The following is a 144,179-nucleotide window of genomic DNA, read 5'->3' on the forward strand; positions in this document are numbered from 1 at the left end:
CAGCTTCCCCATCATTGATGAGGATATTTAGTTGACTCGGACACAGTGCTTGCAGGGCTGCTCCCTCACATGGACACCTCATAGACTAATTGCTCCTGCCGCAACAACGCGCTGTGACGTACCAAGGTGTCACGTTTCAGTTTTTTAGTTGTAAGGTCAGTAGAGTGAAGTACCCTTACGTGTACGCCAGTGCTTATCTGTACTGAGAAATCCCAATTAATATTCGTTTGCTGCGTGAAACTTGGTTGGGGTATTAGAGTTGGAGCGGGTCTTCAGAAGCTATGCAGGCGGCGATTGGTGCAACTTCGCATATGAGTGACGCTAGCATCTGCTAGGCAGCGTTGTAAGCATACTTTACTGTTGTTTAAGAATTATCAAATGCTAAGGAGTTGTGACAGTGTGAAAGATAAAATTATCCTGAATGTACGAGGGCAGTTCAATAAGTAATGCAACACATTTTTTTTCTCGGCCAATTTTGGTTGAAAAAACCGGAAATTTCTTGTGGAATATTTTCAGACATTCCCGCTTCGTCTCGTATAGTTTCATTGACTTCCGACAGGTGGCATCGCTGTACGGAGCTGTTAAAATGGCGTCTGTAACGAATGTGCGTTGCAAACAACGGGCAGTGATCGAGTTTCTTTTGGCGGAAAGCCAGGGCATCTCAGATATTCATAGGCGCTTGCAGAATGTCTACGGTGATCTGGCAGTGGACAAAAGCACGGTGAGTCGTTGGGCAAAGCGTGTGTCATCATCGCCGCAAGGTCAAGCAAGGTTGTCTGATCTCCCGCGTGCGGGCCGGCCGTGCACAGCTGTGACTCCTGCAATGGCGGAGCGTGCGAACACACTCGTTCGAGATGATCGACGGATCACCATCAAACAACTCAGCGCTCAACTTGACATCTCTGTTGATAGTGCTGTCACAATTGATCACCAGTTGGGATATTCAAAGGTTTGTTCCCGCTGGGTCCCTCGTTGTCTAACCGAACACCATAAAGAGCAAAGGAGAACCATCTGTGCGGAATTGCTTGCTCGTCATGAGGCTGAGAGTGACAATGTCTTGTCAAAGATTGTTACAGGCGATGAAACATGGGTTCATCACTTCGAACCTGAAACAAAACGGCAATCAATGGAGTGGCGCCACACCCACTCCCCTACCAAGAAAAAGTTTAAAGCCATACCCTCGGCCGGTAAAGTCATGGTTACAGTCTTCTGGGACGCTGAAGGGGTTACTCTGTTCGATGTCCTTCCCCATGGTCAAACGATCAACTCTGAAGTGTATTGTGCTACTCTTCAGAAATTGAAGAAACGACTTCAGCGTGTTCGTAGGCACAAAAATCAGAACGAACTTCTCCTTCTTCATGACAACGCAAGACCTCACACAAGTCTTCGCACCCGAGAGGAGCTCACAAAACTTCAGTGGACTGTTCTTCCTCATGCACCCTACAGCCCCGATCTCGCACCGTCGGATTTCCATATGTTTGGCCCAATGACGGACGCAATCCGTGGGACGCACTACGCGGATGATGAGGAAGTTATTGATTCAGTACGACGTTGGCTCCGACATCGACCAGTGGAATGGTATCGTGCAGGCATACAGGCCCTCATTTCAAGGTGGCGTAAGGCCGTAGCATTGAATGGAGATTACGTCGAAAAATAGCGTTGTGTAGCTAAAAGATTGGGGAATAACCTGGTGTATTTCAATGCTGAATAAAACAACCCCTGTTTCAGAAAAAAAATGTGTTGCATTACTTATTGAACTGCCCTCGTAAATAATGGTTAAAGTATTTGTGATGTTCCTAAAAGTTAACTGTAAGTTACTGAAACATGGAACAAAATAGCTGCATGCAATAAGTAATCTTTATTCACGGCAGACTATTTTTGCCTTCATCGCCATTGTCAAGTGCCTGCGATTACAATTTTGATGTGAACATGCACAAATCTGAATTCCATTTATATTGAAGTGACAACATTGTACTCACGTCTAGATTGATGTGACGTTCATATTACGTCGTATCCGAAATGTCTTGTAACTATCACTGAATTAAAAAGATGGTAAATGTTGTAAATGTGTTGGAAATAAAATATTAATTACGGTGTGACAGCAATCTGAAAGTTCCACTCATACAACGCTATACGTTTACAAATATTATGCAGATGAACAGCGATATTATTTTATCTACTAAAATTTGTGGCGGGACTCTAGTTGTTGCATATGTTACTTCTGATTTATCTTTTTTGTGTTATTAAAGGTGAATAAAGTTTTTGAGGTAGTGCTTGCGTGTAAATCCTGTATGTTCGTTTAATATTTCTTGTGGGTATTTTCTCGTGTATACACAGATTTCTAATTCTTCGAGAACGCTTATTGCGTTTATTGCAAAACCTTTGGGTATTCCGTGCAGATAGTAATCAGTCGCCTGAAAAGTCAAAATCACATTGCTGATTCGATCTAAAATACACCCCATATTTTACCCAGAATATCAAAGATTTTGTAATGACCATTCGTGAAGAATTAGAGATCTCTACATATATGAGAAAATACCCACAAGAAATTTTAAATGAACATGCAGAATTTAGACACAAGCACTACCTCAAAAGCTTTATTCATTTTAGAACAAGAAATGGATAAATCGGAAGTAACATATGCAACAATCAAAGACAATCGTAAAAAATTTTAGTTGATAAAATAATACGCTGTTCATCTGCACAAACTTTGTACACATGTAGCGTCGTAAGAGTGAAACTGTCAGACTACTGTCACACCGTGATTAACATTTTATTTTCAACACATTTACAACATTTACCATCTTACTAAAACAGTGACAAAAGGCAGTTCAGTAACGACGTAATATGGACGTCACATCAATCTAGATATGAGTACAATAGAGCCACTTTAATAAAATCGCCGTTCACATTCAAACATGTTCTCATCAAAATTCTTATCTCAGGTACCGCAAAATGACGATAAAGGCCGAAACAGTCTGCCGTGACTGAAGATTACGTATTACAAGCAGCTATTGGGTACATCTGTTGTAATAGTCGTAATCATAATAAGACTGATATTACCCCGCTGACCCCAAAGAAGAAAAATTAACTGTAAATGTCATTCCACTGTTGTAAATACTGTGTTCCACTAGCGTAAACCAGGGCATTTAAAGCGAGTATTGTTTATTTCTGTAAATGGATTAAGAACAGACAGACTGATGAGAGCGACAACACTATCCCAGGAACAAAGGCTCTGGAGATTGTGGTGGTTCACAGACACAGACACACACACACACACACACACACACACACACACACACACACGCACGCACAGGTACACACAGCCGACTGCAAGAAATTGTGTGAAGAATAATTATGTACCAGTAGATATTTGTGGCTAGTAGATGGTAAAGGGATTACCTGGAGAAGACATTTTGGTTCGGAATAACTATACAGCCATTCTACAATAAGAACCAAATCTATTGAATTGTTTAAAGCCACAGAAGTCTGCATATAACTGGTAATTAAGTCACCCTTTTGGGAAAGATTACAGTATGTGTCGTATCAACTGTGTCTTGCTGACGAAGTTTTCAGCAGTGTACCGATGTTTCAAAAAGGAAATGTTTCACTTTATTCTTTTGTATAAAGTATGTTTGATTTATCTGAAGTGTTAAAAATGCTATCTCAGTGCATAGGACTTGGTTACGAATTTTTGTCTCATAGTAACTGAAACTCTTTCCAAATTACCTATGAACATTGAAGCGTCGTTCACGAAAGGGCAATGCCAGCTGTGCAAAGAGAGAGAGTGAAATGTGCAGTGAGCTCAGCTAAACATATTGTGCCGCGTACTGCATGTTTAATTGTGTAGTGCACAGAGTAAACAGTTGCACTTAAGAACTGGAAATTAATGTCGGTAGGATCTTTAGCATTCGTAGTTGACAAACTTTAACCTAATTTTGGCTAAGGCTCATGAGGACAGGGCTCCACAATTCGAAACACCCGGTTATCAATTACTGTTTTTAATTGAAAAGCTGCTGCTAATTCTAGAACGAATTTGGAGGCGGTTAAGAGAGAAAATTAATGAACTCTATGTTTTATTCAATAAATGAATCCTGGAACTTTTCCTCTAATCAGTCGAGTTGCTTCGCATTCTCCTTGCAGTGTTACTTGGCTGTGATGTCATATATATGAATTAGAAAGACTAGAAGTAACTGTTGCAAACTACAACTGTTTTACCAACAAAAGGAGACAGTGACTTGTAAAAGGAACTCCTTAGTACTACACATTACTGTTGAACACTTAGGTTGGGTTACAAACTCATTCCAGCCCCTAACGATGGCTTATTCTGCGAGGTGTACACTTGTCACCATTGTGTGTAACTTTTATATCATTTCTAACCTATAAATATCTGTGGCGTGAAACTGCACACATTTTGTTTTGAATAAGTTAGAAGTAGGACAAAATCAGTCTGAGTCTTTTACATATACACATAGTGAGCCCTAGGAATTGTTGTTGAACTACTAAGACTGGGTGAGACATTACAGCGACACCCCAGCATGTATAAAAAGACCATACATACAATAAGACAAAGGAAGGCAAGATCTATTTCCAAATAAAATAATACTAATGATACAGGCTCGAGCCGCGAGGGGTAGCGGCGCGGTCTAGGGGCGTCTTGTCACGGTCCGCGTGCCTCCGCCCGTCGGAGGTTCGACTCCTCCCTCGGGAATGGGTGTGTGTGTCGTCCTTAGTGTATGTTAGTTTTAGTTAGATTAAATAGTACGTAAGATTAGGGACCGATAACGTCAGCAGTTTTTTCCCATAAAACATTACCACAAATTTCCAAATGAGACCAGAACACCATACAACCACTATCTGCCGTCAAAGGAAGATTCAACTTTGGCACTCAGTGCCACAAATAGTGATTTCGGAAAACAGCTGAAACCAGATACAGAACAGTATTTTACTCAGACAGAAGCGTAATGATTCTTAACGAAAATAGGCCACAGTAATATAGCGGAACTTGTTCTAAAACACGAACATATGTTACTTAGATGAAATAAACTTGCTTGGCCCAGATAAACTACACATTGGGCATCGACTGAAAATGACAACTCGATTAAGCTAGGAATTAGCGTTACAAGTGGGCACATTGAATCACTAAGACAAACAACCGACTCCCTACAATATCACAATCTACAACTATCAACCTTTTGCCATCTACCAGACAAGAGCCTCTGAAGAGAACACAACTGCACAGAACTAACTACTACATATACCTTAACAAAATTCAGTACAAAGTGCCGAAAGTACATAATCACAGAACCAGGGTCTTCCAGTTCACATAATTTCACAATCAAAATAATAAACAATTTTCCACAACGGGCCTCCCATAACATTCTGCAGTTCAGTTGACAATATAGTTTGCAGCCTCGCCGTGTTTTCATCAACCACATATACACAGCCTGACGTCACCTATCATGGTACACCCCACTGCACAGTAAACTAATTGGCTAAATACTTTGAATGCTTGCCTGGTGAAACAGAGTAAGCAGAAAAATTCTGAAACCAAGGGATGAAGCTGCACTGGAAAAAGACAGAGATAAGATTTTCGAGAAGCCTAGCCTCCTCAACTCTGTAGTATCCCGTTGTGAGCGATGCACGTACAAGAAGAAAAAGCTGCCTGGTGACCAAGAACGAAAGAACTGTAATAGAACGCAGAAAGTACACGATAACGTTGAGCAACATACACTACTGCTGAGTGAGGGCAATGCAGAGATCGTCATCAACTGATGAAAGACTGTCACTGTTACGATAATAGTTCTTTGAAGACGCAAGATGAGCGCTCACCCTGTCACGATCGAGAAACACTGCAATGGGTGGGTCAGTACAGGCTCTGTTTTCGACGTCTTACATTCAGACGGTGTGTGCTGCACTCTGAGAATTATTTGCGCCACTTCCGGTGTCGATGTCGAAGCTGGTTCTCGCGTGGACTGTCGAGCTGCGAGCGGTGTCTACAAAGGCCAACCGGCGAAGAGATAGTAAAAATTTAGGCTAGTATCACGTGGCTCATAGTACCAGCACAACGTAATCCAGTAGATGTCACCCCCTCCCTTCCCCCACGCATCACCATCACCACCACTGCAGTGAATGTAGCTGGCAGAAGGAGCTGCGGTTGCGTTGTGGGCGCCTTCACAGGAGGCAACCAGCATCCCTCTGATGTCTGCTGTGTGGAAAGATTGCAAGGAGCTATCCGTGCGCTACCCTTGGCTTAGCTTTTTTGTGAAAGCGATCGAGTTTTGCAATTATCTGCTTAATATCATGTTGTATAGTCAACCAAATTTGCATAAATGCTAGGCAATATGTTAAGATGGAGATGAAGAAGCTGTTCAATAATTACGGGATTGCAGCCGGGTAACGTACGTATACAACCGCAGATATTTCGACAGGTGACCATCTGTCTTTCTTACTGCATCAAATGAGCACTATGCAATCCTCGGTTTGCAGAATAATTCCTGAAAGGCCTCTTAGCGACAAATAATCCTGAGCTAATAACAAACATCAAAACAGATACATGGATTAGTGAACACAGGACTGTCGTAGCAAGATTGAATATTGTAACCACCAAATACTCCAAAAATTAACGAAAAATATACTTACTAAAAAAACCAGGTAAAAATTCACTGACACCTTGCTAAGAGACCATCTCCACTCCTTCCAAATTAACAATACGAGTGTAGACCAGATGCGGCTTGAATTAAAAAAAAATAGTATTGGCAGAAATTGAGAGATTTATACCAAATAAATTAACAAATGGCGGAGATGCTCCTCCTTGGTATATAAAACGGGTCAGAACACTGTTGAAGAAACAACGAAAAATGCACCAAACTTAAACGGACGTAAAATCTCCGAGATTGGCGATTTGTATCGCGGACTTCACTGCGTGATGCTTATAATAGTTTCCACAACGAAACTTTGTTTCGAAACCTGGCAGAAAATCCAAAGAGATTCTGGTCGTATGTGAAGTACGCTAGCGGCAAGACACAATCAATGCCTTATCTCCACGATAGCAATGGAAATACTATCGACGACAGTCCTACCTACGACAATAATTACTTCGCGATTAGTAATGTGACGTGAACAAACGCGCCGCTTTCTCTTCTCATTGTTTCTGCCTCTTCTTATTATCCAACCTACTTTGAACCTCAGACTGATAAGGTCTAATGTTTGCAAACCACTTCTTTTTGGATGAATGATATACATTTAAGATTCTTCCAGTCGCTCAAAGCTTGATACCTGCTTCTTCTACAACTAATTTATGTGGTCATTCCACTTAAGATCGCTCCTTAGGGTTATTTCTACACATTTATGGTTGTTACTGTTTCCGGTGATTTATCTCTAACGCACTAATCGAATAGTATTGCAGCTATTCGCCTAATTATTGACAATGCCTTATACTGTATTAATTTACGCTCAGTGTGAACTGCCGGACCGTGGCACGAACTGGGTTTACCGATTATTGCTAATATTTAACTATCTGAGAATCACCGACGCCCACACTCAAACTTCCATATGTCGTCAACCATGTGTCTACAATGTTTGCTCGTACATTCATTATACATATATTCCCTTATGGGGGAGACACTTTTACTATAAAGTCGCTACGATGTTGCAGCGTCTTTGTTATTCCGATTTACGATGCGTGCATAATTTCAAAAGCAATGTTTTGCAAAAGTACTCTGATATAAAAACTATACTTGTAGCACTGATGCATGCAGACAGCAATTAGGATTGTAATCACGTAAAACCTGGAGGAAGTCCCTCTACTTCGAAACCCACATGGCGGGAATAGAAAAGTTGGATTTGGCAGTAGGACTGCAAGTTTCCTTTCCGGCGGCAAGAGTTAGTCCGAGGCTAGCGTGAAGTGTTCGCATCTTGTTTGAAGAGCAGCAAGAGTATTTAATATAGCCTCGGACGTGGAAGGAATTTGTCTCATTATTCATGGCATACATTGGTCAGCTCTTTACTACGAAAATGCGACGCTAAGAAGAGAATCTTTAGAGCTTTTTTATACAGCAGAGCTTTTTTTAGAAGCCAGAGGAAAACCGCCACAGCTACCAGCTTCGTTACATTTAATCAACTGAGTACTGTATAACTGCGTGGACCAGTTATGGGTTATCTTATGCAGTAATAAATTTTTGTTCTTTAAATTTTGTGTCTAGCCCCATATTTTATCCTTCGTCATTTACGTAGACAGAGATCCATACAAGTGCTGCGATATTCCCGAATACCCTATTTTATCGAACTAAAGCGTAATTGATTTCTATAATAACAGTTACCAGTTTTTGTGGAGTAGCAGATTTCTTCAGCATTCAGCGAGTTTTGTTTCTGAAGTATTACATGCGTTTTTTGCAGAAGAATGGTAAAGTTTCACTAAAGTAGAATTGCAAATAAATTATCTAAAGTATCTGTGGTCATTCAGAATAATTTACTAAAAAAATGCCTCTGAGAACTATGGGCCTTAACATCTGAGGTAATCAGTCCCCTAGAACTTAGAACTACTTAAACCTAACCAACCTAAGGACATCACACACATCCATGCCCGAGGCAGGATTCGAACCTGCTACCGTAGCGGTCGCGCGGTTTCAGACTGAAACGCCTATAACCGCTCGGCCACACCGGTGGCTAATAATTTACTAACTAGTAAACTAGAAGGGCCAATATATAGGATAATTTTTGTACAGATTTTTAAGCAAAAGTATTAATATTTTGATACGTATATGGTTAAAAGTGTTTCTCATATTATACTTTACTAAAATATTCATTACTGATCTGGTTCTACTGACGAATTGGTTTCTGGACCCCCTTTCCATTTGTAGAGCAAGCTTTACTTTCCACATTGTAATAACACTACAAATGAACCACAAGTACCAATTGTATACTATTTGTGAGCTGTAATAAGTAACTGGCTTCAGTTATTCTGACTGTAACGGAACTGGCTACCATAGGTCCCACTTGAGGTAAATATCACTGAGAAGTCAATGCTCCTTGAGAACACAAGCAGTAACCAGTATAGAGAATGTAATTATCAGAAATCCATTTTAATGACAGTATTTCCAATAAATAAGCTGATTAAAAACATGTCGAAACTAGTAGCGCTCCACCGTTAATAATCATCTACCTGTAGTTATCATTAGCTTTTCGCTTTAACACCAGACAGCAAGTGTTACTGAGAGCCAGTTGTCGCTGAAACGTTTTAATATCGCCTCTGGGATTTTTATGACAAACCATTGGTGTGTTGCTTGCTAAACTGTACTACTGTTATTGTCCTATTCGGAAAAATAGAATTTCAATACCAAGTAAAGTAAATACCAGTAGTTAACATTCCTTAAGAGCAGTGTTAGTACTTGGTACAACTTTGCCTAATTAGGGTGGCGACTGTTTCTTTTCACTTAAGTGCAGTTCATTTTATTAATATTAGAACCTTGGTTCTAATAGTAGCACCTTGGTTCAGCTATTATCTATTGAGAACTGAAAAATTGTCCGATACCTTAACCATTAGTAGTACACAATCACAGTCAGGTCTAATTCATTTCACAGGAATAACATTATGGGTATATTATTAATTTAATAGTGTATTAATTTATTAGTTGCCAGTAGTGTTATAAGATCCTGTATTTACACCACGAGCGACATCCTCAACTGTACCGACGAGCTGTTTAATCTACTTCAGTGTGAATGAGAACATTTTTTGCTTGCGAAATGCAGTAAAACTCACATATGTTCTGCTTTAATATATTCTAACATGCGTAATGTAATGTATTTGGCTACATAACGAAAAATTGATCCACTACCAGTATTTGATATCTGTATTTAATTTCTGGCAGTGGACTGTAATAAATAGAATGTATAGTTCTGCTTGTGATATTATAATTATTTAATGAAGAGATAAATATACCAAGGAAAAGTGATAAAATTTAAAAATAAATTCAGATTGTAAAAGTCATCTTTATTTGAATTTAGATATAGTCGGTTGTGAAAAGACTTGAGATTCTCGTTTGCTGTGGCCTTTGGCATACCGGTTTCATAGATATCTCGATGGAATACCTTGATGGTGGCAAAATCTGGAGCATAGATCAAGTGTGGCTGCACACAGGAGCATGCGCAGATGCTAGGTGACATATCTTTGCCATGGCTGCTCTAACGGTATCACTGTTTGTATGTCAAAACTCATGGTTTCTCACCGAATCCTTCTCAGCCATTGTAACCTGTTACTATTGCTGAAGATACGCTGTATCATGGGTTCTCACAGAATCCTTCTCAGCCATTGTAAGCTGCTATTACTGCTAAAGATCCGCTTTAATCGCCAGCATACCTGACATCTTTTAAACAGTAGGAGATAAACTGCCGGCTTCATATTCCAAGCTGAAATACTTTTTTCTCCTGGGAGAGTCCTTATTCCCTGCAGCAATACGTAAAGTTGATGAGGTTCACTGAAATCAGTGTGATAGTGGACTACCAATGACACCGCCCCTCCCCCCCACCACCACCCTCCTCCATCGCCCGCTCAGACCACATTCTTTAAGTAATCGAACCGATTGTCTTATAAATCAGATAATATATTTCACGTTAACCACGTAAAACCCTTACGGTTGAAAACCTCAAAACGCTAATAATACATGGTTCATTACTTGTGATTAACCTTTCATAGATTAATGACTTATTTTTCCTTGAACTTTCAATAGCATATGTGTATACTGACTGCAAAGTGTTTTGGGAGTAGCGGTCGTAGTAAATAAGTAATAGATTAAAACGGTATGCCTGATGCTGAAGTTTTAGTACACGAAAAGCGAAAACGTAAAAGATGTAAACTTTTTCCATTTCATTATTTATAGGGGTATTAGCGAGAAAAACTTTCGAAAAAGCGTGAAATTTTCTGTTTCATTATTAGAACTTGCAAAGTGCTCTCATCCTCAAGTGGAGGATGACTATAGTTGGATAATTTGCACGCCTTGAGTTAGGCTACCACAAGAGGTTTACACAGTTTCTAACTTTAATATCTGACTTACTGTATTAGTTTTTGCACATATGGTTATGCCTCTTATTGAGTAGATTAAGACAGTATTTTAATTTTTCAAATTCCATGAATAATAATATAAATACTGAAAATTAAATTTCTGTTTCTCCTGGAAAGCCATTACGTACATAACCTGCAATTTAGAACTAGAGGATTTTACTCTTTTTACTCTTTCAGCTATCCACACATGTCTACTTTTGATCTGTTTGAACAAGTAGGGAAATTTTAATCATCAAAATGAGATGAAATAGCACAGAAGTAATCACAGCCTGATTCATCTAAATCAGTTTTGCTTTTCTTGTAGATATTCTGAATCTTTCCTCGCAAGATTATGTAAGAGGTATGTGCTGCCTGCGATATGTAAGCTATAAGAGAATCTGAGACCAAAGAGCAGTGTTGACTGCAGTACGAACTGTGTAGCAGTAGCAGTAAGTTGTTGCTAGCGAGCAGTCGTCTGTCTGTGCTTGTCAGTCCTGTCTGGTGTATCATGTTGGCTGGGTCGGTCGCGGTGCAGCGATGCCGGAGCCTGAGTATTATTGTATAAGGTATAAAAGCAGCCTCGCGCATATCTAGTAATATTATGTAAACTCACATGTAAATCTTTTAAAAATGTCCTAATAATAATCTTTGTCTAATTTCTAACAAGCATTCATTTCAATTTAAAGAATTTAATATTTTTTTAAATGCATGATCATTCCGATTGTTGCAAAAGAAAAATTATTTGCTTCCTTTCATAAATAACAAATGTATAGGCCAGCATTGCACAGAGCTTTGCCGGAAATGAGCTATTGTAAGAGCAGATAGTTACCGACTTTATCGAGGTGAGAATTTTTGCTTTTTATTCAGCATGATCTTACAGGGTCATGACGCAGCACTGCTGTCGTCCAAATTTTACCAGGTTACTGAATTTATTTTTTATTACGAGGTTTAGGAAATTTTCTTTTTCGAGCTTATATTAAATGAGAAAAGAATTTTGTGGGTACATTAAGTGGGAACCTATTTTGCTCAGAGGTTACACAAAAAATAGAACATTATTATTATTATTATTATTATTATTATTAATTAAGTTTTTTTTGTGAGGTTACACAAAAATTAGAATCATTAACCAAATAATATTTATAATTATTTCGTGTGGGGAGGTTACAATTACGAATAGTCTTACTAAAAGGGCATTATGGACTCATTTTTAGAATGCTTATGCACTGTTAAAATAAGAAAATCAAGTAAATTGTTTTCTAGTATGTTTGTAATTAATCGAATCAGAACTTTCAGGCGTCAACGTTTCATTAATTTGTTTATTTCCTTTAATAATATACTGTGCATATGTATTGACTGATTCTGTCACCTTAGGTTATTGACAATGAGCTTCTACTTAATAAAAATAAAATTGAATATCGAGGCTAATAAAGGAAAAAAGAACTGAAAAGAGAAATGTGGGCTATAGTAGGAATCTTATCTAAGCGCACCGTTAGTTAGTTCATGTTCCACGGATCATTTCGCATGATAAATCTTCATGATGTGGAATGTGTTATTTTACAATCACATCGCAAACTAATTTGTAAATATGGCTACATGCTATACATCTATAAGTTGTTTTTCTCTTCTTCAAAAAATGTGAGTTAGTACATTCTACCCATCACCTTTTACACATTTAATTAATAGAAATTCTTCTGCAGAGGGTGGAGGAGTAGTTAAGGATAACCTTTTACAGCTTGTTTTCCAATTTTACTTTGCTGTCTCTCAGACATTTTATATCACTGGATAAGTAATCAAAGATTTTTGTTGCAGCATTGTCCAACCTTTTTTGTTCTAAAGATGACCATAATTTGAAGCAATGAATGCTAGTTTTACTTCTGGCATTGTAATTATGTCATCATTGTTCCTTTTTGAATCGTAGTGGATAATTTACAACAAACTTCACGAGGGAGTAAATATACTATGAAGTACTAGTCAGAATGCCCAACTCCTTAAACAGATGTCTACGATTGTGGATGAGCACCACCCGTTATTCGTACAGCACGCTTTTGTGCAACGAAGGCTTTCGAGTTACCCCAGAACATTATTCCATATGACATTACTGAAAGAAAATATCCGAAATATGTTAACCTACTGATTTGCCTCTCCTCAAGATTTTCAATGATACTAAGTACAACTGTGGCTGAACTAAGTTGCTTTAAGATTTCCAAAGTGTGTCTTTTCCACTTTAAATTCTCATCAGTATGAATACGTAAGAATTTTGAAGTTTTCACTCTATTTATTGTTTCCTCGCCACGTCTTACTTACCACTGATGTGGTACACACATGCTGTAAACGCTGCTGTTACGTCTTTACCCTTCAGTATACTATGTGCATTCAACCTCGCTTCCTTTCGTCCCCACTTTTCTGCATCGAATATGTTAGGACGTAATGACAAACTGCCTTCAGCATATTATTTAACATTTGTATTTAGCAACTGGATACTTGACCATTGAATCAGATACCTCTAAGAAAAGAGCTGTAATATATGTATTAATCTCCACAAACTACGAAGTACCGTGGACTCACGTGACACACGTCTGGTATATCACCGGATTTTGAGTATGGGACTATGTGAGAATATTGTTAGGTTCAATCGGCAGCCTCAGTAAAGAAACTGTTTCGTATACTATCAGCATTACAGTGTCAAGCGTCGGTATCAGTTGTTATTTCAATAACTGTTGTGTGTGTATGTGTGCGTGTGTGTGTGTGTGTGTGTGTGTGTGTGTGTGTGTGCGTGTGTAACAAACCTAAATCCTTCGCATACTTTGTTGGCCCGTGTCAAATACAGCTCCCTAAATCTTCTAACTTTAGGAACAAATCATATACGTTTCATTTAAGTAAGATTTTGTGAGATCCAATCCGATGCAGTCGCGATGGCACATGGTAGCTGTCTTTCGAAAGAGACATAGTTTGCAACATCAGTCCGTAATTGATGCGTCACACTAATAAAACGACCCTTACAATGTCCATCATGCAGCCAGTATTTATGCCATATGTGGATTCTGTCAATTACTGTCTTAAATTCAATACAATTATTTTATCCTCGGCCTTACCAAAACGAAATTTCGATGACATTAATAGAAACACACTTATACACACTCTGCAGAATATGTCCACGTTGTAATTGCGCGATTGTGTATAATATTGGCAACACATCCGAAAGACGTTTTCAGATATACACTCAACCCACATGAGTGCAATTCCTATAATATGCCCCGTTTCTGACCTAAGAGAAAGATCTTACAGTATGGTACCTAACGAGGTTAAGTAAAACAGAATGAATTACACGTAATAACTGACGAATACTTGCGAAACGTCTAAAAGCTTTTTTCAGACAACTGCTACCATAGCAACGTATTTTCCGATTAATTTCACCCTAAATTCAACAAAGAATAAATATTTGGCTGGCGGTTGTTTCGTAGCAAAACAGCTTTTACCATGTGGATAAGCCTTTCGCCGTTATGTTGTTTTCACTGGTACAAAACGCCAGAAGCTATTTCTACGTAAAGTGGAGAGAAAACCAAAGCATCTGACGTAAATCTACTGTCAAGACGCCCGTCGCTAACGCTTCCTGAGGCAAATAACCGGTTTAAGTCTCGCTCTTCCACTGTAAAAACAATTATTCCGAGAAATTCTTGTCACGCTTCGGATATTACATTAGCTGCTAGGGAAGAGTTGTGTTTACTTCCCTTGAATACCAATTACCCAAGGGTAAGGGAGCTCGGGGCAAAGAGACGAGCCACTTGTCACACTGAGGCCTGATGGAGGAATCGCATTAAGCCCGGGTTAGAAGTCGAGAATATGAATCGCTCCAACCCGGGACGTAACCTCCCCTAAACCGACAGGACGCCCGTACTCGCAGCAGCATGAACAAAGACAAACTTCGCGATCTAAGAAAAAAATTCTTTCCACAGTATACTGTTTTCCGATTAAATCCTTCTATTATAGATGATGACAGTACAGATTTATAGTCCGTCAATCGAAAATATTCAGGGTGTCCTCGTTATAGGAATCAAGAATTTATTTTCTACGTCTGACACACATTTTCAATGAATATAAGGTGTTTAGACTGACTTTATTTCATACTACATTTGATAATTGTGATGAGTACATGCCAAACTCTCCGATATATTTTGACCAAATCACGTGAACGCTTTTACAGCCAAGCTGCAAATTCGTGCTCTGTCAAGAACAATGAAACAAAGGTACAATACAGAACCATTTTAACAGGTCCTATTAATGCAGTTGCTAGTGAGGTGATATCTACTTCTTTTTATTTCTATTAGGTCCTCCTGACATCTCCGAAATTGAACAATCGGCGTTAGTGACTAAGCTGAAATAAATGGGAATGACCCGGCAAGCACTAGTAATTAACCAATTTATTCATATGACGAGAATGTAGTTGCTGGAATCATCAACGCAAATTTACATCCGTTTGAGCTTGCTTGCAATAATCATGTCTTGGTTTCCCTCTAGAACTTTACTCTTCCATATGTTCCTTCTTCACGAAACTGATAATTCCTCTATGCCTCATAATTTATTCTATCAACCGAGCGCTTCTTTTAGTCACGTTTCGCCATAAATTTCTTTTCTCTCCGATCCGACTAAGTACCTTCCGACTAGCTACGCGATACACCGAGTCAATCTTCAACATTCTTCTGTAGCAGCACTTTTGAAAAGCGTATATTCTCTTCATGTCTGAAGGGCTTATCGTCCTCATTTTACTTCCCACTTCCGTGAAAGTCTACATTCCAAACAAATACCTTCAGAAAAGGCTTCCTAATATTTAAATTTAAATTAAATGTTAACAAATTTACCATTTACAGAAATGCATTGTTTTGATTATCGGTCTCCATTTTATATCCTCTATAATTCGACCATCGTCAGTTCTTTTATTGCTCAAATAACGAAACTAATGTACTGCTATTGGTGCCTCGTTTCGTGATCTAACTCTCTCAGCATTGTTCGATTTGTTTTACTTTTTTTGAAGTTCATCTTCCAAGCACGTTTCAACACAAAATACATTACGTTCTTCTGCTGTGCCAAGCCCTTTCAGTGCCTTCGTAAAACCTCAAAGCTCATATTCCCACTCTCTGAACTTTAATGCGCTTTCCAACGATCGCTTTGGTTTCCCTTACTGCTTACTATGTGTACATATTAATACCATTAGACGTAGGACACAACCTTTCACACTATGTTCTCAATTAATTATTTCCTTTCATGTCCTTCGACTCGTCTAACTGTGGTCATGACGACAATTTGTACTGGTACATTTCTTTCTTAAAAGTTTCGTATTTTCTTCTTACTTTAGTCCATTCCACCTGTGGCATTAAGACCGTAGCGCTGCCTTTGTCGGCTGGCAGAATTACAGTTTCCTTGTCACCCGCCCCCTCCCCGGATTTATCAGTGCTGTTCTATTGGAGACGGAGACGTTGTCTCTTAGCTTTGGCGCCTGGGAAAGTGCTCTGCAGGTTTGGCTGCGATCTTCTCTGATGCTTCCGGTGAGACTGAAGCTGCAACGCGTTCAGCAAACCACCATGTCTCTGTCGACATGTGGATGATACGTTTTTGGTGTGAGTACTTAAAACGGAAAGCACACAGCACATTATTTAAGAGCTAACTTCATTGTTGTTGCGTGCTGCCCGCTTGTCCTAGGCGAAAAAGGAACGCATACATTGACGAAAAAACTTCCTCGTAAGGGAATTCTTCGTCACGCCAACATATGTTGTCTCCAATACGTTCGCCACGCCAACATATGATTTTCCAATAGCTTCCCATTACATGAGGTACAATAAATAATAAAAGATGGGTTTGGTGCCTCACCCTCCCACTCAGTTTGATAAATAACACCTGGATATCCACCTGTGGTACATTTCACGGTCTAAAGTCTACAAATGGCCAAGGGGCATTGTGTCTTGGAGCGGCAGAGATCTAGACGAGGGCAATACCAGCCGTAAGTTTCCACAATGGAGGACGTACTACAGCTAGGCCCAGGGTCCTGTAGTCCTAGAACGAGCTTCGCAAAAACTGTTGAGATACAAACGTCGTGTCAAATATGTTAGTTTCTCTGTAAAACTTATATTTTTCGCTCAAAAAATTTGAAATCACTGTTTCGGGACTCACCAGTGTTTCCGGTAGCCTATTTTTCTCGTTCGATTTTGAGAAAACTATCAGATAAATTAATTTCATTCTTTCGTACCTCATAGCATGACACTGAAGCTTGATAATGTACCAGCTCTCTTTTCACTACCGCTCATAGTTATTATGATATTTTGAAAGTAAGTAAAACGCCACACATGTTTCGAAAAGTTTGCGGTGAAAAATGCAGACTCTCTTTGTTTACATTTGGTGCCCATTAGGACTCACATGGCTGCATGCTAAATGTACCTAACGTATCGTAAATGATTCTAACACTGAAGGGAGAGCCATACCTATAACTATTGTAAAATAATTAGTTGATGTATACAGGCGGTTGGCTGCAGTGGTTCTGGCCATCTGCTATGCAACGTAGTGCCCCACGTTGCCCGTCCACGTGCCGTTTAAGAAGTCACTTAATGTTAACATTGCAATAAGAGTTATTTTCAGATTCGAAACCAGATACAGATATTTAACGATCCGGGAAAGAGTTACTTATGTAGTGGGTTTCTTTTCACTTAAGTAGCAGTTTTATTAAAGGAAACTCTTAATAAGTATCAGTGTCAACAAATGCTAAAAACTGATGATTAAAGCCGAAATATAACAATTTACCTTGAGACTAAATCATTATATAGAACCAACAAAATTAAGGAAGATGTAACGCTCATTTTAGTACAGCGAGAAACATTTTTAGAATAAAAGTTACTCTCTTTGTAACCACAAGAAGGCTACACCAATAGACTGAAATAGTTTTGACATCTTGGGTTGTCGGGTGTTCTGCAGGATATTAGCGTCGTGCTTGCACGATATTTCGGTCACGTAGCTCGTGACCTTCATCAGGTGCGACCTGAGACTGCTCCTCGAGTGGACCAGGTCCAGTATTTATGCCTATGGCCTTCCCCCTCCATCATCGGCTGCAGGCGCTTCCTCTGTGGTCCGCGCCCATTCCCTGCGACCTGCTGGAGCGTTGCTGCTCCGGTTTCCGTCCGCTGCGGTTCTAGGTGTTCCCTCTGCGGTCCACGCCCACCAAACCCGCTCCTGGGGGCTTCACTTAGGTCTGGGGTACCAAGCGTTCCCCCTGCGGTCCGCGCCCACTCACCACGACCTGTTGGAGCGTTGCCGCTTCGTTTTTCATCCACTGCGGCTCTGGATGTTCCCTCTGCGGTCCGCGCCCACCAGTCCCACTTCTGGCTGTTCCATCTTCGGTCTGGTGCGCCTGGCAGCCCGTCAGGGGCTCGTTTTCCATCTCGATGTCTCTGGTTCTTCTGTTTGTGTAGTGTTGCAGCTGGCCCCATTGCTCCTTTAACAATTCGAGAGCCGGATCCCAGGCTCTGCTTAGCTGGTACCCTGTGTCACGGTTCATAAGATCGTCAGCCATTTTAATTTCTATCGATTCTTCTATAACACTGTCCCAAAATCTGGGTGTTCAGTCATACACTGACATCCACGTATTTCCTGTACAGAAACCAATATCACGAGCAAACTGAAGGTGTAGCTATGGGCAGCCCACTGTCCCCTGTGGTTGCCAACATGTTTATTGAGAGTTTTGAGGAGAGGGCATTGGAGACAGCCACATTTAAACCCACATGCTTCTTTAGGTATGTGGATGACACCTTCGTGATCTGGCCACATGGTATGGACAGGCTCAATGAGTTTCTTGAACATCTTAACTCATGCCACCCTAATATCAAGTTCACCATGGAACTGGAGAAGAATGGCCAGCTGCCATTTCTGGATGTACTAGTCCAGAGGAAAGCAGATGGATCAATTGGCCACAGTGTGTACCGAAAACCAACACACACTGATTTATATCTGCAGGCCAGCAGCTGTCACCACCCTGCACAGAAGAATGGGGTTCTGAAGACTTTGGTCCACAGAGCACGTGCCCTGTCAGTCCAAGAGAATCTACCTATAGAGATAGTACGTCTGAAAGCAGTTTTCTCCAGGAATGGATACACGGACAGACAAATTGAGAGGGCACTCCAACCAGCCACTACACCACAGGTTCCTGAAGACCAAGATGAAGCAAAGAAGGTGACATATCTGCCCTATGCTGGCTCTATTTCTGCCAGAATCAGTAGGATCTTCCGCAAACATAATATCAAGTGTGTTTTCTGTCCATCCAACAAGATCAGGAGACTGCTGGGGAGTGTCAAAGACGACCTGGGGTTACGAAATCTTGGGACTTACAATACACCTTGTCAATGTGGCATGTCCTACATTGGCCAGACGACAAGAACTGTGGAGTTCAGATGTAAAGAACAACAGAGTCACACTAGATTAAGACAGGTGACTAAGTCAGCCATTGCTGAACACTGTCTAGAGCTAGATCATGCCATGAAGTATGAGGATACCAAGATTCTAGCACGAACACCCAGATTTTGGGACAGTGTTATAAGAGAATCGATAGAAATTAAAATTTCTGACGATCTTATGAACCGTGACACAGGGTACCAGCTAAGCGGAGCCTGGGATCCGGCTCTCGAATTGTTAAAGGAACAATGGGGCCAGCTGCAACACTACACAAACAGAAGAACCAGAGACATGGAAAACGAGCCCCTGACGGACTGCCAGGCGCACCAGACCGAAGATGGAACACCCAGAAGTGGGACTGGTGGGCGCGGACCACAGAGGGAACATCCAGAGCCGCAGTGGACGAAAAACGGAGCGGCAACGCTCCAACAGGTCGTGGTGAGCGGGCGCGGACCTCAGGTTGCATGCTTGGTACCCCAGACCGTAGATGAAACCCCCAGGAGTGATTTTGGTGGACGCGGACCGCAGAGGGAACACCTAGAACCGCAGCAGACGGAAAACGGAGCAGCAACGCTGCATCAGGTCGCAGGGAATGGGCGCGGACCACAGAGGAAGCGCCTGCAGCCGCTGATGGAGGGGGAAGGCCATAGGCATAAATACTGGACCAGATCCACTCGAGGAGCAGTCTCAGGTCGCACCTGATGAAGGTCACGAGCTACGTGACCGATATATCGTGCAAGTACGACGCTGATATCCGGCAGAACATCCGACAACCCTAGATGTCATTAGATTGCCGGGAAAGGCTGAAGAGTTACATGAAATAGTTTTCTTTGTTTCTTTTTTTTTTATCTGGTAGCCGCGATGGATGCTTGACACTGTTCAAAATGGCGTACGTAGGGTAAAAGTTCTGAAAACGTTAAAAATGCGTAGGAAGGACTGGGCGTATCCAATAGTGAATAGGCGCTTACTACAAGAATTTGTTTTACGTTTCTGTTTAGTGAGTTACGAGGAGATGAAACGAAATTTTGCAATTACTTCAGAATGTCTTTCACAGTCTTCGAAGATTACATACCACTGATAGCAATGCATTGCAGAATCATCTTAGCAACATGAGATTAGCTATACCTTCAATGGAAATGTTTGCTTTGAGGTAAGTGTTTAAGAGACATAACAAAAGAGACAGTAATGTCTATTACCATTTCTAATAACATCTTCAAGTCAAATTAAAGAAACTGATACGGCCAACATCTTGCATTTCCTTTCATTTAAGGATACCAGAAAATTGGAAGCTGGTGGTACGTTCCTATAGGACCAAACTGCTGAGGTCATCGGTCTATGCGCTTACACACTACTTATTCTGACTTAAACTAACTTACGCTAAGGGCAACACACACACCCATGCCCGAGTGAGGCCTCGGACCTCCGACGGGGAGAGCCGCGCGAACTCGTGGCAAGATGCCTTAGATCGCGCGGCTACCCCGCGCCTCCAGGATACCGGTATTACATGAAAAGTTACTCTGTCTTTTTTTTATATGAAATTACCTGAATGGACATCCAAAAGAGAGATCCTTGTTTCTCAGGATGGAGTTAGCTCGGAATCAGACTCAATTCAGTCTTGCAAAAACGAAGACGATTTTTAATTCTGATACTGTGGAGATTGCGACTGCTTTAACTGAGGACAGAGCCCTTGGTTGTATATACTTTCTGGTGTACGCAGTGCTTGAAAATGTTGTGGACACACTGCAAGCGTCGGTACATGATGTATATGTGACTGACGCCTTGGATGAAGACCATGAAACACTGAGGATTTTGCTTTTCAGATGTACTGAAGTAGGAGTAAAATCTCCACACTTATATCCAGTATTATACAGATATCAAAGATCGCTAAATGGGCAACAAGGAGCTGAAGAACCCTGGAGGCGGAGAACAAATTGGAAGGCTATTCAAAAATTTACATAATTTAGCTTCAAGTTTAGGTTTCAAACTTCTCACAGTTGTTTTCTACTGTGGAACTGATGATTCTATAGAAGTCTGCTCAGATGTTTAACCGTCATCTGATGTTATTTGACGGCCGGTGCTGTCTTCTAAGAGGGACAACTACAAAGGCTGTTCCACATGGTATATTACGTCTTCCTGTTACTTGAAACTGCATCTCTTGTTTCTAAAACAAGTGCCAAGAAGCCCAGCTTGTCAGCATACACATATTTCAATATTTTTCCTCCTTGTCAATTAGATATCTTCACGTTCTTTGTAACATGTATCTCCGATAATAGTTCCAAATGCTAAACCACTTTTGTTGAGCTTTGAGGGCTACAGGAAAGAACAGCGAAACGGAAAATTAATATCAACTTTACACTTTTTAATATCACTAAATGTCAAACTAGTGATTGTAAATTTTATAGGGTGAAGTGGGGTTATTCCGCTCAGGAAGGGAAATCCCCCTGAAATAAGAATGTTGCACCAGTGTTCTATTTTCTCATACAGTCATGGTCATTTTACCTTTGGTGTGTGCCAGTATCTTTGTGTCGGCACATGTGATTGTACTAAGTGTGATTTCTGTTGCATTGTTGACAGGACAGAAGAATAAATTTTAGAGATTAGCAAACCGTGATGGATCATTGCCATAATTAAAGAACACAGCCTAACAATTTAAGATGTAATGTGAAATTTTAAAATTTTCCTGTAACTTGTATGAGAACACATGTTATTATGTGTGTATCAACAGATATTATTGACTTTTCCCATAAAAGTCTGATTTCTCACGTCTTTCTGAAAGTCGGCGTATTGGGCTATTCCACCCAGAACATGTGCGGCTATTCCTGCTCAATCAAATTATTATTAGTTTAACTGATACTTTACTGTGAAATTCTAGAGAACACATTTTCTTGGTTTCTTTTCAGACTGTCCGTACATGCAAAAGGGAAAAACCGGTGCTTCATGGCTTGAGGAGGATATGAAGCAAGCAGTAGCAAGTGGTACAGGCAGCTCCTCTGAATAAAGTGCCAGCAATGTGCTACATGGTTTCAAGAAGTGTGTGTAGGTGCAAAAAGAAGAAAGGTAAATGCTTGTGATTTTGACACTATTATAGACTGAGTGCAATGGCAATAATCCCACCGTTTTTATATATTGTGATATCTGTCTTCTTCAGATGCTTTTTCAATACTTCATTCGTGTAAAGGAATTTCGACCTTTTATAAACTGGAATGTATTAAGAATTAACATAGCACACATGTATCACATTGACAGGGTTTTTAAGAAGTTTCATGTCATATAGAACTTTCAGCTGAAAAGAATGGAATAGCCTCACCATACCCTACATACCAGCTGAGCGCCTGGTGTTACCTGGGTATATATCTATTCCAGTTCTGGTAGTCCATATCCTCCTGTCCCTCTATCTATTCCCCCCCCCCCTTCCGTCTGTCTCCTGCCCCCCTCTCTCTCGGTCTCCTCCTCCCCTTCTCTCTGTCCATCTCCTCCACGCCCTCTCAGTCCATCTCCTCGTCCTCCTCTCTGTTTCTGTGTGTCCATCTCCTCTTCTCTTTCTCTGTCTACTTACTCCTCCGCAACTCATTGGTCATCTCCTCCTACTCTCTTTCTAGCCCATCTCCTCCTCTTCCTTTTCTTCGTCCATTTCTCCTTCCCCTCTCTTTATCCGTCACCTCCTCCCTCATATCTGTGTCCATCTTCTCCTTTCGCCTCTCGTGTTCTTCCATCGTTTTCTTTCCATGCTCCCACTCCACGTTACCACCCCTATCCCATAGGAGTTTGCTTGTTATTACCCCCCCCACCCCCACCCCCACCACCACCACCACCCCACCCCAAAGCACTTCTTTCCAGATAACTAGCAGTATTCAGCAGGTGTCAGTTAGAGGCAATCGGCATTCAAAATTTTAGAGGAAATTGTAAACGCCAAAGCATCAAGTAACCATCCACTGCCACAATTTCTAATGACTTGCTACGGCCTTTAAATATGTCTACAGTTCCATAAAAGTAAAGCTTAAGCCATTTAGAACGTAGAGCGTTTTTATGAGGAACGGGTAACTAAGCGTTATCCAGGGTGTTGACGAGTTCGCGAAGAACAAGGAGGCTAGCGAGACTGGTGTTACGAATAACTGAACATTACAGGAACTGATAACTACGTTGCCGACGCCCTAAATCGCTTGTTTCGGTCTGAGGCTAAAGCTGAAGAGGCAGCTTTTGATGTGGAGAGTAAGTCGCTCGTTGGAGTGATTCTTGGCGAAGTACCTGAATTGTTTAATAATTTGGGCAATGAGCAAAAGAACGACCTCGAGTTAGGGCTAGTTATGAACTGTGGCGAAGCAGGTGAGACAGTTCCAGGGTATTCGTTGAGTAAAGGAGTCTTGTGTTACAAGACTAAGAATGATGACGAACGTAAGATCTGCTTGCGCTGCCAATTAGCAGCGCACTGCAGCCGTGTGGCTACTCCGTGTGAATAGCGCAGTCACCACCCGCTATGCTTGCACACGCGGAAACACGCGGCTGGCAGGTCACTCAAGGAGTGGCGGGCAACAGCTGCATTGTCTTGCCATGCGGATAAGGGAGGATAGACTCTACCTATGTAGGCTCGAGACAATACAGCGGCACTAATGGGCCCAGGAAGTGTTTAAGTGCATTTAGACTGGAAGTTCCTTATATTTGTCAATTTTCCAAGTTTTCCATTGACAAGATTTTCGCTGTATACCTGAGATTCACCAAGTGGTACTATAGTATAACTAAAATTAAAGTGATAACCCAATATTGGATTAAACTTAATCTTTCTTCCTTCCTTCCGAATATTTAGTGTTATTAAAGGTCATTGGTTCAGTTGTGGAATTGCATATTTTCGTGTTATAACAGCTGATGAATTAATGCACTCCTTCAGCCAGTGGGCTAAAATCGCCCTCGCATTTAGATAATTTCGAACAGAACAAATTAAAAAGATTTACGTTGGATGTGTGCCAAGAGTTTTTAATTGTCACCTTTGTTAATAATTGACTGAAAAAGTACACAGTAGGCTTTCGTAAGTAAATCGAGAAAGTGAACCAGTAGGACTCGTTATACTGTATTTGATAACATGAACAGAAAGAGAAAGGAAGCGTAAGTTGTAGTGGTGAAAATAGATGGATATTATTCGAATAGTATTCTATCTCGATAATTATTCGAAAAAATAGGCTATTCAAACAAATTTATTCTCTATAAATTATGTGTAAATTAGGTAACGAATAACATATAATGCCACTATGTCTTCTTTGTTTACTTTTTGCACACAATTAGTATTTGTTCCCTTGGTGCAGCGCAGTTTCTGTTTTGTAAATACCTTATTAATGGTTTGCCCACAGATGTGCATTTGTGACTCAGTGGCTTAAGTTCCAGACTACTGAACTTAAGCTTACGGTTCGACCGCCGGTTAGTCCTACGATTTTCTCTGTTCTTCTCGCTTCTCTCATCTACAACAACGACGATAATTCCAAGACAAGTTGCATCGTTTGTCGGAGCTCGTCTTGAAATGTAGGTCCCCTGTAGCTAGATGTATCTATTCAGAGGTGGGAGGAAGTCAAGGGCACACCACCATGCGTAGTAAAGTACTGTAGTGCTGCAACCATCCCTCAAGTGGAGCAGAGCTTTACTTGATTTACAGCGAAACAAATGACGCCCATGGCCTCAATAGTTTGGATTATAAGTAGGCAACCGCAATGTTCAGCAGGCAATTTCGTCAGGAGCCACCTGATGGTCAGTATAGACCAATCAGCCGAGCGAGATGGACGTGGAATCGTTATACCCTTTTCGTCATAACACTGTAGTTATAAAGTTAATTTTCCATCGTTTTATTTGTTTTATGCTCTGCGGATTGTAATTTCACTTAATAGATGTTAGAGCATACGGAAAATATAAAGCCTCATATATTTTTATGCTAGCAATTTTACATGAAAATCTCGTTAGCAAAAATTTAGAGGTATTGGAGAAGAGCCCCCTTTTAAAGAAGATAGTACCGACGCCATGCGTCATTGTCGGAGATGAGACATTTGATGTATCTGAAAAGTAAATGCGTCATTATGGAGCAAAGAAGGGAAAGCAGAAAGGTGGAAGGAGTATATAGAGGGTCTATACAAGGGCGATGTACTTGAGGACAATATTATGGAAATGGAAGAGGATGTAGATGAAGATGAAATGGGAGATACGATACTGCGTGAAGAGTTTGACAGAGCACTGAAAGACCTGAGTCGAAACAAGGCCCCCGGAGTAGACAATATTCCATTGGAACTACTGACGGCTGTGGGAGAGCCAGTCCTGACAAAACTCTACCAGCTGGTGAGCAAGATGTATGAAACAGGCGAAATACCCTCAGACCTCAAGAAGAATATAATAATTCCAATCCCAAAGAAAGCAGGTGTTGACAGATGTGAAAATTACCGAACTATCAGCTTAATAAGTCACAGCTGCAAAATACTAACACGAATTCTCTACAGACGAATGGAAAAACTAGTAGAAGCCAACCTCGGGGAAGATCAGTTTGGATTCCGTAGAAACACTGGAACACGTGAGGCAATACTGACCTTACGACTTATCTTAGAAGAAAGATTAAGGAAAGGCAAACCTACGTTTCTAGCATTTGTAGACTTAGAGAAAGCTTTTTACAATGTTGACTGGAATACTCTCTTTCAAATTCTAAAGGTGGCAGGGGTAAAATACAGGGAGCGAAAGGCTATTTACAATTTGTACAGAAACCAGATGGCAGTTATAAGAGTCGAGGGACATGAAAGGGAAGCAGTGGTTGGGAAGGGAGTAAGACAGGGTTGTAGCCTCTCCCCGATGTTGTTCAATCTGTATATTGAGCAAGCAGTAAAGGAAACAAAAGAAAAATTCGGAGTAGGTATTAAAATTCATGGAGAAGAAATAAAAACTTTGAGGTTCGCCGATGACATTGTAATTCTGTCCGAGACAGCAAAGGACTTGGAAGAGCAGTTGAATGGAATGGACAGTGTCTTGAAAGGAGGATATAAGATGAACGTCAACAAAAGCAAAACAAGGATAATGGAATGTAGTCTAATTAAGTCGGGTGATGCTGAGGGAATTAGATTAGGAAATGAGGCACTTAAAGTAGTTAAGGAGTTTTGCTATTTGGGGAGCAAAATAACTGATGATGGTCGAAGTAGAGAGGATATAAAATGTAGGCTGGCAATGGCAAGGAAAGCGTTTCTGAAGAAGAGAAATTTGTTAACATACAGTATTGATTTAAGTGTCAGGAAGTCATTTCTGTAAGTATTCGTATGGAGTGTAGCCATGTATGGAAGTGAAACATGGACGATAAATAGTTTGGACAAGAAGAGAATAGAAGCTTTCGAAATGTGGTGCTATAGAGGAATGCTGAAGATTAGATGGGTAGATCACATAACTAATGAGGAAGTATTGAATAGGATTGGGGAGAAGAGAAGTTTGTGGCACAACTTGACCAGAAGAAGGGATCGGTTGGTAGGACATGTTCTGAGGCATCAAGGGATCACCAATTTAGTATTGGAGGGCAGCGTGGAGGGTAAAAATCGTAGAGGGAGACCAAGAGATGAATACACCAAGCAGATTCAGAAGGATGTAGGTTGCAGTAGGTACTGGGAGATGAAAAAGCTTGCACAGGATAGAGTAGCATGGAGAGCTGCATCAAACCAGTCTCAGGACTGAAGACCACAACAACAACAACATTATGGAGAAGGATTTTAAGAAATAATAAAACAATCTTTAAAAACCGACGGTGTCGGACTAGGCAGTTTATATAAAGTACTATGGCTATAAATGACGAACGGAGAATTTTTCATCGTCCATTGTGTGATCGAGATAAATTTGTAGTTGCCGTAGTTAATGCAAGCTGTGTTTAACAAAATAATGTATCATAAAGATATGGCTACAAATTTAAAGAGATAGTGTACGACTCTGCAGAACTGGATATTCGCACTAGTGCTACAAGTTGTCGAAAGTCGTCACGAAATTTGTTTCAGAATGCAAGCGAGGTCTGACCTCTTCGACAGGTGCACGGACACTGGAGGCAGCCACGTGCGTTCTCCACGGGACAGCCTGCTCACAACTGGCAGCGCGAAGCTGCCTGAATGTCGCAGCGCCCTAGTACACTGGCTACAGCTCACGTCATTTTCTTACTGCAGCCGCAGACAGCCTGCTTAGTGCGCTACAGCTGTACTACACTACCGACTCGGCCCCCTTCATTCTGTCTTGCACTCCACCAATATGTCTCCCCAGCCCATTGCTAACATGGCGCAAGAGCCCTATGCAAACAGCCAACAATGAGAATGCAGCCGCCAAAAACTCTCAACATTCAACACTATCTTAGATTGCAAATACTATCAGATATTCGTGTCTAATTAGTATAAATACGCAGTTAGTGGTTGCAGTGCTACTAAATGAGTGAACCAAGCAAGTATTAGGTTGTTCTAAGGATGAACATTACCATACTTTTAAATCAAATCTCTACAGCGTTTATGAAATGATGCTGGACCTCCAATGTCAACCAAAGTGTTTTAGTATTGATTCTGAGTGGCACCGCTGTTATGGATTTTTTTACGATACCACATCCATTTATGCAGTTACTGAGAGCTTGGACATTCAGAAATTTCGTGATAGACATTGGGTTCGAGTATATAAAGGAATGCGTAATATGGGAGAAAACTTGCAACTTGTACATCGCGAAAGTGTCAAGAGACAATTGTAAGACGTTTTCTGCCTTTCTATACCAACTACAATTATTGCAGCAAAGTCACTTCTATTGCTGTTCATGAATAAGGGGGGCTTACAACGAATTTCAGACGTATAATAGCCAAAGAAATGTCCAAGAAATTGATTCATGAGTTTCGAATGACATTATGACACAAAAAGAAAATTCTGCCAGGAATATGATTTGAGAAGTGAAGTTAAAGTGGAATCACTACGAATCATTTGCCAAAAACTACAGCGGATTTGACGAGTTCTTAATTTTTGCTGAAGAACATTATGAGCTGAAAGTCATCCATCGAAGTCTCGATTAAAGAAGAATTCAGGTGTGCATTGCATGTGTATAACGTATCTTGTTTCGTGTCACATCGGTAAATCTACGTAAATCAAATAGAGTCTCCTATGAGACGCTTCAAAAAAAGAGTTGTTCTGAAAACTTATTTAAAAGAAACGAAAAGTACAGTTGTTTCATAAATGACGAGAACTGGCGCTATAAAGGTAACTGAATTTCAAATTTATATATTATCCTCAACATTTTTTTGTACACAGGTGACGAATATTTTTATTCGTGTAAGTCAATAATGTTTCGAAAAATATTTGTTATTCATGAATAACGAATAGTAACTTATATGTTGATTCATTATTTGTCATTCATTATTTGTCATCTGCAAAAATCTCGCCCAAGTCTATAGCTAAGTGAAGCGCATCGCGCATACGCACACTGTAAACTGCAGCCTGTGTGCAAATGAATGTAGACACGTGATATCCGCGTGACTCACGCGGCTGCGACTGCCGTGCTTACATGAGCTCAGGCGGTGTCATTAGCATCTTCAGCAACTTCCGCCAACGTTCACGAAGCATATTAGTGCTTTCGCTCGAACACCACAGGTGAGTGTGGCCCACGTGGATAGCCGAAGCGGTTCTAGGGGTCTCCCAATTACTCCCAGCCATCTTCAAGTACTTCCATGAATCCGCATGTGAGGGACACCTTGGAACGTTTGAAACAATCATGAAGATGAAGGAAAGTTTGACATGGCCTAATCTGAATCAGGAAATTTTGTGTTTAGTAAGTCAGTGTCAGGATTGTCTGAGATCTAAACCCAATACTAATTCTAGAAGGGGGGGGGGGCCTCAATTCTGCGAGAGCAGAACGTTTTTATTGACTATGTTGGACTACTCCTGCTCGTTAAGCAGGGAAATAGGTATTTGTCGGTGGTTGTTGACACGTTTCCGCTGCTTATATGGTTGTTTCAGAATAAAGCAAGTACCTACAATGTCAGGTCTGTCTAAGATCTTTTCCTTTTTGGTGCTCTTACGGTGGTGGTGAGTGATAAAGCTCAGGCATTCTCATCCAGAGAATTTAAAAGGTTTGGTCTGGCAGTGCCATCTGCCATGTGACAATTACACCGTGCTGTCCACAGCCGTTCTTCGCGAAACATGCCCATCGCAACCTCAAATCTGCTGTCACATTTCATTCAAACAGTCAAACTCGATGGGACCCATCGATTGGATGGCTCATGTCTGTGATGAATACTGCCCATCACGAATCACATCAAGCAACACCTACCATTCTTATGTTTGCCTTCACTGTTAATCCGCCGCTGTTTAATGTTTAACGACGCTTGGTGATGAGGTAGTGAGAGCACGTATTAGCCAGCTGAAAGATGACAGTAACCTGCGCATGGAAAAGCACTTATGTAAATGTTCAGTTGGTCCACCAACAATCCCTTTGGTTCTCCCTTAAGGGGAAGAGACTTAGCCGTGAGCTCTGGCTTCGCGGCCAGAGAGAGCCTTTCTCGTTATTGACGGTCGTCCATGATTTAGTCTTCCGATCAGGGGCGCTGCCGTGAGAGTTTACTAAAGCGCTCGCTGCGTGTCGGTTCCTCTGGCTCGCTTCCCACGCCCGGGTTCCCGGGTTCGATTCCCGGCGGGGTCAGGGATTTTCTCTGCCTTGTGATAACTGGGTGTTGTGTGCTGTCCTTAGGTTAGTTAGGTTTAAGTAGTGCTAAGTTCTAGGGGACTGATGACCATAGATGTTATGTCCCATAGTGCTCAGAGCCACTTTCGGTTCCTCTGGAGTGCTCCAAGTGTGGTTCCGCGGTGTTGCGAGGATTCTAGGCGAGATGGCGCGTCACGCGACTACTAGCAGAGTGAGAGAGCGAGCCGGCGACGGAGTGAGTGAGTTTTGTCCGCTGTGATTGAGCGGAGCCGGCTTGGTCGATGTGTGCGAATCCGACGAGAGTACTGTACTCGAGTATGAGGGGTCAGTTTGCAGTGGTGTTCACAAACAGCGGTGACCGTTGGTCACTTTGGTTGGTTTGGTGGCTAAACGGCTGTTCAAAGCATTAGCGTGTCCCACATCCTGGTTACAGTAGAAGTACGATTGCGTTTTCACTATTATAAGCTATTCAATGGACTGATTGCACTGCTGAGCGTATATATTGCGAAACAGCTGGTTGTCTTAATGATTTGATATTAGAAATGTGCCCAGGTTTTAATGTTCAAGTTTGTTTCACCCGTTAAGGAATGTCTTAGCTTTAGTTGGATGCAATTTAGTACGATGTTCATATTTAAAGAACTACCATGTGCTGTTGTTGCTGTTTTACCGTACTATATATATATTTTGTGCTTTAAACGGAGTTCCCCTTACTCAGCCATTGCGTGAATATCAGCTGGTTAGATGATCACAGAACCGTTTAGAATTATATTACGATTAAGTGGGTTGCCCTTGTTGCTTCTCGTAGGTCGAGAAGGTGTTTTTGAGCTAGCTGTTGACTTAATGAATGGGTGTGGATTAGGGGTAACTGGCTTAAAATGTTTGAACTGCTATTGCTCTGGAATTGTTACATGAAACAGGGTGCTCTTGTTTGCATTGGTTAAATAGTTGCTTCTTAAGTGAAGTGTCTGGAAGTCAAACATATTGTTGCTTTGTTAAGTTGGCATGATAAGGATCAATCATGTATTCGTTTAATTCACATACGGCTAAATTGAAAGGTTAAAATGGAAAGGGTTTGTGACATTTAATGCCTAGGGATAATTATAATACTTGTAATTGCTTTCCACTTTCAAATTTTCTGTGTATGTGTGAGTGGGGTTACGTATGTTTGTTGCCGTTATTAAACATCTTAATTAAGCGCCGTGGCTTCTTGTCTATGGCTGGTGCTAACAGCTTTATGTTAAAGGTATCATAAGTTACTCTAACCCGAAGGGCAAAGAGTCTAGCAAGTGCACTGAAGGACCTCCCAATATTGTGGTACATAACCGCCCCCCCCCCCCTCCCTCACACTCACACACTCAAGTTCAGTATGTTGTTTACCCATTGCTTGTTAATGGATCCGCAAGGATTTTATATGTTTTTAATTGATTGTCTTGAGTGATTTCACGAGTCAGCAGTTGGTGTAATTATGAGTTGTAGCTATTTTCTTTTTAAGAATAAAGCTCATACTTGAAGATTCTTCGAATTCTTCGTACATACTGTTTATTGTCAACATTAGTTTACTGTCAGTAATCAGAGCTGAAAAGTTAATGATGTTCCTTAATGCTGGTTATCAGAGTTTGTTTAAGGTTTCCCGAACTGGCTGTCTGTGTTCAAGTGTTGAAAGGTTAGAAGAGACTAGCAATAAATCTGTTTTTAAGGTACGTTTGTAAAGAGGCTTGGTACCTTACCACTCCCTCCCGCTCCTACCATTTCACATGTCGTAATGAGGCATCTATTTAAGCGAAAATTTTCACTAACGATCCCCACGAAGAACGAACGCCAATACAACAAGCGCAGGAAACAGTAGTGATACAATTTCACACTGAAGTAAGCCATGACCATAACAATTGGCCAAATTATCATCGAACAGGCAAGTCAGTAGTTCGAAGCGTTACAGGCGTAAACTGGGTTTTCAGGAGCATGTTAACTTGAGTTTTCTAACAGTCAGAGAGCAGTATGTCGTCCTGAATGTGGTGACTTCAACAGACACAACCGTAACATCAGATGTGCTCCAGCGCAGCGTAATAGATCCGCTGCTTTTTACGATTTACATAAACGATCTGGTCGATGGTATTGACAGCGGCATTAGACTGTTTGCCGATAATGCTCAAGTCTACAGGAAAGTAGTATCACACAAAAGCTGTGAACAAATCAATGAGTATTTGGAGAAAGTAAATGCTTGGTGTAATGAATGGCAGTTGTCTCTTAATATTGGTATGTGTAACCTACTGCGTATAACAAGGAGAAAATCCCCATTAATGTACGAGTACAATATAAATGTTCAGTTCTTGGAAGCGGTAACATCCGTCAAGTATCTGGCTATGACTATTCGAAATGACCTCAAATGGAATGATCAGATTACACAATCAACGGGCAAGGCAAACTCCAGATTGCGGTTTATTCGTAGAACCCTGAAGCGATGCAGTCCTTCAACAAAGGAAACTGCTTACAATACGTTAGTTCGTCCAGTCTTAGAGTATTGTTCGTCTGTATGGGACCCTTACCGGCTGGGTCTGATTCAAGAGATTGAGAAGGTCCAAAGAAGAGCGGCAAGGTTCGTGACTGGTACATTTAGCCATCGCGAGAGCGTTACAAATCTCATAGAAATTTTGGAAGTGGGACACACTTGCAGGTTGACGACGTGCTAAACGGAAGGGGCTGCTCACTAAATTCCGAAATCCGATGTAGAGCATACATTATTACCACCAACTTTCAAATCGCGCAATGTTCACCATTCAAAGATTAGGGAAATTAGAGCTCGTACTGAGGCGTTCAGATAGTCGTTTTTCGCTCGCGCGATCCGCGAATGGAAGAGAGGGCGGGGGGGGGGGGGGGGGGGGGGCAGAGGAGGAGGAAATATGACTTTGGTGCGAATTGTGCCGTTCGCCACACATCGCATGGTAGCTAGCGGAGTATCTCTCTAGAAGTAGATGTGTAGGACAACAGACAAGGCAAACAGCAGAGAATCGGACACCTTAGTGACGCATTCTGCTACGCAAGGGTAACAGGGAATCTGACAGATCCTCGCCACTTAGATCACAACGGAAACTACCGTTTTCGGCCCCCCCCCCCCCCCCCCCCCTTGCAGAGCCACCCGCATTGACACTCGCGCCGCACCCGCCGATCAGCCAGCACTCTATTCGTTTCTTCGTTTCTTTCGTCCGTCGACTCGACTGAATCGAGTTATCGAGTAGTTGTACATTCCTGTGTAGCACGTGCGTCCGCGTTATCGTATTTTATACGTTTCTCTCTAACACGTAGATAGTTAACACATACCTACGAGGGAAATCGCGGCCATTCTATTGATCTCGATACGTTATTCTGTCTGGCATTTGTCCGAGAAAAGTCGCGAATGTTCTACTGTTTTGTCTTTAAAAAGAGACAAATGGGAGAGATTCTTCAGTACAAGCAAACGAGCATAAACAATCTTAATGATCGTGATTCTGTTACGCAAGCGTTGTCTCTTTGTCATAGATCTGACTACATTGTAAACAGTAACGGTCCTTTCACAATTCCATGGGGCATTGCTGTAATTACCTTCACATCTGACGATTTGGTTCCCTTAAGAGCGACATGTTAAATACTGTCTGCAAGGAAGTCTTAAATCGACTCAGATTTTCAAAAAATCAACGTTATGAAAACGCGCGAAAGAAAATACACCGTATTTACCAGAATCCTCTTGCTTATGCTAATGACAGCGTGAGAGTTACGTCGTATATGTTTGTTGGTGACGAATCATTAGGGCTCGGAGTACGTATATTACTGTTATATGGAGGTAAAAAATTTTCGCATGAGTTACCGCGTTTTACGGGCTCGTATGTACATTGAACAGCTTCTACGATATATGGCTTGTGTTCCAGCGATCAATGAATATGAAACTCAGTTTTGTTGTTGACAAACAAAACCATGTTGTGTTCTTCATAATAATTTATGCAAGAGAGATGGTGGTCAAACTGACGAAACTGTTGCTTTGAAAGATTTGAGTCTGCCACGAACCAGAATAAAAGAGGAAGAAATCTGTCATCAATAACAAACAGAATTGTAAAGGGAAATTATTTTCTAAGTGAGACTGGTAAAGCACCTTCGCAGGGCATCAAAATTTTAAATGTCACATAAAGCAGAAAATGAGCTCTCAAGTGTGTTTCCCTTTATTTATTTATTTATTTAACCTGGCAAGATTAGGGCCATCAGGCCCTCTCTTACATCTAACCAGGCATTCTACTTATTTTGCATTCATATGTTTTAGTAGGCATGTTAAACTACATCTAGTACAAAAAGTGAAATAAACAATTTGAAAGGTACACCTGGAAAAATACATACATATAGAGTTTATATTCTTACGTCACAAGTACTGTTATAATTAGACATTATTGAAGAGACAGATTTTAGATAGGAGTGCTGGCAGCAGGGAGTATGAGGGAGACTCATGGTGAAGGGAGGAGAAGAATAGAGACATGATGAAACATAATTAAGGAAATATAAAGGAAAAGAAGATTGCGTGGCTAATAGAGATAGATGAAGAGGAAGGCATCTCAGGAGCAGGATAGGAGACGCTAGCTTTGCTATTTGACAGATGAGGGGATTGTCCTTGTACATTACTTTTGTGGAGAACTTTATGAGGTTGATAGTAGGAAATGCTTTAACTTCTTCTTAAAAGCAGCAGGAGATCGAATTTTGCGCAAGGTAAGGGGCAGTTTGTTCCAGAGGCGGACAGCGGCAACTGAGAAGGAGTTTGCAAAAGTTTTTGTTTTGTGAGTGGGCACAGTTAGGATACCAAATAAGAGTGACCTCGTGTTTCGATTATGATGACATGACAGGTTTTTAATCTCTGAAGCAAGGTACTGGGGTGCTTGCGCGACGAGGAGTCGGTGGAGTAGACATAGAGTGTGGTAGTCACGCAATTTATCCGGCCGCAACCACCCTAGCTCGGAGTATGAAGCAGTAACATGATCATATCGGCGAATGTTGCAGGTGTAACGCACACAGGCATTCATGGTTAGCTCTAGCCGTCTTTTGTTTTCATTACTCATGCCTTGTTGAATCACATCACAATAGTGGAGGTTCGGTAGAACGAGTGCTTGCACGAGCTGGCGTTTCAAGTCCTGTGGAAATACGTTCCGAAACTTTTTGAGAGCATTGAGACAAGCAGACGTCTTTCGGCACACTGCGACTGTATTCTCCGCCCAGTTGAGATGCTCATCCAAAGTTACACCCAAGTTCTTCACTGTTTTCTGATATGGTATTGGAGTACCGTCGAGCAGAATAGGAGGTAGCCGTTCGCGGAAATCTGAACTTATTAATTTCTGATGGGCTATTAAGATTACTTGCGTCTTTTTTGCATTTAGTTTAAGCCCCAGGTTTTTCGCCCATGTCACTACTGAAGACAGATCATCATTCATCTGAGCGATTGCAGTGTTTACATCTTCAGGTCTGACGCTTAGGTAGAGCTGGAGGTCGTCGGCATAGAAATGATATTTACAGGAGGACAGAACCGACGAAATATCGTTGACATATAAAGAAAACAAAAGTGGTCCTAAGACTGATCCTTGTGGCACTCCCGAGGAAACATGTTTCCAGGAAGATTTTTCATTTACGCAGACAACACATTGCTGTCTGTCTTTTAAGTAGCTTTCAAACCATCTCATTGCACTATCAGAGAAATTAAGCTGTTGCATTTTTCTGAGCAATATGTCAAAGTTAACAGTGTCAAAAGCTTTGCTGAAGTCCAGTAGCGTCAATATTGTTGCCTTTCGATTGTCGATGGCATATTTCAGGTCATCAGTTACTTTAATTAGAGCAGTGTTTGTGCTGTGATGTTTACGGAAACCGGATTGAAATTTGTCATATAGGCTGAATTCATGCAAGTGTTCAGTGATTTGGTCATGAACAATATATTCAAGTGCTTTGGAAACAGCAGGCAGTATGCTAATTGGTCGGTAATCACTAGGCAGTTGCGGGTTTTCGATCTTAGGGATGGGTCGAATTAGGCTTCTTTTCCATGCAGTGGGATATATTCCGTTCACGAGGGAAAAATTAAATATGTCAGTAAAGACAGGTACTAAGATATCGGCAACATTCTTAATCATGGTTATACCGATACTGTCGTTGCCTATTGCATCAGAAGAGAGTCTCATTACTGCTTTTCTTGCCGTATTTGTTGTTACATGTTTTAGATGGAAGGTATCGTTGTTAGTTATCCTGTTTGGGGATTCTTGTGGACGGTAATTACCAGCTGTGCTGGTATTCAGAGGTGCAGAGAAGAATTCATTTAATTCGTTAGCTGACACATGAAGAGTAGTTTCCGATTTTGCCTTTCCGACCCCCAAGCTACGGAGATTCTTCCATATGTATACAATACTGTTAATTTGTTAGTTCTAGCTCTGCTACTATTGACTCTTCCTCACAACACCCCGAAATGTGTTTTAGAGGATTGCTTGTCGAACATGGTTTGTTTAATGTTTGTAATATATGTTAAATTATTAAAAACGTATGTGATGAATAAAATGAAAAAAAAATGTTGCACTTCAATTTCCCTAAATCGGATGAAAGATATGAAAGAAGAATGATTATTATTATTCTGTAAAGCTTTGCTTGGCTTGGTTCAAATGGCTTTGAGCACTATGGGACTCAACTTCTGAGGTCCCCCTAGAACTTAGAACTACTTAAACCTAACTAACCTAAGGACATCACACACATCCATGCCCGATGCAGGATTCGAACCTGCGACCGTAGCGGTCTCGCGGTTCCACACTGTAGCTAGAACTTAATGTGATCTGACACAATTCGTCGAGTCTAGTGCAAGCCAAATGAAGCCTTTCATTCTGAATGTCTAGAAGATAAGGGCCAAGGCCCAGACAGATGTGTGATGTTTTGGCAGTGTTTTGCTTACAATGAATTGGGCCCGCTCACTAAAGGGACCACTGAGAATGTTTATTCAAACATTCTGAATGATGAGGTGTTGCCTTTCAGTCAACATCTGCGTGACAAGTATGCTGTTGATACCCCTATTTATCAAGACTTCAATAGCAAAATGGCTTGAAAAATGTGTGTCATCTTTTCTGAATGCACGCTCACCCCTTTACATCTCGATTACTTTGTAGAATCACCTGACTCGAGTACCACAAAAATTTGTGGGACGTATAGGAACGGTGGGTAAAATGGATAAAACACCCACTTCAACAGCCCCACTTCATTAAGACGTTGCACTACGTGTACGTGTTGAATACAATTAACAAATGAGAACTGCCATGTGTGTGAACCTCACCAGAAAGTACTGGGATAATAGTACTCGCTTATTTCTGAGAGGTCACCTGACTCTGTGATGCACAACGCAGCCAATATACGTCAAAAGATTTTAATTGTTACCTACAAGGAACGTGAATGTGTCAAGGCGTGCAATTAGATCACGGGTAAGGGCTGTATCAAAACAGATTTACTGCTACCGGACGTTAACACACGTGTTCCCCTAATTCTTTTGAACAATGTATTAAGTAGCTTGTACAATGCGGTGATGAAAATCATGGGATATCGATATGCAAATTTACAGACGGCGGTAATATTGCGTACAGAAGGTATAAAAGGACAGTGCAATGGTGGAGCTATTTGCACTCTGCTGATTCATGCGAAAATATTTCCAACATGAAACGGTTGCACGAAGGGAGCTGAGAGACTCTGAATGCGGAATGGCAGTTGGAGCTAGACACATTGGACGTTCCAATATCCGTTAGTGCAGTGGGGCGAAATCTGAGTGAATGCGATACGGGAACAAACGACCGACTCGAGTGCCTTTGCTAACAGCACGACATCACCAGCAGCACTTTCCTGGGCTCGTGACCATATCTGTTGGACCCCAGACGACTGGGAAACTGACACCTGATGAGTTCCACTTTCAGTAGGTAGGAGCTGATGGAAGGGTTGGACTGTGACGCAGACAACACCAAGCCATTCAATCAGGTTGTCAATAAGACACTATGGAAGCTGGTAGTGACTCCATAATAGTGTGGGGTGTGCTTACATGGAACAGGACAGATCGTCGGCCGGCCACTGTGGCCAAATCGGTTCTAGGCACTTCCGTCCGGAACCGCGCTGCTGCTCCGGTCGCAGGTTCGAATCCTGCCTCGGGCATGGATGTGTGTGATGTACTGAGGTTAGTTAGGTTTAAGTAGTTCTCAGTCTAGCGGACTGATAACCTCAGAGGTTAAGTCCCACTATGCTTAGAGCCATTTGAACCACCTGAACCGATCATCGATCGGAAATGATTATGTTCGGCTGCTACCATATGCAGCCATTAATGACCTTCGTATTCCCAAGCAACGATGGAATTTTTATGATGACAATGCACCATGTCATCGGACGACAATTGTTCGCGATTGGTTTGAAGAACATTCTGGACCATTAGAGCGAATAATTTGATCACCTATATCGCACGGCATGGGACATAACCGAGAGATCACTTCGTGCACAAAATCCTGCTCCGGCAACACCTTTGCAATCAAGAGTGGCTATAGACGCAACATGGCTCAATATTTCTGCAGGTGAGTACCAGTGACTTGTTGAGTTCATACCACGTCGAGCTGCTACACTACCACGAGACAAAGGACGTCCGACGCGATATTAAGAGGTACAGTAGAGCGTCGATTATCCGAAAGTCGGTCAACCGAACGACCGCTTAACCGAACTGTGTACTCGCTCGCACTTGTTACTCTCCCACCCTACCGTCCATCATCCCCCTCACTCCCAAACCAAGTTTCCCACAGTAGTCGCTGCATTGGGCCACCGCTGGCGGAACATTGCTTCTAATGGGGCCTTCACAAGGCGCTGCTGACCGGCCAAACCGCCAGTCGCTGTGTTTCAACAATCAGCACACTTCTGTCGGCTTGGCACTGGCAGAAGAAGTAGCGGCAGTATCAAAGCTGTTCACAGCAACAGCTGCGCCAGCTTAGAATTGAGGCGTGCCGCTCCGCACAGTGCAAACAGTCACCTTCTGCTCTGTGTTACGACCACTTGTGTGCTGCTGCGTGAAGAATTGAACTTTACGATACAAAATGCTTAAACCTAAACGTGTTGTCCTTTCTATAATATGTATATATTTTTGTTTAATAAACTGTGCCACATACTATATATTCCTACTGAAGTTGCCTCTGTATATTACTTTGTAATACTAAAAGAGATGCCTGTTTTTATGAATAAATTTACTGTACAGTACTTCTTTTTGGCAAATCAACATATACAGTTCGATTATCCGAACTAACCAGTTTGCCGAACACCCATGTCCCCCAATTACTTCGGATAATCGATGCTCTACTGTATTTCAAGCCAGTGTAGTGTCCTTTTTTACCTCAAAACAGTTTTCTGCGATCTCATTTCACCTTCAGTTATTCCACTGCTCGTGACTAAAGGAGCGACCGCGTGAAAAATGACTAAGAGCTTTGCAAGCAGTAAATCTGGAGAATTAGCGAGCTTCCGTTCCGGCAGTAAAACCCGGCCCCTTCGGACGCAGCTCAGCGGTCTCGGCCAATCGGTGCGGGGATTAGCAGGCACGGCTGGCCCAGACAACACCTGGGCGCGACCGGAGCGCGCTGCGGTGCTGCGCCTCCAAAGCGAACGCCAAGAGCCGGGCGGGCGGCCGGCTTATTTATATGCAAATACAGCGAACCAGGAATCTGGAGTGAATTCTTAACGCGGGGCCCGTTTAAGCTGCGAAACACAGCACTACAGTTACTGCAAAATTCCTCGTCCGAAGGTGTAGCGCCAGAGTTTTGTTGGAATTTTAAACACGCTCCAAAAACTATTCGAGATTTAGCGCCGGGTACTCCAGGCGAGAGCAGCTGCGCTGCTGCGCAAGCGATCCTTCTCACGCGAGAGTTCTCAGATCTCTCCCCGTCACGCAACAAAATTTATCACGTGCTGCATGGGAAAGTAACAACAAGAAAGTCGGCTTCCGGGAAAAACTTTGGACGAAGTAGCAAAATATTTCTGATGTTGCACGTAAACATTTAATACTCGAGCGAAGTGCTTCATTTTGGTATAAGTCTGCGCTCGTAACTGCTTTCAGAGGCAAATATTATCCATGACTTTCTACTAAATACCTATTTTTGGACAAAAATATTTCAACGCGTTCGTGACAGTCCATCAACAAAGAAATAAATCCCAGATAAAAGAAATCAATACTGCAAATTTCAGAAGCGTTTTTAACGGCTGACTCACAGGTGAACTTGTTATCACGTTACGGGGCGCGGGGGTCAACATACGAGGCATGGCCAGGGTTTCCTCGACACCACCACCGGGCAGAAGAGCACAAACCAAGGAGGTCGGGAAATTACAAATGGGAGATCGTCCGGCTTGGCTTCGTACTGTACGTAAAGGAAATGGGCACGTTTCCACGCAACTACCCCGTTGTGGGGCACGAAATAGAATGCGGCGTGGGAAGTCTCAAACGCAGCAGGGTAAGGGGCTCCAGGAAGTGCGGGAGTGCCGACCATGTGTGACACAGTCCAGCTGACGCAAATACCCCGCGGAGGTATTCAGCGACGATGATTAGAAAACGCGGGCGGCGCTGGATTTCATTATGGCCGGTTTGTAAGTGTTGCCAGAAATCAGGGCTTGATTTATTGTCATTGTCCATCCCTTGGCCCATACAATAGTGTGGTTTTGGGCATTGGGGAAATAAAGTGTCCTCAGGATGGAGAAAAGTCGATGGATGATTAATCTGGCAGAACGCGGAGGTAGCTGGCAACGACCTGTCCACCCAGTTTCAAATGCCACCAGTGGCTCCATAAATCAGTTGCAGGGGATCGTCGTCTATAAGGTGGCCAATTATACAAAGAGCAGTGTCCGACAATCCCATTACGTGAAGACGTTCATTCGTTGCGTATCTCCCACTTGCGATATGGTACCACGTCGGCGGACGTTGGAGTCAAAGAGAGGCTGGTGGACATGAGGCCAAACCGTGGGCCACCACATCCATGGATGTTTGGGTTCGACATTGTTACGGGATATGCAACGCAGTTGTGCGGAAATTTTTGGTTCGAGGAGGGCGCCTACTCGGCGAGTGTGAGCGTAACTGAAGTCAACGATGAATTCAGAAATCGTGCTGGTTGGGACATAATGTGACTAGTCGGTGCCGGCGAGGATATGAGCATCGACATAAGAAGCTCCGGCAAGCCGCGCCTAAGGGAGGGGTCCCCGTTCCACTGCTTGTGTATGGCGCCCCTGTACAAAGCCTCACTCGAACATTGGCGAGGCCGAGGTCACCCACACACGGGGGTGGTGAGCTTTTCATAATGGAATTTAAAGAGCACACAGGCCGAAAGACAGTATTCGAACGGGGCCTGGAGACTGCATCCAATACTTGATGGCTGTGGGCGCATCTGTGCAGTGTGGGTCATCTTGGGCGCCGCATTTTCACTGAGGTATTCGACACTTTGTATAGATTCGAGTCATCGGAAGAGATTTTACCGCGCTACCATGCCGGAAAGTTGGAAGACTACTCAGTTTGCCATCATCTCTTCGGTCTAACTGTTGCACCAAGACGCCACAGACACGAACGTTAACACACTTTCGGCAGAGGCTGTCATGGGCCAGAGTCATGCTTGTCTCCCGAACAGAAGGCAGGAATTTTGGTCTCGTATAATCGCCACAGTTTACAATCGGCAATTCTGCTTATGTCGCGCCCTTGCAATGAGACAACGCACTCCGTAATGTGGAAGGCCGCCATCATATCCACCACATCTTCCTCACCTCGATCGCTACCTCATTATCTCTCAGTAATATGTCAGTGTTGTCACCTGAATTCAACCCATTTTAAGCTCCAGGAGTCATTTAAGTTACTTCGTACGTTGATTGCAACATTCATTGACTACTATGCCTGTTAGTAGTTTATCCGTCAGTGAAAAGTGCTCTCTGCTATATGTTTGTAAATTATAAAAATAATGTTGCCTATTGTTATCTTCAGTCTCCTAATTAATTAGGATCTCCTGCTAGCTTCCGCGGTCTCCAGTTATCTCAAACCATATGGTACAACGGAAGTGTTCCTGTTTATTTCTTCCAAGGTGAAATATTACATCTAGGTGTATCTAACACATGTTTACAGCACATAATGGCCCCATTCAATGAGACATTGTTCTCCCACGGTCAGTTTTTTTTCCGGTTGGATAAAATTAGAACGTTACATGAGCCAAAATTTAGCGAATGCGTCGGGAGGAAACTATTACGAAGTCTACATTTGACACGATGATGTCCGATGTTTGAGGACGACTACTTGCATGCTAATTTTGAACTAGCCATCTCATTTCACTAATTGTTTTATAATATTGCATTATAAGGGTCACTATTAAGTACTATTTGAATTAATTAGGCAGGTTCAGAACATTAGTCATCACTTTAACTTTCGACAATAAAGTTTTTTGCTTAGTGTGTTGCATTTTCGGCTGTGACAATCCACATTTGTCTCTGGTATTCTTTCATCGCCATGTAGTAGGGGATTCACGATTTGTCTGCATTCACATAATAACAGACGAGTTATTCCCATAGTACCTCAACTTTTAGTATCTGGATTACGAAGTATCCCTCCCCAAGGAAGTGAGTTGATGCAGTGATGATGACACGAACTTGCATTTGGGGCCGGCCGCGGTGGTCTCGCGGTTCTAGGCGCGCAGTCCGGAACCGTGCGACTGCTACGGTCGCAGGTTCGAATCCTGCCTCGGTCATGGCTGTATGTGATGTCCTTAGGTTAGTTAGGTTTAAGTAGTTCTAAGTTCTAGGGGACTAATGACCACAGCAGTTGAGTCCCATAGTGCTCAGAGCCATTTTGCATTTGGGACGAGGTGGCTCCAAAACCAAATCCAGCCATCCAAATTTGGATTTCCCGTGGTTTCACTATATTGCTTCTGACAAATGCAACGCCAGCCCATATGGCCAAGCGGTTCTAGGCGCTTCAGTCTGATACCGGGCGACCGCTACTGTCGCAGGTTCGAATCCTGCCTCGGGCATGGATGTGTGTTATGTCTTTAGGTTAGTTAGGTTTAAGTAGTTCTCAGTTCTAGGCGACTGATGACCTCAGCAGTTAAGTCCCATAGTGCTCAGAGCCATTTGAACCATTTGAACAATTGCAACATTGTTTCCTTTGGGAAGAAAAACGCCAATTTTTTCCGTTGTCCAGTCCTCAACTGCCCTCTCTAAAGGCATTTATGCTCAACTCTACAGCTTCGCTTTGTTTCTTTCTTCAAGAGTTTCCAGTATTGAGTGGGAGTAATATTTTAACTGGGTTGTTGACGAGTAGATGCTGTCGGATGATTCAGCTACGACCCGTTTCCTACCAAACATTAGCTGTAAAAGTCACTTCCACTACTAAGTTTCGATCCACTTTCCCTAAGTCGAATGTCATCGCAAGTAAGTCCCTTAGTAGCTACGAGTATGTCGCGTTTGACTTAAATCAAGAGAATACCTTCACCCGTAATTTTTTTATCGACGGTTTACTCAAACAAAACTCCAAGCGACCCTCTGGACTGTCTCCAGTTCCTACACGACCACATTTAATTTCACGTGGCAATCAGTCAACAGTCCTAAGCCTCCGTACAGTATCCGTAGTAATTTCCATCATCTGAGCTTATATTAGACTACAGCACAACTTTTTAAATAAAAATGTTTTATCTCTAGACAACATCATCTTTATTAATTATTTAATGTAGCTACCAAAAACACAATGTATTTCTTTCAGAATTTATGTAGAATCATTGCAAGAATTATATTCCACCTTACAGTCATTCAGGTAAGCAACATTTCTCTATATTTTACAAAATTTGAACTGATTTACAGATATGTTCTAGAACATCGCTTATTTCACTACAAAACATAGCTAATTCCACTACAAAACTACACAACAACAGAAAACGTCCCAGTCTTCGCGTACGAAATGCAAAGGTTGGTATTGGCTTGGACCAGCGTCCAACCAATTGGGTAACTTCTTCATGCCAAACGCAGTGGCGGGGGCGACTCATTCAATTCGATACATCAAAAATTGGGAGCGGAAGCAATATACTTGCTCATGCTGCTTGAGCGGCGCTACGGCGTCCGACAAACAGGAGCTAGAGACAGCACCAGGAGCTCAGCAGCACAGAGAGAAAAACGTAATCTTTCCTCCCTAGCCAACATGTCCAGTACTCTCACCAAAATAACCACGAAATAAATGAAATAGTATCGCATAGCTGTAAGTGACACTCATGTCACAATCTGAAGTTAGGGGTATAAAATTTGGTACATACAGTTCTTATTCTTGTAGCAACAATAGCGCTAATGTGGATTGTCATCTTATGGGAAAGAGCTTGTATTACAGAAGCAAGTACATCACTCTATGCTCTTTTAACTCTATGCTCTTTTAATTCTATGCCAGAGTTCGTAGGTCGTAGTGACCAGCAAATGGCGCTGTGCCTCATTCTTGGCAACCACAGTTCACAAGTGTTCGATCTTTGAGAATTTTGGAGGAGCTTCTGAAGAGATACTTTAAAACAACAGTCTCGATCGCAATTATATTTTATTAATAGCCAATATCGACTTCATGCAGAAGTCATCTTGAAAAAATAAGCACCATATGGCTGTTGCAGTTTTACGATCGTGTTGCCGAGAGAGCGTCCGAGACGCCAGTTGCCATCTGTACCGCTGTTTTGGCCGGCCGGTGTGGCCGTGCGGTTCTAGGCGCTTCAGTCTGGAACCGCGTGGCCGCTACGGTAGCAGGTTTGAATCCTGTCTCGGGCATGGATGTGTGTGATGTCCTTAGGCTAGTTAGGTTTAAGTAGCTCTAAGTTCTAGGGGACTGAAGACCACAGATGTTAAGTCCCATAGTGCTCACAGCCATTTGAACCATTTTTTGTACTGCTGTTTTACTCCTGTTGTATTACCAGAACCCTATTTTTCATCTGCTCCCTGTTGTCGTAATTTATGTTCTGACTAGGGAAATAGTTCAATAGGAGAACACACTATGTTTCAAGATTGGTCATGACAGGATGCTTACATTATAGTGTTGAAAGATAGCGTCGCGATATCCTCGAAGATGGACAGCGCCACCGGCTTTAACACATCAGAAATGTACTGGCTGCTGAACAAATTACATCTACATCATCAACCACAAAATACTCCGCAAGCCACTTGACGGTGTGAGGCGGAGGTTACTTCTGTCTCACCGTTCCCAGTTCCACTCGCGAATGGCGCGTGGGAAGAATGACTGTGGTAAATCTCTGCATTATGTCCACTTTCTCGAATTTTCTAGTCGTGGTCATTTCGCGAGTTATATGTGGGAGAAATAAATACGTTCCGGAAAATGCTCTCTCGAAATTTAAATAGCAAACCTCTCCGTGAACCACAGCGCCTCTCTTTTAACTTCTGCCACTGGAGTTTGTTGAGCATCTCTACAACGCTCTCGTGTCGACTAAACAATTCCATGACGAAACGTGCTGCTCTTACTAGGACCTCCTTTACTCTTCTATCAGTCTACCAGTCCTACCTGTTAAAGATTTCAGAATGATCAACAGTACTCAGGAATCAGTGGGATAAGCGCCTTGTAATCTTCTTGCTTCGTGGATTTCTTAAAGATTCTTCCTACGAATCTCAGTCTGGCATCGGTTTTTTTGTATTATTTGTCTTAAAAAGCTTCCGACAATTTCTACTACGTCGTTTAAGTACATTGTAAACAGTATCAGACGTATCACAGTTCAGTGGTGTACTCAGAAAATTGCCTTTCCTTCAGTCGATTTTGTTCTGTTAAGGGGGATGTAATGGATTTTGGTCCAAAAAATCGATTTTTCAAAAATATTATTTTCTTGATCTACACAGTTTAATCTATGTTGTGTGTGAATTTTATCTTGGTAGCAGTTTAATAAATGCCTTTAAACCGTTAAACTGATTAATTCTGCACTGGTGGCCACTCCCACCTTTTCCGACATTTGGGAAACTGCTTGCTTCAGCGGAATTTTTGTCAGTGTGAAGGCTATTCTTTTCGATGTCTTTAGCTGACATATGTATCTCTGGCTATCGTATTACCTGAAAACTTTCTTGCATGTGGTTTATTTCCTTTTTGACAATAATATCATAAATTAGTAGGTGGAAAGTTGGATTCGCAAATATTTACGTGGAAGTTGTGAGGTTACGGGCGAGTTGTGACGCCCTGGAAATGTTATATGTACGGAGTTGGGGCCGCCGCACAGGACGCTCGTAGCAACCACGTGGTCCCGAACGTTATCTTAGCAACGGCGTGATGCCGCACAACGGCCGGTCCAGCCGCGTCGCTGGGAATTCCTGTGCGCCGGGAGGGCCAGACATGGTGGACTTCGTGAAACCTTAATGGCAGACATTTCAAAGTTCGTACAGAGAATAGTAGCCAGATGAATCATGGTACCTCAAAAAGAAACGTGTAAATTACTGTTATTTGCACGACGATTCTGATGGTGTAATCAGATATTCAATACCTTTATTAGGTTAAAGTTTACTATCTGACGGTAAATTATAGAATAACACCCAGCAACAAATTTTCCAAAATATAAACGCTTCAGCCGATTTTGTTAATCACCGTTTCTTTAGAAAGCTGGTAGTATAAACCTAAATTGGTATGAATTACAGGCATGTAACTTAAATAGTACATGAGTTATTGGAGGTCAAAGTAGCTGATTACTATGTATTGAGACAGGCCATAGGTACTGTAGTGTCACGGAATACTAAAGAGTTGGAAACGTGGAATACTGTCAAAGTTTCCTTGCCTATGCCGAGAGCCAGAGACAGCAGGTAAGCCAAGAGGTAAGAGCATTGCACATGTTTCAGAATGTGTCGTCACGCAGGGTCAGTGTCCTGGTTACTTACAACAGGCGAGAGAGAATTGCTTAGCATGCGGGTTTGTGTTAGATGGAGACTTTCACAGAGTGTAAGACAGAGGTATAGCGTCAGCTGACTGCATTTCATAACTTCGCGTGAGTCTGCCGTAACAACACGTAACTCTGTCACAAGAACACCTAAGGGGCGAGTACGACAGATAAATCAACAGTATAAGTGGAGCGAATGCGTTCATTACACACGAGCATGACGTCAGGACGTCGCTCGTGCTTCCTTTAAATACGCCAGCTTTGATAGCAACAAGGCACTTGCAGTTAGACTTACTGTTAGATGTGTACTGGGACGCTGCGTAGCGCTCAGCTCGGTGATCGACATGTCAATCTTTATTAAATAGATGTTGCAGCAAGGGCGGCCCATCCAGCAGCAGACGTGAGGGTACAGTACCAGCTCTGGTCCTCTCTGATGACGCTGTCAGTCTTCAACCCAAGATTAGCAGACATCATGGCAGACTTACTCGCCGCCAATGCTGATCCCGTCAGTGAGCCGTCGTCGAGGTCTTGCAGGGTCTAGGCCCTGCGCATCTTCCGTCACAACCGAGTGAGTCGCCGACGCTAGGGGACTGCAGCCCGTTCCGCCCATCCACCGCGGACGAGCCACCAGGAGGAGCAGGGAAGAAGACACGGTGGGATAGAGTACACTCCGCACTACGAGAACGCTTCTCGTGCCGACAGCGCCGGGACTCCAACCCGGAGCCTCCTACAGGCAGCGGCCTGCTGTCCGCCGCCGAGCCGGCCGCCCAGCCGGGCGCCGCCAGCCACACGCGGCCAAAGTAAGGGCATTCCACCGCTACGTCACAGCATGCGGCGCTGCGCTAGCAAGACTGTTGCGACCCGGAGCTGGTTTCATCGCTTCGAGTTAGTGAACACTCTGGGAAGGTCGTTGATATCACCGAGCTCAGCCAGCCTGTGTTACGCGGGCCACATTGTACTCGGCAGGAATAAAGGTGTCATGAATTAATAATGTTTCTTTGGCGTTTCTGACGCGTCCACAGTCAATTCCGAGCATCCTGTCAACTGGAGAGGTCACCGCTCGGCTTTCAGTCCCCCATAGGCGACCTTGACCTCCGAGGCGCCTACAGTACTCCACACTTACATGAAAAAACGGTAGCAGCATGCTTATAGATATATTTATTCATCTATGTCTTTGTTTATATCCGATACATGCTATACATGAAGAAATTGGTTAAGTATTTACTGTGTGTTCGAAAGCGCAGGGGCATTAGGCTACTGCCCTACCTGTTGTTCTATTCCTTTGATATATGTTTATTTAATTTATTTTATATATATAGTTATGTGTGTTAGAGCATGTTTATGGTCTAGCCGTAGGAATATTTATTTAATTTCTAGTATGTAAATCCAGTATTTCGAATATGTTTCGTTATGTTTGTGACTGTGCGTTGGTTTGAAGACACGGCGCGAGTGCTCTAGCCAATCACAGCGCTCGTGAATGGGGAGATTGGATGGGAGCATCGTTTCCGGAGAGGACATGGGGAGGTCGGAACGGTGAGGGACGAGGGATGGTCGCACAGGATACGGGAGTTAGTGCTGGACGCGGACAGTACAGTGCGACGGACGCACAGTCGGCGAAAAGACTTGGACAGTGGAGCAGTTTGCGCATGGTCGCGGAGGACAGAAATATTTCGGAGTCCCGACTGTGCTCTTGGGTGATTTCCGTGGCTACTACAGTGAAGAAGACGTAGTGTGCGTTTAGAAGTGAATATCTCGCGAACTATGTTGTTGTTCATAACTAATTACGTGCAGTAGGAATCTATTGTTTCCCTGTTATTCAAGTTATATTTTATTTAATTGCAGGTCCATAGACACCAATAAGTGTTTTGCAGAAATATACCGCATTCTCAAAAGAACTTCTGCTATCGAACTCAATTAAAATCGTTGAGATAGTACCCGCAGATGTTATTTAATTGCAGTCTTTCATTTATAAAGTTATATATTACATTCATAAATCGCAATTGCCGAGCGATAGAAACATTCGACCATTCGATTCGTGTGTATTTTTATCGCATACTGTAGACTCAGCAGTATTTAGCCTGTAATGCGGCAACTACGTATCCCAGCCCCTAGACATCGAAACCAGCCAAAACTTTGAATATTTCAACGTTGAATCAGAGGGTACGTAGTTGGTGGCGACCACACTACATCATTAATTCGAAAGCCCGCGAAGTTCTTCAAATCAATTGCGTACACTTTGCATGGGGGCTTAATTATTATAAGTAAAATAATTTTAATTTTATAGTGGCTGTCTGTCCGATTACGAAGTCTCGTAAACGGTTGGCCCTGACTAGTATTATTATGGAATCTGACTGCATAGAACAACAACAAGGAATGAAAGGAAATTTCCGTTAACACAATTAATTAATTAAGTCCCCAGCAACTATAAAACCTACGAAACCACAAAGCACAAGTGTAACTGTTCTGTGTGTGGAAGTGTGATTCTACGTACACATCTGGCACGGTTCTTCCTCAATAAGACAAGCTATTTTAAATACCATTTATACTGAAGTAATTTAAAAAATAAACAGAAATACTATAATTGCACATTGAAACCAGAAATACAGTCTAATACAAGAACACGAGACAAATGCTTTGTTGACTGAACCTGTGACCAAGGGGCATTATTGTTTAACACATTTGAAATAAAAAAAATAAGAAAATTTTCTTTTACCTTTATATATCTTGACTAAAAGTACTCTGATCATTACAATATCTCCATTCCAACAGCATCTGGTGTCTAGCCTATCAAAACATCTGCACACAACTTGGCCTCAAATAGTACAGGTATCAACATCCTCTCTCCAATGCACTAACTACCTCCACATCTCAACAACGACCGACTACTGCTACTTCTCAACAAGCACTCTCCACCACGACTTCTCGACAAGAACTGCTAGTGGAGGCGACTGAATAATACTCTTTGGCGCAATCTCTGGCGCTGTGGCTCCGTGTAGCCACCTTTCAACTTGTAGCCCGGTGACATGCCATCGTTGTTTGGGAACGCTAAGTCCCTAAATGGCTGAAAATGGTCTCCAAGTAGACGAAGATAAACATATCCAGTCAGAGATCGGTTCAGCTGGACCATGTAAACACAGGCCATTCTATTGTGGAGCCATCACCATCTTGTACAGTGCCTGACTGACAAATGGATCCATTATCTCGTGGAGTCAGCGCCACAGTCGAGTCCTACTATCACCTTTTAGCTACTCAGCTACTCAGATCGTGACTCATCAGACGAGGCAACGACTCTCTAGTCTTCTGGGGTCAATCCGATATGGTCTCAAACCCAGATGAAGCGTTGCAGTTAATGTTGTGCTATTACCAAAGGCAACTGTGTCGGTCGTCTGTTGCCGAAGACCATTAACCCCGAATTTCCCCGCACTGGCCTAACGGATATGTTCATCGTACGCCCCACATTGATTTCTGCTGTTATTTCACGCCGTATTGCTTATCTATTAGCGCTGACTACTCTACGCAGAGGCAAAGTGAAGGCCGTCGGGCACTGAACTGTGAGAGGTAATGCCGGAAATTTGGTATTCTTGGCACTCGCTTGACGCTGTGAATCTCGGAATACTGAATTCCCTAACGATTTCCGAAAATAAATATCCCATACATATAGCTGCAACGACTATTCCACGTTCAAAGCCAGTTTATTCCCGTCAGTGTATACATACTGCTGGCAAGGGCACACTAAAACACAGTTCATATTCCCACAACCCATCTCGCTCTAGTAGCCAGTACTTGCGACCTACTCTCCAAAGAACCGCAACTTTAACCAGTCAATTGTTCGAAAATTCATAAGATGGTTATTAGTTCAGTGTCACTGCGTAATACTGTACAGTTCACTAATAGTACTTGAGAATATGCTACCCAGAAATTGTTTGCTCATCGAAATGCAGTTACGAAATTCTCTCAAAACAATTAACCTTCGAGAAATGTTGTTTACGCCGGAAGTCATCAGTTTACGGGCCTCTGAGCTTCTCAGCGAAAGTAAATTACAACACTTTTTTACAAAATTTCTAGAATACTGAACAACAGATCCTCACACTACTAAATCCAAATCAGGACTTCCCCGCACTAGCGCACTTACGAGTATATATCTCTCGCTACCAAAACTCTGTCTCGTCTTCCTCTTTTAATCGTTGGGACGCACATTAACAATCAGCTTCTTAGCTTATCATGGACAGGAAGACAATTTCCCTCCATGACCAATCCTCATCTCCTGATTTACTTTAATCATTTCCCAAACTTAGTATTTTGTGAAAAGCACATACATGCCGAATTAAACCATCCTAATATTTCGTAAGGACAGAAGTAAAGATTTTGTTTGTAGAATATCTAAATCGTCTACCTTACATTCAGTATCTCATACTACGCTCACTGCACAATTACAGAATGTGGCGAACCCATCCTCATTAATCATTAATTACTAACAAAAGTTCGATATTCATGCGTCACATACAAGCGGCATTCAGTCCCTCACTCTGGCAGCATACCACAACAAAAAAATGTAATATCAGACAGCTGAAATAATAATTTCTGTATGAAAACTGAAAGCATTACACAACAAAATACTGCACAATTGATTGTTTAGCGACAAAGTGCTTAGCCGAACCCATCCTCCGATGTGTTGTTGTTGTGGTCTTCGGTCCAAAGGCTGGTTTGATGCAACTCTCCATGCTACTCTTTCGTGTGCAAGCCTCATCATCTCCGAGTAACTACTCCAGCCTACATCGCTCTGAATCTGCTTACTGTATTCATCTCTTGTCCTCCCTCTACGATTTTTACCCCCCCTGCTTCTCTCCCTTACTAAATCCCTTGATACCTCAGAATGTGTCCTACCAACCGATCCCTCCTTTAAGTCACGCTGTACCACAAATGGTTCAAATGGCTCTGAGCAGTATGGGACTTAACATCTATGGTCATCAGTCCCCTAGAACTTAGAACTACTTAAACCTAACTAACCTAAGGACATCACACAACACCCAGTCATCACGAGGCAGAGAAAATCCCTGACCCCGCCGGGAATCGAACCCGGGAACCCGGGCGTGGGAAGCGAGAACGCTACCGCACGACCACGAGCTGCGGACTGTGTACCACAAATTTTTCTCCGCAATTCTATTCTGTACCTCCTCATTAGTTACATGATCTATCCATCTAATCTTCAGCATTCTTCTGTAGCACCACATTTCAAAAGCTTCTATTCTTGTCTAAACTGTTTATCGTCCATGTTCACTCCCATACATGGCTACACCCCATACAAATACTTTCAGAAAGGACCTCCTGACACTTAAATGTATACTCGATTTTAACAAATTTCAGTTCTTCAGAAACGCTTTTCTCGCCGTTGCTACTCTACATTTTATATCCTCTCTGATTCAGCCATCATCACTTATTTTGATTCTCAAGTATCAAAATGCATTTAATACTTTAAGTGTCTCATTTCCTAATCTTATTACCTCAGCATCACCTGATTTAATTCGACTACATTCCATTATCCTTGTTTTGCTTTTGTTGATGTTCATCTCATATCGTCCTCTCGAGATACTGCCATTCCGTTCAATTGCTTTTCCAAGTCCCTGGCTGCCTCTGACATAATTACAATGTCATCGGCGAATCTCAAAGTTTTTATTTCATCTCCCTGAACTTTAATTCCTACTCTGTATTTTTGTTTTGTTTCCTTTACTACTTGTTCAATATGCAGATTCAATAACGTTGCGGATAGACTACAACCCTGTCTCACTCCCGTCTGAACCACTGCTTCTCTTTCCTACCCCTCGGCTCTTATAACTGCCATCTGGTTTATGTACAAATTGTTAGTAACCTTTGCCTCCTTGTATTATATCACTGCCACCTTTAGAATTTGAAATCGAGTATTCAAGTCAACATTATCGAAAACTTTCATTGAGTCTACAAATCCTATAAACGTAGGTTTGTCTCTCCTTAACCTATCTTCCATTAGAAGTCATAGGGTCAGAATTGCCTCGCATGTACCTACATTTCTCCGAAATCCAAACTAATCTTCCCCTAGATCGGCTTCTACCAGTTTTTCCATTCTTCAGTAAAGGATTTATGTTAGTATTCTGCAGCTGTGACGTATTAAACTAGTAGGTTGGTAATTTTCACATCTGTCAGCACCTTCTTTCTTTGGAATCTGGAATTAGTATATTCCTCTTGAAACCTGAGGATATTTCGCCTGTCTCATACATCTCGCTCGCCAGATGGAAGAATTTTGTCATAGCTGACTCTCCCAAGGCTATCAATGTTGTCTACTTCCGTGGCCATGTTTCTACGTAAGTCATTTAACACTTTGTCAAATTCTTCACGCTTTATCATACCGCCCTTCTCATCTTCCCTGTGCACTCTTCCATTTCCCTAATTTTACCCTCAAATACATCTCCCTTGTGTAGACCCTCTATATACTTCTTCCACCATTCCAATTCCCTTTTTTGCTTTGGACTGGGTTTCCATCTCAGCTCTTGATATTCGTGCAGGTGGCTCTCTTTTCCCCAAAGGACCCCTTAAGTTTCCTGTGGGCAATATCTACCTTACCGCTAGCGATATATGCTTTTACATCCTTACTTCAGTCCCCTAGCCATTGCTTCTCAGCCATTTTGCACTTCCTGTCGATCTCACTTTTTCGACGTAAGTATTCCCATTCGCCTGCTTCATTTATTACATGTTTATATTTTCTCCTTTTGTCGAATAAATTTAATATCTCTTGCGTAGCCCAAGCATTTCTATTAGCCTTCGTCTTTTTATTTACTTGATCCTCTGCTGCCTTCACTACTTCGTCTCTCAAAGCTACCCATTCTTCTTGTACTGTGTTCCTTTCCGCTGTTCTTGTCAATTGTTCCTAAATGCTTCTTTCAGAACCCTCTACAACCTTTATATCTTTCAGTTTATCCAGGCCCCATGTCCTTAAATTCCTGCCGTTTTGCAGTTTCTTCTGTTTTAATCTGCAGTTCATAACCAATAAATTGTGGTCATAGTCCACACGTGCCCTGGAAATGTCTTACAATTTAAATTCTGGTTCCTATATATCTGCCTAACCATTTGTATAATCAATCTGAAACCTTGCGATGTCTCCAGGTTCTTCCACGTATACTGCCTGCTCGATTAAGAGATCTGACATTCCACGTCGCGATCTGTAGAACGCCAGTTCTGTTTCTCCTTATAACTACGTTCTCCTGAGTAGTCCCCGCCTGGAGATCCCGAATGCGGGAGTATTTTACCTCTTGAATATTTTGCCAAAGAGGATGCCGTCATTATTTAACTATGTATTAGTACTGTATTCTCGCGAAGAATTGCGGCTGTAGTTTTCCCTTGCTTTCAGCCGTTCGCAGTACCGTCACAGCAAGGCCGTTTTGGTTAGTGTTACTGGGCCAGATCAGTCAATCATCCAGACTGTTGCCCCTGCAACTACTGAAAAGGCTGCTGCCCCTCTTCAGGAACCACACGTTTGTCTGGCCTCTCAACAGATACCTCTCCGTTGTAGTTCCACCTACCGTACCGCTATCCGTATCGCTGTGGCACGCAAGCCTCCCCATCAACGGCAAGGTCCATGGTTCATAGGTGTTAACATAAAAAATAAATATATTAACTATCATAGTAAGATACATCATTTAGGGTTTAGGTGATCTTGAATATCTCCGACGTAGTATCAAACATAGAACTTAAACGCGTACAGTAACTAGGAATTGTCTTTCTGAAACGCTGTATTAAACTTCATAGGGAAAAGAATTCTGGAAATGACTATTAGTTTGCAGGTTGGCTTGTGATTAAACTTACCAGCAAAACTTACTTTTGCGTGACTAACAGACACCGAGGTGACACTTCCCGATGTGGAAACACGTCCTGTGAGACTTCGGGCTCTAAGACGTATCTTACAGTTTCCTGATCTGTAATGCATATCGCTACGCCGCAATATTTTTGTTAACTGACGACACGGGAACTGAGAATACTCCTACTCAGGCTGCACTGAAAATCTCCTATTTATTGTCCCAATGAACTTCAGGCGGATGCTATGAGCTACCAGGGCCTTGAATAAGTCAAGTTAAATTAATTGAAAAAGGCCTACTAAATCACACTATTGCTGAATTGTTTTATATTTTAAGCCATTGTCTAAATAAAGGCCATTTCAGAACTGAGAACACTGGACAGATATTTAACTACGAACTTGTTTAATTTAGTGGCTTCACTTTGATGTGATTAAATGAAGTCTTGTGACTGAATATCTTAAGCACCTTTCTGGCGCATATACTGGAAACCGACTTGGGAATGGTTTTTCCCGGCTGAACAGCGTTCAGGGTTCACCGTGGTTCTAACAGCTCTCTAATAAGCTAACACGATCTGTGGCTTTCGCCGCAGCCAATTCACGCTCATTACACAATGCGGTCATAAGAATCGATCTCACGTGACTCTAACCCATTAGCTGCATTAATGACTACTGGTTTGAAAGAAGCAGAACTGAACAGTCGTCGACTTTCCCCGGTCAAATGGTTCAAATGGCTCTGAGCACTATCGGACTTAACCTCTGAGGTCATCAGTCCCCTAGAACTTAGAACTACTTAAACCTAAGTAACCTAAGGACATCACAAACATCCATGACCGAGGCAGGATTCGAACCTGCGACCGTAGCGGTCGCGCGGCACCAGACTTTAGCGCCTAGAACCGCTCGGCCCCCTAGGCCGGCTCTCCCCAGTCAACTTGTTCCAGTTGACTATGTTAAAAGTGACTGACTTTAGAAATAGGATTAACAATTACAAGTCTTAAAAGAACATATTGTCTATTTTCGCATCGATAATAAATGATAACCAAGTATCCCACCAGTTGTTCCACAAGATTTTATGTTTAACGCTTTAAAATTATAACACGTCAAGGAATGTACACAACAATTATCTTACATTCATGGAACTAACGGCAATGGTCCACTGTGTGAATTTTTAGTATCCTTATGATGGTATTACCTAGAAATATGAACTTACACGATATTATTTTTCCCTGCTCGTCGTCTTGGCCAAGTCACCTCTTTATTTTTCTAACCTTGACTGCAAACAATGGTTTTTTGAAATCTACATTTAATTGTGTCTACTTTCACTGAATTTCAGGACAAAACTTCAAAGTGGTTCTTTCGTTGCTGTATTTGATCCTTCTATTCGAATCCAGATACAATCTTCAACCACAAATCTGGCTTTACAGCTTAGAGATTAGAACGTATGGAAACTTACAGTTCTTTGCGTTAAGAAGATCCCCTGTGCACAGCTAAGGTGATTAAACAATGTAACGCTCACCGAATCACACACTCGCTTACATTCAGTCGAAAAAGTAGGTAAAAACTATAATGATAGAAGAGAAGCAACAAATGTATACTATTTTAAACATTTAAATTTATGGTCAGTGTATTAGCTGAAGAAATCGATGCGTTCCTGTACAGTATCTTCGCTTTTGCTCTCCGCGTTGTTCAGACAGAGCTCGCCAGCTCCTGGGTCGTCGCATCGTCCTTGGGTGAGTAATGGAGCGGCTGTCCCTTGTTTCTCGACTTTTATAACCTCTCAGAGAGACAGTATCGTCTAAGGGCACCCGAGGGGAACATACGACTCCGACCTCGTCGTTCAACAGGTCTTTCACAATTCTTCTGTGGACTGTCAAGAGAGTCGAGAGCCGAAGCGACCAATCGAGAAGGGAATAGCGACTCATAGATTGATTTTAACAGAAAAAAATCGTAAATTTAGTTGCTGGAAGTGGAAATTACAACATTATCGGTCGTAAATTTCTTTTTCTTCTAGTGTATCTATCTAACCAGCCCTTAAACATGATTCTTCAATTTCGACGCGTGAGATGGCTAATGTAAAGGCATGGCTAAAAGTAAAAAAGAACTGGATTCAAATCTGAGTCATGACTCAAGTTCGCATAATTTTCTTAAATTATCGGTGACCATGTGGCTCATGGTTTGGGTAGAGCGGAGTTTGGGCAAGGGGCTGTGCAATATTGGTTTATTTTAGAAAAACATTTATTAACGGCATAAATAATTCCACATGAACGAAATGACATGAAATGAATGTTAAACAATACTAGAAAATCAGTGGTAGGTTGCCAACACCTAACCCCTCTACGATTTGGGTATCAGAAGGCAATTGAGTAAATAAGAAGACAAAGTAAAAATATGATAAATATATATCAGTCTATCAGTCACTATTGGTTTCTCCGTCTTAAACGTACTGCAAATTAGTTAAAGAGAGTTTTGCACCAGACACATTTAGTTTTGTTTATGTAGCATCTTCTGGGGTTATTCTGCTGATTGGATTCATATATTTGTACATTTTTGCTTGTTTTAGATTAAAGACAGCATTTTGCTTATAAAGCTGCAACTTACTTACGGTAACCCGTGCTTTTTCCCTCTTTGTTACCACCTTTACGTTTGGTTGTTCTTGCCTTTCTGTGCTTTTTCTTACGCTGGGTTTGCGTTACTTACACTTTACCTCACTTTTGTCAATAGGCCTGGAGTAATGTGTGTTCTCACTTAGCACAGTATTGCAGTGTGTATCTCTGTTCGTTTGTTTTAGTGTAGGCTGTAAGCATTACCAACCTGTGAAACAGCTTTTTTTAAACCTCTTGTGTGTGTGTGTGTGTGTGTGTGTGTATGTGTGTGTGTGTTCGCGCACGCGTGTGAGTTAGTGCAAATTAGTGAGAAGCCTTGTACACCAGAGGTATGAGAGGAGATTTTTTTTTTTTTTGGATTGGGCGGATTTCCGTGTTATTGTTAGATCGTTTTTCGGGGGTTGGGGGGGGGGGGAGGGGAATCGTAATTATAGGAAAGGAACTGGGAGGAGATGGCAGTGGCAAACGGGGCCTGTGGTTAGATGTGTATATTTAATGTTACATTAAGTGGTCAGCCACCTTAAAAAGTGTATGGTTTGTCGGGTTAGTCTCATCATTTATGAATTGTTTCCTTTCTGTTATAGTTACTTTAATGTTGTGGTTTTCTTGTGAGTGGCTGTTTTTTGTTGTTGTTTATCCTTGCGATTTTCATGTCTGTCTCTGTGGTGGTGTAACTGGTCTGCAAAAGTTGAGTTATTTATCCTATATTTCCATGCTCTTACATATTTCTTGTGTATCTAGCGTCTAATGTCCTCCTGGTTTGGCCTATGTATCTTCTATTACATATAATGCATTATATTACGTCTACATGCGTACGATTTCGTACCACAGTCGCATGGACTTGTGGAAGAGTCGCATCAATTTTAACATGCACAAATCTACTAAAAATACACTTGGTATCTTTACTTTTACCTGCACGCTCACTGCAGCTCACCAGATTTTACACTTGTGGGCAAAGCTTTAGGATGAAAGTAACTTCCACGTGATATGTCACTGCCAAGTAACATAGCTCGATGAAACCCCGACCTTACATAGAAAAAAAGGATATCAACAGAAATGATACTTTTATTCGTAGACACCAACTACATCGAAGCGACGGCGATTTCTGATGGTCCCATGGACGTTGCACGTCTTCCCCTTTCGCCAAATGAAGGTACGCAATGCACACAGGAACAGTGTGGAATATGAACGTCCATGTTTTATGGCGACGGGAGGCAATGTTACGTAGGCGTACTGATATCCAAACCTTTAAGCATGCTGCCCTCACCGGTCGCCGTTACTGTGAGACTGTAATCTTTCCCCATGTGCGTATTTTAAGGTATGCATTCGGCCCTTCATCTTTACGGTTGACAGTGCTCGACCGCATGGAACTGCGCAGATGGGGGAGATCTTGACAAGAGGTGATATTCGGCGAATGGAATGGGCTGCCCGTTCTCCCCGACTTAAATCTCACTGAGAACGTGTGGAATGCACTGGGGAGCACGTCCACATTCACCATCGACCATCCGGCAGCTGTCCACCATGCTGGTGGAGGAGTTGAAAGCCATACCAAAAGTACTTATCAAACTTGTGGCTAGCATCGAAGCATATTGCAGGGAATGCACTGCCGTCCGTGGTGACCACACACCCTACGAAGAACCATGTTCCGCGATTTTTATGTCCAATGGCTCTTCATTAATCAGTCTTCTTCAGTATAACAATTGTCTTTCACCAAAAATGTCATATCTGTTCGTCTCAATGCGTATTTCTTTCATTGTACTGTACTGTAGGAGTCCTTCCTATGAATGATCCACTTTTCATCGACCTATGTAACTTGTCGGGGACACATCATCCGAGGCTTACTTTCATCCTTAAGTTTTGCACACCAGCGTGTGCTTTCACAGCAGTATTAGACGGCCTTGAGATTCGTATTCGTCCAGACAAGACATATAACACATTGTAATGTCCCTTGAGATACTTCGGCCATTAAAATTGTACATATCATTGCAAAAGGAATGATGAACAGGATTTAACGTTCAATCGACTTCTAGGTAATTGAAGACGGAGTTGAAGTACGTATTTTGTAAGGAACGTGAAGGAAATTGGTTGTAGCCTTTCGAACGATCCATTCCAATACTTGTGTTGAGGAGTTGAGGGAAATCTAAACCGTCCAGGTCTAATCCCTTCTGCTGAGATTTCTCCATCTCTAGGCGCGTTTCTTCTCTTTATACCTAATGACCCTCTTCTGGCTTTACTTCATGGGAACCTTCTTTGTTGATTTTCTGCATTTCTATTACCTCTTCCACTATTCAGCCATTTTAAGATATCTTGCATTGCTTATACAATTTTCTTTTAGTTGTTAGTTATTGTTCCTTCAGCTGTCAGCTGTTTTAACAGTGGAAGCCCCAATAAACTTCTGTCCTTATACGTTTAGCTCCTTTGCTGATTTATCCGTGTTCGCAAAGAAACAAAACGTGATTTGTGGGATTTTCTGTACACAAATCTTCGTTTGTTGTTTTGAACTTGTTTCAGCTATAGGTCGCACTCGTTAGTGAATTTTCTTTTCTTCTATAACGCATGAAGTATAAAATGTTACATAGTGGAAAAAGTCAATTCTGAAATGCTGTTTTGAATTACTTTTTGTTAACGATCGATATGATACCTATAACTTGTAACATGTCTTACACTTAGTTATCATAGCGGTTTCTTCTGCGTTTTTGATAAGACATTTGACGTGATACATGACTGCCTGGTAATAATGAAATGAAATCATAATGTCACATAATGTCTACTTACTGAGATTATGAAATTACAGGTCTCAGGCGAAGATTTTTTGAATCTTAAGAGTGTATACCATGTGTAGGCAACAATTTGTTATGTGACTGCTGTGTAACTAACATTTTTGCTATCAATCCTATTAAGCAGCCCTTTGTTATAGTAATTACTTTCCTGGGGATCACGTATTTGCAGGTAGGACCAGTTTGTTATGTTTTGGTGGGACTGCACAAAAACAAAGGAACAGAAAGTATTTATTTGGCGTACTCGCGTGTGTCGGTTTTCTTTCTGTGCCTGAGAATGTCGAGGTTAAGAATTGTTTCATTGTTAGCCACACTGGTTGTTGAAACGTTCGACTGTTCCACCGTCACGTGCGCCGTGAGAATCTTGAGTACTGAAGCAGGAATCTGGAGAACTTCGTTTATTCTACATTGGTTGGTGATACGGGAGGATAAGCGTCAGCAAGTCTGAGGAAAGAGTGAGTGAGTGAGTGTGTGTGTGTGTGTGTGTGTGTGTGTGTGTGTGTGTGTGTGTGTGTGAGATCCTGCGCATGTGAAAGTAATAATACTTATAAACTTGTCTAACATGAGGTACGTTGCATTCTCCTCTTTCTCATATCTCGAATCATAAACATTTTTCTTTTAAATTCCATATTTGACAAACATGTGGTTCTACGGATTATAATAAGACTTACTGAATTTGTTAAGGCTGGTGCAGTCAACATACAACGAAAGATAATGTGTTTCAAACCATTAAAACTATCTAAATTGTACTACAGTTCTTGGGCGCCAGCTGCTGAAGACAAGAGGGGATGAAGGGGATGTTTAAGGCATAACTGGTGTGTTGGCCTCTCCCTGTAGTATTTGGTTCGCTTGGGAAATGTTGTCCTGTGCAAAGTCTAACAGATAGCAATAAGGATGCTGGAAGTCAGAAACACCTGCATACATTTAAACGTGTTACAGGCCTACCCACTACAAACTGCTTCTGTGACAAATTCAGGAATTCCGACAAATACTTGAACAATTAGCTGGGGAGACTGCAGCCAGTGCTGCGAGTTCCACAAAACAGAATACGTGAGAGCCAGATAGTCGTTCCCAATTCACATGCTGGCCACTACAAGATCGAGAATTTTCATTCTGTTCGGAGACTGGTAGGCATGGTCACGAATCGTCATCCAGCGGATGGAATCGCAAATTCGCAGTTCAGCCTGTGCGGAAGGAGGAATGAGTTAAGCCATCCAGGCCACCGCCTCCAAAACCACAGAACACGGAAAATGAAAGCTTACAGCTGTCAAAAAATGGTTCAAATGGCTCTGAGCACTATGGGACTTAACTTCTGAGGTCATCAGTCCTCTAGAACTTAGCACTACTTAAACCCAACTAACCTAAGGACATCACGCACATCCATTCCCGAGGCAGGATTCGAACTTGCGACCGTAACGGTCAGGCGGTTCCAGACTGAAGCTCCTAGAACCGCTCGGCCAGCCCAGCCGGCTGCAGCTGTCAGCCCGTCGCCACTCAACAAGAGATATTCGACGCTTTCTACCAGCTTTGCATGTGCCACTCTCATCTTTATACAAACCTGATTCAGTCAACTGGTGAGATGGTCCTTTCCCCCTCTTATTTATCCAGTCACTGTCTCGTGTCTGTAATTACTCAAGTCATCATCACTGCTATTTATATTTCCATGTGTTCACCTATTCCGTAATGCTTTCCTCAGCTTCCCTAAATAATTATAGACAAATATTGTGATTGGTCCTTTGAAAATAACACGTGCAGTAAGCTCTCTTATTCTTCGTAATTCCGAGCCTGTGATCCGTCATCAACAATCTCGTATCTAACGGAGAGCTGAACACTAATGTTAGTGTCTTTCAAATGAACTGCAGGTGTAAGAAAGCGTTTGGGCGCGCTTATTCACTGTTGTTTTCAAAGCAGTGTCCCCTTGCTGGAAAACGCATTGACGAAAATGAAAGACGTTACACCTTAATCAAATATTTTGGAGACGTTCATTATGTAACGGATACTAAACGAGTCACCATTCGGAGTTGATATACAGCATCACCATCATTAGCGTCAGTACGAGATGTGCCTCCAGCAGGCATCAATATATTCACCTATTCAATGTGTCACAACAGCAAACAGTTTCCAAACATCGTATCCAGGAAATTGCTGCCGTGTTTGAAACAGAGTTCGTGAAAATTCCTGACAGGAGGCTAATTTGGGTAAATATGTCTTGTCATGGTATTCCAGACATGACCTATGGGTAACGAATCAAGAGATCTAGTAGGCCATTCGAGGATCGGTACGTTCCTCAACATGTTTTGATACGAACAGCTGTAAGTATTCTTACGTTATCCCGCTGTAAAGTGCCACTTGGTACCCGAGTCATTATGACATGACCACAGTGTTTACTGTTAATGACTCATACTGACATCACAGTGTTTACTGTTAATGACTCATACTGAGAGACACTCAGCCCCCCCTTCAGTAACTACCAAATACGTGCTCTTATCATGCCCAGAACCTCGCCCCATCAAGATACAAGAAGTTGGACAGGTATGAATGTCGAGGATCACTGCTTCCTGTGGCTTTGCAAGCATAGCATCAACGGTCAAGTCCTCTTCTCACTGTTCGTCAGACCAAGTCGAGCAATCCTAAAATCTTCTGGTGATGTAGTTATTCTGGAAGGCCCTTGGTGAGTTTCGTTATGATAATGTTTCACAGAATCCATCTAGTCAGTACCCTTTCTATAGACAACGAACTACAGCCAACACTCTGTGTCATATGTTGGTGTCATGTTCTATTGTCCCTCACGTCAATTATCGTAACTTTCTCAGAGACATACACATGTCGATAAGCCGCATGTACACGTCATTTGGGCATAGTATGTTGCGATCTCCACCAGAGCCGTTTTATATCCAATACCCATCATGTACTCATACCATTATTTACATGTTGGAAAGGATTCTTTCGTACAGAAAGTGTAAATGCAAACGTCGTATGGAATTATTGACCGAGGAATCCCACAGTGTAGTTCAGACACCTGTTTGAAATCGTATTGTTCCTCCTCACACGTTGACACCCTGGTCTCTTTCTTTGTGGATATGTTACATTTCTGTCGTATGTGTATTGTGGAGAGTAGATAAGTATAATCGATGTGTGTTTTGCGTAGTCTTTTTTATTTGAATGTGTGGTGTCTGTTCTTTCGGACATGTCCAAACGAACAGACACCACACATTCATACAATTGATTTGCCTCGATGGGAAATGAATCCACAACCTTTAGTACGAACGCGCACTAATGTTCGACCTCCTGCAGGAATTTCAGAGTAGCGAGCGTGGAGGACATCAACAGTGACTGTGGACAGGTGGCGGTGGCGCTACGTGGGACTGTGGGTCGGCCAGGAGGAGTGCCAATGTAGTCCACGCAATGTCTCTAAACACTGAGACCGGCTGGCGCAGTGGTTATCGCAACTGTCTAATAAGCAGAAGATCCCGGGCTCGAATGCCAGTCTGGCACACATTTTCACTCGTTGCCGCTGGCGCCCCCAGTGCAATTAACATCAATAAGTTCTTTCCTTCCCCCCTCCCCCCCACCCACCACGACACTCCCCTGCACATTCGGTTTACAGAATATGTTACATTCGTTTTGTATGATAATGATGATGGTGAGACAAGAAAGGAGATGAAAGCTGGTGCCCTCCAACCTCTCGACTAGCCGCAGAAGGGGCCTCCGGGCTAAACGTCGCTATCCGACGAACTGATCACCGTCAACAGTGACAGACGCTCTCACTCGGTGTGAGACGGCGGAGGTTTTGGAATTTAATCCCGGACCTTACTGCGAAGTCCCTCTAACAAGGGAATCACCTTCACTGGAGGTCAGGTATTCAAGTAGACAAAGCGTATTTCATCAAAATATAAGGAGTATTAGAGATAAAGTTAGTGAACTGCTTACATGTGTAGACTCTGACATTATTGGTCTGTCGGAGCACCACTTAAATAATTTGACAATTCAGAGGATTTCTTTACCAGGATACAGATTAGTTGGCTTTTTTACAAGGAGTTCCTTGTGGAGTGGGGGACTGGCTATGTACATAAAAAAAAGTATTCCATTTGAGTTCCTAGACTTATTACGGTACTGCATTGAAGAGCTATTTGAATGTTGTGCAGGGACAGTTGAATTTAGTGAAACTAAACTTCTAATTGTTATTATTTATAGGTCCTCTAAGTCGTACTTCAGAGATTCTTTGCTCAAGCTAGAGAGGGTGCTCGATTCACTTTGTAGGAAGTACCAGAAATTACTTATATGTGGTGACTTCAGTGTTAAATTTTTATATGATTGTGCAAGAAAAAGGATGTTGGAAGATCTCCTAAACTCATATGATCTGATTCAGACTGTGTTTTTCTCCATCTAGGGTGCAGGGAACAGTAGTACAAACATAGACAATGTTTTTATTCATTTTTGATTACTTGATGGGCATTCCGTTAGTAAAAGGGTGAATGGCCTTTCAGGCCATGATGCACAAATTTTAACACTAAATGCTTTTGTACTCAATTAATTTCACATATAACTACGTAGAAAGCTAATCCAAAGGCAATAGAGAGTTTTTTAAACCTCGTTAATCTACGAGAGTAGTAGGATTTTTATGGTGCCGTTAACATAGATGAGAAATATAATGCTTTCCTTAACACATTTCTCATGTTCTTCGAGAGTCGCTTTCCATTAGAACGCTCTAAACGGGGTAGTCACAGTAAAAGCCTGTGTGACTGACTAGTGGGATAAGTATATCATGTAGAACAGAGCGGGAATTATATCAAAATGTTAGAAGTAGTCACAATCAAGCTGTGGTAGCCCTTACAAACAGTATTTTAAGGTGCTTAAAAATGTTTTTAGGAAGGCAGAAAGTATGTGGTAAGCAAAGAGAACAGCTAATTTCCAGGATAAAATTGAAACCATATGGTTAGTTGTGAAGGAAATGTCTGGTCAGCAGCTCAAGGTCGCCAATATAAATTCAGTTACTAGTAAGAATATGTCTGTTACTGCTAAATCAGATACATGTACATTATTTAACAGTCATTTTCTGAGCAATGCTGGTGAATTAAAAAAAATCAGTTTCTACAGGGAATCATATAACTCTCTTGGAAAATGCCTTTCCCAGATTGATGTCTGAATTTGTCCTCTTTGGTACTCACAAGACGGAGATTTAATTATTGACCCAATCACTGAAAACTAGGAACTCTCATGGATATGATGGTATGCCTAGCAGAATATTAAAGCACCATGCTCCACATGTTAGCCCCGTACTTAGCCATATTTGTAATTTTTCCTTTATGTGTGGTCAGTTTCCTGAACGATTAAAGTACTCAGTAGTAAAGCCGCTTTATAAAAATGGAAAAATGGATAATGTAGACAATTTTAGACCTATGTGTATGCCATCAGTGTTTGCTAAAGCTATTGAAAAGGCTGTGTATGCAATGATAATTGATCATTTTATTTCATATAAGTTGCTATCAAATGTACAGTTCAGCTTTAGAAGTCGTTTGACAACTGGTAATGCTATATTATCTTTTGTCTGTGAGGTACTGGATGGATTAAACAAAAGATTTCGAATGATAGATATATTTTTTATTTAACTAAGGCGTTTGATTGTGTTGATTACAAAATACCGCTCCACAATTTGGACCATTATGGAATACGGGGAATAGCTTACTTTAACGACAGACAGCAAAAGGTCATTATTCACAGTGTTGAGAATGGTTGTAATGTGGGGACTGAGTGGGGTACGGTCAAATGTGGGGTTCCCCAGCGTTGGGGCCACTCCAGTTCCTTACTTGCGTAAATGATGTGCCTCTAGTATTACAGGTAATTCTAAAATATTTCTGTTTGCTGATGACACTAGCTTGGTAGTAAAGGATGTTGTGCCCAACATTGACTCTGTTTCATATACTGCAGTTCATGACATAATTTCTTGGCTTGAAGAAAATAAACTAACGGTAAATCACAGTAAGACTAGGTTATTATAGTTTCTAACACAGAATTCAACAAAACCTGACGTTTTAATTTCACAAAATGGGCATATGGCTAGTGAAACTGAACACTTCAAATTTCTAGGTGTTCAGATAGATAGTAAACTATCGTGGCAAGCCCATGCTCAGGATCTTGTTCAAAGACTTAACGCTGCCATTTTTACTATTCGAACAGTATCTGAAGTAAGTGATCGTTCGACACGAAAATTAGTCTACATCGCTTATGTCGTATAGTATTATATCTTGGGGTAACTCTTCCCATTCTCAAAGGATATTTTTGGCTCTAAAACGGGCAGTTCGGGCAATAAGTGGTGTAAGTTCGCGAACCTATTGTCGACCCCTGTTGGCCAGTCTGGGTATCTGAAATTGACCTCTCAGTATATGTATTCTTTAATGTCATTTCTTGTTAACAATATGAGCCTATTCCCAAGAATTAGCAGCATTCATTCAGTTAATACTAGGCAGAAATCCAATCTGCATTTGTATCGCATTTTCTTAACTCTTGTTCAGAAAGGTGTGCACTATGCTGGTGCATCCATTTTCAATAAGCTACCACAAGAATTCAAAAATCATAGCAGTAGTCGACGTGCTTTCAAATTTAAACTGAAGAGTTTTTTCATGCGTCGCTCCTATTCTGTTGAGGAACTCATTGAAGAATTAAGCTGATTCGTAATGTGTATTGTTAACTGGTTTAACGTAAACTTATGGCTTGACCTTTTTCGGGTTCATAAACATTTTATTTTATCTGTTATTACTTTTATGCTACAATTTCATTTACTGTCCCGCTCCATGACCTTGGAGATTTGCTCCTCAATTTGACCTGCGGAACTAGACGTCTAAGTAAGTAAATAAAATAGATAAGGAACTCACGTCTTCGTATCTCCTCCCCTTACTGGCCAAACACTGCCACGGAAAATTTCATCCATCGTCACGATTCGAACCGGAATACCTCCGAAAGGGCGCCACCATGTGCGTGCGTCAGCGACCTTGGGTACAGAGGCGAATATTCTGAAAATGATGTCACATAAGGATTACAGTTTAATCAAATTATCCCACAGGCACAAAAATACTGGAGCATAGGTTTGGTACCTTTCGGTCAATGTGTTCTTGGTATAAAATTTCCAGTTTCTATCAATATAAGTACAATATTGTTCACACGGTGGAGAGAAACTGCGATTTACCATGAGGATGTCCAATATGAGTGACCAAACTGCAGCGTTACAGAAGCGCCAGATTGTAAAAGCTAAATTTCGGCGATAAGCTAAGATTAGACACCTTGAATAACTTGAAGTTACCGGTAAGAGTGATACGATCTTTAAAAAGAATTTCCAGCGGTACTCAAGTGCTGAAGATGATTGTTACCCCTACGTCATCCCCCCTATTATGTTTTTCTGTTGGTTCCTCTCACATTAGTGTTGTCTTTCCGGTGTTTTCATAAAAGTCACATCGTTTTACAGCCTTGATACTCTTTTATTTGGGAGTAAGAAGGTCCGTCCTTGCTCGTAATCTCTCTCCCATGTGCCAAGAAACTGTTCTAAGTTGGAAAATAAGACAAGTGACAGAGCAAGTTGGCTCACTCGTTACTCTTTATTGTGAGCGGTCCGCGGAACGCGTCAGGCGACGGGGGCTACTCGGGCCGGATTTATGGGGCATTATCTGGGCGGCGGGGTTGGGGTGGCTGCCGCCCCTTATCCCCAGGCGTCCGAGAACGCCGCAAAAGCGCCCGATAAATCTCCCTTCGGGCGCATGGGCTCCAAGGAGCTGGCGCTGGCCACGATGGAGAGGCCAACTCCGCGCATCGATAGAATAATATCCTCGGCCAGCGAATAGATTACCGAAACTGACCCCTCCGTCCACCTCCGGAAACGTGTAGTGAACTCAACGAGGAGATTACACCGAAAAGTAACTCCAAGCGCTCTTGATTTGTGTTGGAAGAAAAAAGGGAAAACGCTCGAAATGAGATCAGTCGCACGTTTTAGGTGACCGTATTATGTCATCATCATCTAGATCTATACCTCGCAAGTAGTCTTGCGCTGTACGGCGGAGACTAGCTTGAATATCACTGGCAATTTTCACCTATCCCATTACAGTTGCAAAAGGTGTGCGAAAGAAAGATTTGGTGAGCCTTCGTGTGAGATGGTCCCTAATTTTACCTTCACGGTTTATTTAAAGAAATGTGTGTAGGAGAAATCTACGTATTGGTTGGCCCTTCTAAGAACGTACACCGTAGAAATTTTAACGATAAACCACACTTGATGCAGAGTGCCTTTCTTCTGAAGTGTTGCATTGGGGTTGGATGTTCATCTCTACGACGCTTTTGTGCTTACTGAACAAGCCTGTGGCGCAACGCGCTGCTTTACTTTGGATATTTTCTATTTTCTCTATTTCTCCACACTGTGAAGTGTCCCAAAGTGGCGAGAAGTACACTACTACTGGAAGAACGGGGTTTTGTAAGCTGCCTCCTTCGTCGTTTAACTGCTCTTTGTCGGGATTCTTCCACTAATTCTCTTTCTGACATCTGCCTTCCTGCTATTACCATTACGTGGACGTTTGAGTTTAAAAGAATCCGCATGCATACTCTCGGACATTTAATGGTTATAATTTCGCCCAGTGATGGATCGGCAGTCATGTATTCACACAGTAATGTCCCTTTCCTTTCCGCCTACATATGCACAGTATCCCCCCCCCCATGAACCATGGACCTTGCCGTTGGTGGGGAGGCTTGCGTGCCTCAGCGATACAGGTAGCCGTACCGTAGGTGCAACCTCAACGGAGGGGTGTCTGTTGAGAGGCCAGACAAACGTGTGGTTCCTGAAGAGGGGCAGCAGCCTTTTCAGTAGTTGCAAGGGCAACAGTCTGGATTATTGACTGATCTGGCCTTGTAACAATAACCAAAACGGCCCTGCTGTGCTGGTACTGCGAACGGCTGAAAGCAAGGGGAAACTACAGCCGTAATTTTTCCCGAGGGCAGGCAGCTTTACTGTATGATTAAATGATGATGGCGTCCTCTTGGGTAAAATATTCCGGAGGTAAAATAGTCCCCCATTCGGATCTCCGGGCGGGGACTACTCAAGAGGATGTCGTTATCAGGAGAAAGAAAACTGGTGTTCTACGGATCGGAGCGTGGAATGTCAGATCCCTTAATCGGGCAGGTAGGCTAGAAAACTTAAAAAGGGAAACGGATAGGTTAAAGTTAGATATAGTGGGAATTAGTGAAGTTCGGTGGCAGGAGGAACAAGACTTCTGGTCAGGTGACTACAGGGTTATAAACACAAAATCAAATAGGGGTAATGCAGGAGTAGGTTTAATAATGAATAGGAAAATAGGAATGCTGGTAAGCTACTACAAACAGCATAGTGAACGCATCATTGTGGCCAAGATAGATACGAAGCCCACACCTACTACATTATTACAAGTTTATATGCCAACTAGCTCTGCAGATGACGAAGAAATTGAAGAAATGCATGATGAAATAAAAAAAATTATTCAGATAGTGAAGGGAGACGAAAATTTAATAGTCATGGGTGACTGGAATTCGAGTGTAGGAAAAGGGAGAGAAGGATACGAAGTAGGTGAATATGGATTGGGGCTAAGAAATGAAAGAGGAAGCCGCCTGGTAGAATTTTGCACAGAGCACAACATAATCATAGCTAACACTTGGTTTAAGAATCATGAAAGAAGGTTGTATACATGGAAGAACCTGGAGATACTAAAAGGTATTAGATTATATAATGGTAAGACAGAGATTTAGGAACCAGGTTTTATATTGTAAGACATTTCCAGGGGCAGATGTGGACTCTGACCACAATCTATTGGTTATGATCTGTAGATTAAAACTGAAGAACTGCAAAAAGGTTGGAATTTAAGGAGATGGGACCTGGATAAACTGAAAGAACCAGAGGTTGTACAGAGTTTCAGGGAGAGCATAAGGGAACAAGTGACAGGAATGGGGGAAAGAAATACAGTAGAAGAAGAATGGGTAGCTTTTAGGGATGAAGTAGTGAAGGCAGCAGAGGATCAAATCAAATAGGTAAAAAGATGAGGGCTAGTAGAAATCCTTGGGTAACAGAAGAAATATTGCATTTAATTGATGAAAGAAGAAAATATAAAAATGCAGTAAATGAAGCAGGCAAAAAGGAATACAAACGCCTCAAAAATGAGATCGATAGGAAGTGCAAAATGGCTAAGCTGGAATGGCTAGAGGACAAATGTAGAGGCTTATCTCACTAGAGGTAAGATAGATACTGCCCACAGGAAAATTAAAGAGACCTTTGGAGAAAAGAGAAACACTTGTATGAACCCAGTTCTAAGCAAAGAAGGGAAAGCAGAAAGGTGAAAGGAGTATGCTGAGGGTCTATACAAGGCCGATGTACTTGAGGACCATATTATGGAAATGGAAGAGGATGTAGATGAAGATGAAATGGGAGATACGATACTGCATAAAGAGTTTGACAGAGCACTGAAAGACCTGAGTCGAAACAAAGCCCCGGGAGTAGACAACATTCCATTAGAACTACTGACGGCCTTGGGTGAGCCAGTCCTGACAAATCTCTACCATCTGGTGAGCAAGATGTATGAGACAGGCGAAATACCCTCAGACTTCAGGAAGAATATATAATTCCAATCCCCAAGAAAGCAGGTGTTGACATGTGAAAATTACCAAACAATCAGTTTAAAAAGCCACAGCTGCAAAATACTAACACGAATTCTTTACAGACGAATGGAAAAACTAGTAGAAGCCGACCTCGGGGAAGATCAGTTTGGATTCCGTAGAAACACTGGAACACGTGAGGCAATACTGAACTTACGACTTATCTTATAAGAAAGATTAAGGAAAGGCAAACCTACGTTTCTAGAATTTGTAGACTTAGAGAAAGCTTTTGACAATGTTGACTGGAATACTCTCTTTCAAATTCTGTAGGTGGCAGGGGTAAATTACAGGGAGCGAAATGCTATTTACAATATGTACAGAAACCAGATGGCAGTTATAAGAGTCGAGGGACATGAAAGGGAAGCAGTGGTTGGGAAGGGAGTGAGACAGGGTTGTAGCCTCCCCCAGATGTTATTCAATCTGTATATTGAGCAAGCAGTAAAGGAAACAAAAGAAAAATTCGGAGTAGGTATTAAAATCCATGGAGAAGAAATAAAAACTTTGAGGTTCGCCGATGACATTGTAATTCTGTCAGAGACAGCTAAGGACTTGGAAGAGCAGTTGAATGGAATGGGCAGTGTCTTGAAAGGAGGATATAAGATGAATATCAACAAAAGCAAAACGAGGATAATGGAATGTAGTCGAATTAAGTCGGGTGATGCTGGGGGAATTAGATTAGGAAATGAGACACTTAAAGTAGTAAAGGAGTTTTACTATTTAGGGAGCAAAATAACTGATGATCGTCGAAATAGAGAGGATATAAAATGTAGACTGGCAGTGGCAAGGAAAGCGTTTCTGAAGAAGAGAAATTTCTTAACATCGAGTATAGATTTAGGTGTCAGGAAGTCATTTCTGTAAGTATTTGTATGGAGTGTAGCCATGTATGGAAGTGAAACATGGACGATAAATAGTTTGGACAAGAAGAGAATAGAAGTTTTTGAAATGTGGTGCTACAGAAGAATGCTGACGATTAGATGGGTAGATCACACAACTAATGAGGAAGTATTGAGTAGGATTGGGGAGAAGAGAAGTTTGTGGCACAACTTGACCTGAAGAAGGGATCGGTTGGTAGGACATGTTCTGAGGCAGCGTGGAGGGCAAAAATCGTAGAGGGAGACCAAGAGATGAATACACTAAGCAGATTCAGAAGGATGTAGGTTGCAGTAGGTACTGGGAGATGAAGAAGCTTGCACAGGATAGAGTAGCATGGAGAGCTGCATCAAACCAGTCTCAGGACTGAAGACCACAACAACGATGCACAGTATATGAAAACTGTCTGTGCTGTGGGTCAGTTGCCAAATCCTGCTGCAAACGTCGATCCTAATCAGGTTATCAAGAATTCCTTAAAAATTATCGAGAAGTCTGTGTCATAATCTAGTACGCGACGAGTAAACTTCATACCTTTAAAGATTGTGAAACTAGATACTTTCACTAAATTTCCTGATATGAAACACAATATATAAAATTATTGAATTTGGTGGATGTCGAACATTATTTTTAATCAATAGTGTGTCATGAACAACCGTAGGACTTCATATTCCAAAGGTCTGTGCGAGCCTACACAGTAAAGTAGGAAACAGACACCAGCGTTTAATAGTCTAAATGAGATATTCGTTACACTGCCGCTCAGTAGGAAGCACATCGATTTCGGCTGAGTATTCCAATTGTGAAGCACAAAAAAGTATAAACTACACACATCAAAAAAAGGATCGCGTCACCTCGTTCCCGCGAGTTCCTGAACCAATACAGAAAAATGAAATGGAGGTCAACATAAACATCATTGCCACCTTTTTTTTTTTTTTTTTTTTTTTTTTGCTCATGAATATCACAGATTGCATGTTGTACCATCATATAGCGAGACCTTGAGAGGTGGTGATCCAGACGGCTGTACACACCGGTATCTCTAATACTCAGTAGCATGTCCCCTTGCATTGATGCATGCCTGTATTCGTCGTGGCATACTATCCACAAGTTCATCAAGGCATTTCTTGTCCAGATTGTCCCACTTCTCAACAGTGATTCGGCATAGAGTGGTTGGCGGGTCGTAAACAGCCCTTTTCAGTCCATCCCAGGCATGTCGACAGGGTCTATGTCTCGAGGATATGCTGGCTACTCTAGTCAAAAATGGTTCAAATGGCTCTAAGCCCCATGGGACTTAACATCTGAGGTCATCAGTCCCGTAGACTTAGAACTACTTAAACCTAACTGACCTAAGGACATCACACACATCCAGGCCCGAGGCAGGATTTGAACCTGCGACCGTAGCAGCCGCGAGGTTCCGGACTGAAGTGCCTAGAACCGCTCGGCCACCGGGGTCGGCTGCTACTGTAGTCGAGCGATGTCGTTATCCTGAAGGAGGTCATTCAGAATATGTGCACTATCGGGGCACGAATTGTCGTACATGAAGACAAATGCCTCGCCAATATGCTGCCGATATAGTTGCACTAGCGGTCGGAGGATGGCATTCACGTATCGTACAGCTGTTGCGGCGCCTTCCATGACCACCAACGGCGTACGTCTCCGACGATTGTCTGGTTGCAGGCATATGCGACACTCATTGGTGAAGGGAACGTGATGGCAATCCTGAGCGGTCTATTCGGCATATTGTTGGGCCCATCTGTACCGCGCTGCATGGTGTCATGGTTGCAAAGATGGACCTCACCATGGACATCGGGAGTGAAGTTGCGCATCATGGAGCCTATTGCGCATATGTGACACCTGAGTTTCTCCTGGCGTATACGACTTTCAAATAACTTCCGGGAATTCAGCCAGGTAACACTTTCAGCGACCGCCGATATTTCGGTGGGAGAACACCCCGCCATTTTCAAGGCAAACTGCAACGGACAGGCGACGTACATGCAAATTTGAATCCTCGGTTCTCTGACTGAAGCAGGAAAGATAACACACACATTGAACACTAGTGCCACCAAAGATGACCAAAGTCAGAGCCATCGATAGTGAGACTATGTATTCGCAGGTGAGGTAGCAATGACTCTGTCCCTCCGTTTTTTTGACGAGGGAGAGAGCCGGATTCCTAACAGAGTTTAAACAAAAACCTCCATTCCTGTTAACGAGGTTGCTCGCTAATTTAACCTCAGCTGCCTCCTAAATAACACTGTCCCAATAGCTGGATGTGCATGCCAATATCTCGGTGTTATGATATAACTTGGGGTGACCAGTATCCAAGCAATGTTCGGAATAACAGATCTACTCGTCTGCTGTAATCGTGTGAGCCGTTTATGCTCAGTACATCGGTCCTCCGCGGTCCTGATAGTTTGACCAGTATATGCCATGCCGCGGCTACAAGAAATACGATATACACCCGCCTTACGCAGACCAAGATCATCCTTAATAGAACTCAAAAGCGCTCTAATTTTAGATGGAGGTCGGAAAACACAGTTCACATCGTATTTTCGTAAAATACGACAGATCTTGTTGGAAGTGTTTTTTGCGTAAGGCAAAAAGGCAGTAAACAGGTGTCGACTCAGAATTATCATCAATCGCCTGATGTACAGTTGATCGATAGCGCAACGCACGTTCAATCTGTCTATCACTATAACCATTTTGATGAAATGTATCTTCAAGATGGGACAGCTCAGCTGGCAAAGTCTCAGCGTCAGAAACGACATGTGCCCTGTGTACCTAGGTACGAAGTATACCTTGGCGCTAAGCCGGATGGTGACAACTATTAGCCTGTAAGTACAAGTCGGTGTGAGTACGTTTCCTGTACACTGCATGTCCCAATGATCCATCATCCTTCCTCCTAACCAACACGTCAAGAAAGGGAAAGCAGCCATCCTCTTCCACCTCCATCGTAATGACGGGGTGGATCGAGTTCATAGCTCCACTCCCCCCCCCCCCCCCCCTCCACCCCGGCAGAGGCTCGTGACAGTACGTAAATGAGATAGGAATCAATTCTCAACATACTGTAACTTTTCAGGAGTCTTCCTTGAATCTCCTTAATGTGTTCGTCGCTTTGGTGGAATTCAGATACATCACGGAAAAGATGAGGTACCTGGGTTGCTACGGAAATCAATGGCCGATTCGCATCGAGTCTTTGCCCTTGATTTTCATCTCCTTGCGTTTGTTCGTGCTCTCTGAACATCCGATTCAACCTGTTCGCGAACATGTTTTCTGACCCCTGTAGATTCAGGCGCTGCACGGTTACGTCATTAGAAAAGTTTCGAGGCCACTCCAGCGTGCAGCGTCCCGATAGCCTTAGGTGGTAAACACCTGTCTATTTCGATCTGCAGTTTTAATATTCGCAGTTTCGAAACTTTATAATTTATTTTTCTGTTATATGGTCACAAATAAAACACACAAATACGGGGACTGTGCAAAAATATGAAAACACTGTGTTCTTGAACTTAAATGCAGACGCCAGTGGTGCCAGAAGGCTGGGCTGTTGTATTTGACAACAAACGGCACATGTGCCATATTTTTAATGCGTTGAAATTTTCAGTCGTTGTCAGAATAGTTTCCCTTTTTTTAAGATATTTCTGCCATTTAACTGTTATTAGGTCGTTTATTTTACACATTATTTTGGTTTTACAGCCATTCTGAAGTAAATGCTGAACTGAAAATTAATAAAGCGCACATGTAATACATTGCACAGCATAGGAAAAAAACGATATTTCGTATTTCAAAATATGACTTCATGTTAAATCACGTCCGACACATGTACGACACGTCAACGTCGAAACGCGATATTTCTGCTGTTATAGACCAGCTGTATTACAGCATATGAGTACACGTCGAAGATACATAATATAGTTGACATTGAGCAAAATGAATAACCATTAACACACTGTATGGCGTATTTGACAGCCAATATATTCCTATCACCTGCCTTCGTCTCTACTGTTCATCAACTGACATTGAAACATGTCGAAACAGTGGCAGAGATCGCAATTAAGCGGCACCACATTCCCCGGAGTATTTACGGGAAAGGAAAGGAGAATATTTATTTAGCTAAGTGCTTAACATTTCTTGGTAATACATGTTAGTAACAGGCTCTTACAGGTACATGTTGTAATACTCCACACTCAGATTGTTACTGTTTTTATTTTACATGCACAATAAAATTTTGATCGTACGACGATCACATGGCTGCCATATTGTAAAGTCGTAATTCACTGATTTTTGGAGACTTGCGTGAAAGACTTCACACCTGTGCAGCAACGTGCACTATCCACGTGAAATGGCAGGACGGCCACAGAACGCAGGAACTGGAAATTTCTGAGCCAGAACTGTTCAATGACATTCTGTACACACCTCTAAAATACAAAAGTCCTCACAGTATAATACGACTGTTTAGTAGAATGAAATGGGGTGGGGGGAGAATGGTCATTCAACAGAGGTTTAGATGACGGTGTATGAAGATTTTGGGAAGGGGCGAGAAGAGGATAGTCGAGGGCGAGGGGAGGTGCTAGCGGGAGGAGGCTTAGGAATGAAGTCGATTTGTCGGTGTGCATTGAGGGAGGTAGGGGGGGGGGAGGCAGAGCATGGTACATCTGTGAGCTATAATGTACACCTTATTATGTATTTCAACATTACATGAATGTCCATTAAATACATATTGGTATACTCCCACTACCATATGAAGACCTGAACCAATCACAGAAGGCCCTGCACACATTTCCATGATGGTACACCAGTGGGCTAATTTATGTACCTAAACCATGCCCTGCAATGTTACATGAATTTTATTCATTACATATAAATTTAGTCTTACTACTTAGGGCATGTGCAGATCTGAACCAAACATAATGGATTCTATGCACATTGTCAAGCTGACATACCTACACATTCCTCCTAAATAGAACGAGATATGAGGTCTATCACAGATTATTAGGTGTTAGGAGTTACTAAAACTCTAAAACTACCAAGCATTTTTGGAAGGTTGTATAAGACATACATGGTGGAAGTAGTACATTGAGACTAACTTAAGCAATGACTCTCAGCTAAATGACAATCTCAGTTCAGTGGTGTCACTATCAGGCAATAAGGTGCTGAAATTATAACTGAGTGTTGTATATAACCAGGTGCTTAAAAAACATAATTGTTGTTTGGAGAGGGGGAAGCGGTAATTGGAGTTGAGGGGAAGGCTGCGTTGGCCAGGTGGGCAGGTGGGATGGAACATTGGTGTGCTACCCAATGCACTTGATCACACATTGCAGTATTACATAAACACCAATTCATTTTCATCTTGATGTAGCCTTATACTTCTATCAAGAGGGGATATGCAGGACATGAGCAAGGTGTCACATAGGTATATTAAACTGTCAACAATGAGGAGGTGGCTATGTAAGGTGTGAAAGTCATCACTTGCTTTAATCATAAATATATCTCTGAGTAATGCTAAATGTTATTGTCTTTAAATAAAGAAAACTATTATCTTCTCAATAACCTTCAAATCATGAGCTACATCCTTAATTCTTTTGATTATGAAATTAGTGACTTTACTCATGGTACTTTTGTTGCCTATAACTGTATTCACTCTCAGAACTCAAATTAACAATCAAATTAACTAATTTAATAAGATTGAACCTGGAATTGCTGGTGGACTCACATATTATCACAAAAAAGAAATAAAAAACGGCAAATAGTTGAGGGAGCATGAAGGAGAAAATTGCTGTATTTAAGTTTATGAAGATAATGACAAGTTTTTATTCATTCTTTTATAACTACCAGAAGCTGACAAATCATACAAAAAAATTACAAACTCAAATCAGAAAAGGGGTGGTGTCTGAGTGGCAAGCCACTCATTGGGGTGGAAACTATACAAATTCTCTACTGAATTGACTTTACCTGTGGTTACTCATACTTTAGATACTTGGGCTACTCATGGGATTGTTTGAAAAGAGCAGCTCTGTATGGTCCTAAGTTCGAGTTGTGCACATTTGCATTCATGACCCACATCTAATCACTGCAAATAATACCCTGTAGCTGTGATCGTGATGTCTGTGCATTAGTTAGAATTGTGATTTTGCAAAATACACAGAACTACAACATAAAAGTGAAATGAATAATTTAATAACAAGGATCGCATTGTAACTGTAATTGTTGTAGACGATAGGTAATTATGTTGAATAATGTTTATTCAAGAAAGGATATCTGAATTAAACGAGATGTGATCCTACGATATTCAGTTAAAATACAGGCAGAAAACCCCATTATCAAATTCAATGAAACTGAGAGCAAAACGATAATCATCGCAAAATCATGAAAATAAATTTTAATCAAAGAGACACAAAAACTAACACCATTTCGTAACCTTAATAAAAGAAATATTCACCAGCCGAAAACAGCTCACAGGTCAATATGATGATCTACAAATTACTACTTGTGATACAAAGAATAGTAAATCATATTTTGTGTCTCCTTAATTCTGTAACAAAAGCGGAAAAAGAATCCTCCTCTGGAGCACATACAGGCCTTTCTATAAATAGAAAGATAAAGTATGCTAGCAGTCGTTAATCAACGAGGATCAAACTACTCCACGATCAAATACCACTCGTTATTAAAGGCATGTATGCCTCCTTTCGGAACTCAAATGAAAGTGCCCAGAACCATTCCCTTGAGCTCTTCACTCGAAAAGTCCCAGTCGCCAATTGTCTCCGTGTTCCTCAGTGTCTGCTTTACCATTGGCTGAAGGGCGTTCCCACCATACATCTAAGCCATGTCGAAGTTGCCGGCATCGCCTTTCGAATTCTTGGTGCCAGTAGCTCGATCTGTCAGGTTGTGTCCCTCTGGTTTGGGGCCAGTAAGATATTTGCTCCACTTGTTGATGGGGATGGAGCTTGTTGTGGTGGGGCGAGTCGGGGAGTGGTAACGGAGCGAGGACGACGGTATGGGAGGTCCGTCCAGCGAGTAAGGCGAGCACCTGCGCAGGCGCCTTGGCCACACAGTCCGGCGAGTGGTTGCTGGGCGTATTTGTGGGCTGATTTGAATCCGTGACTGACTTTGAGTGCCGTCTTACTGTGTAGCCTGGCCAGGCAGCTCCGGGCCGTGAATCACCAATGACAGAGTTGAAGCCAGTTTCGCTGTGCTGAATTCTGGGCCCTCTTAGGAAATTGGCAAGCTTCAGCTTCGATTCGTAAACTTCAGTTAAGTTATGGATATTGAGGCGTTAACTGTTATTTTCTTATTGACACCTATACGTCTGTTACGATCATTGAGATTTATCAATAAACCTATTTCACACCAGTCGGTTTCTTGAATTGTGGCTGTTGTTTGCTTTTTCTGAGTCGATACTAGCCTTAGTTGTTCGTTAACAGGATATCTTCAACTGTGTGAGGCGATGGTGTTTCCTGAGCCAGAGCGATAAGTTGTTTCTTCTATGCTGTGGTCGGAACCCCCCCCCCCCCCCCCCCCCAACGGTTCAAATATCACGCGGTACCTGGATGGTTGGGTTTTACCCGACCTCCATGCCAAACGTCCTGGAACACCAGATAAGTATCTTTCTCGTGTAATACGGCCGGATGCCGGTTTTGAAATACCTTGGGGCGTTGCAGACGTCATCACTCTGATGATTATATTGCCTGATACCCAAAATTTGCAGTTGCTGAGGCTACGTAATTGAGTTTGGCAGCCCAGTTTTCTTTGGGGCATTTCGTCGTCCTTGAAGAGACGGTATCTTGCAGTGATTCGGTTATGCTGTTTGGCTAGTTATTGTCGCTTTCACAAAATTAACGTTGTTGTAGTAATATTTCCTTTGCCAGTTTGTATCCAACGAAAAGGGCATGGGAAACTTTCTTGGCCTTCCTATTTGGTGTAGTCCTGTGCTCCTTGCGTTTATGCTTCTGGTGCACCTCTTATGAGGAGGCAGTTCAGACTCTTGGTAACTTAACTGAAGCAGTTATTCATGAAGGCCTACCTGTTTTTTATTTGAAAGTCTTATTTAACTGAATTTGTTATTAAAGAAGGCTTGCTTGTTTTATATTTGGTAATTTCACGTAACTGAAGCTATTATCATTGAAGGACTGCCTGTTTTCTATTTTGTATTGAAGGCCTCCCTGTTTCCTTTTAATTCATTTAAGAGTTATTTCATAGTTTGGGTTTGGTGAAACTCTTATTAATCAAGGCCTACCAGTTTTTATTGTCCTATTATTAAGCTCTGATATCTTATTCAATCTGTGTTGTATGTAACTGAAATTGTGATCGTCAAAGGCCTACTTGTTACAGAGGTATTTATGTCAATAAGGTAATAATAGGAAATGGCACTTGATGGTACATGGGCCCTAACCTTTCGCCCTACATCCCTTTATCCATAATTGTGGGTTACAACACCATTCTAAGTACTAAGGATATGATTTAATTCAACTCGGCCACTTGGCACAATAAACAAATATATTGCAACAACATGAAAAAAAAAGAAATGTGATAAACACTGGTCACATTCAGACCGTTTACGATAAGTATAAGTATAGGTTTGCCAGTAAATAAATAAGTCACAATTCTTGCACAGGTGCACTCACGACAAATGACCACAGATTGTTGTCAGGTATTGTTTAAAGAGTTACATAGACCTACTTTTCAGAAACGTCTTTTGGCACTCTTTCACGAAGGTGGCGTCAGCTTACAAACGCAGTTGGCAACTTCTTACATTACTTAAGGTTACTGGTAAATTAGTAAAGTGTTCACTAAATAAATACACAACTATTAGAAACAATGAGGTATAAGTATTTATTTACTTTGAAATTGTGGACGATAAAATGTGCTGACAAACATTTGCATGTTGAAAAATAGAAATAACGTAATAAATCAACGAAGGAAATAGGTATGGTGACGTAGCTTTCAGAGATGATAGTTGTGTTGTGGTGCTATCATGTGTGATATCGTATCTTGAAATCCCATGAAGTGCTTAAAATTAGTTAATTCAGAGGTTCATTGGGCAAATGTTTAGCGACTGTGAAATAGCAACTTCCGTACTTTTGAATATATGTCATTGGATTCATCTCGTTTTTTCTGGGATCGCAAAATCAGATATGCCTTAAGACGTGTCTGTAAATTACTGTAGATTCTCAAAGAGCAGTAAGAAGCCATCTTTCAGATTGTTTGACACTCCTTCATTTTTGGTGCAACTCCTGCACAAAGGACATGAGAGCTACAACTGCAACGAGCTCTCTACCCTACGCCCGCTAGCATTCGCCCGTACAACGATTTCCCCTCTCGGCATATTACTTCAGTCGGACAAATCACTGGCCTACATACGAGGGGGGACCCAAAAGAAACCGCTGCCACTCGTAGACGTAGTGCAGGGTTCTCACGCTAGTTGGTGTTAGTAGAGACCATCATAAAACAGCTGTGCAGACGGCGTCAGTGTAGAGCTGAACGTGCAAGTGTGGTATTGTGTTTCTCTGACTGTAGGCGGGTTACCTCTGCGAAGTCGTTATGGCAACTTTAAAAGAACAAAGAGTGTGTGTGAAATTTTGTTTCCTGCTTAAAAAAACTGCAACGGAGACACAACAAATGCTTCAGGAAGTTTTCCAAGAGGACGCTATGAGCCGCACACAGGTTTTCGAGTGGTTTGGGCGCTTGAAACGTGGTGAGATGTGTGTTGAAGACCAAGCTCGTTCTGGACGCCCTTCAACATCGCGAAATGAGGAGTACATTGAATAGGTCCGCCAAAAGATCAACGAGGATCGTCGCCAAACGATCGACCAAATTTCAGCAGAGACAGGAATCAGTTGGAGCTCGTACCAGCGGATTTTAAGTGAGGATTTGCACATGAGACGTGTTGCTGCTAAATTTGTTCCGCGCCTTCTCACACAGGAGCAAAAAACCATCCGCATGAATGTGTGTCAGGACTTGAAAACAGAAACTGCACGTGATCCAAACTTCTTGAACAAAGTCATTACAGGGGATGAGAGTTGGTGTTACGGGTATGACCCAGAAACCAAGCAAGCGTCAAGCCAGTGGCTCCCAACTCTCCCAGACCAAAAAAAGCAAGGCAAGTGAGGTCAAATGTGAATACGATGATCATTGTCTTTTTTGATGTTCGTGGAATTGTGCATCTGGAATTCGTACCCCCTGGCCAGACTGTTAATCAGCACTTTTACTTGGATGTTTTAAGGCGTCTGCGAGAGGATGTGAGGAGGAAACGCAGGGAACTTTGGCGATCAGGTGACTGGTTTCTGCATCACGACAACGCTCCAGCACACACGCCCTTACGAGTGACCCACTATTTGGCATCTCAGAGGTGGTCTGTCGTTCCCCACGCTCTGTATTCGCCGGACCTAGCCCCGTGCGACTTTTCCCTATTTCCACGAATGAAAAAAACGCTAAAAGGGGAGCGTTATGACGATGTGGAGGCGATGAAAACAGCTTCGCAAAGGGCACTGGACAATATCAAACTTGAAGAGTTCCAAACATGCTTCCAACAGTGGGAAAAGAGACTTGACAAGTGCATCGCATGAAATGGAGAGTATTTTGAAGGTGACTGAAGTAATTTTGTAAAAAGGTTCATGAATAAATTTTTATGACAACAATCCAGTTTCTTTTGGGTCCCCCCTCGTACATAGAATGTTACAAGTACCAGGAATGATATGTGTTATTTTGGAAGAGCCGTTCGTGTGACAACCACAGATTTTATTGTTCATCTTTTAGAGCTATTTAGCATTTCACAGTCAACCGTTTGTGGTGTTTTGCTCATCACACCACTATTGCTCTTGTATCGTTTTGTTTAGTTTGCATCTGGGGTTATAAAGTAAAATACAAAAGCTTCACGGTATGATTCAAAGTCATCATCTACTTTTTACAGTATTTAGTCGTGGCTCACAAGTGAAACATGAAAACTTTAAGTCATTAATATTGTATCTTTCGTTATATCATATTACATTAGCATTCGAGGTACTGATTTTACAATAAAGTTCAGAAATGCTTTAATTAAAATACCAGCGGCTTGGTATTTAAGGCACTATGCTACACCTCTCCAAGAAAAATTAATGGTGTGATAGACAGTTTTATTAAGAAAATAATGTTACAAGTAAGCCATGCAATTCATAGAAATTTGGATCGTGAGGAACGCAGGTAAATTAGGTTTTGACGTTCCGTCGACGACGAGGTCATTAGAGACAGAGAAGGACCTTGGAACTCGACCGTGTACGACACATATAAAACATCCCAGTATTTGCCTTAAGGTAGACATCTAAATTTAGATGACTGAACAGGAATCTGAACATCCGCACGCCCGAATGTGAAGAATGTGCCTTACTAATGCTCCACCTAGCTCGGCACTTATTCATCTGCATGTCTGCAATTAATACTTAAGTGTCTGGCAGAGAGTTCACAGAACCACTTTCAGACTATTTCTCGACCGTTCCACTCTGGAATTGCACGAGGGAAAAATGAGAACCTAAATCTTTCCCTTCAAGCTCTGAATTCCCTTATTTTATTACGATGGTCATTTCTTCCTATGTAGATGGGAGACAGGGAAATATTTTTGCATTCGGAAGATAAAGTTGGTTGCGGAAATATCCTGAAAAGGTTTTTCGCAACAAAAAACGCCAGTGTTTTAATGGCTGATAACTCAACTCACGGGTCATATCCATGATACACTCTCCCCTATTTCGGGATAGTACAAAACGAGCTGTCCCTCGAACAGTTTCGACGTTCTCTGTCAGTTCCGTCTGGCACGGATCCCATATTGCGTAGGAGTACTCCAGAAGAGGACGGAGAATATTAGTATATCAACGACACTTAATGATTTGGGATTCTACGTTATTAGTGGGGGTTCATATTAATCCCATTTAAAAATAAACTATAGGTAGATCCCACGTGACAATAAGTTCCCAGAAGTCTGAACTTCCCCTGAAATCGTAATTTTCGCTGTAAGCGAATTAAGCGTGAAGTGGGTTGTAGGGAGACATATTTTTCGACCGTGATGTTCGCCCACTCACCTGCACTACCCAGCTCAAACTCTTTCCTTCCTCCATAGTATTGCACTGCAACCGAGCTCAAGAGGGTATTGGTGTATGCTATACTACCGAATAATGTAACACATATCTGACGGGACTTGATAATAATGTAATTAACAGGGCTACACTGTTTACGCACTGTGTATTATAAACAACCTGAGGTCACGTTAACGATCAGACACTCCACCAAATTTGAGCTCGTGGGTAGGATAATTAATCCAATACTTTCGTTCATGCAGCGCAGGACGTTTAGGGGGATGTGAGCTAGTCTTACTAGAGACTCGATTAACTTTATGCTTTCCCACGAACCAGCGTTACTGCTACGTGATGCGTACATACAAATGCACATCAATAAATCATTTTATAGTTCAAAATTAACATTCTTTCGTGACGCGAGTCCTTCGGTAGCTCCTTTGTGTGAACTAACGCTATACTCTACTCAGTGAATCCCTACCCAGTATCTCTTTACAACAGTCGCCACCGCTTTGCTTCCAAACAAAGACGATGCTAAGGGCTCTGATGTGACAATCGATATCAGTGATCGTACAAAAATCTCGCAAAGCTACGACGATTACATGTTATACGTTAAAAAAATGCGGGATGAGGACTCGCACTTTCCCCAGACAATGTGTTACCAACTGTACTATCTGCACATTACTTCTTGACCTATTCCAACCTTCAGCGTGGGAAAGCATTTGAACTCTGATGGATCCATGAAGTGTGTTCACTACTTGGGTAGTACATCGTTTTACGCGCACTATTTGTAAACCTGGAACAGCCGATCTGTCGCACAGACACCATACGTCACGTTTAACCAACAAACCGTGTAATGCGCCAAGAGTAGAAGACTTCCATCTTAGCAAGCAAAGCGTCAAAACCATCTAAGATACTTCAGGTTAATTTTCTCTATTGGTGCATATGAAAACCCTTACAACATCAGAGGCGACGAGATCGATCATGACTGGGACTGTTATACTTCGTACACGACAAAAAGAATTTTTAGAGGAATAATAAACTTCATTCCATGAGCCCCTTAAAAAGACTGCATTTTCTAGATTCTGGTAGAAAATCCTGAAGAGCCTGCTACTGTTCTGCATACTGACGTACGTTGCTCGCTAATGGGACAGCTCTTGCATGACTGTGACTGAGGGAATAAAAATTTACATAATTAAAACAAACAGAAATTTTGTTGAACTGATAGACATCTGTTTGAGGGAAAAAAGAAATATATAGTTTTAAAGTTAGAATCTGTGAAATCGTTTAAATTTAAACTGTTTTTGTGAATATAGGATCAGCAGATGATATCGCTATTCGATTTGCCAAATATGAAAAACATGAGAGGCGACGCCGGAACTGACTTGCCATTATTCTTTGTCAACCTTGAATTCCTTCAAGACCAGCTTGACTTAACCCTCTAGGACCCACAACAACTAATATTAGTAGTAGGTTGTTCTTAGGAAATTATTATTTAGAATTACCAATATGTTGGAGGACAAATATACAACTTTTAGCTTTTTCTCATTTTTAAGTCCTTTTTTACAATGCGTCCCACATATGTGATATTGGGATTCAAGGTAATGGCATCGGCATGGGTAAAATAAATGTACACATATCAAAAAACTTTTGCATCACCACGGTTCCGGGAGTACAGAAAACTGGAATAGAGATCAACATAAACATCATTTTCGCCCGTTTTATTTCTCATGAAAACCACAAATTGCATATTGCATCACCATACAGCAAGACCTTCAGAGGTGGTGGTCCAAATTGCTGTACACACCGGTACCTCTAATACCCAGTAGCACGTCCTCTTGCATGCTTGTATTCGTCGTGCCATACTATCCACAAGTTCATCAAGGCACTTTTGGTCCAGATTGTCCCACTCCTTAACGGCGATTCGGTGTATATCCCTCAGAGTGGTTGGTGGATCACATCGTCCATAAAAAGCCTTTTCAATTTACCCCGGCATTTTCGATAGGGTTCATCTTTGAAGAATATGTTGGCCACTCTAGTCGAGCGATGTTGTTATCCTGAAGGAAGCCACTCACAAGATGTGCACGATGGGGCCGCGAACTTTCGTCCATGAAGACGAATGCCTCGCCAAAATGCCGCCGATATGGTTGCACTCTCTGTCGGAGAATGGCATTCACGTATCGTACAGCCGTTACGGGGCCTTCCATGACCACCAGCGGCATACGTCCCAAAAACTGCAGGGAACCTCCACCTTGCTGCACTCGCTGGACGTTGTGTCTAAGGTGTTCAGCCTGAGCCGGTTGCCTCCAAACACGTTTCCGACAATTGTCTAGTTGAGGACATATGCGACACTCATTGGTGAAGAGAACGTGGTGCAAATCCTGAGCGGTCCATTCAGCATGTTGTCGGGCCCATCTGCACCGCGTTGCATGGTGTGTCGGTTGCAATGATAGATCTCGCCATGGACGTCAGGAGTGAAGTTGCGCATCACGAAGCCTATTTGTGCACAGTTTGGGTTGTAACACGACGTCCTTTGGTTGCATGAAAAGCATTATTCAACATGTTGCCGTTGCTGTCAGGCTTCCTCCGAGCCATAATCCGTAGGCAGCGGTCATCCACTGCAGTAGTAGCCCTTGGGTGGCCCGACTGAGGCTTGTCATTGACAGTTCCTGTCTCTCTGTATTTCTTCCATGTCCGAACAACATCGCTTTGGTTCACTCCGAGACGCCCGGATACGCCCCTTGTTGAGAGCCATTGCTGGCCCAAAGTAACAATGCGGATGCGATCGAGCAGCGGTATTGACCGTCTAGACATGGTTGAACTACAGACAACTCGAGCCGTGTACTTCGTTCCTGGTGTAATGACAGGAACCGATCGGCTGTAGGACTCTTTCCGTCTAATAGGCGCTGCATATGCATGGTTGTTTACATCTTTGGGCGGGTTTAGTGTCATCTCTGAACAGTCAAAGGGACTGTGTCTGTGATAGAACATCCACAGTCAACGTCTATCTTCAGGAGTTCTGGGAACTTGGGTGATGCAAAACTTTTTTTGATGCGTGTACAATCATAGTTTTGCACTATGAATTGGTTTATTACAAAAGCTCATTCAATAATGTAACAACAAACGTATTTACATACATTTCCTTTAGTAGTGGAATCTTCTGAAGCAGTTTCTGTCTTTAATGAAGCGCAAAAACTTTGAATTTTGGACACTGAACAAAAGTATTCTGTTTCTTGCAAATTTTGCACCTTCCTCTTGTGTTATTCCATTGAGGAAGGTGGTTAGTTTTGTTCTTTTGGCATTCTGGCACTGGAGTTACTGTAGTAGCAGGTGTCTTGAATTTTTTGGACATATCTTCATTACTTGGACGTCCCCTCTTGAACTGTCCAGCAGACATCAATGCGCTTTCAAGATTAAAATGAAACTGTCTGAGCGAAACATATTTTTCAGATAGGGCCTTGCAGTCTTCTCTATATTTCAGCCATTTATTGACAACAACTACTGTTATTGTGTGTCAGAAGATATACAAATACCATCTCCTGGATTTTATGGGATATTTGTATAGCGATGTCCACGTATCATGAAGATTCTACTCCTCCCATATTACAATCGTACATTTGAACAATGGATGATCTCGTGACAGTAATATGTTCTTTCTTAGTCCTATGCCATTTTTTTGCTATGTCCTTTGGCACTACACCTGTTAACGAAGATAACAATGTAACACATTAGTTGTCACACCATTTCACAATGATGAACGTGCCCGTTGTGTCAACTTCTGAAGCTATAGTACCGCGTCTTTGCGCTTTCCTCCGCTTGTCGTCGGGAAGGGGACATTGCTTGAATCTTCCAGCCCTTATTATGCTTGCATAATAAATACCCCTCTTCAGTAGGCTCTAAGCAACATGATATGTCTTGAAGAAATTGTCTGCATAAACCATAAAAAGCGATTGTCTTCTAATACTGCAGTTAGCTTCATCACAACATTGTTACCAAGACCTTTTCCAGGTACATGCTTTGTTGCCTTAGAAGCTGCACGTTGGTAAACGTCAAAATCATACAAATATCCTGAGGAACCAGCCGAAGCTCACATTTTGAATCCCCTTCTTGTTGGCTTGTTTAGTATATACTGTCGAAGACTACTGCGTCCTTTGAAAGGGTTCATTATTTCGTCAACACAGTGATTCTGTTCAGGCAGTTTTCTCAGGCAAGCTTGTGAGAACAAAGTAAGCCAACGTCGAATTTTCCACAGCTTATCTTCTTTCTGTGTTAGTTCAGTAACAATAAGATTGCCCTGGAAATGCGACAGAGATACTCGTTTCTGAAAGCGTCTTCGAGCCATAATATCAGAAACCAGATTATACATTCTATGTTTTTTTCCAATACCATCACACACTAGGCATCTGAGCCAAATCCATTCGCAAGTAAATACCTAAAAGCTGCTACAGCTTAGCTAGGGTAATGTCAGTAGTTGTACCCAATCTCTGAATTCTATATATATCAGTTTGCTGAGCATAGAATCCGAGCATTTCACGTGTCACAAGAGATCTGAGGTACTGCAAAGTGGTGACACTTCTTCAGTTTCGTCTTCTGGAAACGACACGACGGGATGAATTTCCGGAGTAAAGTCACCATCGGTCCAAGATAACTCTGTATCTTCTATTTACTGAATCAAAAATAGCCGACTCTTGCAACAACTCTGGAGTAGAAGTTTCTTCGCCGTCATGATGTGTCGTACCATTAGTCGGAATTTCATCATCATCCTTAGCATGAAGTTAAAAAAAAATAACTTTCATGAGGATTACTTAGAACCTCAAGAATGTCATCAATCGTTAACTCAAAGTAAAAGAAAACGCCTAAACGTCACAGTACGAATATTCGTAAACATAACCCTAAATTCCCACTGTTACACATACGTAACATTGAGTTCATTTCAACATTCACAGGGAATTTCTATACGCAGAACGAAAAGAATACAAATCATTTGTCCACTAGTATTTACTTAAAGAGAAAATATTTCATATATACGATTAAAAACATATTATCCACACAAACAGAGAATCGAACATGATTTGCGTGGCATGATGGCGACCAACGTCTGCCCTGGAGCACCTAAGAAGATACAAACATGGTCAAAGATAATATCTCTACAGTAGTTCCAATCATTACTCACAGAATGCGCTGCATGGCTTGTACAAATGTGTAACAGTGGGCGTTGGTGAACTAGCATTGGCTAAAGATCAGTAAATCCCATATAAAATTTACGTTGCATGTACAGGGTGAAAAGTATTTAAACCGACAAACTCTGGGAGCCTGTAGGGGACATCAAAACAAATATATTCCCCTAATGTCATTTTTTCCTATGAGGAGTATTTAAACCGGCGGAGGAAGAATTTCCTGGCGGCAAATTAATTAAATCCACAAACACTTTTCCATTTTTTATGACGAAGAGACAATACATTAACACAACCCAATTTCATTTACAGTAGATTTTCAAAAATGCCTCTATTGACATGTAAACAAAGGTTAGACCGTCGGATCATGTTCTGTCTGACACGGGCAAAACCCCCAGGAGTATCCTGAATTGTTCCTGGTGCTGCTACTATCCGGGCAACCAGATCCTCTTCTGATGCTACAGGAATTACGTAAACAAGGTTGCGCATCTCTCCCCACACAAAAAAGTCGAGAGGGGACATTCCTGGGGATCGAGCAGAGCATGGTAAAAGACCACCTCTGCCAATCCACGTTTCTGGGAACCGTCGGTCCAGGAATCGACACACACGACAACTGAAATGTGCCGGCGCCCCGTCATGTTGGAACCACATGCGCTGTCTTGTAGGGAGCGAGACGTCTTCCAGCAGATTCTGGCAATGCTCTGGCGAGAAAATTGTAATAGTGTCTGCCATTTAATGGACTAGGTAGCAGATATGGCCCAATTAAACAGTCCCCAACAACACCGATCCACACATTAACGAAGAACCGCACTTGATGAGCGCTAGTAACTGTGGCATGTGGGTTATCCCCACTACTGACACGCGAATTGTGCACGTTGGAGACTCCACCACGCCCGAACGTTGCTTCATCGGTAAAGTACACAGAGGATGAAAATTTATGATGCATTTCACACTGTTCCAGGTACCACTGCGAAAACTGGGCTCTGGATGGATAATTTACTGGTTCCAGGTTGTGAACACGCTGTAAGTGAAATGGACGTAACAATTGCTCTCGAAAGACTGTTCTTACATTCGTCTGATTCGTCTCCATGTTACGTGCAATTGCACGAGTGCTGATTGAAAGATCCTGCTTCACATGCTGCAAGACAGCTTCCTCAAAATGCAGCGTTCTTACCGTGCGACGGCGTCCCTGCCTAGGTAATCTGCTAAATGACCCGGTCTCACGCAGACGTTGGTACACAGCAGCAAAGGTCGTATGATGCGGGATACGGCGATTAGGATATTGTTCTTGATAAACCCGCTGTGCAGATCGTCCGTTGTGGTGCGCTGCGTAGTACGCACCAACCATATCAGTGTACTCACTCCAGGTATATCGCTCCATTAGTAAACAGAAACAATTCACTACTACACTGGTGGACAGCAGTTGCCTACAACTGAAGATCGTAATACGGCCTTCCAACAAGTGAAGATCGTAATACGACCTCCACCGGTTTAAATAATCCTCATAGGAAAAAACATTAGGGAAAAATATTTGTTTTTATGTCCTCTACAACCTCCCAGAGTTATCGTCTTAAATACTTTTCACCCTGTCTGTAACCCGGGGTACTAGAAGGTTAATTAAATGTAAACTAAGCACTGCAGACTTTCTTCATACAAGGACAGAAGTAATGGAACAAGAAATTTGGAATTTTCATAACAACTTTGTACTGACACAACTGTTTTTCCCTTGTTTTTAACAATGAAATTAATGTCAACTTCTCCAAGTACTATTAAATAAATTCTTAGTTACAGAAGACGGCAGTAAGAATTCCTGTGTTAAAACTATAAATTTGGAATTATTTTATATATGTCGTCCATCAGTACTGTGGCCAATTACGAACTTACCTTCGGAAAACTAAAATACTGTCACCCGCGTGATAGTGTGCTGTATGTTCTTAGATACTAATAACAGTAGGCTTCCCTGCACTGTATCAGTTAGGTACATATCAGTTCTTTCTTTATTTATAAAGGAATTCGTCATGCTTATTGTTTTATCAGTGTTCTCTAAGAATATTCTCGGATCTTTTGAAGCAGATATATCGTTCATCACCGAATCATATTAAAATGTAATCGGGATTCGAAATTTAAGCTTCTGTGAATTGGCGACGCCAGATGCGACGGATGTACATACTTCCCCGTTCTAAGGCTTTTTACAACGCTTCTTTTTTGCCAGTGCCCTTTTAGCGGCTACCATTATGAATGTGCGTGACTTTTCGCACAACTTTAGGGCCGAGAGCAGGCATGTTTCATACAAAGCGCTGCCCTGAGCGTTACTGAAGAACATAAGTCAAGAAAAAAAAAATTCGGTGACGGGTTAAAAAAGCGAGGTGCCAGGCAGTGTGTTGGGATAACATTGCGCCGGTGCCAGTGTGGGAAAACTGTGGACATACGCGGACCATTTTATGGGAAAGGGGCAACGTTAGTGAGGGTTTAGAGTGGCCGTCACTTACAGAAATTGCTCACCCCGACACGCGTACACTGATCTTTGTCCACAGAAGCCCGTACTGGCGAATTGTGGCAACGAACTTAAATCCAAGCGAGGAAAGCTTTACGTTGTTCTACAATACGTACAGCACTCAACTTAATGTGAGCCAACCGGATTAAATATTAGCCAATACCTTAAAAGACCGCACTGATCGCTTTGGAGCGCTGTATTTTTTGTAAAGCTGATTACAACAGGTCAATACTGACGTAAGTGATAAAAATGAAGTGGTGTGAGACAAAGAACCTGTCGTGATTGGAATTTTCCGTAATGATGCCGTGAATAACATTTCCCGTGTAAATAATCAATAACTGTATATTGAGGCAGTCTTAAAAGTCAGAATTCAGGCAAGGAATGACTTCATCACTCTTACGACGCGGTTCGAAATTTATCCATCGTCAGATATCTACGAAAAGTCAGATACAAAAATATTTTATGAAACGTAATACTGGAGAGGTATAGCACTCTACTTTCAAATCACCTGGCACAAAATGTGCTACACCCAACCGGCAGCGACTGCTGCACGTACATATAGCGTTTCAAGTTGTATGTGAAAAAACATTCACAGAATATCACAGACTCAGTTCTGCATACTGAGGACCAAGAAGACATTTTTGCCCCATGCGGCATTACAAAATGCCGAGGTGTATCACCTAACATGTTTACTATACCGTGTGTCTGGTAGCTGTGAACCAACCTACTATAAAAGAAATACTTTCTTTATACAAATGCAATGCAGACTTTACAGTGATAAAAGGTTACTCAAAATTCTGGGTTATTTTTCGGCACGATACAGCGTCAAAAGTTACAATCACAACTGAGCGATATGTCAAGCGATACAAAATAGCAGTACAAATACAAGCCATACATTTAAATACAAACAGTAAGACAGGGGAAGGGAAAGACTGTATTACGACAGCCTGACTGTCAGACTCAAAAGTATGCACTACGCTCTTACATCAAATAGTTGAATCACTTTCTTCTAATGAGCACAACCGGTTTGTTTTGTCTGGTGTGCGTAATGTAAGACCTTCGGTACACATGCCATCAGATTACTTTACTTGTCGCTCTAACGAAGTAGGCGAGTGTCAGCAATATGTCTCGTGGTCTTATAGTGGCGTGTTTATCTTCTGCCGTTAGGTCAGACGATAGAAATGCCACTTGCACGCTTATAGTAGCAGATTGACGGTGACCAACTTTAAACAGAACTTTATTAATTTTCACACACTTTTATTAAAATAATAACAATCATAAACCTTACTTAACTTGATTCTGGATGCTATTTACACTTGACAATTTGAAGTTCCTTTGGTCTTGATACGTTTCTCTTATTCTCACATATCTCAGATACTTGACAAAGTGTCTATATATTTCTCTTCGTGGCTATGTACAGGAATATGGTAATCTTATTAGGCGCAGACTGAAACTTGACTATAGACTGGTACAGACAAACGCAGACTAATGCAGACTGACTAATCGGAGGTCTGTACACTCGTTATAATACCTCGAGCGTCCAGGTATCACTGGATCCGCGAGGAGAAAAGGTTCTACGTTAGCAGCAATCTCATTGGCTGCTTTTCATATTAATACGCGGATCGGCGGAAGCAGAATTTGGTCCGTCTTGTAAGACAACGCCATCTCATAGTGCAGAGACGGACGAGCGCTGCGCCTGCGCTGTTGTGCTTAGCGGGGCGCGCTCTAGTGGGAAAGTTGTGTACGCGCTGACTACGCGGAACTATGTACACAACATTTTGGAAGATAGGAAATATTTTAGTATAACCAAAATGAGCCATAGGGGATAACACTTCATGTTGAAATGGCTCTGGCTCTGAGCACTATGGGACTTAACATCTGTGGTCATCAGACCCCCAGAACTTACAACTAATTAAACCTAACTAACCGAAGGACATCACACACATCCATGCCCGAGGCAGGATTCGAACCTGCGACCGTAGCAGTCGCGCGGTTCCGGACTGAGCGCCTAGAACCGTGAGACCACCGCGGCCGGCTCATGTTGAAATCAAACTAAGAAATGTTACTTGGTTTCCTGTATCGTCAAACGTTCAAAATTTAGCGTCTTGTGACGTTTTATAAAAGCTGTAAACTCAGATTATGAAATACGTACTGTAATCGTACATCTCAAACCACATAACATGAAACAAGATGGTAGGTATGAGTGGGTTAGGGGGGGGGGGGGGTAGTAAAAGAGGAGGCAACCAGTATTTTATAGATAATGAAAACAACAAATACCGTCCAAATTCGCCTTGAAGGCCTAATGGTATCGACTGGGCGCCATGTCATCCTCATTGCTTAGGCGTCTCTGGATATGGATATGAGGGGCATGTGGTCAGCACACTGCTCTCCTGGTCTTTGTCAGTTTTCGTGACTGGAGCCGCTACTTCTCCATCAAGTAGCTCCTCAACTGGCCTCACAAGTACAGAGTGCAACCCGCTTCCCAATAGCCCTCGGCAGACCCGGACGGTGGCCTATCCAATTGGTAGTCAACCCCGACAAGGAATAACTTCGGTGATCTGATGGAAATAATAAATTCTGAAATGGGTTGTATTATTATTGTTATTATTATTATTTCTTTCCTTTCTCAGACGTTATGTCTGGTTAAAAATGGAAAGTGACGCGGACCTTGATCAAGCGTGACTTCCTTTTAACTGTGTGGTAAATGTTACATTGCATTTAGGAACTTTCCGGTAATTGAAGATGTATCAATAATTGCAGATTTCTGTAGTTGTATACATGCATTTGGATGTAGGTGTATTGCGTTGATGTACTGGTGGATATTGTGTGGTATGACTCCTGTAGTTGATAGTATAATTGGTATAATGTCAACTTTATCCTGATGTCACATGTCCTTGACTTCCTCAGCCAGTTGGCTGTATTTTTCAATTTTTTCTCCTGTTTTCTTCTGCATGTTTGTTGTATTGGGTATGGATATTTCGATTAGTTGTGTTAATTTCTTCTTTTTATTGGTGACTATGATGTCAGGTTTGTTATGTGTTGTTGTTTTATCTGTCATAATGGTTCTGTTCAAGTATAATTTGTATTCATCATTCTTCAGTACATTTTGTGGTGCATACTTGTATGTGGGAGCATGTTTTATTAGTTGAAGTTGAATGGCAGGTTGTTGATGTATTATTTTTGCTACATTGTCATGTCTTCTGATGTATTCTGTATTTGCTAGTATTGTACATCCGCTTGTGATGTGATCTACTGTTTCTATTTGTTGTTTGCAAAGTCTGCATTTACCTGTTGTGGTATTGGGATCTTTAATAATATGCTTCCTGTAATGTCTGGTGTTTACTGTTTGATCCTGTATTGCAATCATGAATCCTTGCGTCTCACTGTATATATTGCCTTTTCTTAGCCATGTGTTGGATGCGTCTGGATCTATCTGTGGTTGTGTTAGATGATATGGGTGCTTGCCATGTAGTGTTTTCTCTTTCCAATTTACTTTCTTCGTATCTGTTGATGTTACGTGATCTAAAGGGTTGTAGAAGTGGTTATGAAATTGCAGTGGTGTAGCCGATGTATTAATATGAGTGATTGCTTTGTGTATTTTGCTGGTTTCTGCTCGTTCTATAAAGAATTTTCTTAAATTGTCTACCTGTCCATAATGTAAGTTTCTTATGTCGATAAATCCCCTTCCTCCTTCCTTTCTGCTAAATGAGAATCTTCCTGTTGCTGAATGTATGTGATGTATTCTTTATTTGTGGCATTGTGATCGTGTAAGTGTATTGAGTGCTTCTAGGTCTGCGTTACTCCATTTCACTACTCCAGATGAGTAGGTCAATATTGGTATAGCATAAGTATTTATAGCTTTTGCCTTGTTTCTTGCTGTCAATTCTGTTTTCAGTATTTTTGTTAGTCTTTGTCTATATTTTTCTATTACTTCTTCTTTAATATTTGTATTATCTATTCCTATTTTTGTCTGTATCCTTGATATTTATAGGCATCTGTTTTTCCATCGCTTCTATGCAATTGCTGTGGTTATCCAATATGTAATCTTCTTGTTTAGTGTGTTTTCCCTTGACTATGATATTTTTCTTACATTTCTCTATTCCAAAAGCCATATTTATATCATTACTGAATACTTCTGTTATCTTTAGTAATTGGTTGAGTTGTTGATTTTTTGCTGCCAGTAGTTTCAGATCATCCATGTATAGCAAATGTGTTTTTTTGTGTAGGTATGTTCCAGTAATATTATATCCATAATTTGTATTATTTAGCATGTTGGATAGTGGGTTCAGAGCAAGGCAGAACCAGAAAGGACTTAATGAGTCTCCTTGATATATTCCACGCTTAATCTGTATTGGCTGTGATGTGATATTATTTGAATTTGTTTGGATATTAAGTGTGGTTTTCCAATTTCTCATTACTATGTTTAGGAACTGTATCAATTTAGGATCTACTTTGTATATTTCCAACATCTGTAGCAACCATAAGTGGGGTACACTACCAAAAGCTTTTTGGTAATCACCTTTGTTTAGTTTTAGCTTGATGTGTCACCTCTGTACCTATTATCAGTTGCTCTTTACAACCTCATGCTCCTTTGCAGCAGCCTTTTTGTTTTTCATTTATAATTATGTTCTGTGTTGTATGTGTCATTAATTTCTGTGTAATAACTGAAGTTAATATTTTGTATACTGTTGGTAGGCATGTTATGGGACGATATTTCGCTAGGTTTGCTGTGTGTGCTTGATCTTTAGGTTTCAGATAAGTTATTCCTTGTGTAAGTGTACCAGGGACTATGTATGGGCCTGCAATGTAATTGTTAAATAATTTAGATGTAAATGTGTTGAGGTGAACTTCTTTAGCCAGAAATTTGCTATTTTATCATTTCCAGGGGCTTTCCAATTGTGTATAGAATTATTAATTGCTCGGGTGACTTAATGTTGCCAAATTATCACTTCAGGCATTTATGGTATCATCTTGTATGTGTCTGTTTCTGCTTGTATCCACCGTGCATGTCTGTTATGTTTTACCGGGTTTGACCATTTGTTGCTCCAGAAGTGTTCCATTTCTGTTATGTTTGGTGGATTGTCTTTTTTAATGTGTTAGTTACCTATTCTCTGATAAAATTTCTGTTGGTTTGTGTTGAATGTTTGGTTTTGTTTCCTTCTATTTTCACTTTTTTGTATCTTCTAAGTCGTTTGGCCAATGCTTGTAATTTCTGCTTCTTTTCATCTAATTGTTCTGTCGCTTCTTGTTGTGAGATTTTACCTAACCATTTTCGTTTTTTGTCTGATATTTCATTTCTTATAAATTGTGTTAGCCATCCAATGTCTTTTCTCAGTTTTTCTATTCTGATCTGTAGACTGTGTTGTCATGCTGGTTTTGTGGGTTTCTTCTGTGTGTTGGTTGGTTCTGATCTGTGCCTAGTGTGTATATTTAGGGTAGTGAGTGCTCCTACATAAACCAGTAGTTGTAACTCTTCCATAATTGTATTTTCATTTATTTTGTTGTGTATGATTGTGTTGATAGTTGTTATTGTTGTTTCAACTTGTGGGTTATTTGGTGGTCTATGCAAGAATGGTCTAACGTCTGTATTTGTGTCTTTGTATTCTATATATGTGAACTGAAATTTTTCTTCTATATCTAACATGTGTGTCACCTCATGTTCTATTTGTGCTTGTTCTGGTGGCTGTCTTAAGATGTCGTTTTCCTCTGATTATTTAATTGATGCGTGTTGTTCTTTGTTTGTTTGCTCTGGGATGTTTGAGTCCATTACTGTATTTTCCTCTCCTTCTGATTGCACATTATTTTGTTCCAGTATTTGTTGTACTTGTTTGATGTTTTCGAATTCTGACTGGGGTATCTTGTTATTTTTGATTATTACACGAATCTGATCAGCTAGTCGTTGTTCTGTTAGAAATTTTAATTCCTGGTATCTGGTAATAAATGTTGCGTATACTTGTGATCTGTATCCAGTTGTGTTGGTTCCTAAGTTTGTTACTTGGTAATAACAGAACATGAGGTGTCGGTTAAATTCGTCTGACCATATCATCCTCTGTCTTTCTTTTCCTTCTAGAGTGGTTGCAGGAAGCATATCCTGCAAAACGCCTCTACTTGGATTTAAATCATTTGCCGTGTGGCTAGCAGTGTCGTTACCGTTGTGGACGGGCATAGGGTTCAAGCGTCGTCCCCGACCATGACAGCGTTTGTCCGAGGCTTCACTAGTTCTGTCCTGAACCAACTAATCACACTAAAACGGGGGTTAGCCCTATTAGTGGTCTGTTCTTTTCGTCGCCTTTTACGACTGGCGGAACATACCGGAGGCCTATTCTTTTCCCGAGCCCCCACGGGGTTTATTATTATTATTATTATTATTATTATTACTATTATTGTCTCCTGTATGACTTTACGTCACATGTGTACTGTATTTTCCTGGTGTAGCAAGGTGGACTGTTCAAAGATCTATGAGAAGTATTGTGTCATTCGTAGCATGTAACACGACTTCAGAGCAGCGATCGTGATACGTCCTTTCCGGCAGAGGCTGGAGGTCAGTGTCACGCCCTGTCAATGACCATCTGTTTCAAACCCGACAGAAACTGCCTGTGTTAGTGTTACCCGAGCCAAAATTTGTAGGCAAGGAAAATGTATACAACAGACTTTTTGAGTACTTGGCAAAACGGCATCGATCACAGCGGCACATAACACTGCACGGCCTTGACACACAATGACGTGGGCTCGCCCACTCAGTTTATCGTGAACTGTAACCAAGATTTTTTCATGTTTCTCAGTGATGTGGTGTTCCACATATTCTACAGCTTCAAGGTGAGAATAAAGTGGACACTCCTCTTCGCAGCTGGTGACAGCAGTGTGCACAGGGCTGCACGCATATGTTGTTGGTTGGATGAATTCTCAGACACTCCATCCCACTGCGACTGTCTCACTAGATTATCCGATCTTATTACTATAATATGTCTGAGACTATTTGAAATAGTGGATGAATTGTGGCAATCAACATTCCGCAGCTCGGCAACTCTGTTGCACCTAATCAACAATTAGTGGCTTGACAAGGACGTGGCATACCTCAAAAACATGTGGGCTTGCCCTGTGTTAACGCACCATTCATTTACACTAAAGGTAAACTCCGCCTGAATAGGCCTTAGAAGTCCCAACGTTATTGACCGACCGCCGTGTTATCCCCAGGCGACTGGCGTCATCGGGTGCATATATGGAGGGGCGCGCTACTACTCGCTCAAGAAGCTCCTCATTTGGCATTGCGGGAATGGCTGCAGCCTGGTAGGTCAACAGCACACTGTGGCCCAGATTACCATCGATCCAGCTGCCAACCGTATCCGATGTTGCTTAACTTCGGTGATCTGACAGGAACCGTTATATCCACAGTGGCACGGCTGATGACAGTCATATACATTGACAGAAAAAGTGGAACACCCAGAATGGGTTGAGGAGGTATGTGACATTATGTGAGAAATCACAAAAAGTTAAATGTATGAGGAAATTGAAAACACAAATCCACTTATCCGTATGGCATTGCATCTGGGCTGTATGAATGCACTGATTCAGCTAGGAAGAGTGTCACAATGCCGTTGTATCCTCTCCTGAAGAAAGACGACCCACAATGTGCACTGGGACAGAACTGACGTACGAGCCGGAGCCACACGTGTTCTTTCGGGTACAGATTTGGGGAACATTCTGGCCTCAGGCGTATCTCAACATCAAGCGGAGAGTTAATACAGACAGGCGCCAAGTGTAGACAAGCATTGCCCTGTTGAAAAATGGCACACGATACAGTCGCATGACAGATAAAACACGAGGAGTTACGTGGTGTATCGTCGTCCCGTCAAGTTCCCCAGTGAGACTTAGTGCATAACTGCGAATCATCGCTGAACACTGTGTGACGCCATCCACAAGTCTGTGCTTCCCGATCATGGCATCAATCACACAGCGAATGTTCGTGTTGTGGTGTTACAAGCAGCCTACGTGGCAGAAGACAATTCCCTGGTCCGGTTGTTGCTAGTTCTCCGAACAAGGGTGTATGGTGATACCGAATGTTGCAGGAAGTCCACTACTTGTCCCCGAATGGCAGGCACGGATTTGAGGGAGTTATTATGTGCTTCGTGCATAATGCGGCGATCCTTCGCGGCGATCCTTCCGTGTGGTGGTCACACATAGTCAACTACAACATGACAACGATTACGCCTGCCCTCACGTTCCAATTCAGTCCATTAAGGGGCATTTCCGTCTCCTTCAAAGGATCTCTCAACATCTGAAGCTCTTCGTGCCCATTATATGGCCAACCAGGTCTGGTAACAACATTAAACACGAAAGACACTAATGACGAATAAAACTACTGAACTCTGGTCGCCGTTCTACTTGCCTCATAGAATTGCTAACCTTATGATTCACAGACCAGCCAACCATGTGTAAGTGTACGAAGGTACATTGACGTCCGAGAATGTCTTTTGGGTGCTTCACGTTTTTTTGTCAGGTATTGTAAATACTGATATGTCCAAAAATTGTAGCTACTGCCCACCATGAGACTGAACGGCGCTTGGTGGCGTACCGGGCAAGTGACGAGGCAAGGAAGGAACATAAGCTACGGGGAAATGAATTGGTAGTTATTCTAGGGACGATCGGGGTGGCAAACGGATATTCCACTGACTTCGATTTAGGGACTTACTGTGCAGGTACGAGCGTCTGGAGAACGGTGAAGCTGGTCTGCTATTCTCGTGGTACTGTCGTGAGAATCGTTTGAAACTGGTTGAATGACTGTCATACTACGAGTAAGTGACAAGGTGTGTGATGTCCAAGCCTCATCTTAGAACACTTAGGTTGGGGCTGTTCCTTGCAGGAGAGAAGGAGAGGCGGCGTTCTGTGGGAGGTATGACGACAGAGTGCAATGTTGCTGCGGGGAAAGTGTTGCAGTGGACACAAGATCATGGAGAATTGACAGTGGATCAGGTGTAAACGTGTCACGCTTTATTACACAATGTCGATGGACGTGACAGACTGCGTCATCTAGGCGAACGGCTGCTAAAAAAATTCAACACTCACAGATGCATGTCGGTAGGGGCTGTATTTTGCTGTGTGGACATTCACCTAGGCTTCCATGGGATAGGTTTCAGTAATCGTAAGTCTCTGTGTCAATAGCAGACTACGTGAAAATTACTGTGTTTCGTCCATATGTCTGTTATCCTTTCTAGTGGCCATGCAGCTGAATAACTGTCCACGTCAAAAGGCCGGAACTTTGCTACAGTGGTTTCATAGTATGAAGCCTTAGCCACTAAATTCGCCTGATTTAAATCCGATGTAACACCTCTGAGACGCTGTCGGGAGCCAGCTGCGCCCCATAATTTACGAGAACTGCGTGGCCTGTGAGCAGACATCTGGTGTCATATACCTCCGGAAGGCCGCCAAGAAATTGTCGAATCCATGCCATGCAGAACTGTTGCTATATTACATTCCAGAGGTCGACCAACACGCTTTTCATCAGGGAAAATTTGATCACCAAACTTGAGACGTAAGAACACATATTGTTGAGATGAGACATGGCTACCACCTGCAGTGGGAGGGGAGATGGAAGGGAGTGACTTGTGAAAACAATCGAAAAAAGAACTATAGTAGCGACGGATTCATATCTTTCAATGTTGTTGGCTGAATGATTATAGGCATATGTCTATGGGAGAGGAAGGGGAAGCAAGAACGACTGACACGTGGTGCATAACTTTAGAAGTCTCGGAGCTATTTCAGTCAAAGTCTATGCACATATGATTCATTATTCTTAGAATCTGAAGAAAATACTATGGGAATGGGAAACTCATAATACTCTGAGAGATTGCTGACGGAAGTAGTGGATGGCAGGGAGTGAAGGTGATATGTACACATAAATAATTCAACGTAGTGGCTATAATTAACGTGCAGCTACCCACAGAGGTCCATTGTGGGCTGAAATTGTTGTGTGGCAGTGAAACGTGGTTGATATCCTAATGCACTAACAGCACATGGTCCCTCTTTTCAATAGCCACAATGTTCACTCAAGCTGTGTCTTGTAAATAACAGCATTGATGTCAAAGCGTCAAACCAGCAAGGTAGAGCATCAGCGATACACCTGGTGGTCTAAACTGAAACTCTTTTTTTTTCAACATAAATGGGTTCGCATTAAAGCGTTAGCATATCTACCAAGTTTCGCTGCCATACGATAATTACAGTCCACACTGGACCTTCGTGAGTAGCTGAACTTTAATTGTAATCATCTGGTATATGGATTAAAACCGAGAAAAACTATTGTAAGTTTAAGGTGCCCCTGAGGCTGGTGTTGGAAAATTGCTGAGAATTAAACACAACTCTCTGGAAAGCTTGAAGAAATTTCAACCAGTTCTGGTATCTGAAATACACTAACTAAAAAATGTAACGTTGTCGTAACGCATATACGTAACTTCAAGGATTTTGAAAGGAAAGGACGAGGTGTGAGAAGTAATAACACTCGAAGAACTACAATATTATCCAAGGTTAGCTCGGTTGTTAGCTGGATAGTATCATGCCATGTTGTAAAAACATGTCATCTCCTCCAGAATGAAGTTTTTAGCTGCAGCGGAGTGTTGACTGACTTTCGGTTTTATTTTGACATCAAGATCTGGTGTAATTATGCAGAACGTCTCGCATCACTGCAACGAAAGATATATATCAGTTCATATCTTATGTAACACGAGCTTACTTCCACTTTCACTGTACATGTTCGTTTATCATGACTCAGTAACATGATACACTCATTTAATTTTTTCGTTTTGTGATTTAGAATATATGCAGCATCAGTAAACGTGATGCAGTACCTTTCACACGAAGCTGTATGGTCTCCAGACGCACCTTCATTCAATTTTGTTGGCAATTTGGTACTACGATGACGAGTTTCACAGTCACTTCAGACTAATAATCATGAGTTAGAGCCCCCCCCCCCCCCCCATAATCCTCAATTACGCTAAATGCGGCTGCAGGAGAATGTTGGAAATGAACAGTTCTGTTTGTAGCACGGAAAACAATCTGGTTGTCTTATGTACGTCTAGACTGAGTCACTTTGCATAGAAGCTGGTAAACTAGCTCACGCGCACGCCCACACACACACACACACACACACACACACACACACACACAGAAGCACACGAATAGACGCACATGAAAAATAAAACAGACGTCCTGCACACGGAAACAGGTGCAACATTTATGTTACTGTGTCGGCAAAGCTAGTGCCGGGGTAACGACAGAGGGGGTGACCGGGTTGCTGAGCGTCGGAGTGGTGGGGTGGTGGATCGCATGACAGCCAGATAGAGAGAGCTTGTAGCGCAGTGGAACAGGGCTATCGAGAACCGTTTTAATGGATTTTGCGAGTAGTCGGTCAAACGAAGCAGGAGAACTCGAGAACTACTGGATCTGCTAGCGCTCTGTCACACTGTCTCTTCTACACAGCCCCAGGGCGGACCGTTAATCTGCCGTCGTTAATCTCCCTGCCTCTAAGCAGGCACTCCACATGCCACACTAGGATTATGTATGCTAGACCAATTAATACGTAACATGACTATGATTAATTGGGTTATTAATCTCAATACCATAGTTTTCAACATGCGTGATCATAAAGATTATGAGAAACAGAAAGGAAAACAGATAGAGAAAGTGAGAGAAAAGAAAGGGTTAGAAAGTGGGGCGGGGGGAAATGTAATTTTTGCATATGATAGTTTTAAAAGTAAAAAAACAAACTCTTAGACAAAGCAAAAGGAAAATACAGACGAATTGAAGGAAAATAACTGAAGAAGGGAAAATCAGAATGTGACTGATAAAAAAAATATGTTTTTGATCCAAGAACCATAGAAAATGTCGCTGGTAATAAAACGAAACATCTGCATCCGTCGTTTTGATGTTATTTATCATAATGCAACAATAAATAACGAATGCTGCAGGTGTTTCGTTTAATCACATAGGTGAACTGTCGAAGTCCCACAAACCATCAGTCGGAAGAACGAACAAACAAAATATCGCAGGCGGTGAATGTAAAATGAGGACAAATCACAAATGCGCCTCGAAAAGTGTTGTAGTTAGTGATGTTGACACAGTCTACCCTGCAGATTTATATCTCCGAACTTCCATTTACTTTCGATTATTTTGCATCTGTTCGACTGCATTATTGCAAACCCCATGGAAGGGCGTGAAGCAAGGTAGATGGAACCTTCGACATTATTCTGCTATAGGAGTAAAAATGTTAGGTCACTTATAGCGTGAGTTTCCGCAAATAATGGAATTAAACCTAGTAAATAAATTTCTTTACACAGATTTCGACTGCGATTTCATGTTGACAATACAGTTCTCCTACTTACTATAATAAATTAATATTTCACGCCTCCTGTAAACCACCTGGCTTGACGATATCAGCAAAGTAAGTGAACAGTTATGAGTTACTTTTCTATTCAGAAGTGGACTAACACAAACACAAAATTATTTCCTATTGTTATGGAGTTGATTGCGCTTACAGTCCGTGACTAATGAATGTCAAAAAATTCATGGAACACTTACTCTATATTAACCAGAATGGGTAGTAAAACATCAAATGGAAGAAAGGAAATGCCATTTTCCAACTTTTCTTCTGAATTCAATTATTTCCTTAAATTCCACGTAGAATGTCCAATTAGGTACAGGTAACCGTTTTTGCTAGGAATTCTGTTATACAGGTGTCGTGTCCGTGCTACACGAACAGGCATGTATAACTACGTGCTTCAATGCCCCGAGACTGAGAACTGAAAGTGCTGTAACAGTTTATTGTGCCTCTGGTGTTTGATGTATTGACAGAAAGGAAAGACAATGCCGGTGACAAATGAAGTCGTGTAATAGAGAAGAATGACGAAAGTAAATGACAATGTGGTGTACAAAATGGTGTGTTTAACTGACGAGACTAAGAGTTAACGAAAATATTTCCCTCAGGAAAGAAAAGAAAGGGGAATTACATTGCCTGACAAAAATGTGAAGATACCCTCGCATGTCAGTTTCACGCACATACCATCACACGGGCAGGTAAATGACACTTGTTGTTTCGTTTCCTTGTACCGTTTTTGTACAGGGATCTTGAAGCACATTACGAGCTCTTTTTGAGTTAAAAGATTCATTATTGTATTACATACTGTTCTTATATTTATTTTCGATTCGCAGTTAATGCGACAGTTGTAAGTAGGAACCATTTCTTTACCTTTATTTTCTTAAATTAAAACTTTCATTCTTAAATATTGTATTCTTATTTAATTCCTACTTACTCCCTATACATTTTTCTGTACAGTCTCCTGAAATGTTTAGTAGGTGCCTGAAATCGGTAAAGGAAATAAAATTTGCTTTGTACAACTGGTTGCTGATCATGTCAATAAAGATGTTGGTTTAAGAAAAATTTTGGCTGCAGGAGCCCAATAATTAGGTCTGTTCGACCTTCAAATTCTCACATGATCTGAGTTCAGACTGGCGTGAGCCAGGTCGGTTTCTATCCTAAGTTTATTTACCCATATTACACTACTGGCCATTAAAATTGCTACACCAAGAAGCAATGCAGATGATAAACGGGTATTCATTGGACAAATATATTATACTAGAACTGACATGTCATTACATTCTCACGCAGTTTGGGTGCATAGATCCTGAGAAATCAGTACCCAGTACAACCACCTCTGGCCGTAATAACGGCCTTGATACGCCTGGGCATTGAGTCAAACAGGGCTTGGATGGCGTGTACAAGTATAGCTGCCCATGCAGCTTCAACGCGATACCACAGTTCATCAAGAATAGTGACTGGCGTATGGTGACGAGCCAGTTGCTGGGCCACCATTGACCAGACGATTTCAATTAGTGGGAGATCTGGAGAATGTGCTGGCCAGGGCAGCAGTCGAACATTTTCTGTATCCAGAAAGGCCCTTACAGGACCTGCAACATGCGGTCGTGCATTATCCTGCTGAAATTTAGGGTTTCGCAGGGATCGAATGAAGGGTAGAGCCGCGGGTCGTAACATATCTGAAATGTAACGTCCACTGTTCAAAGTGCCGTCAATGCGAACAAGAGGTGACCGAGACGCGTAACCAATGGCACTCCATACTATCACGCCGGGTGATACGTCAGTTTGACGATGACGAATACACGCTTCCAATGTGCGTTCACCGCGATGTCGCCAAACACGGATGCGACGATCATGATGCTGTATACAGAACCTGGATTCATCCGAAAATAGGACGATTTGCCATTCGTGGACCCAGGTTCGTCGGTGAGTACACCATCGCATTCGCTCCTGTCTGTGATGCAGCGTCAAGGATAACCGCAGCCATGGTCTACGAGCTGATAGTCCATGCTGCTGCAAACGTCGCCGAACTGTTCGTGCAGATGGTTATTGTCTTGCAAATGTGCGCCCATCTGTTGACTCAGGGATCGAGAAGTGGCTGCACGATCCGTTACAGCCATGCGGGTAAGATGCCTGTCATCTCGACTGCTAGTGATACGAGTCCGTTGGGATTCAGCACGGCGTTCCGCATTGCCCTCCTGAACCAACCGATTCCATATTCGGCTAACAGTCATTGGATCTCGACTAACGCAAGAAGCAATGTCGTGAAACGATAAACCGCAATCGCGATAGGCTACAATCCGACCTTTATCAAAGTCGGAAACGCGATGGTACGCATTTCTCCTCCTTACGTGAGGCATCACAACAACGTTTCACCAGGCAACGTGGGTCAACTGCTGTTTGTGTATGACAAATTGGTGGGCAACTTAGGTTAAATTTCGCATCTGTAGCACGTCATCTTTGTAGTGTAGCAATTTTAATGGCTAGTAGTGTAGTACGAAAGGACCACATGTGTAAAATATTTTTTTATATTATTGTTTGATATTAGTTAGTTAGTATTTTAGCAGATTAATTGCAATTCTCTGTGACAGGTGTAACGGCTACCACAATTCATTAGTGGTGTTAGTGTAGAGTGCTCCAGGGCGTGAACAGAGTCACTTGCTGTGTGGTCAGTGATAAGGGCTCGGTGATGCCACGTACTTGTGTATCCCCGCGTTGTCATCAACTGACGGATTTTGAAAGCGTTCTCATTCTGGGTCTCCATTTGACTCGCTAGTCAAATCGTGCAATTCCAGATCTGTGGGGCATTCACCACATGACGGTGGGACGATCTAGGACAGCACAGAAACGTGAGGACACGCATCCTTGTCGCTAGTGTTCCTGTCTACCACGACTGACCGCCACAAGGAAGTAGCGCCGTATTTATCTCCAAGCACATTGTAGCTGCTTTGCATCTACACCTGCCATCAGAGAACAAGTAACGAACTTGCCGCAACACCTCGTGTCACCCAGCTCTGTTGGTCACAGTCTACCAGCAGACGGACTATGGAATTACAGTCCAATGTGGAGGCTGCCGTTAGCACCACAACACAAACGTCTGCCTCTGGAGTTTTTAAAGGCACTTTTGCATGCGGAGCTTTTATTAGCAGAAAACCTAATTATAAGAAATTAAATAAAGAAATAATTGTGCCGTAGATATAGTCCACGGCTGTATAAATATTATATGCAGCAGCTGGACACAATTGAAGAATTTTGATTGTCAGATTGTAACACCACAGCTCTTATGCTGTATGGATTTATTTTTGCTTTTGTTTTATTTAATGTCATATTGTTGATCTTTTGTAAATGTGTTTGAATCGATAACGTAAAATTGTGTACTCTTTTCTTTGTCAAACCTTTGATGTCGTGATTTGATTCTATGCAAAGTAGTGTATCTGCAATTTGTATTCTTTGTCCCATTTGGAGGGAACAAAACTTATTGTATGTAATTGTAATTTTGTGTGAATAATTTTTTGTAGAAGTGTCAATATGTGAAAATGTTCTGTTTTATTTAATGTATTTGTTTGCTGTTATGTAAATTGCTGATCCTCACTTAGGGTTCTTAGTTAGTTTGTATGTAAATGGTGTAGTGGTTCCCCTCTGGAACGGAAATGCGTAGCACGCGCAAATTGTGGTTGGCATAGGTGGAAAAGGTGGAACTGATAGTCAGTCGGAGATGAGCAAGCAGTCGGAGTCGAGCCACCAGTCGGAAAGGAGTTACCAGCTTGTGCACTGTCAATGTAAAGGTGCATATCATGCTGATTCAGAGAGAGGCTTTTACTGCTTCTTTCCAATGCCTCGGATGGGTGGATAAATAGCTGGATCTATCCTGGAATTTGTATGACTCATCGCCATGAAGATACGATAAAGTCCGGCAATTCTACCTGTAATTCCACCTACCAACATGCAGTTGCCACCACATTGCGCAATCACTGTAACGTAATACTATATTGATGCACAGTGAAGGATCAGCCTAATGGATGTGTTAGTGTGCTGAAATATAAGGTAATTCATATCGGAATTTATTTACCTACCTTGATTTTACTCCTCATCATAACACTTCTCAGGGTCCTCTCCGTTTGAAGTAAAGTGATTACCGAGTGCCCTTACTGAAAGTACGTTGAAGCCTAGAGCTTTGTTAAATAATGCCTCTTGAACTTATTAAAAAGATAGTTAAAGCTAATGTTGTAACAGAGTGAGTTAAAGCAAATGTTATTTGTCCAATAATAATTTTCCTATTGAAACTGTTATTTAAAGTGCTGTTACCAACTTCAAACTTTAGGCTCAGTCTTATAAAGTAAATGATCACGTTGTTGTCTGTAGTAAATTCTAAAAAGGAGAGTCAGTTTCTTGCAATTTTGTCAACATTGTGTTTCGTTGTAGTAAAAGTGAGAAAGCTGCAGTTGTGAAACGTTACATTCTCATGTATGCCAAGTGTTTGTCTCTCTTGTGTGCATATTAACAGTATAAAGACCACTCAGTTTGTGTAAACCCTGAAAGTGATAGTGTTTTTCTGTACCTGTTATAATTTTGAAAATAGTTCCTGCTGCTCTAACTGTTAGCTTCAATCTTAAAACATATGTGTGTTAGAGTTCATTGCACTCGCGTGTTGCTAAGTCTAGGTTGTGTCTGTCGTGTTGTCCATTATAGTTACTTATACCTACTTTCATAAACGAGAATGTTAATCTTTCTCTTGCCTAATTAGGCTGGCGACCGTTTCCCTTATTCTATAAACAGTATAGCTAGGCAAAATTTTGTTTGTCACTATTCCAATATTAACGTAATTCTGACTCTCATTTCCGATAAGCCACTTCCATTAGGAACAATACGGTCAACTTAACAAAATTCCTCTCAGAGGGTAACACTGCTCTGTTGCTTTATACCATAACTGCTATAACAAAATAATTCTGTTTTGCAAACTGCCTCCAGTTTTGAGGTTAGGGTAGAGCAGTAGCAGACGGGGAGTGTTACACGTGGCGCCGCGTGACAGGACGTTGTTCAGTTTGCACCTACAGACGGAAAAAATTATAAGTAGTTAGCATTTTACAAACATTGAGTGAACATAAAACGTCCAGCGGCACGAACCTGTACATTACTTGACAGAACTAGTAGTGAAAGTTCAGTTTAAATTAAAAATAAAAGGTATTAGTACTTAATAATAGCTAAAATGGACAGGAAATCAGAAATAAATCTACACTTGCGAGAGCAGAATGCAATCGAGAGCAGTTCAGGCTGCACACCAATAGATGGCATGACGCGCGAGTTAAATTACGTACGTTATCACGCAGACGTTAATAAACAGATCGAAGCTATGTGTGTAGCGCGTACTAAGCAAGACAATGTAAGCGATGTTGTCGAAGACAGTGGCTATGCTGATGAATCAAGGGATATGTTTGAATCACCAAAACCAGAAAGGGGTGTAGGATCTGAACACGAAAAGGCAGTAGAATCTAAAAGTGAAAAGACACCAGATGCAACTGATTTGTTAAAAATGTTGTCTGCACAAATTGCAGCACAGGGGCAACAAAACGCTGCACAAAATGACAATATTAAAGTACAAATCGCAGCATTAGGGCAACAAAATGTAGAACAAAGTAAACAAATCGAAATGCAGGGTACCAGACTTAGTAAACAAATTGAAGAAGTCAACTCAAGGGTAGGAACAGTGAGTAATGAAATCAAAAGTATTAAAAGCGAAATTACTGTCATCAATGGCAATATTGCCAATGTACAAGGACAAATTGATGACATTAACGAAAGATTTGACTCTGAAGTAATTAAAATTCAAGATCAAATTGAACCCTTAGTCTGTACTAAGGTTGACGAAAAGGTATTCGGTATTAAATCCGAAATACAAACCGAATGTAACGCGGAATTTGCACAGATTAAACAATCTGTAACAGAAACAAGCAGAGCTCTAACCAAATAGATTCTTACTTGCGAAAAGAAGTGTGAACATAACACTTCACAAATCCAAGGCAAAGTGTATGACTTGGAAAGGAAAATACAAACCGGACCTACACATTTTACTGAAAGAATGCCTCTCAGTAAAATATTAGAGGGCGAGAAAAAATTCGACCCAGCGAAGAGACATAACGGCTGGCACCCCCTAGACTTTGTAAAGAATTGCGAAAGAAATTTTCCTGAATATTTGTCTGATCAGGAAAAAATTAATGTTGTAATTAGTGCACTAATGGGAGAAGCAAAAAGATGGGGGTTGAATCTGGATACTAACCAGATGTATTTTGAAACGTTTAAACAAAAATTTATTGACGAATACTGGTCAGAACAAAAACAAGACCAGTTGTGGCGTGAATTTCTAATGGCCAGGTTGTATGACATCAGAGGTAGGCAAACCATGAAAGAATTCTGCGAATCATGGTACAGAAAACTAATACATTTGAAGGCTAGAAGAACTGAAGCTGAGATCGTTTGGGTTCTTTGGCAGAAACTGCCTGAGGATTCGAAACGATATGTTGGGAGTACACACAGTAGTTTTTCTGCGTTCTTGGAAAGGGTAGAGGATGAAGATCACTGGCGAAGAAATCGCGAGTACCGTCCCCATAATAACAATAATTATTCGCGAGAAAGTAATGACCAAGCTGAACGACACGAAAATGAAAGATATCGTGTAAACGCGATTCAAAGAGGTCGTGCGAGAGGCAGGGGAAATTATACGACGCGCGGCAGAGGATACATAGCACGAAATTCCCAAACTAGAGACGAAATGGAAAACTAAAGACCGCGTGTGTTACGGGCCGGATTCACGCGGAAACCGGTTTTGGGCCCAAAGAAAAGATGCCAAATATTAGATTCGAGAAGGAAAGACGTGAACTACGGGGCAGGAAGGTTAAGGGCGCGCCTATAGCAGACGGGCGCGGAATGATACATAGTGGCGTTCCCAGTGCGAAGTCACGTGACCGTTCGTGCTCGGGCCAGCCGTTGCCGAAGCAGCGTACATTGCACTTGGCAGCAGACACAAATGGCAGACGTCGGAACAAGATGGCTGCCGTAGAGAGAGACAGAAGAGGCAGGATCGGACACTTCCGATGGCCGGTTTCAGTAGTAGATGAATGTAGATATGAAAATAAAGTTAATATGTCATATGATAATGATAACACGGTATCGGAATCGTGTGAAAAGACTTTTTTAAAGAATGAAAGGGAGCCAGAAAAGGCGAGTGGAAAGGAGAACATTTGTACTGTTAATTATGTGTATGAAGTAAAAGACGTAAATGTGGGGGAGGTTGTGATGAATAAAGAGGAAAGGGAGGTAGAATATACCACGCAAAAGACGTGTGCACAATTAATAATAGGCAAAAATGAGGTAGAGGAGGACGTTAGTAATCATGACATTATGAGCAGTGCAGATGAAATTATTGTTGATGGAAAGGTGTTTAATAGTTTTGATGCAGAAGGGTCTAGTAAGAATTTCGCACGATTACCTGAAAATGATAGCATGGAAGAAAATGAAATGAAAGTTATTGAAGTATGTGACGATTATACTAAGTATGAAGTTAAGGCTGAAATCGTTCAAAGTGATATAACAGAAGTGTTTGACTGTCCAAACGATGTGCATTGTGTAGAAAATGAGTTAAAAAACGAAGTGGCTGAAACATCTAGTGATAATCTGCCTCACTGCTTAAAAGTTGCCTTACTGCTCGAATCTGATGACGAAAATGAAATCAGTGATAGTTCAGATGATGAAAGGTACGCAAATACAGACGAAAATGAATATACTAACTTTCCCTATTGTTCAAAAGTCGCGTACTTAAGTGAATCTGGTGCTGAGGAAGAGAGTAGTGATGACTCTAGTGAAGATGAATTTTCAGGTATAAACGAAAGTGAATACACTTTTACTGAAAGAGGGTATGAGAAAATTAGTGACATTTTTCCAAAGCAGGATACAGAAAGTGAAAATGGGCCAAAACCGAATGAATTATTCAGTAGTGTAACACAGGGGCATAGTTTGCAGGAACCTCCAGATGATACTATACTGGGGCAAGCCTTAACAAATGTTTTGAAGGAGTATGAATTGCAGGAACAAAAAGAACCACCTGGTAAGATAATAGCGGAACAGGAGATCATGTACCTTGCTAAAGACTTTGAAATTCCACAACCTAAAAAGCCACCTGATGAAACAAAACGTTGGCAAGATCTGAATAGCTTAGTGAAAGATGTAGAAAATAGGAGGCCTAAAAAGCCACCAGATTTAAGTGACTGTTTTATGAACCCTAAAATACTGCCTTGTTAATAAAGAGACTGGGGGCAGGATGTATATATATATATATTGTTAAAATAATGCATGTCTTTATTATTATTGTATCTGAGTGTTACCTGAAAGTGAATTATTGTTTTGTTGACCTTGAGGCCTGTGGAAGTTTGTTGTTTGTTTACTGTAGTATACTGTATGACTCTGCTTAGGAACTGTTTCAATTTTAATTGGATACTTATTGTTGCCAGTCTAGTTATGAAGAGAGGGCCATGTAATGTAAGAAACCTGAGTACCTTATGAATAATTATGCTTATAGTAACTTAATGAGAGTGCAAAGAACTCTACAAGATAATGATTAATTTCTAATGTACTTAAAAATCAGAAAGGGCGTATGTTTGCAGTATGTGGTTTACTCAAAGACACATGTGCTCAGATGAGGGTTCTTAACCCTCAGGGGGCAATGCACTCTTTGCATTGTCAGGTGCCTGACGAGCACCAGGGACCCGAGTCGTTGCTAGCACTACTTCCATTTCTTTTCGTGCTGCCAACCTTCCTCTTCATCATTCAGAACTTTTACTATCTTCTTTCCTTCTTCTCTATCAGAGTGTATTGAATAGTGTGGCAATGATGTAAGATATTGTGTATTGTTTGTGGACAAGTAAATGGAAAAATAATATGGGTACACTAGAAAATGGCAAAGAATAATGAAAATATAGTGGGTACTGTAAAGGAAAAATGATGTGAGGTATGTGTCTAGTGCCAGCAAAAGAGTTGGCAGAAATCACTTGCAATAGGATATGAAATTATTGTCCTGATCTTGATGTATGTAATGACCTAACTGTGTGTGGAAAAGCAATGATAAAGGAGTAGTAAGAAATACTTTATCCTAACTTGATCCTGAATATGACATTTAATTCTTTCTCGATTAATGTATATGTTACCTGATTGTGTCATTTGAAAAGAAATGGTTTTGTTACCAGTGTCTAATTGCTGTTTCAAAGTTACAGGTTTCATGTTTTATACCACTAATGCAAATTTTACCAAAAGTGTGTCAGAATGAAAAAAACCTGGAAATGATGACAATAAACTGCTCAAAAATATGTTGATGGGCAGTAAAACAAGACAAAATAATAAAAATGCTGTGGTCCTGATGCTAAGGACTACAAAATATACGATGTGAGCAGTAACCAAAGGACTTGCCATTGTGGGGCAAGGAGCTGATAAGTGGTCATGAACTGCCAAACCTAGAGAATGGGGTAGTGTGTCAATTTAAAAATGTGTTTTTTGTGTATTCTTAATCTAAATTGTGTTTTTGTGTCTAAATGTGTATGTAAAAAGACTGCTAAACCAATAATGGGTAGAATGTGTAACATGGACTGCTAGTGCTGAGGCAAGCAGTGAATTAAGTTAGGTTTTTTTGAGCAATATGTTATAAACTGACTATTCTTATTGAAGTCAGTGAAAAGTTATTATAAAATGTATAAGGAATCTTATTTAAATGGATGTAGATGTTTTTGATACTAGGTTTTTTGAAATAACGTAAAGTTTTGGACTGCCTTGTTTTGAAACACAGCAGTGATGATTAAAGATAGGCTCTGAATATGTTAGTGTGTTTATGTGTAACAAATATTTTGGACTGCTATTAATGAAGAGCAGCTTTAAAGTTAATTATTTTGAAACAACCTTGCAAAGTTACTTTGGTATTTAAGGAGTCAGTTGGAAAAGTTTTCTCATAGTTGTTTGTATAAATAATTGTGCATATCCGGATGCAAACTGAAATTTTCAATATTTCATTAATTGCTGAACCTTGTAAAATATACTGTGATCATTAATATGCTTGTGTGTCTGTGTAATTTTACATTCCTCTATAATTATTGAGAGACAATATTCTGTTTTGCTAACTTAGAATGTCCTGTGTTATTGTATATGTGTATTTTCTTTATTTTATTTGAAGGCTATACCATATTCTAAAATATGTACATTAGTTTGTGTACTGTTTGTCTGTTATTTGAACTGTATGTGTATGAAATGAACATGCTCAATGATAACTTGTGTAACGATGCAATATTAGTTTCCTTAAACCAGTCTGAAAATGAAAATTACTGTAAATGCTTTACTTTGAAAATGTTTTTGGAAGAAGTGTATGAATCTCCTTAGTGTATATACTGTATAATTTTAATATGTGTATTTTTTTGTCCCAACTGAAGTTGGATGGAATAAATTTTTTTTTGCAGCCAGCACCACTTAGGTGTTATGGATGTTTCCTTGAAGTATCCCTGATGGGAAACTTCAACGAAACATGGGGCATGTGTAACACCACAGCTCTTATGCTGTATGGATTTATTTTTGCTTTTGTTTTATTTAATGTCATATTGTTGATCTTTTGTAAATGTGTTTGAATCGATAACGTAAAATTGTGTACTCTTTTCTTTGTCAAACCTTTGATGTCGTGATTTGATTCTATGCAAAGTAGTGTATCTGCAATTTGTATTCTTTGTCCCATTTGGAGGGAACAAAACTTATTGTATGTAATTGTAATTTTGTGTGAATAATTTTTTGTAGAAGTGTCAATATGTGAAAATGTTCTGTTTTATTTAATGTATTTGTTTGCTGTTATGTAAATTGCTGATCCTCACTTAGGGTTCTTAGTTAGTTTGTATGTAAATGGTGTAGTGGTTCCCCTCTGGAACGGAAATGCGTAGCACGCGCAAATTGTGGTTGGCATAGGTGGAAAAGGTGGAACTGATAGTCAGTCGGAGATGAGCAAGCAGTCGGAGTCGAGCCACCAGTCGGAAAGGAGTTACCAGCTTGTGCACTGTCAATGTAAAGGTGCATATCATGCTGATTCAGAGAGAGGCTTTTACTGCTTCTTTCCAATGCCTCGGATGGGTGGATAAATAGCTGGATCTATCCTGGAATTTGTATGACTCATCGCCATGAAGATACGATAAAGTCCGGCAATTCTACCTGTAATTCCACCTACCAACATGCAGTTGCCACCACATTGCGCAATCACTGTAACGTAATACTATATTGATGCACAGTGAAGGATCAGCCTAATGGATGTGTTAGTGTGCTGAAATATAAGGTAATTCATATCGGAGTTTATTTACCTACCTTGATTTTACTCCTCATCATAACACTTCTCAGGGTCCTCTCCGTTTGAAGTAAAGTGATTACCGAGTGCCCTTACTGAAAGTACGTTGAAGCCTAGAGCTTTGTTAAATAATGCCTCTTGAACTTATTAAAAAGATAGTTAAAGCTAATGTTGTAACAGAGTGAGTTAAAGCAAATGTTATTTGTCCAATAATAATTTTCCTATTGAAACTGTTATTTAAAGTGCTGTTACCAACTTCAAACTTTAGGCTCAGTCTTATAAAGTAAATGATCACGTTGTTGTCTGTAGTAAATTCTAAAAAGGAGAGTCAGTTTCTTGCAATTTTGTCAACATTGTGTTTCGTTGTAGTAAAAGTGAGAAAGCTGCAGTTGTGAAACGTTACATTCTCATGTATGCCAAGTGTTTGTCTCTCTTGTGTGCATATTAACAGTATAAAGACCACTCAGTTTGTGTAAACCCTGAAAGTGATAGTGTTTTTCTGTACCTGTTATAATTTTGAAAATAGTTCCTGCTGCTCTAACTGTTAGCTTCAATCTTAAAACATATGTGTGTTAGAGTTCATTGCACTCGCGTGTTGCTAAGTCTAGGTTGTGTCTGTCGTGTTGTCCATTATAGTTACTTATACCTACTTTCATAAACGAGAATGTTAATCTTTCTCTTGCCTAATTAGGCTGGCGACCGTTTCCCTTATTCTATAAACAGTATAGCTAGGCAAAATTTTGTTTGTCACTATTCCAATATTAACGTAATTCTGACTCTCATTTCCGATAAGCCACTTCCATTAGGAACAATACGGTCAACTTAACAAAATTCCTCTCAGAGGGTAACACTGCTTTGTTGCTTGGTGCCATAGTTACTTTTACAAAATTGTTTTATGTTACAACCTGCTTCTGGCATTGAGGTTATGGTACAGTAGTTAGCAGACGGGGAGTGTTATGACTCGAGGAATTAGAGGCACCTATTGCTTTCTAGGTCTTGTCTAGATCAGACATATGTAGCACATAGGCATTAATACTACATTAATTTATTAATATATCCACGAGATGCAACCAAACGACACTTGTAATTTCATAATGTAAGTGTCCTACTTTAAATTGTGTTTTTATTTCAGAATTTTATGTTATTACTAACTTAAGTATGTTTTATTTTGTATCCTTAGTCATTGTAAGGTTGTTGGGTCACTTGGTATGGCAAAAGGTTCCCTACTCCTGAGCAAAAAGTCGTCTAGCTCGATCCACCGTCGTCTTCAGCTGCTGACTTAAACGAACTCCGATTTCAATCAAAAGAAAGATAGAAGAAATACGGTTAAAATACATGAATGGACCTTTAATAATAAAAAAGCGATGCTGAAGCGTCGAGAGTTTATATGAAAGATTTTGATATTCATTACTATAATTCAAATGGCACAAATGGCTCAGATGTTAATCTGAGGTCATCAGTCCCCTAGACTTAGAACTACTTAAACCTAACTAACATTAGGCACCACACCTCCATGCCCGAGGCAGGATTCAAAATGGGAATCCGGCCACAGGGGGGTCCACAAGCTATTCTCACTTTTAATACCTGCACTACTTTGTCATTAATAATATGTGCAGACAGGCTTATTACTGCCAGAGCAGGAAGTGACAATATTGTAGCGGTACCACTGTTTAGAATAAGGAAATGAAGTTTTGAGCAATATTCCGAGCACAAGCTACAGCCAGGTGCGGGCCAGATTGCAGTGAGTTATCCATATCAACAGTTGCGAAGTAGAATATAGGACACAGGGCCGTCAAATTTCTGAAAAAGTATACGAGCAGTTTTGCATGTCGCATGTCACAGGCAGAAGGTGCCCACTGGTCAATATAGCGAGTTATGAGTACGTGACGAGAAGTGGCGCGTATGGCAAAACAGAGGCACACAGACATGTATAAATAGGTGCGGGTTTCTAACGAGATTCATTGAACTGTGGCAGCTCTCCTGGACAATGGTGCATGTCACATTACCAGATACACGCAGCAGCAGACGGGACGGCAGCGTTCCAGTCCACGGTGGGTCACTGGTTCGGCCCTCTGAGGCCGACGTGGGATCCGTAGCCAGCCAGCCAGTGGCGGGCCACTCCATGGCTTACTACTGCGGGCAGTCGTTCTGGCTTCCAACACACGCTGGAGGCATCCCAAGGCGAGGGCCGCAGACTTGGATGAGAGATCACGGGCGCTTGTTGTCACCGCATCCTAAGCCATGCCGGCGAGGGAACACACGGCATGGACCATCTTGCAGTTGTCAGCGGGCCACTCGGCGTCTCCTTAGAACAGGGCTGAGACAACGAGGACGGGGACAGCTGAGTCGGTAGCCGGCACATCCAGACCCCATCAGAACTCCACGGCTGGCCAAGGCCGGCTTGACACAGCATTGCAATGCATGGGTTACTGGGGTGCTTCCTCAGCGTTGTGGGGCCCTGTGACGCAGACGAGGTGTACAAGGGCACTGTCGTTGGAAAAAAATAAAAAACTTGGAAAGCTCGGACAAGTCTTAATATGGTGCCTCCTACCTGTTCCCGCTACATTTGGTCATCCTGGCACATTCGATGGCAGAAGTTGCCACTATATTTGCTTTCAGAATAGCGGACGTCATCTGTACAGTACGATGTTTGAGCCCATTGCCTGCATTTTATTCACAAGAGGTAGTGAGTTTTGACCAGTTTTCTTATGCATGTTGGACGTTTTCTTTCATGCTTGCGTTTTGAGTATGGCTTGCCAGGAACCATATTTTGGATGTTTTGCGTAGCCATATAATTTTTTTCCTCAGATTAAGTGTTTGTGTTTTTGGGGCAGTAAGATATATATATATATATATATATATATATATATATATATATATATATATTGGCATTTAATTTCTTTTGTATTGGTTTGAGTATGATGTTACCGAGTATGATGATACTGAGGTGTAGGAAGTTGGGTTCTTCTTCTACTTAATTTTTTTGTTTCAGGATTAAGTGGGAACAAAAGCAGCACAATGGCAGAGTCAGGGACGTGAGGTGTGTTGGAACCAGAAGCGGTATGGATTTTGTTGGAAAAAGTAGCACAATTGAAAGCAGACAATATGCAGACGAGAAATGAATTAACATATAGAAGTGAGCGGGAAACCACATCTGATCAGTCATTGTTGCCTAGGGTGCAGGAGATTGAACCAGCTGCCGCAAGTTTGATTATTCCGTTTTCTGGCAAGGCATCCGAGGATGTGCGTTCGTTCGTGGAGGACTTGGAGACTTCAGCGGTGTTGAATGGTTGATCTGATTAGCAATTGTTACATATAGCCAAGATTAGATTAACAGGTGAAGCGAAAACATATGTAATATGTTCTGAGGCCTTACAGAAGGCCGGACGGTTTAAGCAGTTAAAGGAAGAGCCATTCAGCTAGCAATTCAGTGTGAGGAAATAGACGTGGCAACAGGGGTACGCGAGAAGCAAACAATGTTTACAGTGGGTGTGAAATGTGGTCGTACAGGACATGTGCAAAGGCAATGTACCCAGTCACCGAGAAGTAAAGGAGGGTGTGGAAATCGGCAGAAGGTAGGATTGAGAAATGTAGATAGGACAGACGGACAAGCATTAAACGACAGAGGGGGCCAATGACCCACCTAAGGGAGCTCCCGTTTAATTTCAATGCTACAAATACGTATGCAGAGGTGGAATATTCAGTGGTAGGATCCATAGGAAGAGTTTGTTTGATACAAAGGCGCAAGTATCAGTGGCTACTAGGAGTATAATGGGACGAAGGAAGCTAGACCCACCACGTTATATGTTGCGTAGAGTGGGGGATAAGGAGGTCACACCTTTGGGGTCGGTGACAGTTGACTTTCGAATAGAGGAAGTCCGATTTAATGCATACATGGAGATAGTATCAAGGGTAAGTGAGGGCTACGACATGATCCTAGGAGTAGATTTCTTGCATCGACATCATGCCAACATTTACCTTGGACAACGAACTGTGGAACTTGGTGGAATGTTATTTCAGCAGGGGAAACTGTAATCAATGCAGAGCTGTCGCGGGGAGCGTTCAACGTAATGAACAAACCAATTGAACTGCGTAAATTAGCATTAAGGCTCAATTTTCATGAGTGTGTGTCTAGTGGCACTGGGAAGTCGCTTTGGGTAAGTGTGGAGTCGAATCTACCTGTGGATACAATATGTATTACTGAACCATTTCAGGATAATGAAGTTTTTGGTCGATTGGGTTGTTTTGTGAAACATAGTGTCATGCGCGTACAGGAGGGGGACGACGGGCGAGTAGTCCCCGTGAACGTGAATAATTTTAGCGCTGTAGAGCGAATTTGAGGAAAGGAGTTTTAGTAGCAAATTTGGATGTGCCAGATGACGAAGACTGGTGTTCGAGAGGTAGGCGAAGCGATCAACCACTAACTGCCGATAGAACTGCGTGACAAAATTAATTATTTGAAAGGAGGAGAAAGAGAGCTTGAGGAAGAATTATTGTGGGAATTTAATGATTTGTTTTTTCCACGAGGGCCGTTACCAGCAACTCCATTAGTTTAACGTAAGATACCAACAGGAAATGAAGCATCTGTTTACCATAAACCATACAGAATACCGAGGTATTTGCAGCTGATTGTAGAGGATTTTGTTGATAGTAGTAGTTGCTGGGGAGCGGTCATTGTCGTTGTGCCTAAAAAAGTCTATGGATAGAACTAAGAAATACAGATTCTGTTGTGACTACCGATGCCTCAATAATAAGACAGTAATGGACGCATACCACATTAAAATTATATCGGAGACTTTGTATCACTTAGTACAGTGCCAGCACTTCTCTATGATGGATTTGGCAAGTGGTTATCATCAGTTAGAGGTGGCTAGAGAGGATCGTCCAAAAACTGCTTTCTGTACTCCTGGAGGCCATTACCACCACATTTGAATGCCATTCTGTTCGAAAAACGCTCCGGCAACGTTTCAGAGGTTGCTAGACAGTGTCTTCAGGTGTTTGAAACCATGGCAGTGTCTGGTCTATTTGGATGACATTATAGTGTTTTCAATTAGTATGGATCAACATAGACAGCGGTTAAAGGAAGTCTTAATGAGATTAAGAGCAGCTCTTTTGACGTTGAGAAGTGTCATATTGCATTAGAAGAAGTAAATTGTTTGGGTCATATTATCAGTAAGGACAGGGTGCGAACAGATCCAAGGTTGGTACAGGCTGTAAGGGATTTTCGGGAACAGTTAAGGAAGAGCAATCATTCATGGGAATTTGCAATTTCTTTCGAAAGTCTGTGAAGGTTTTTTTAGATTTAGCATGGCCATTGACGCGATTGTTTCGGAAGGGTGTAAAATTTGGACAGAACAGTGTCAGAAAGCGTTTGACAAACTGTAATAAATGTTAACATCAAGTCTGGTTCTTGTGTTTCCAGATTTTGAAAAGTAGTCTATACTAGCATGCGATGCATCGAATCAAGCATTAGGGTGTGTTATTAGTCAGAAAATTGATGGGAAAGAAAATCCCGTAGCCTATGCGTCCACGCAGTTGAATGCAGTGGAAAGGAATTACTCGACAACTGAGAGGGAGATGCTTAGGGTAATCTACGGAACAACATATTTTAAATGTTATTTATATGGGAGAAGATTTCGGGTAGTGACAGATCAGGTTGCATTGAAGTGATTGTTGGGGTCGAAGGATCCGTCCACTAGACTCGCTAGACGGGCTGAGAGGCTTAGTGAATTCGACTGCGAGATTCAAATGGTTCAAATGGCTCTGAGCACTATGGGACTTAACAGCTGTGGTCATCAGTCCCCTAAAACTTAGAACTACTTAAACCTAACTAACCTAAGGACATCACACACATCCATGCCCGAGGCAGGATTCGAACCTGCGACCGTAGCAGTCGCACGGTTTCGGACTGCGCGCCTAGAACCGCGGGACCACCGCTGCCGGCGACTACGAGGTGGTGCACAAGCTTGGGAAGAAGCACAGTTATGTGGATGCACTGAGTAGGAAGGTGGCAAAAACAGAAGTCATAGGTTATGACCTAGGAGTATGACAAGAATTATAGGATGCAGACGATTGTTAATTATATTGGAAACAGCCAGAATTTAATATGTACGACGGTCTTCTGTGTAGGGAAGCGAAGTTAGGGCCAAGGATAATAGTGCCAGCGAAGTTGAGGAATGAAGTTTTAGAGGAAGCATATGATCACGTGTTACCTGGTCATGGAAAGTGAAGAGCAACGATTAGGAGAGTGGTGGAGAGGTATTGGTGGAGAGGTAGGACAGGAGACGTGGATCGGTATGTCAAGAATTGTACACCATGTGCGCAGAAAGCAGATTTGAGTCGAAAACAGATACAGCTACAAGGATTACGGGAAGCGACATGTCCATTTTCGATGCTGGGGATCGATGTCTTAGGACCTTTCAGGTATACACAATCAGGGAACAGATTCGTTCTGACAATAATAGACCATTTTTCGAGGTATGTGGAGATGGTGGCTACGCCAAATCAACAGACGGCAATGGTCGTGTAAGCCTTAGTAAACAACGGGATTTTAAAGTATGGTATATCGGAGACAATAATTACTAACCAAAGGACTAACTTAATGTCAGATTTAATGAAGGAACTGTGTAAATTGTTGAATGTAAAGTAGTTGAGGACGAGTGTGTTGCATCCACAGGCCAACGGAAGGACAGAACGGGTACACAGAACAATCGGGAAGATGCTGAGATTTTATGTGGATTCTCCTCAGCATCAGTGGGAAGAGTATTTGAAGCATATTGTATGCGTGTACAATGCAAAAGTCCATAGAAATACCATTTTGTCTCCATATCAGGTAGTGTACGGGTGGATAATGTTGTCACCGTTTGATTTAGTGAAGCTACAGAAAGGAAGGATCGGTGAATCTGTACGACAATTTGCAAGTACAATTCGGGATGTTTGGAAACGGGTATAAAAGGCGAATACGAAGGCTTTGGAAATGCAGGAAGACGCAGTAAAGCGGAAAGGAAGCTTACCGCAGAATAGAGTCGGGCAATGGGTAATGCTGTCCAGCACATATGAGCAATAAGGAAAAACGAAGACGTTCCTCACGAGGTACCAAGGGCCATACCAAGTTGTTGAAACCACATATCCCGTTAATTTTAAGCTTCAGCTGCCAACTAGGACAACGATAGTACACATTGGGCGCTTATGGCCATTGAAGGGTTGCCCAGATGTGATTCCAGACGTGTCACAGGAAGGAAAGACGAAGAAAGGGAGAGTGAAGAACGGTTCTAAGCACAGAGAAAACCAGGAAGATAGAGTACAGCATGAAGTACCATATGCTTTACAATCCCGAAAGTAGTACAATATTTGTAGTTTTTTGTTTGTGTGTCATGTGTCATTGGGTTTGCGTAGAGTAATTTGGCATTGTATTTTGATGTGTTGTACATATTTTCGTATATAGCCTGCTTCAGACAGCAGTCCTTTTGAAGACGGAGGAAGGGTGATGGTGATCTGTATCCTCAGGTCACTGAAAAGGGAGGTGCAGCGTCTGACATATGTGGAGTGTTGCTGGAGATGAAATCGAATGCAGTTCTGGAGAAGTAAATGCGTCGCACTAAATTTTAAGGCGAAGGCATAGTAAATATGTGTTCAACGATAGTAAATATGTGTTGAACGATGTCAGAGTCGTAAGATTTCCTATTTAAATTTTTAGTTATCGACAGTGCTGCGTCAGGAAAGTCGAGGTTATTGCACCAGTTCATATAATGTAACTTAAGGATGAAAGTAGTCACATAATCGGTGTTGGGTTTGGATCAAAATAATGAATGTTCGAGGAAAATCTGTTAAGCTACAAATATTGTACACGTGCATGGTACAGTTATATTTAGCCAGTGAGAAAGGAATAGACTGTCCAAGGGACATCGTGGAGCCAAAATTGAGCTTGCAATGAATTGGGATGCACTGGATCTTCTCCACCTACGAGAATTTGGTAGTAGTAACAAGTGGTTTTGAGCTGGGAGTATTTGCAGAAGCGAAACGTATAGAGAACGAGGGGAGCGGAATTTTAATCAATGTAACTAAGTGTAATATAATAGGACCGACCTTCCACCTGCCAGCATCAATTTCAGGAGTCACGGAATTGAATGTTACACAGCCACATTTGTACTGGCCAGAAGCCACTTTAGAGTTCTGCCTAGGCACACTTTAACTTTGTTAAATCAAACTCTGGAGCCAGTTTTGTTGCGACCTGTAAACCAATTCATTTTGGGGCAAGAGGGGAAAACAGCTTGTGCAACATGTCGCTCAGTATAGGGAAAGGCAATGGCAAATAATGATTATTTTGAGCACCTCTGAGCCAAGTGTCATCGCAGTCTTAACTTTGTTATGTGTTATTTTCTTTCTGATCAGGCAGAGAGCTAATTCCAAGAGGGAACCAAGGATAGTACAAGTCCCAATGGATTGAATACCGAGGGCGTAAGACGAGTAGGTAAAGGGTTTATCGAACAGTGGTCGTCCAGTAAGGAATTTTTACGTTTTGTTTCATGCCATGGTTTTAAGGGGCACTTGACCACATTGATGTTTTCTAATATTAAGGTAATATGCCATAGATGCCGACCCAAACAAGTTAAGAGCTAGTTAAGGGTCGACCAAGGGACCGGGTCTTTCCGAAGAGGGGAATAATGTAGCGGCACCACCGTTTAGGATAGGAAAAATTAGTTTTGTGCAATATTCTGAGCACAAGCTACAGCCAAATGTGGGCCAGATTGCAGTGAGTTACACGTACCAACAGTTGAGAAGTAGAGGGCTGTCAAATTTATGAAACAGTATACGAGCGGTTTTGCATGTTGCAAGTCTCAGGCAGAAGGGCCCACTGGCCAACCTAGCATGTTATGAGTATGCGACAAGAAGCGGCACGTATGGCAAAATAGGCGCACAGTCACGTATAAATAGGTGTGGGCTTCTAACGAGATTCATTCAAGCGTGGCAGCTCTCCTGGATGTCAGGGTTTGGCATACCACAAGCTACACACAGCAGCAGATGGGGCGCCAGCGATCCAGTCCACAGCGGGACACTGGTTCAACCCTCTGAGGCCGACGCGGGGTATATAGCCAGCCAGTGACGGGCCATTCCATGGATCACTACTGTAGGCAGTCTTCCTGGCTTCCAATACATGCCGGAGGCATCCCGAGGAAAGGACCACAGATTCGGACGCCGGATCGCGGGCGCTTGTTATCGCCGCGTCCTAAGCCATGCCGGTGAGGGAACACGGCGTGGATCATCTAGCAGTTGTCAGCAGGCCACTTGGCGGCTCCTCAGAATGGTGTTGAGGCAACGAGTACAGGGACAGCTGAGTTGACAGCCAGCACATCCTGACGTCATCGGAACTCCGCGGCTGGCCAAGGCTGGCTTGACACAGCATTGCATTGAACTGGCCACTGCGGTGCTTCCTGAGCATCGCGGGGCCCTGTGATACAGACGAGGTGTACGAGGGCACTGTGACTGGAAACAATAAATCACTTGGGAAGCTCAGACGCGTCTTAATAAGTGCCTTCTACCTCTTCCCGCTACGTTTGGTAATCCTGATACATTTGGTGGTAGACGTTGCCACTACAGTGTAATCAAATATATAAGAAGCACTCGTAAGTTAACTCATAAAAAAGCCCTAGAGTAGATTAATTTTATATATATATATATATATATATATATATATATATATATATATATATATATATATATATATATATTCCATAAACACACACTCAGTAATTACTATATGACAGAACCCTAGAACAAAAATTTTTCATCGTTAAGCCCCTCTGAACACATTACTAAGTACCAGCAGACAACCAGAAAATCGAAAACTGCTTGCTCGTATCTCAAGTGCGTCCAAAACATGCAGGCCTCATTCCCACAGGCAACTGCTGTTCAATAAATTGTGCACGAGTGGTCAATACGAAACACATAACATGGGCGTCCAAACACTGGGAGAGCCGGCAACTACAAACAGCACGAAAATCAATATACAAATATACAGCAGGACTTTGAGAACCTGTATAATTTCCACCATTTGATCCTGTAGCGTAACCGTTTGCAGGCTCATACATTACAAAGCCACTTTCGCATGTTCACATCGTTTAACAGCACATACGAGACCATTGCCATCTCGCTAGACGCAGTACACCCTCGCCGACAGCCAGCACAACTCCGTCCGCAGCCACACTGACAATGTGCCACGAAGAGGCCATCCCTAAAGAGCCAGCCGGCCGGAGTGGCCGTGCGGTTCTAGGCGCTACAGTCTGGAACCGCGAGACCGCTACGGTGGCAGGTTCGAATCCTGCCTCGGGCATGGGTGTGTGTGATGTCCTTAGGTTAGTTAGGTTTAAGTAGTTCTAAGTTCTAGGGGACTGAAGACCTCAGAAGTTGAGTCCCATAGTGCCCAGAGCCATTTGAACCCAAAGAGCGACCGTCGACAACCGGACTGCACACCGGAGTGCCAATCAACCGACCTAAAACGAGCCCTCTCCGCACAGTGTAACGTCGTGCGCTTAAATAGCCGAAATGCGACCAAAGAGGGAAACCGATGCCACGCGATAAAGAGTCTATTACAGAGAACTTAAATGAATACAGGGAAGCGACTGGCGCCAGCGGCAAACACGTATCAGTGTCTTTTACTGTAACCATTCTCTCGGAACACGTGTCTCAAGTGCTAAAATTCAGACTGTAGGTGGTCATCCTCAGAAATAACCTTGTCTCTGTGTTTTAAAGTATTTTGGACTGCTTTCCTGTGTACAGGATGGTGGAAACTTTCGGCATTCAAATATCGATCAGTATGCGTCTGTTTCCTGTACACTGAATGACCAAGCCGACCTGCCCCTTACGCTCAATTAAAACATCTAAGAACGGTAGCTTTCCACTCTTCTCCATGTCGATGGTGAATTTAATGTTGAGATAGACATCGTTCATGAGATCCACGAACTGCTGCAGTGCATTTTTACCGTGAGGCCATATCACGAAGGTGCCATCGACGTACCTAAGGAAGCAAGACGGATGGTCCATGAAGAAATTTGCGACTGCAGCAAACAGTGGTGAGCTCATTGCTGTGCCATACGCCATTTCATTATATTCGTCACAGTATAAGAAGTACTTTCCTTTAGAACATGACGGAACAACTTGACGATTCTAGGTGGAAACTTTTGGGCCAAAAGATTCAGCGTGTCTCGTACTGGCACCTTCATAAAAAGTGACACCACGTCCAGACTAACCATTACATAGTCTCGACATATTTTCATTTTCTTCAACTTTTCAGCAAATGTCTGCGTGTTTACAACATGGTGTTCACAGTAGCCCAGTTTTGCTGCTAATATTCTTGCAAGATGTTTTGCTGGTGTGTAGGTGCGCGAGCTGATTGCATTAACAACGGGCCTAAGAGGAACGTGCTCCTGCTGTACCTTCGGCAGTCTTTAAAACCTTGGAGGCATTAATTTTTTCACCACTTGAATCGTTAAACAAGGCACGGCCCCTCGCGCCACCTGACGTCACTCGGCTCCTAAGCAAGCCAGAGCTCCTACGAGCTGACCAACTCATCTTCTGCGTTTTTTCAGCAATCTGTGATTAGTGGCAGCGTCCATAATGGCAGGTTTGATGCGGCCCGCCACGAATTCTTTCCTGTGCTAACCTCTTCATCTCAGAGTAGCACTTGCAACCTACGTCCTCAATTATTTGCTTGACGTATTCCAATCTCTGTCTTCCTCTGCAGTTTTTGCCCTCTACAGCTCCCTCTAGTACAATGGAAGTCATTCCCTCATGTCTTAGCAGATGTCCCATCATCCTGTCCCTTCTCCTTATCAGTGTTTTCCACATATTCCTTTCCTCTCCGATTCTGCGTAGAACCTCCTCATTCCTTACCTTATCAGTCCACCTAATTTTCAACGTTCGTCTATAGCACCACATCTCAAATGCTTCGATTCTCTTCTGTTCCGGTTTTCCCACAGTCCATGTTTCACTACCATACAATGCTGTACTCCAGACGTACATCCTCAGAAATTTCTTCCTCAAATTGAGGCCGGTATTTGATATTAGTAGACTTCTCTTGACCAGAAATGTCTTTTTTGCCATAGCGAATCGGCTTTTGATGTCCTCCTTGCTCCGTCCGACATTGGTTATTTTACTGCCTAGGTAGCAGAATTCCTTAACGTCATTGACTTCGTGACCATCAATCCTGATGTTAAGTTTCTCGCTGTTCTCATTTCTACTACTACTCATTACCTTCGTCTTTCTCCGATTTACTCTCAATCATACTGTGTACTCATTAGACTGTTCATTCAGTTCAGCAGATCACTTAATTCTTCTTCACTTTCACTCAGGATCGCAATGTCATCAGCGAATCGTATCATTGATATCCTTTCACCTTGTATTTTAATTCCACTCCTGGTTTTATTTCCATCATTGCTTCCTCGATGTACAGATTGAAGAGTAGGGGCGAAAGGCTAAAGCCTTGTCTTACACCCTTCTTAATACGATCACTTCGTTCTTGATCGTCCACTCTTATTATTCCCTCTTGGTTGTTGTACATATTGTACATGACCCGTCTCTCCCTATAGCTTACCCCTACTTTTTTCAGAATCTCGAACAGCTTGCACCATTTTAAATTGTCGAACGCTTTTTCCAGGTCGACAAATCCTATGAAAGTGTCTTGATTTTTCTTTAGCCTTGCTTCCATTACTAGCCGTGACGTCAGAATTGCCTCTCTCGTCCCTCCACTTTTCCTAAAGCCAAACTGGTCGTCACCTAGCGCATTCTCAATTTTCTTTTCCATTCTTCTGTATATTATTCCTGTAAGCAGCTTCGATGCATGAGCTGTTAAGCTGGTTGTGCGATAATTCTCGCACTTGTCAGCTCTTGCCGTCTTCGGAATTGTGTGGATGATGCTTTTCCGAAAGTCAGATGGTATGTCGCGAGACTCATATATTGTACACACCAACGTGAATAGTCGTTTTGTTGCCACTTCCCAAAATGATTTTAGAAATTCTGATGGAATATTATCTATCCCTTCTGCCTTATTTGACCGTAAGTCCTCCAAAGCTTTTTTAAATTCCGATTCTAATACTGGATCCCCTATCTCTTCTAAATCGACTCCTGTTTCTTCTTCTATCACATCAGACAAATCTTCACCCTCATAGAGGCTTTCAATGTATTCTTTCCACCTATCTGCTCACTCCTCTGCATTTAACAGTGGAATTCCCGTTGCACTCTTAATGTTACCACCGTTGCTTTTAATTTCACCAAAGGTTGCATTGACTTTCCTGTATGCTGAGTCTGTCCTTCCGACGATCATATCTTTTTCGATTTCTTCACATTTTTCCTGCAGCCATTTAGTTTTAGCTTCCCTGAACTTCCTATTTATTTCATTCCTCAGCGACTTATATTTCTGTATTCCTGATTTTCCCGGAACATGTTTGTACTTCCTCCTTTCATCAATCAACTGAAGTATTTCTTCTGTTACCCATGGTTTCTTCGCAGCTACCTTCTTTGTACCTATGTTTTCATTCCCAACTTTTGTGATGGCCCTTTTTAGAGATGTCCATTCCTCTTCAACTGTACTGCCTACTGCGCTATTCCTTATTGCTGTATCTATAGCGTTAGAGAACTTCAAACGTATCTCGTCATTCCTTAGCAGTTCCGTATCCCACTTCTTTGCGTATTGATTCTTCCTGACTAATGTCTTGAACTTCAACCTACTCTTCATCGCTACTATATTGTGATCTGAGTCTATATCTGCTCCTGGGTACGCCTTACAATCCAGTGTCCGATTTCGGAATCTCTGTCTGAGCATGATGTAATCTAATTGAAATCTTCCCATATCACCCGGCCTTTTCCAAGTATACCTCCTCCTATGTGATTCTTGAACAGGGTATTCGCTATTACTAGCTGAAACTTGTTACAGAACTCAATTAGTCTTACTCCTCTTTCGTTGCTCGTCCCAAGCCCATATTCTCCTGTAACCTTTCCTTCTACTCCTTCCCCTACAACTGCATTCCAGTCGGCCATGACTATTAGATTTTCGTCCCCCTTTACATACTGCATTACCCTTTCAATATCTTCATACACTTTCTCTATCTGTTCATCTTCAGCTTGCGACGTCGGCATGTATACCTGAACTATCGTTGTCGGTGTTGGTCTGCTGTCGATTCTGATTAGAACAACCCGGTCACTGAACTGTTCACAGTAACACGTCCTCTGCCCTACCATCCTACTCATAAGGAATCCTACACCTGTTATACCATTTTCTGCTGCTGTTGATATTACCGGACACTCGTCTGACCAGAAATCCTTGTCTTCCTTCCAATTCACTTCACTGACCCCTACTATATCTAGATTGAACCGTTGCATTTCCCTTTTCAGATTTTCTAGTTTCCCTACCACGTTCAAGCTTCTGACATTCCACGCCCCGACTCGTAGAACGTTATCCTTTCGTTGATTAATCAATCTTTTTCTCATGGTAACCTCCCCCTTGGCAGTCCCCTCCCGGAGATCCGAATGGGGGACTATTCCGGAATCTTTTGCCAATGGAGAGATCATCATGACACTTCTTCAATTACAGGCCACATGTCCTGTGGATACACGTTACGTGTCTTTAATGCATTGGTTTCCATTGCCTTCTGCATCCTCATGTCGTTGATCATTGCTCATTCTTCCGCCTTTATGGGCAATTTCCAACCCCTAGGACAAGAGAGTGCCCTGAACCTCTATCCGCTTCTCCGCCCTCTTTGACAAGAGGCTGACTTCTTATGCCGGTAGTCTTCGGCCACCAATGCTGATTATTTATCAAAATTTAGGCAGTGGCGGGGATCGAACCCGGGACCGAAGACGTTTTGACTATGAATCAAATACGCTACCCCTAGACCAGGGGTGCATCGTAGGTATATAAACAGGATATCGTGCCAGCCCCGGCAGTCAGTAGTTTTACTCCTGACGACGAAGGCGGGGCTGGCCATCAAAAGATCGAAAGTTTTATTCGCATTGACGTGGCTTGAAAACCGAAATATTATTCTAATATAACAGAGGTTAGATTCGTTATGAATGTGGGGCAGTGAGCCTGTTAATATGAACATTTCATTGATGGGATTGTTCTCATCAGATTGACAGCAAAACCAGTAGCGACAACAATAGCTCAGGTATACACGCCGACGCCGCTAAGTGAAGAAGAAGATTTTTGGACAACGTGGTTGTGGAGGGAAGCAGCGATTAGTCTTAATCGCATTTATTATTATTATTATTATTATTACACCGCCAACCGGTTTCAACTCGATGTAGGGGTCATCTTCTGGGCATTTACACCATTGGTCGACTGCTGGTGGTGCCACTCCTGTCTACATAACGGCAGAAAACTATCAACTATAGTTTCCTGTCGTTATGTAGACAGGAGTGACACCACCAGCAGTCGACCAATGGTGTAAACGCCCAGAAGATGACCCCTACGTCGGGTTGAAAGCGGTTGGCGGTATAAAATAATAAATGCGATTAAGACTGTTTTTGAATTATTGAAGAAGAAGAGACCGAGAAGGGTTATGAAGATACTAAACGGGCAGTTCCATGCGTAAAGGGAGAAGAAATTCTAATAGCCATGGGGTAGTGGAATGGGTTGTAGTCAAATGAGTAGAAGTAAAGGTTACGGAAGAATATGGGCTTGGTACTAGGAATGAGAGAGAATGAAGACTAATTGAGTTCTGCAACAAATTCAGCTTCAGCTAGTACTAGCGAATACACTGTTCAAGAATCACAAGAGGAAGAGGTATACTTGGAAAAGGCCGGCAGATACGAGAAGATTTCAGTTACACAGAGATTCTGAAATCAGATACTGGATTGTAAGGTGAACCCAGGAACAGATATAGACTCAGATCACAGTTTAGTAGTGATGAAGAGTAGGCTGAAGTGTAAGAGGCCACTCAGGAGTACTCATAGATGTGGGATACGGAAGTACGAAAGAGTGAGAAGAGACGATGTTCTCTAAAGCTATAGATACTGCTATAAGGAATAGTCCAGTAGGCAGTTCAGCTGAAGAGGAATGGACACCTCTAAAAAGGATAATCACTGAACCTGGAAACAAAAAAAAATAGGTACAAAGATGGTAGCTCAGCGGAGAAATACATAGGAGAAATACATCAGTTCATCTATGAAACAAGGAAGTAGAAAATTGTTCAGAAAGATTGAGGAATACAGAAATACAAGTCACTTAGGAATGAATTAAGTAGAAAGTGCAGGGAAGTTAAGGCAAAGCGGTAGCATGATAAATGTGAAGTAATCGATAGAAGGACTTATCCAGCATATAGAAAAGTCAAAGAACCTTCGCTGAAATTAAAAGCAAGAATGTTAACATTATGATCGCAATGGAAAGTCTACAGTTAAATGCAGAGGAGAGCGCGGATAGATGGAAAGAGTACATTGAAGGTCTCTGTGACGAGGAAGACTTGTATTTGCGATCGAAGAAAAAACGGTAGACAAAGTATTAAAATCTGAATCTAAAAGAGCTTTGGAAGATTAAAGACCTAATAAGGCAGAAGCGATAGATAACATTTCATTAGAATTTCTAAAACCATTGGGTGAAGTGGCAACAAAACGACCATTCGCTTTTCTATAAAGAATGTATGAGGCTGCCGATACGCCTCCTGGGTTTCACAAAAATGTTATTCACACAAATTCGAAAACTACCAGAGCTGACAAGTGCGGAATTATCGCACAATCAGTTCATGCATCCAAGTGGCTGACACGAACAGTATACAGTATATGGGTAAAGAAAATTATTGATGTGTTAGATGACGATCAGTTTAGCTTTATCAAAGGCAAAGGGCTTAGACAGGCAGTTCTCACGTTACGGTTGACAATGGAAGCATGACTAAAGAAAAATGAAGACACTTTCATAAGATTTGCCGACCTGGAAAAAGCGTTCGACCATGTAAAATGATGCAAGATGTTCAAGTATCTGAAGAAAATGGAGGTAAGCTATAGGGTGAGATGTGTACTACACAACAAGCGCAAGAGCCAAGAGGGAATATTAAGAGTTAAAGATCAAGACCAAAGTTCTCGGACTAAAAAGAGTGTAGCAGAAAGATGTAGTCTTTCGACACTCTGTTCAGTCTGTATATCGGAAAAGTAATGACGGAAATAAAAGAGAGATTCAAGACTGGAATTTAAATTCAAGAAGAAAGGATGTGATAAGATTCGCTGATGACATTGCTAATCTCAGTGAAAGTGAAGAATAATTACAGGATCTGGTGAATGGAACGAACAGCCTGATGAGTACAGAATATGGATTGAGAGTAAATCGAAGGAAGAGAAAAGTAAAGGGAAGTAGCACAAATGCGAACAGCGAAAAACCTAAAATCAGGATTGATGGTCACAAAGAAGATGAATTAAGGAAGTCTGCTACCTAGACAGTAAAGTAACCCTTGATGGACTGAGTAAGGAGGACTTCAGGCAGTCTAGAATGTACGTTTAGTGTACATGGACTATGGGAAAACTGGATCAGAAGAGAATCGAAACATTTGAGATCTGATGCTACGATATTTACTTACAGCGAAGTTGAAGCATTCGGGACGTGTAAACAGTGTTAAAGATTGTCAAGAACGTCGTCCTGTTGGTCGTCGGAGTGCAAGCTGTCACTTTAGACCAAGAAATTTGTTGGAATCGCCCCAAGAGAAGCTGTGATTCCACAAATGCCCTTTACACCACCCTGACGCATTTTGTGTCGATTCTGAGCGACCGTGTATCTTACATGTTTTCCTCTACCATCCATAAAACAAATTGGGTGATTTCAATTCGGGCTGCCCGTTGTTCTCGCCTCCATCACAGAGGCGTCAAAAGAAGAGCTGAAATGTTGGTAAGAGGGAGTGTGACGACCTAGTGTGACGACCTACGCATACGTCCATGATGGGGTTGGGCAGAACTGTGGTTCAATCTGGTGACCATGTGACATCATTAACACACCTTGAACCTCACATGAAATTCTGATTTTTGACCTTTTTTCACATGTGTCGACATGTTGCTGTGGGAATCATCGCCCAGCCCGAGAGTGACTTCGCAGGCCGCCACGCTTTTACGTCATTACAGAGGAGTGTTATGTGCACCTTTAAGTCAAATTTGAAACTTTTGTGTCCCAATGGGAGACAATTACGGGGTTTCAGTATAGTCTAACAGACAATCCATGCAATGGTAAAAAACTCTCTTTATGGGACTAGATTCTCAGTCATACGTGAAGGATACAGTAACTAAAAAGTACAAGAGTATTCAGTAAGGTGATCCCTTTCGTAAGGTTAGCGTCAGTTGTTGAGTTCAATGTTTTTAGTCCCTCGCATAAAGTGATGTTGATACACGACAATAATTTGTGAGATTTTTAGTAACCATCCACTCGAGGTGCTGGTGAAATTGCGGCGATGAAAAAAAGTCCTTGTAGAGAACACTAGGTGCGTCTACAGTTCCTGACAACGCGCATACAGGAAGCTTCGATTAGATTAGATTACATGTCCTTTTCTTTCCATACATCCAAGTACGGAGTTATATCCAGGACATCATTAAACCAGATTATATATTTACACAAAACAAATGTTACAGTAATGTCCGTCCACGTGTCCTAAGTGGAACGTTCGTTATGGATGTGAAATAAGTCAAAAAACTTAAACGCATTTCATTTAAGAGCCAATTAGAAAACACAAAAATTTTCATCACACTGAGGTATATATGATTATACCTAGACCATAGCTATAGTGTAGATGTTCAGGAGTCAGAATTTAAGTTAAACTCGTGTTATAGATATTATTAACGGTGTGTACACGTCAACTGGTTCTACTAAGAAATTCGTCAATGGTGTAGAAGAAGGTTCCCACCACCAATTATTTTAGGGTCTCTTTAGAGTGAATTTGTAGGTAAACTTCGTACGGCTGAAAACACGTTATTTAAAATGTGTGCTCTGCACTAGAGTATTTAAGTTTAACTCTTTGTGAAGATTGGGTCATATCCAGAAATGATATCCCGAAATGAGCTGTAGGTCTGAAAACAAACGCATGATTTATGACAAATTTTCTTAAGGAATAAGTGCACTGCGGAGGAAAAGTTGGGTCAAGTATTTTGTGAAAAAACTGGGAATATGTGAAACAGGCAACATTACCACAGTGTGACTGTTCTGGAACTGAATAAAATTTGACGATATTTAAAGATTCAGCTTGAAGCGTTTCATCTACGATAGCAAGTTATCACGTAAAAAATCGAATAAACCTCTTGCAGCAAGGAATTAATGCCTAGACAACTCAAGCATAAAAAACAAGGATAAAGCATAAATGAGAAGATAGATAGAGATCTTTTTTATTTATCTTGAGTGAAAGATCTGTTAATTTGTGTAATTGCCACTTATATTCTACCCTCGTATTTCATTTTCACATGTAATAACAGGGTTTCGTCTTGATGAAATTTTCTTATTGATCACCAGTAAACAAACAACGTGAGACAGGTTAGTTTTTGTTGGCTCGGGTCTGGGATAAAGATTTTATGTAGTACATACTCATAAATGCTTATACTTTAGCAACATATGTAAACCTAGAGCAGTATTAATGTGTGTAACAAAATGTGTCGTATTATGAAGCCACTTTACAAACATGCTTTATGCTGTGACGGTACATCCGTAATTATTCGGCAGACTATGAGGAAAGAGAGTAACGTGAAAGTTGGAATGAGTCATACAACTTCTAAGCTTGTAAGCTTGCTGCGGGGTAGGCTTAGCTGAGAAAGAAGTGTTACGAAAAAAAATCTGGTACGTTTCACGTTTTCCGAGTTCATTAGCTTTGAAGTTAGCCAATCAGGCCGTTGCGGGTGCAAATTCAACCGGCCCGCCGCATTCTATTAGTATCGGTTGTTCCCATAGCGTAGATTATAGCTTACGAGACAACCCAGCCTTTGGCTCGTGTTCGATACTTACTAGCGGTGCATCTCCAATTTTTGTGTCACTCTCGTTCGAATTATTTTCTTAACAGCTATTTCTCAGCACAACCTACCTTGAAAACTCTTACAAGCTTTTAAGGTTGTTTCTGATCGCCCTATATATGTACATATAATTATGATGTCATAATGAAAGTAGGTATTATTCACATTTCTGAGTTTAATGCATGAGCTTATTTGCGTTTTCTTGGATTTACTGTCCTATTGTTTCATCGAACAGTATGGAAAGTTTCTTTATTGGTCAGTAACCCTCATACGCATTGATATAATTTCACTTATTTCATTACAAGAATTACTTTGTGGGAACCGGTAATGGGAACTGGTATTACAAAATCGCATTTTATGAAATCTGTATTACAGGAAGGAGTTGCCTTGCGTAGCTTAGCATTGATCAACTGTATAGCTGTAGATAGCTACAATCTTGTCACATATAAAGGCATCGCATTTTCTTTGCAATTACACACACACAAACACACACACACACACACACAAACACACACACACACACACACACACAAATATTTGAAACTGGGAAACATGTGAGAGTTTTCATATGTCATTGTGTAGGTAGGGGAAAAAGTTTTTCCTGAGAGGAAACAATGTTGTCCTGTCATGTGGATGGATATGGGCTGTAATAAATAAGTGAAATGGAGTTAATGTTTATGACGATGATGTATTATTGATGCATGTTTGAAGATATGTCATTTGGTTTATTAGTCAGCAACGAACGAATGGTGTGACACAGGAATTCGAGTTGAGGTTAAACCGGTAACATGAACGTTGGTCATAAGCATGTTTTCCAATGAGATTCTATACCAGATTTTTTTCTAAGGCGTGCTCCCCTTAGAAAACGCAGGCTCTGCAGTGGTGGATGTGTGATGTCGGAGAAACAGGCGGACTCCCGTAACAAGTGAGGGGTGCTAACGGGCTCCGCGCCGACTGGGCCAGACTTCAAAGGCGAAGCGCCGCCTGTCACGCCATCCGCCACCCCCTCCCCAGTAGTGTTCTGTCTGTCGCAGAGAGCAGGGGAGCCTCTGTCAGCTGCTAGCAGGTCTGCACTCTGATGATGGCGCTGCAGCGCGCCACTGAGGGGGCGGTACGGTTATCCCTGCTATCCGCTTTTATACCCCTATGTGGCAGTCGCCAGTCTGTTGCACAGTTGTAGCTGCGTTCGTCCATCTGGTGAAGTACTGGACGACAGCAGGGTTAAAAATTTGCAGATACTTAATGTTCCAGTCCTGTTCGTCACTACATAAAATGGACGCTGAGCCTCATGTCTCCACAGCACACTGGTGTACTATAAACTTACACATAACAAACGCGGTGGGGATAGTAATAAAATTTCCACTTATGCCTCTTGTTCAAGTTAACACTACTTACAAGGAAACATCACCAACTTAATCTCATTTTTTAAGGAGAAAAAAGCGCATTTGCAAGGTTTTAGCCGAAACAACTGATCCTAAGCTAAAATTTTTGCCATAATTTCTACAGTTCGCTGTTATGGCCTTCTGCAAGTATAGCTTTTAACGAGACACAGTTGCAAAGAGAATTAAAATAAATCCCAATTTTTTTTGTCTTTCTTGGTACCTGGGTAAGGAATGCCATTTGATTAATTCAGATTTTATCATTAAATCCGAAGTTTTTAATTTGTCGTGATCCTTGATAACGAAGTGCCACATCCACTTTTGCTCTCACTGGCTGAGCATTTATTAAAGTACAGCATTTATTTGTGTTCCACAGCAGCAAGGGAAGAAGTTCAGTTGAGTGATCCAAATCTAACCGACGATATATTGTTGCTGGTTTTGATGGTAGTTGGCGTAAACGTGGACATATGAGGACAAATCAGAAAGGATTTGCCCCTATTTTTTTCTCAAATTACGGCTGTAAGTGCGAAGTTAACATACCCATTCCAAGCGTTTGGTCCGTACCGGCCTTATCTGCAGGTTACTCCGCCGCTCGGCGCTACTGTAATTTGTTAAAGATGATGGTTGTACTTCACACGTTCACGGCGTTGAAGGAACGAAGTGCTATTCGTTTTCTGTGGAGCTAGACACCAACGCCTATCAAGATTTACCCGTAAATGTAGCCCACATATGGGGAAAACTGTCTCGCTTTGAGAACTGTGAGATGGTAGTATTTTAGTTCGACAAAGGCCGTGAAGTCCTGAATCGGGAAGGCCGCGTTCGTCTCTGACTGACGACATTTCCCTCATGGATCCAATGGTAAAAGCAGATCGGAGTGTACAAATCATGGCCATTTCCCGGGAACTTGGCATTACGTGTGGGAGGGCAGCGATTCACAAGTTACGATGAAGCCAAGACAGCAGTCCGACGGTGGTTTCACTGTCGGTCGTACGAATTCTGCCACATGGGCTTCTCAAATTTACTGCTGAAATGGGACAAATGAGTGAACCTGTGTGGAGACTACTTGGAAAAATAGTGTACGATACGTAGAAAAAGGATGTATATTTGTCATTACCTGTATGTACTTTACTCTGGCTGATAAAAATAGTGGCAAAGACTTTCTGATTTGCCTTCATGAAAACATAAATGGTACTATGTCTGCCACTTCTTTTGAAACTGGAAAGGTTCTAGGTATTGACGAATTTCTATGACAACTAGAAAAAAAATCTCATACGCCAGAATTGTGCATAGAGGATTATAATGATTCTAATGGAGGCATGGAAGTGGGTCTAAGCAGTCATGAAATGTCCTATATACAGGCTATCTTAGGAATGGCGACAGTAAGGTTTATAATAAAGTGGTAGAAGAGGAACTATACGGACCTAGAGTCTAAATTAATAAACTGTAGTGTATAGTGCACGTACTGAGAAAATGGAATCACCGATTCTGCAGATATATACGGAAAGAGAATTAGGCGATAAAGGTGGCCTGACAAACAGGATGCAGAAGAAATGAGAAGAGCTATCTGGGCTACATTCGTTCATAAAATTTCAACGGAAACGACATCACCTTCGCCCTCGGGGACCTGACGACCCAGATGTAGCTTCAGAGTATTCGCATGAACATTCATTTCCTGAAACTTTTGTACTTGCTCTCAAACCCATTTTCAGACACTTTAGCCAACGCGAGCTCTTGAAAAAGTATCTCCATTGTAATACTCAGAATCGGAGTAGGGAATCAAAAAGTCAGGTCATCGGTCCCATAAAGAAGAAAAGACAAGAGGGTGAAGCTGAGCCACAGTATAGCCCGGGAACGTTTTCTAAGTGTGTCTGTGTGGTATTGTATATCAGTTCCTCGCATGTAAAACATTAATACAGTTTTTCTCAACTCTTCATTTTTTAATATTCTGGTACACTTTCCTCAAAAAATAGCACTGATAAAGGCATCAAACTTGCAGTATCTCTATAATGAAACGATGGACTTGCAGTGGCATCGAGAACGAATTTACAACCTCCAAGGTTCTTAAAAACTGTATAGTTCTTCTTTTCTTTAGAACAAAAAAAGCATTCCTCAAAACGTATATGAAATACAGTAACCAATTTGTTTGTGATTTGAGGATGGTGTTTCATTTGTATTCTGTGAAATTACCGTGTCAAAAAAAAAAAAAAAAAAAAAAAAAGGTTCAAATGGCTCTGAGTACTATGGGACTTAACATCTTAGGTCATTAGTCCCCTAGAACTTAGAACTACTTAAACCTAACTAACCTAAGAACATCACACACATCCATACCCGAGGCAGGATTCGAACCTGCGACCGTAGCAGTCCCACGGTTCCGGACTAAAGTACCTAGAACCGAACGGCCACCGCGGCCGGAAATTACCGTGTCCTCAGTGCCTTAAGAAATGTACTTGGCGCATATATAACGTGCACAGTATCAATACGAAAATATTGTTAAAATAATACTGATGTACATGAGCGTGTTTTTGACATATTATGTACTCATATTACTTACTACTTTCCATGCAGAGCAACATGTGTTCTCGAAGAAAACAGATGTATCCACCAGTCCCTACCTGAAATCGAAATCTGGATGATTAGATAGGGATTTGGAACACGATACCTCATAATACGCACCCACTGTCGTCACCAATACGTCTCTTCCTCGGTTAACATCCTGAAAGGCTTTTATTCAAGCAATTTTGGATTTATTTCTGACTTCTTCCTTAAGAATTTCCTCAATTACGGTGTCCCCAAATCCCTTTTTTTCTGATCAGAATAATAATTCCTTGTCATACAGAAAAAGTGAATTAAAATCTGCCCTGTCTAGATTAGTCTCCCACTGTCGATAACTGCTATACTTTTGTACAGTTTGCATTTAAAACATTTTATTAGTGAACCACATGAATGTTTTGGTCTCATATAGCAGAGATTATTTCATTCAAATGGTTATCAGAATCACAAATTATCACGTTTTAATGAACTGACATCCTAAATATGAGATACGGCTTACATAAGCAGACTAAATGGACATGAGCACTTTGTTACAGGAAAGTTTTTCCACACAAGTTCCGTAACCTTTTTGTGAAAAGTGCAGCACCGAGAAGGAATTACTCGAATAGCACCACATTTGATGGTGATATGTAGCTATCGGAATTCACTTCGTGAATACCAATGATAAACACGGAAACATTCATATTGTCTTTATACTGCTGCGTTACGAAGAGTAACGTAGTACTTCTTCCACACAATAGAAAGTCAAACATTGTATAGAGTGAATGTGGGGAATTATGCTGACACCTTCCATTCATCGCGAGAACAGACGTTACAAATTTGCACTTCTGCGTATACGCCACCCAGACTGTTCTAGAGTCCTTGAGCTCACCTGCTTTTTACATGCTTCCCAGAAAGGGCATCCCAACTCACGGTAGCAGCCTTTGTTCCCACACGCTCCTCAGAGCTTCGCGGTGTGGACGAAACACAATAACAGGCTGTAAATTAGAATCGTTACCGTGTTCCTGGCAGCTTTCTCTGCGCTGTTCCGTTCCCGTGGCCCTTTTTATTGGACATTAAAGCGCCACGCGAACAGAGGCTCAGGAATTGAGCTGTAAGGTGGTATTAATATGTATGTATGCAAGGCAGCCACGCACGCACATCCTTTCGCCTGTGTATTGGCTCTCAGGCCCCAGCCAACTCTGTGGCCGAGGTTTTTGTGAAGCGGCCAACGGCACGGTTGCTCTCTTTGCTGCAACAGCGAGGTCACCAATCGCGGACCCTAATGCTTCTGAAATTCTTGCTGAACCATGATATCTTCAATGATTACCATCTCTCCATATCGTTTCGGCGGAATGAAAAATTCGCGGTCTCTCTACTAACGAACCACCGAGCGAAGTACAGACTCATACACTGTGGAAGTGGAGTTCCCTTAACCATCCTAAATAAGGTACAGCTATGTCGCTAATAGCTGCGGCGTCAGTGTAATGTTAGCTTCATCAAATGATATTCGAATATGGCCGGATAATACACTTCTGACAGCAGGAAACTGTTAGCCGATTGTTCACTGTGTAGCAAGAAACTAAATGGTTACAACACTATCGATAATGAAGCGCGCGTAGCTTACTATAGTGCAATGGAGCGGACACATATCGTGTCGTGTGGTCCCTGGCTAACACGTTATATAGCAAACGTAGACATCCCCTGCTTGAAATACAGCTACCGTTGTAGTTAATATTTAGATGAACAGTCATTGATCGCGTGCTATTGTATTCATTGTATGGGTTTTCTCGTCAGGCACGAATATTGTCTGGTATTAGTTGTCTTAATGATAAGACGTAAAGTGTTAAAAATATCGCTTGCTACCATCACCCAATGATGAACTGACTCTTCATTCAACAAGTTGCACTGTGTCCTTCCTGACAACAAAATCTCATTTCAGTCACAAATTTCGTATGGTACTCCACATGATCGTACTTTCGTTATTAAGCGTTTAGGCGGTACTGAGTCAAATTCGTCTCGAGAATCAAGAAATACTGCTGCTAGGCTTTCAGGGGGTCATACGTGGAGATCACGAATCGGCTTCGCACCACAAATATTTTTGGAAACTCTAATGGTAGACGTGGCTAAGTACATTATATCCGAAATACCTCATTGTTGTTGAGCTCAGAACAAATGATATTATTGCACAACAGACAGTTGTCAACGATAATGGATGATAGTTTTGTGGGCTACTTAAGTTACTCTTCTTGTAGACGTACGTGATCTGTACGTTCTTGAAACCACTACACACAGTTATTGTTCGAGTGATCGACGGTTTATGGTGGTTAAGACAGAGACCGGTGCTTCTACCTATTCTGTGTAGATCCCTATAGCGCCCTATCTGGTCCTATGGTCTTGTTCAACTTCAGTAATTTCGGCTGTCTTCAACATCACTGACGCTAATATCTGTAACAGTCATCTCTGCAGCCGTACGGAAATTAAACTGCAGCAGTACTGCCACAACTTTTCTAAACGAGGATTTTAAAACGGAGTTCAGTAATTCCGATTCTGCTTTCCTACCTTCAATTTCAGTTCATCTTTTTCCCCCGAATGGTAAGTAACTTGGTGCCATTTATTGATAGCCTTAATACATAATCAGAATTTCTTTGAGTTTTGTGATCGTTCTTTCGATAATATTTTGTTACGGCAGCCGCTGAAGGTTTCATGTTCTGCACTTTTCATAGCCAAAAGCTTTTCACTGAGAATCTATCCCTATGTATAGTCAAATGCTTTGTGTTGTATCTATAAAGTGAAATTTTCTGTTTCTTTAGAAGTTCATTTACAGAGATACTATGCCACTTAGGGTCCCTCCAACTATGAACTCTACTGGAAATAAGTATATGATGGCGTGCTGAAAAATAGTGCGTGCGAAATTTTTATGGGGTAACTCTTACAACTTCTTAAATAAAACTAACTTCACTAACATTGTAGGTCTTTATTTTTCATATCTGCATATATCTTTCTCAACATGTACACCCTGGCGACGAACACACTTGCCCCAAAGAGAGACGACTTGAATGATACCGTCACTGAAGCGTGTTTGACTTTGTTGATGGAGCTACAACCACACCTTTGCTTGTCCGGCTTCACCACTATGAAGTCCTTGAAGGTGTCCTTTCAGTTTTGTTAACAGATGATAATCGGATAAGCCCCAGTCGGGATTGTGTGGAGGACAATCAATGACAGTGAACCCGAAACGTCGGATAATTGTAGATACTTTAATGAAATTAAATAAAAAGTAATCAGTTACCTTCTCTTTATTTGTTTTTTTTTATTTCTTATTTTTTGTTTTGTTTTAGTACGAACTTTGTTGTAGAACCTCTTATTTACGTGTGGTAATAAAAATTCATTTAGACAGAATTAAGTACATTTAAAATTACGTGAACTTAGTCAACCCTCTCATGCTGATAACTTCATATTAATTGATTAAGAATATTTAGTTGATAATTATATCTTTTACATAATTCGGCCTTGGAACACATTTTAAAAATGCAGTGGTTTTTGTTTTAAATATTTACTGAATTCTCTCCCGGCGTTAGCTATGGAACACAAGACTGTCTCTATTAGCAGAAAATGGTTAAATATTGCCAAGCCGACGTTTAATTATCATTGATAAAACACACTTCACTATACATTTCAGTTATTTGAAAGAACCAACAAATTGTTAAATTTCAACGTTAACTATCCGCCTATCAATGCACAAATGTGAAACTAGTAATAAATTCCGTCAGTCTCTGGATCGCTGTAAAAGAAAAACATTTCCTTAATTCACTGCTAATTGTTATCTGCTCCCGATTTACGGGTTTGATTAATTTTTCTTAGCGGAACAATTTTTTAAATGTGCCGCCTCTGCAAATCGTTCCGTCGTGGCACAGCCCAGCAAAACCGCTAAAAATGCTGAAAATTCTTTAAAGAAATATTATAGATGACATGGGCAAGCTAATTTACATTAGTAATACACACTTTTGAAAATTACAATGTATTTAGACCACAACAATAATTCAACTTACATTCGTTTGTAATTTCTCCTCTAATAGCGGTTAACTCTAGATACAAACAGATGAAGTCTACCCATTCATAAAATGCTACGTCACAGGTTTCTCTCTTTCTCAGCTCTCGAGGAAGAAGACAAAGAATGCACACTATGTATTCCTATTTATACGATTCTCAACCGTTATTGTCTCTTTGCAATCTGCGGCTGTATTTTAGATTTTTCTTATCGCAGAAATTGACACATTTCGTAATTACATTATGAGTATAGAAATATTACAATCATAAATACATCGAGAATATTACTACAGAAAATATTACAATAATAACGAATGTCCTTTACACAAAATTAAATAATATTTTTGTTAAATAATTACACTATATACAAATTGCTTCATAGCGGCGTATATAGTACAATTAAATTTTTAGTTTATTAATAGTGTGTGTGCGGCCAGGGAACGTTACAATACCACAGCTCTCATGTGTGGTCTGGCACTGCCGTACTAAAGAAGAGGGTGCTGCAAGTGCGGACCAGCTCTTCGAATTCGTACTTTCAATTTTCAGAGTTGTTTCTCACGCAGCGACAAAGTCACTTTACACACTGTCATGTTACACACTGCATTCCGGAACCCTGTAGTGGCTGACGACAGCAACTTGCGTTAGCGAAGCAGGAAAGCTGACTGAGTAAACGGCGTGACTTGTGATATCTCAACCGATATTGGGAACAGAATAAAAAATTCTGATTCACTGCTTTTCTGCATGCCCTTATATATTCAGTTCTGGCTCAACTTTTGTTCTGAACCAGAGAAATGTTTCTGTTATACCCTTCTGCACAGAAGTAAATGATTCGAGATATGGCACAACTACACTGTTAGCTAGCTTCCAGAAAACTTTTATATTCTTACTTGCTTTATGTTAACTTTTTGCTTCGGTAACATTAATGCTACAACTGGGTTGAGATCATTGATACCAGTTTCAGAGTGAGTAGTCTCTTATGTGTCAGGTCCATTTGTTGCTATGAGATCTAATGTACGAACGAGTAATGCATAAATTCCAGTTCAGTTTCACACATAAACCAAACAATAAATGTGTCAAATTTGGAACACTATTTTAAACCTCATGAAAGAAATGAATAAAATGGCCACCGCATAGATACTATCATT

This window comes from Schistocerca piceifrons, chromosome 1, assembly GCF_021461385.2.
Source record: "Schistocerca piceifrons isolate TAMUIC-IGC-003096 chromosome 1, iqSchPice1.1, whole genome shotgun sequence".
Taxonomy (NCBI): domain Eukaryota; kingdom Metazoa; phylum Arthropoda; class Insecta; order Orthoptera; family Acrididae; genus Schistocerca; species Schistocerca piceifrons.